Consider the following 139,860-nt stretch of genomic DNA (forward strand, 5'->3'; position numbering starts at 1 on the left):
GTCACAGGCAGGATATCAGAGGGTGAACTGAGAGGCATGGCTCACTGGTGACACACACACACACACACACACACACACACACACACACTCACACACAAGCATATACTCTACACACATTTCCCTGTCCCATGGGGTATTAACATGAGAGACTTTTCTCACTTGTGTGTATGTGTCGGCATCCATTTACTGAATATGTGCAATCAGCTCAGTGAGAGTACCACAGATTTAATTGTATGTTTGTGCATTAGAACATTTTAATTTGCATGTTAAGCTTTTTATCAAACACGTAAATGGCACTTTGTGATTAAACTAAACATGTATGTGTGAGCAACAAAGAATGACGTGAAATAATTGAAGTTGGCTTTAATTATTCACATTCTGTTTTATGATACGTCCACATATATGTTCTTTTTGTCCACGCACCCACAGAGATCCTCTCCTGTGAACTCTTTTCCCAGGGGTCTTCTTTCCCTTATCCCTCACTCTCTCACTTTGTCTTCATGCACATTCTGAAAATAGTCTCTTTCACTGCCTGAATAGAACCTTATTGTTTAAACCTTTTAAACCGTTGTTTTTTTTATTCTATTCTTTGCTCACCTCTCACTGATCCTTCGCCAACTCTCCCTCCCCCACACCCCTGGGGTTTGCCACTTGCACATTACACATGCATACACACATTTACACATTACAATACTAACTAGGGATGCTGCACGTCTCCGTTCCCATCAAAACCCCCCACACTGCACTCTGCAGCATCATTTGTTTCCATCACCGTGTTTTGCTCAGAATAAACAGAAGTGACTCAGCCTAGTCTAAGTTGCACTCAGCCGTTCTTTGTCTGGGCTGTCTCAACTCTCCGTCTTTATGTCTGACTGTGTATGTCCGTTTTATGTGAGCATGTGGCAACTTCCCTCCCAGAATTCCACAGAAAATGTTACTGTGATAGCTTTCTGTGTTCGTCGGGCACAGCTTTGCATTCGAAATGAACTCTTCTCCCCTCTCCTCTTTGTCCCACCTTGTACAGTTTCAACCAGCAGCCATGCAAGAGTTAATGTTTTTTTTTTTTGTTTTTTTTCTTTTCACCACGGCAGGAGTGAGAGTAGTGGGTGGAGGGGCTTTGCTAATAACAATGCAGTGCTACCAGCAACCAGCATGGACAGACAGCCTCTTTCCTCCTCTCCTCCATGCCACCACTGTCTGGATCTATAGACACTTTTTATTAGCATGTTGAAGCTGCAGGGCTTCATAACCGATGGCGCCACATATTTCTTCTTCCTCTATTTCTCTCCTCCGGTTATAATCCTAATAATCTCTCCCCCAATTCCCCTTTGTTTCATCTAAATAACTGAGTGTATCCCTGTTGTTATCCCTCTTTTCTTTTTTTTTCACACATTTGTCTACCTTTCATTGCAACAATAGTCCATCCTTAAAGCTGCAAAGCCAAACAGAGAAGTAGGATCACATCGGCAGTATCTTTTTTGCACATTGCTAAAAACAAGCACAAATAACAGTGAAACGAATGGGGGATGACCGTATCTGTACGTGTCTGTATGTGAGTAATATAGCCTTATTATACAAGGCAGATCTCCTCCTGGTGAGAAGCTGTCTCTTTGTCTCTGCTCCTGCTGCAGTGACAGTCGCTGCCCGAGCGTGTGGTGTTGTGTGTGAAGGTGATACTCATGTTTCTTTGTGTTTCATCTCACATGCACATAAGGTCATAGCCGAAGCTCACGCTCGATTCATAAAGTCATCATTTTAATGTTTTTTTTGTTACTGTACTTTTCCCTTTGTTGTAGCTTACGCTAACAAAAATACATACAAACCAAATATGCAAAAATATTTTGATGGATGAGTGTGTGTGTGTGTGTGTGTGTGTGTGTGTGTGTGTGTGTGTGTGTGTGTGTGTGTGTGTGTGTGTGTGTGTGTGTGTGTGTGTGTGTGTGTGTGTGTGTGTGTGTGTGTGTGTGTGAACGTGTGCATGCTTGGTGATTTATCATTTTGCTCCAGTTAATAAATCCCATCACCAGCGTATTGTGATTTTTCTGTCAATTTCATAGCAGGCGGAAAACATCGCCTGTCCACGCGCAATAAGGAAATAAATCAGCTTTTATTGCAGATGATCTGATTTTCTCTTTCTTCTTATTTAGTTACGTATGACCGCCTACTTTGACCCAGAGTCCTGCTGAAATCCTGTTATGGTCCCTCTGCTTGATATGACTCCCCCAGGGGTACAGAACGGAGTCCAACTGTTTGCATGGGGGAGAGAGAGGGAGGGAGAGAGAGAGTGAGAGAGGGGATTATTTGGGCAGATGTAGTCTGCTGATGTGCCATCTTCAAGTATGAAAATGGGATTGATTACCTCACCCTGCCCTTATTAACAGCTCATTATTAAGGTCGGGGAAGGACTGGAGGATGGAAAGAAGAGGAAATGAACGAGACATACTAGAAACATGCAACGCTCAGTGGGCAAAGCTTCACTGCACTGTGTTGCAGCAGATTTTTTTAAATTAATATCTTTAAAGCACATCGGCGCAAAACACGAAGAAGCAGGCCTGCTTAACGATGCCATTTCTGGATCATTCAGAGTCCTACATGCTTCAACATTCTCTGGGATGGTGCTTCACACATGCACTCATGGGCTCTTCAGTGAATCATCACTTGTGAATCCTTGTCTGTAGGGTGTTTATTGTGTCTTGTAAAAATGGAGCGTTTAGCTTATTTCACTGCTATTTCTGTCTGCGTTGTGCGCCTGACAGAGATGGGAGGAGAAGGAATGGATGACTGAAGCTTAGCTTATTTCTGAATAGACTTTCCCCGCTAAGCTTTAGCCTGCCGGATGATTCTGTGTGAATACAAAGTGAGGAATGTTTATCTTTTTTTCTTCTTTTTTTTTGAACTTCTAAAGATGAAAACGAGGATGGATGTCTTTGTGTCTGCTCATCTTCGAGCGTAGACCATTTCCGAACGCATTCACATGTCGTAGGACGAGCACTCGCATGCTTGCTCATTTCAAACACATTCTGACTTTGGGAAAGTGTACAAGGACATGCAAGGGTGATGTCACGAGGAATTAATTACACCCGTGCAAAGACACACCATGGACTGTGCTGGAGGAACAGAGTAGGATCCTTAAGGATAACTTTTACCCAGCACTTAAAATGAAAACCCTGCACTAAATCTTATTATGTCGGGGGTAAACACTCAGGAGTCATAAATTCTGGATATTAGCACATTGTCGCTCTTCTGCGCTGCTTCTAGTTCTGTGTGCTGGAATTCAATTCCCTGAAGAAGTATGGGTCTGTACGTATGGATGAAAGGGAGATGGGACAGAAAGAATGTACGTGTACGTCTGTTTGTGCGTGCGTGCGTGCATGTGTGTGTGTGTGTCCGCGATTCTCCTGGGACCACAGAGCTATAAAACCTGTCTGCTTTCCAGTGGGGGAGGAGAGGAATAAAGCAAAGTGCCAAAGACAAATGGCTCCTGTAATAACCACATGTGCTGCTGGACTGACAACAAAGGCACTGAGGGAAGCCGTGTAGACATATGTTGATGTGTGTGTGCGTTGTGTTGTCACGTGCGTGCAGGTGTTTCTGAAGTCAGCAGCAGGATGTGATATAAAATGTTCAGCTCCTTACCTGGCTTTCAACGGTGAGTGTACAAGAATCTTGCGGTGGATTCCCATGAAATGTTCCTCTTCGCCTCACACTGCGCTTTTCTTTGATCCCCTGGGTTAACCGAGTTATACACAATGCCACCCCTGATTCTTGACAAAAATAAAACACTTGTTTTGATTGTTTGGTGTTAAGATTTCAGGATATGAAAAAGTGGTTTAAATCCTCTTTTTTATATATAAATCTATTTTAAGCTCTCCTCTTTTTGCAAAAACTGTGTTGAATTCTCTTTTCTGCCTAGAAAAACAAATTACACACCCTCATTCGCTTTTCCCAGAATATTTATGACAAATTTAGCATCACGTTGAATAATTCAAACACATTCAAGATTGTCTGAATGAATGTATCTATTTTTCCTTTTTTTTCTCAAAAACACAATTTTAGCTGCTGCTATTTTCAGAACTCCTTTTCATGGTGATTATACAGTAACTGGAAATGGCACCCCCACCACACTCTACTCTTCGCTTCCTTCTTATATGTACCTTTCGAACAGCAACTTTATAGAAATGGAAATATATGTTCCCAATGTGAATAATTAGATACTAATTAGCATTACATCTGATGAGGGATTTTCAATAATTACTTTTTCACCGCCTCTCTTGGGTTTATATGAATAAGTCCCTTCAGAAACAAGATTCTATAGCTCGTACTATAGAGGTTCAGTTCACGTTTTCTTTTTCATTCGGTTCATAAGAAATCTGCATTTATTCGGCAGTAATTCACTCAGTGTCTATACCGGTTTGTACATTACATATCACTCTCCTTTATGTGTGAATCCCACTTTTTTTTTTTTTACACACACTCACACTGCCAGATTCCAACCTCATACTCACAGAAAAGAGGATGCGGACGGCCTCTTTCCTTTCACAAAATCTTTTTTTTTTTTTTTTCCCGCCTCAAGTTTCATTGAAATCCCTGTCATGACATGTTCTCAGCTCATAATTTCTCTCCTTCTGTGAAGAGCTTTCCATGGTTAAACGCAGCACTTGGTAGGTTAAGAGCTTGGTGAAAAAAAAAATCACAAGTCCAGGCCCCTCATCACACTTGATCACTGCTGAGATCTCATCTCATCCCCGCCATGTTTCCTTCGCATGTGCAGGGGTACGTTTCCTTCTTCACGCAAGTATTTCCAGGCGCGTGTGCGTGCAGTGTGGCTGCACATATCTTCATCCACATTCGTGTGTGTGGGTGTGAGTTGACATGTCAACGCAATACGTAGCAGAATGTGTGCATGAGCTGCCTGTGTAAAAGCATAAAGCTTGACCTTCAGAACTCTACTGTCTGTTTCGAGGTGACCTTTTTTCTCCTGATGGAGTATGCTGAGGTCAGGACGAGGGTTCTCCAGGGATATGGCATTTCCATGACAACAGTAGCAGGCCTGGTGATTTTTTATTTTTTTTTGTCACTCAGGTTTTATTTCCTGCTGCTTTCATGGAGGAGTTACCTCATTGAGTGGATCAGGTGAAGCAATGTGTGCCTTTATTATGCATTCCTACCCAGACCACCCCGACATGCATATATGCTGGAGTCATATCGGTGTCATTGGAATGCTGAAAAATTGTGTCATAAAGGAAAAATCAGGGCAACTTTTGAACATTTTTATTCAGATAGCAATTATTGTAGATACCGAGTGAACAAAATGATGTTAATGAGCTGTGATATTTGCCTGTAGGACTGCTGCAAACAGCACGTTGACGATCCAAAAGTGCTCCCTGTTGACTTGATGTTTTTAGTTGCACTTTTTTCTTTTGCTCAGAAAAGTAAAGGCTGGATGATCAAAGCCGTTTAGCTTGTATTAGTTACACTTCTAATTACATGATTTATATTAGTTTCAAAGGAAGCCTCAACTGATCTACTTACTCAGGCTCAGTCCTATGTGTTGCTCAGCCTTACCAAGAGATTTTAAGCATGTTCACACACAATGCTTTTTATTATCAAAACATTATCATTTATTTATTTATTTATTTATTTATTTTAATCAGATGGGTCCCTCCATTCTTTGCCTCCTGATATTTATGGTTTGAGCAGACTGATTTTGTCAGCCTTGCCGTTAGGTGAAACGCAGCATATTCTGGTTCAGTCACTGTGACCGAGCTCAGCGCTCAGCCTCCGAAGACTGCTGTCATCAGCATACGCTGCAGCACTACATCAGTGCCGTAATTGATCTGCCACCATGTCCTCTCACAGAATTCTCCCTCTCTGTAATACAACTCTCAGTCCTTTCTCACCTTTCCTGTCTGCTTCTCTGCCTCTGAATTTTGTCATTGTGTTTGATGAACCCTTAAACTAAATGTATTTAACTCATGAAAGTTAAACAAAAACAGGGCCACAGTAGACAATGTGTATATCCTACACGTTGTTTGATGTTTTGATTAGATTTTTTTTCTCAGCAGTGTTTGACTCCAATCAATTATCATGCTGTGTGGGTTGCGATTGAGATTGCATAATATCCACAAATTAAACAATCTTAAATGACCTTCAAAAAATGCAAATTACATTTGAAGATCACTATCCGGCATTTGGAAAGCATTCTGCCTGGCTGATTTTTGAGAAGTGTCAAAATGTGCCACAGGCAGTCGGAGCTGACAGATCAGTTCACTGATTTGGCTGCCACAGTACACATGGAGAAACCACCTGCTAATGAGAACAGATACCCTGCTGCAAATATAATTAGAAGTTGTGTGATCTACTCTTACATTGGAAATGACTCAGATAATCAGCATAATAGTTGAAAGACATATTCAAGCAGATAATGACCATCTTGGTCCTAACATATGATATTATCAAAAGTCACATTCATCTGACAGCTTTGACAGAAAATGATTTGTATGCGTTCAGTCTGTGACTTAGGGAGTTAAACTCTCTGTTGGAATATAAAACTTGATCTGGTGATATTCATAAGTTTAACTGATCTTGTTTTGAGACACACAGAGAATTCTCTTTTATTATTATTTTTCAAACATAAATTTGGGGGGATTTATTAGGATTACAGCATTTTTCTTTCAAAGACAATGAGAAATTTAAAAGGTTCCTTTAAAATAAAACAGTGGGAGTTAAGGAACGTTGAATCGCAACATGTCTAAATCAGCCATATGGCAGGTTAGAAATGACATGTTGAGAGAAGTGTGTTCACGCTTGTGTACTGATCTGACCTGCAGTATGGAGCTCGTGTTACTGGATCTGATACTTGGCATTCACTGTACATGTGTGGAGCATGCTTTCTCAGATTGAGCTGCCATTCAATGTAAGATGAATATGAAAATAAACTGATTTCATATCTTATTATTTCAACGTTTTATTGTAGCTTCATGTTGGAAAAAGTACAATCTTATGTGATCTGATCAGATCAGATTGAATTAGACGGTGTGTTTTTATGATATCTTATAATAGGACATTAGACAAGATCATATCAGATCATATTGAATGCAGGCAGCTGAACATATCGTTTTTTGCTCATGTGTTGTCCACTGAATGAAACCAACATGTTTTAAAATAGTTTGGTTTCCCCAGATCCTTGGCTTTCCTTCTATTTTTCTCTTGAGTGAAAAAAACCCCACTTCACACCCTTCTTTTCTTCCTCATAGCCTCCTTTCATCAGCCATCCCAAGAGTGTTTCCTTCACTGACATGCAAACTGGGTGTATCCTGAGCAGGCCTCTGCTTCTCTCTTCACTCATCTCTTTTTTTAACCATTTGTAATATGAACAGCCGTAGTAATTCCTCCTATTATTAATGTTGTGAAGTACTGCAACCCAGACCGAACTGAATGTATCCCACGTTAAGTGATTTTGTGGGGTTGAAAGATAGATGGCTGCATTTCAAGCATATTTGTTGGTTTTACTTACAGTTTTCTGTCTTTTGTTTTCTTTTTTCCAGATCGAATCGAACATCTCCTAGAAATACCATCGAAGACGCTTAACCCTGAGTTTGTGCAAAATAGGTGGCGACCTGAAGTGACAAAACATCTTATGAGATGATATTTCATCTCTTGATTATTCAACAAAAGTGCCATCTTTGCACCAACGCTAAAGGCAAGAGACAGAGAGGGAAGCAACTTTTGTAACTGTAAATGGCTTCAACACCCTGGAGGAGTTTTTGATTCTGCCTGAAGCACCTATCCACCATGAGTTTTCCAAGCAGTTTCCGGGGTCTGAGGCTTAATGTTGACAGAGGAGAAAAGATTGGGCAGAAATCCCACATCCAGTTCACACAGTCAGGGGATGATAATGCTAATCAAGTATCTTCAGTTGGTGAAGGCACTGGGTACAGTTCAAGCTCCATTCCTCCGTTGGTCTCACAGAGTGAATCCCCAGAAAAGTTAGTAATCTGGGGTTCAGAGCAGCAATGCATACAGCCTGAGCTCAGAGACTTCGAGCTTGTGGATTGTCCAGAGATACATACATTCTTGGGAGAGAGAGATCAAGAGGAAAATGAAGATGAGGATGATGGAGGAAGCTTGCGAGATGGAAAAGACGAGGGTCCCATGTCTATATCCTCCAGTTCAACTGCCAGCTCTGCTTCCACTGGCGCAAGGAGAAATGACAATGACAGCAACAAAGTGGACAGCAGGACACACCGAGATAGAGAGGTGCAGAAAAGGATTGCCTGTCATAGCAGTGAAGGCCTAGACACATGTGTGACAGACTCAATAGAGAAAAGGGACACCAGGTCAGGGAGGGAGAGGCGCAAGGCAGGTCTGAAGGAGTCCAAATCTGAGACAAATGTGTTTGTCTCCAGCCTGTCAGCCGCTGCACTCAGTGGAAGCCTGTCTAGTGCTCTCGATAACAGTGGAGAAGCATATTTTGTATCGCTGTCCAACTCTAAAAGCAACCCTTATCAGAATACCAACAACACTACCTCAGCTCAAAGCAGAGGAAAGGCAACTCCTGTAGATGTCAATCCAAACTCCCCACCAATGCATCCTCAGGATAAACACAGCTATTTCCAGTACAGCAACCAGGATCAAACACATGAGGAAGGAATGCATCATAGGAATGGACTATCCTCTGATGGGGGGTTTGGCCAAAGGAGGAGGGCTGGATTTGAGGAGAGGGTGCTGCCACCGAGGCGGCAACAGCTTGTCAGACCCCTCTGTCAGACGGAGATGGGAAGGGCGAGGAGCTTACCGGAGTCCAATACTCAGAGAGCTGAGACAGGGCAGCCCATTTCCATCAGACCCACTGTGGAATCACACAGTAATGGAGCAAGCAGAAAGTTTTCAAGATCATCCTTACGTGAACCCTCAGATTTCTCTCACCTGTACAACTCACCAGGGGTCTCTCATCTTAGACAACCCAACCAGGCATCCCAGAGTGAGGCTCCGCCAAGGGAAACTCAGCCAGCAGCAATATCACGACATAGCTCTAGTCCTTTGAGCCCCTCCACTGTTGAGAAGAGACCCCAGACTCAGCTCACATACAGGAGAAACTGCTCTAGTCCCAACCGGACCGGGGTTGAATCCAGGTCATCTACCCCTCCCCACTCCCCTCTCAGGACGCCCCAGGGCTCACCACGAAGGCAACCCTCTATGTACCTCGTTTCCAGGAATGTCCCTGGAGTGGTGAGACACATCCCAACAGGATACAGCCCTGTGGTACCATCACCAGCTCAGGGCTATGGCAACAGTTGTTTGAGAGCGCCAGTCAAAACTAACATAAGCACAAGTGGAATCCCCAAAGCGCCTCTTAACAAGCAGCAGAGTTCCCCCAACTCAAACCATAGCTCCCCGAGAGAGAGCTCCCCATCACCTAAACTCAAACCTAAAGGAGTTCGCCCCAAAATCATCACTTATGTCAGAAAGAATCCTCAGTTTAAACCACAAGCTTCTGATGGTCCTTATCAGGTATCTTCCCTTCCATCCAGGCTCTCAACATACACTAACAGCCAAACACCCGCTTCTCTCAAAGACACGGCAAAAGACTCCCCCAAGTCTGAACCAGAAACCAGAGGAGCCCCTGTTCTTAGTGCCTCTAACTTGCTCTATGACAAGTACCAGCAAGAGATGCAGACAAATATTTTCTCACCAGGAGTGCTGAGCAGGAATATCAGGGCACCCGGGCACACAAACACTGCCCCTTCTGCACATACACACAGCCATACAGCGCCGCCAAAACTAGGCAGCAAAGCAGACAACTTCTACGGGCCGCCCTCTGACGTGAGTATTTCGCCATAAAACTTCATTTTCAAAGTTTTTGATTTGAAATTTTTCACAGAGATTTCTGATCTTTCTGGAAAGAAAAATCAAACCACTATGTTCTATCTCCACAATATCATCTACATCTGCATATGAACAGATGATAAAAGCTGTATTCAGTCGCCGCATGTACAGATATTAGGTACTAAAACAAACCTCCTCCTTTGACTGTCTTTGAATTTCTCTGGCACTTGTCCATAAATTTTACCAGTAGCCATGTATAATTGATTAATGAATATTCTGCTTATTATTCGCACTCTCAGAAGAGCTGCTCATTATCACTTTAAAATCATTCCTTATTGATTCTGATTAAACAGCTCCATTGGACATACACGTTAAAATGCCGTCAATCACAGAAAATGTCTAAATAAATATTTAATGCCTGCTGAAGTGCAAAGCCCACAGCGGAAAGACAAATCTCAACAGTGTATATGACAATGTGTGTTGGATAGCACTTTGCCTTGCACACAATGGTTCAATAGATATACAACATTACTGAACATTTCATATATATAGCACACTGGCTCCCTGCACTCGAGTTACATTTTCTTCAAGTGGTAATTAATTCCGAATTGCTGTGCCCCATGTTTCATCAGATTGTTTATTGCTTTTAGTCATGATATGAAACACGAGATCTGAGGAAAACCAGCGCTGGATATCAAAGGCTCTCTTTTGCAAACAATCAGTATGGTGCATCAAATATTTGTTCAAAATTAAGTCTCATGGTGCCGAGACTTCGCTGCAAGACACAACCTATACGAAAAATATAGGCAAAAATTCCAATATGTATGCTGTGTATATTGTATACAGGTCAATCTCAAAACAATGTAGAAGACAATAAAAAAAATACTTTTGCCAAGATACGACCAGTGAAAACTACATACATTTTAGATTTAGATGTTCTGTCATCTGCCATCCAAAACACATTTGATGGCACTTTTAAATGACTTCAATGACTGATTTTCCAGGTGGGGAGATCTATTAGTTTTAAGAGTGGCTGTGGTGAAGATGCGCTGCAAAGCAGGACGGCTGCTCAGGCAGGAGGGAGCGGCAGTCTCTTACGCTCTGGGAGAGGTTTGCGTCTGGGCCTCGGAGCTGTCGCCAGGACCACCACAGGTTCAACGAAGGCCAGAGGACCGAGTCAAGGTCAAAAGACAACACTGGTCTTCAGCCAGCCCGTCCAACCTGTCAGCCCAGCAACCACTCATAAAAGCCAAGATAACACAGGTATGTTCACTCACAGCCTGTTTCTGGGTATGTATTATAGGAATCCCAAGCTGCAACTGTTGAAACGTGAAATCTGTAGCTTGTTTAGTTTTTTTGTGGGGTTTTTTGTGAAAAAGTGAAAAACAATGGAATGTAGGCATGGATCCTCTAGTAATCTAATAACCAAATACAACCATTTACTTCACCTCATCTCTATCAATCACAATCATCTCTATATTTACAAAGACATGGGACGACAGACTGATTATTTATCACACCCCTGTCCCCCACAGCCAATCAGCCAGCAGTCACTGAGTGGATCAATGCTTGCAGGGCAGAGACACAGTTGATTTGACCATCCCTTGCATCACGTGCTTATGGATTTAAAAAAAATAACACAGACACTTTGTACAAAGAAATTGCACCACAGTTGCGACACAATATAACACTTAGTAAGGGAGTAGTAAGACAGTGGAGATAACTTTTCAGCTACAGTATTTTTTTGTTTCCAAAATTTGACAAGCTGTACTGCAGCCTTATGTTTCATCTCCTGAACATGCAGTTGTGGGACCTTTCCCCCCACAAAACTTGGCCCGTGTTGAAGGCATGCTCATTAAAATGCATTCTCTGAGATTAATTTTCGTCTGATCTGATTGGGTGAATTTAAAAAAGACTCTAAAGGGACTTGCTCTGCTCCAGAGCTCTGCCTTCTACAAAAACAAAAAGATAAATAAGTAATGGCTTGTTCACATTTTCTCTTCACACACAGCAGATTTTTAATCCAGATCGTTCGGATAGCTCCTCAATGGAATATCAAAGTATGGAATTTTCTCATCACACGGCAGACTGCGGGAAGGATGTGCCATTTATTGCGTCCATAAATATTTGATCTGCTCTCCCTATCAGTGTGATTGCCCAGGAACAGTGAATTTACAGAGAGAGAGAGAGAGAGAGAGACACACACATGGACATACAGAGACATGCATGTGTGCATTTATATATACACACTCACACACAGGACTGAAAAACTGCACATACAGAAGTGATCGGCATGATGTTATGATGTGCCAGGCTTTCTTATCATAATCCCTGTAAATACATATTCAGAGTATCTCCATGCTGCTTGGCCCTCTGGGAACTTAAAGCTTTGAAGTGCAAGCCAATTAACGCTTAAGTCATGTCAGTATCTTCCTGCCAGAATCATGCTTGGTATTACTCGCTGCATAGATAAACACTTCCTGAAAAATACAGAATGACTGCATATCTTCAGCATTGGTCAGCATTGTGTGTGGCGGTGTTTTCCTTTTGTATAAGCATTGTATTATTAAGGGATTTTTCTGTTGATTTTTCTGCTTTTGCTTTGTCTTCTGCTTTCTCACAAATCTAAAGAATGTCTCTTTATTTTCCTTTGAGTTTACAACTCCTTAAATCTACAGCTTTGGAGCCTTTTGTGAAGGAGAACCTGCTTTACATAAACCTGTTCCAGCGTTACACTGTGTTGCTCTTGTGTAACTGTCACCTTTCTGTAATGACTCTGATAATTACTGTGCTGATTTGAAATTCTCTATTGTTTTGATAATGAGGGTCATCCACTTATGTGACAAGACATACACAACATTTGTTTTCAATTTATGGCAACTTCTGCATGTTGAATGCCCCCCCCCCCTCCTTTTCTTCATAGCAGTGAAGCCCATTCTTTGTTCCGGTAGAGCTGCCGCAGAGATTGCAATTCACCCGAGTATTACATTTAATAACATGCAATTTAATGCTTTGCGAAGGAAAATCCGAGCAGGTTGTCGCACCTCACCTTGGGCTGTGATTCAAATTGGTTGGTCATTGTCGTACTTATTCCAGATGCCTGTCACAGTGACTTCCCTGGTTTACAAAAGGTTAGGATGTCCTTGAAACCACTTGAAGCATGGCTCAAGGGCAGTTGAAAATGTGGCCGTCACAACCTCGAAGCACTCTCAAACATAAGCAATGATGAGAGACACTTTATCAGAGGAAATGTGTTTTTGTGGGTGTATTGTTAGCATTGAGGAATGGTTGGTGTTATCAACTCAAATCAGGACTGTCTGAGTTTAAATGCTCAGTGGGACCTTTCTGTGTGGTGTTTGCATGTTCTCCCTTCTCTCGATTCGCCTTGTTCCTTTTATGTTTTAGCGCCGCATGTGTATTTTCATCCAACGCGCGTCTATGTCAGTTGCATTAAAGGTAAAGTGAATGTTTATGAGACCTACTTCTTCCTGTCATCTCTCAAAGAGGACCAATCGTGTGCGAGGCGAGGGTGGGAGGAGCAATATTTAAATGAGGACATTTATCTTTAATGATCCTGACCTTCTCACTTGAGCAGAGCAACCTCCAATCTAATAAACAGGCTGCAAGGAAGGGAGCTAGAGCATGATAGAGGGAGGGGATCAGTGTGAATCTTAGCACCGATGATGTTGAAGTGGAGATACACTGGAGATTATTTGATCTTCTCACTGGCTTCAGCCACTCAAAGTTTTCCTTTTCTTTTTTTTGCTTTTGTCCTGATGTGGTGTTTCCTCCATAGTAGGCACTGCAGCAACCAGCTTGCTGTGCCAAATGGAGGGGAAGGGAGGTCTGTCCACCTTATCTCTGCAATCAGCAGGGGATAATGCTCTCCTTCTGCCCATGATGGGGACCCTGTAGTGCAGGCTGGGGTTCGTCAGGATGGGGCTTTTATCCAAGGGCCTGAGGATTTGCCCATTACCTTCTGTGTGTGTGTGTGTGTGTGTGTGTGTGTGTGTGTGTGTGTGTGTGTGTGTGTGTGTGTGTGTGTGTGTGTGTGTGTGTGTGTGTGTGTCTTTGTCGTTCATGCCTGCACATTTTAACTGCTTTGCTTTTGGAAACCACAGATTACAGTGAAGGACAATTTTGACCCATCACACGGTGACAATAGCTGCCACTATTGAGCTATGATTACTTTCATATCCCCACTTTCTCATTTTGATTCCCCTTCCGTCCACTCTTTCTTTGTCAGGATGTTTTATCTATTTTAATTCCACATTTTATTTCAGCCTCATTTGAGGTATTTAACTCTGAGTTTACTTTAATGATATGCGACCAAGAATAATCACATTTTAAATGAGCCTCTTATATCTTGGACCCACTATATGCTGTTCTCCAAAAGGAGAAAAAGGGAACATTAAGGTGGTTAAATGTCACACACCACACTTTTAAAATGTGGTAACTGAAGTTGCAAAACCACAGCTTTAAGAGTTTCTGCATAACTACATATTATTATATGTTAGGAGTTATTGATAACGCAATCAGACGACCTAGAGACACAGTGTACGTACGACAAGTTTTATAACATGTCCTAAACGGTGAGTGTTATATTGAATGTCATTACAGTGTTGGCATTAGACAAACTGCTGGCCAGAGGCCCAGTGTGCAAGCGAGGCTAGAGCCAAACACAGCTGTTCCCAGGTTGTAGTGTGCATCGTTATTTTATTTGCTTACAGTAGCAGCCGGAGCCATAACACAGAGAGAACCTCCTGCTGTATGTTGAGAGCATAGTCAACACAGGATGATGAATGATTCACGAGGGGTGTAAACAGCAGAGAGATGCTGAGTGTTTGGCATGAATTTAGTTTAATAACTGAAACACACAGACTTGCCCAGTGCTTTAATGCCCATACATCAGGACATGCTTACTGTACATGGTGCAGCTCAAACCGAAGTAGTGTAATTGTTACTTGTTACCAGGATGTGATGAAATGCAGTTTTCATGTTTTTCAGATGACCAGGTTTTCATCAAGCATCCCTCTGCTCCTCAACCTGCTGCCGTGGCCACAGGCCAGGCTCAGAATTCAACCTCCAGGTCTCTGCTTCCCAAAGTGAGTCAGTCAGGCGTCCGGACTCCAGGCTTAGGCTCCAGCCGTCTCCCCGCAGGCCGCCTGGCAGCCTTCGGCTTCGTCAGGAGCTCCAGCGTCTCGTCCGTCTCCTCAGCTCATTCTGGGGACAGCACGCAGAGTGACCCCTGCAGGACAGCTCACCGTGAGTCCACTCACATGGAAATCTGTTCACAGCCGTTCTAACCATCATAGAGGCATGACTTCTCCCATGCAATTTTTTTTCTATTTACAAGGAAGTGTAATTCATTTTTACGCAGCCTATCAATAGATATCTGTTGTTTTTCCCACCAAGCTCTCATTTTTTTGACCACACTATAGTATGTGCATGAATATAAGCAGGAATCTGCTTTTATCGCCTTCTTTTATGTATTCCCTACATGGATATAGTTTGCATAAACAGCCCCCTCCCACATTCCCCTCCCACATTCATTATGTTACAGTTTGCGTTCGCTCTGTCTGAACTCCTCCCCACTTATACAGCTTATTCTTCACTCAGGCACATGTTCCCTGTGATTAACAACTGTAGAGGTGTTGTTTGACTTGAACACGTCTGGAAACCATAAGAGACAGTTCCAGCAAGAGATCCGGGTACAAAGTGAAGTATAATGAGTTAGGTGGTATGTAGATAGTATGTAGGTATATAAGACTGATCATATACATACAAGAGTCACCCGTCTCAAAAATCAGCGTTTAGAAAATTGTGGTATTGTTCACAGTGAAAAATTAAAAATTTAAAAAAAAAAAAAGTTAGGTTAATATTACAGACAGCTACTGTAATGGTTCACTGCTTTAAGGTGCATGAGTCACAAAATGTCCCAATCGAGCAACCACTTTCTTGCCTGAAAAGTATGTAAAAATAACAGAGCGCGCAACGTCAGTCCCCAAACTCATCAGTAATTTAACAGGCTCCTAACGAGGTCTGTGCTGCAGGTTCTGTCAGCATCAGCTGAGACACCAGAGGACGTCTCTCGGCGTTGCTTCCGACTGAACCACACCGAACCGTTTTCATTTTCATCGCCCTCGTTACAGAACTGAGAGATGTTACGGTTGTGATTGCAGAAATCGCTTGGCAGGCTGGTCGGGTAGCTGGCTGAATTTTGCGGTAGCTGGCTGTGTATTGGATGTGACCTACATAGGGAATGCTTGCTCTTCTTCTCCTAGTTACAGTTGACGTAAGCACCACCACTCAGATCAGGCCCCTTGTTATGTCATCTTTCTTCTCCCTGGTTCCCCTTCTTTTTTTTTTCCACATCATACTTTCTTTGATCTTTTTTTTTTCTCTCTCAGTGGTTAGAAATATATAAAAAAAACTAGATGCCTTATAGAGGATTCAGAAAGAGACAAATCCCCTAAGTCCAAAAAGACTGTGCATATCTTTTTCATGCCTATACCATGAAGTTTATGTACTTTTTTTCTCCTTATACAGAAGCTGGTTTGTTTGAAAAAATATGTTAATATAAACAGCCTTATTATTCTCTTTTTCATGGTATTCTTTTCTTGTTACCTATATTCTCATGTATTAGCTGAAAACAGTGACACTAGTTACAGCCACCTTGGATTTTTGTGACTATTTGTGACTGTTCGCATTTAATCTAATCTAATTGCTTTAAAAAAGATATATTCTGTTGCTTATTGCAAAGTAACAGCAGTACAGCAGTGTGCTCAAAAACTCTTGTCTCACTTTTGTGGTTATTTTGACACAAATAATGATCAGTAATTACCTTAACCCTGCCTTTCTCTTACACATGTTCATTTGTGAATCACTTAAATTACAAAAAAAAATGTGACAAATACCTATATTAAGAGTCAAACAAATAAGTTTTGAAAAAGCTACATGCTTCTAATTGCATCTGCTAAATCATAACAAACTCAACAGAACTGAGCTAATCTGTTTGCACATCGTCTATTATCCATCATAGCTTGCAGATTTATTCCAGTATGCCTGTAAGATTGAGAGTCCATGACCAATTTGGCCACTTTATTGAATATTGCACCTGTACATGCAGAGTCGCTGAAGTCGTGAGCAGCTGCCAGCAGAGCAGAGAGGACTGGAAGTTTTTAGAAGCAGTGCCTGCAGCAGAGTGTTCCTCTGCCTGCTGCTGCTCTGAGCACGGTGGGACCGAAATGGAACCAATGACAGACATGAGAGGCACAGATTACACGTCTTTGATGTTCTTTTTTCAGTGTGAGTGTGAGTGTGAGTGCGTGCGCGTGTTTGACAGCTAGGAAGGCAGGAGGGGAAGCGGGAACATTTTAGGCTCTGCATGGTGCTTGTGACCTTTACCAGTAAGGTATTTGAACTCTTTGCTCTGTTTGAACCCTCCACACTAAACTGGGCTTGACTGTTGATCCTGAGCTGTCTCTCCTGCTGTGTGAACACTTGATGAGATTTAAACAGGTTGTCTGATGTCTTTTTTATCCAGCCTTTCTTAGGGGTAATGCCGGAGTCGTGCTCGCACTTGTCTTTTCTGGACCTGAATTGACTTTTCATACATCTACAGGTTGCAACTATGAATCCACCAGAAGTGTCAAAGTATGGATGCTGCATTTAACTAGGTTATCTTGAATTCATTATATAACCGAAGGCATAAGACTGGATTTTGTTTCTGAGTGGCAAATGTTTTTGTCGCGGGATGTTGTGAATCATGGAAAATCATGGCTTAAATATTAAGTAGCAGTAATGACCTTCGTAAACAGTTTCAATATTCCAAAGGCTCTGTCGCTGTTGAATCCGTTTCTTTGCACACGCTTGCACATTTATATGTATTTGTGCCCATGTAAATGCGAATAGTTTGCTTTACCTGATTTTCCTGCTCTGCTCGGGGATCTTTGCCCCCCCTCACTGCACTTCAATTTGCATGAAGGATAAGACAGACTGGCAGATGAGTTCCTCACACATCCCTCCATCATGAATGTCGGGGGAGCCGCAGCAGCCTCAGTACCTGCTTGTACGGGGAGAAGAGATGGAAAGCTCAGTTGCTTGTTTTCCATATTGATCCGCACGCAAAACACACAGATAGGAGAAATCATTAAGGAGTGGAGCAATAATGTGGAACAGATTGCAAGGCTCCAGTAAAGTGGGTTAGGGTAAAGTCCCTGGGGTTTCTGCACCCTACTGTATCAGTGGGTTATGTGTGCATGCGGTGTGCATTGTCTTGGCATGTGTGGACAAAATAAATGGAGTGGGCTATAGGAGAGAGCTGATCGCTGGTTCTGTTGATTTTGGTTACAGTGGAAACCACAAACATGAAATTGTTATTACAGGAAGTAGATTTTTGCAATTATACCCTATATTTGAAAATTCTTGGGAAATAAAAAAAAAAAAACATTTCCATGGCTGGACTCCAGGTGGTGTGAGTGAGTGCACATGTTTCTACAATGAAACACTCACATGCCACAGTAGCTAAAGTCATGGTCAGCTAATCTTTTTATGGTCCTAAATTGATTCTTTTTACCTGTTTGCGTGTATAAATCCAAATATTTGTGTGCTAGTCCAGTGTCTAGGGGGCTGTAATGGTATTGATTAGCCATTAATGCAATCCACGCTTAGCCCAGTCACTGACATCTCATGAATCGGAGTGGGAGTGTGCATTAGAGAGAGTATCCAGGCATCTAATATATCCGGGGGATGTGCAGTTAATTCCACCTTGATTGACAGATGCTGCTGCATAGGAGCCAGCAGAAGGATGCCGATGAAGCCTTTGGCTTTGTGCCACGCTGACTCCATGATGGAAACTCAATTGCCAAAACAAACACAGCATTATCACTCCTATCTGCCTTTTGTGTCGGCGATCAAATGAGTGAAAGGAAGAACTGAGAAGCTCAGGGAGGACGCAGTGATAAAAAGCAAATGCAATCAGTCGAAATGAGTGAAAAGGAGGGAAGGCGGAATGTGGCGGGGAAACGGGGCCGAAAGAGAGGCAAAGGCTTGGTGCGATCGGTGCACGGAGGAGAGAAGATGCCATAACCCAGATGCCATGGCTCAGATCTGGTGTGTGACTCATGCTCGCTCACTGTGAACAGATGGTTTCTGTGGTGCATGCGCGCACACAGTCATGCACAAGCGTGTGTGCACACGATCACAAGCGCACACTAAAAGGAGCGGCAAATTAGATGGGCCAATTAGATATGGCTGCCATTCTGTAGCTGAGGAGAGAGGAAACTAACATGGCAGAGGCTTATTGAAGCAGTAGAAGCTGTGACGGTGGGGATGAGCTCAATGGGCCCGTTCATTAGCTGATAACCTCCCAACACATTTCATCTATCTCCCTGTTAATCGAAGTTTATGAGCTTAACTGATGGTCCAGACTGACACAGGCAGGTGCGTCAAAATCAGATAAGGCTTCGTTTGTACTCGGACGTCTTTCATTTGTTCTGTGTCACACCTCAAGCTAAGACTGAATATTGTGTGTGTTTTGCATTTTTAATAGAACTAGTAGTGTGATAGGACTTGGTGTGACAAATTCTCATAGTCTACCAAAGATCCTCTTGACTGGCGATAATTGCAGAATTGACAGATTTTTAATTCTCCCTAAAAGTTTACACATGAAAAGAGACGAAAAGGCATTAGTTCTTTAAATTTATGTAGTGCTGTCTCCCTTAAAACAACAGTTAACATCTATAAATATTATTTTGGTGGGGAAATTGTTGATGAACATCTATAACGGCAAAGTGGGATCACGTTGGAATAATACAATAAAATAATAAGAAATTTGGCATCAGATTGCAAAGAGAGGAAATACGATAATAAACGTTATTACAGAGTGTTTGATCCAGAACACATTATACATTTGTGATCCAAGCTACTTTGTCGGCCGCGACGTGCAGAACCCTACAGCCTTTTACGTGTGTTTCTGGGTTAAGATGTGATTTGGGGCATCCAGTTATAGTCAGTTCCAGTTTTGGTTTTATTGTTGTTGTTGTTGTTGTGAATGTTAGAATTTGCTAAATGCAATGTTGTCCAAAAGAAGCCCCTCATGAAGATAGTGCTACAAGTCTATGTGTGTTTATTTATTTCAGCCTTAATAATATTACTGAATTAAAATGGAACGTAACAGTTTCATACAAATTTAAAGTGCCAATGCCTAAATATAAAAGAAATGCAGTGCCTGTGGCTGGAAAATAGTGAATAAAAGCTTTGAAGACTTAAATTAACATATGTATTCTCTATTCTCAACATCCATTGGCGATGTTTTGTTTTCCAGGGACCTAAACTCGCTGCTTAATATGATGCCAGAAGCTTTAGTGACTGCGCACTCTGCCGAATAACCTTCTCTCATTGAAATGTCAGATTGCAAAAATGCAGGTGCTGGATTTTATTGCAAACAGGATCAGGATGTTTAATGACTGTTTTTATATCAGCTCAGTGAACCGAGACTATACATGTAGCACCTGCATGTACTCACTCTTTGAATGAGTGGGGTGAGATTGAGTGTTTTACACACACTGCAAAGAGCTGAGGCCTCTGGACTTGGAACCATGCTGTTAAGTCTTTTGTTATTGTGGCTTTTCATCAGAATTATCACCTAATAATACTTTTGTATCTTACTCAGGCAGTATATTAGCAAACTGTATTCTTTGAGCCCTTAAAATTGCCATTTTACCCTAAAATTGCCATTGTATTGGCTCCAGTCAACAGTCAGTTATCACTAACGGCATCGCTCTCCATTTGAATATATGAGAAGAAAAATAGTCAAGTGTCCTTTCAGTTGCAGCGAAGCTGTAATCTCTTGACATCTGGGTCCTAAGAGAGGAAACATGGCCTGAGGCGGATACTGTCCGCCCCAGTGTTATCGTCTAATCTCTTTGCCTCAGCCCACCGCCCTGGTCCTCCGCAGGGCCATTACTTTGAGTTGTATGTACCCGGCTTTCACCTTGACTTTCACACATGTCACAGAACACAACGGCATACTTAAAGTTCCAGTCAGGCAGCTTTCAAAGAGTTTTTTTTAGTAAAGATAGGTGAAAAATAGCTTCCGTTTAGGATTGTGGTTTGAGGATTTTAATGGTAATCTTTGAATAAAATTAGACTTTGCTGTCAAACTTGCTTTTACCTTTGGTTCATATTTGGGTCACATTATACATGCTGATGCTTTCTGTTGCTCTCGTGTCCTGCTCGGTGGAATCTTGCATATATATTACATTTCTGGATCTGCTGGGCTGCTTCACGGTACATCTTTGTCATGAAGTGTGCATAAACGGATGCTATCTTCCTCTCTCATCTCTGCACAGTAAATCAACCTTTGAATATCGCTTTAAAAAGTGACCCGAATATGAACATAACTTTCTGGTAATATTCAGGCCAGTGTCATTTAAGACAGCGCCGGTACTTCATCCTTGCCCATTCACAACCAAGAGCATTGTTGGGGACACCAATTACTTTAAGCCAAGGTTTTAGGACAGCGGTAGTACCCAGAGAAAATGCTCAGGGAGAACATGCAAACTGCACAAGAAGGACCCTTCAAAAGTGGAATAATCTTGTGCATTGAGAATGTCCGGTAAGCCATATTTCACAGCAGCATTTTAATCTTGAATAACTAATCTGCTTTTTGTTCAAAATCATGATGATGTGCGCAAATTGCAGGCAACTCGAACATGAAAAGGATCAGAGAAAGAGGTAGTCACTTTTGACTGGTGATTGACAAGATGCAAACATTTTAAAACCAGCTCCGGGCAAATGACAGGCAGCAACAATTAAAATGCAGAACAAATTACAGGCTCTGGTGAATGCAATCTTCAATCTCAATGATATGCACTGTCTTTTGCACTGAAGAGCACTGAACGGAGTTGACGTGTGTCTGGGAGAACATGCAGTCTCATTAAAAAAATGTAAATCAGAATAGGCTTCGCTCACAGTTTTGTTTAAAATATAACATTTATGTTGAGAAGGTCAAAGCATTTCAGTTGTGTACAGCACTATTAGTTTTGGATTGTAGTTATTAAAGTATTCATGCAAATATTGTAGCTGGTCATATCTTCAAATACTCATCTGTTTTGATTGAATACACATCTTAAATACATCTTCTATAGTGCAGCCAATTGTCTTACCAAACTCTCCCAACTGTGTATTTCATATAATTCATAGTATTTTCAGTATGACCACCGTACAAAACATTTTGGTTCGAGCGGCTTGATTTTAATTGATTTCAGTATCTCGGAGCATTACATTATGAGGATTTTACTTAATACCAGACTTTTCAAATGATGAAGCGCTAATAGTATTCTTAACTGATTTATAACATTAATATTTTTCAAGAAAGAATCGACACTGACTACATTACTCAAGGATCATCACTTAAAAATTAAGTCTAAATATTTTTTTTTCTTTTCTTTTCTTTACTTTAAAAAGATTTGCTTGTTACTTGAATCAATCAGGAAATAAATAAAATGCCCATTCCTGCTGGAACCGAAATATCTCTGTGAGTCTATCCCTTTCAGGTGCTTCACAGTATTCCCTTATTTCCCAGGGGGGGGTGGGTGTTTTGATTCATAGGAGCTATTTCTCTGGCACGTCAGCACTGCAAGATGTACAGCAGGCGTGCTGTATTTCCACTGTGCATGTCTGAGTGTGTTGTGCACCTGGATGTGTGCTGCTTTTGCTGAATACGGCCTGAATGGACTTAAATCAATTCCTTTAGGACAGGAGGAGAGTTTCTTCGGCAGCATGTGCTGACTTAGCTGAAACACACGAGAGTTAACGCTGCAGTCAAATTAAACACGGGAAAGTCCGATTTTCGCTACCAAATCTCAAATTATATCCAATAATAAAGCTGGTTTAATACAAGAAAACCCTAAGAATGCACATTTGCTCAATTCAATCTTGTTGCTTGGATATCTGTTTTCTCTTCAGTCAGTGAGGACAAAATAATATATAGCAGCATTATTCTGCTGGTATTAGCTTTGCGATGAGGCACAAGCTGCTCCAATAAAATAGCCTCCCACTGAGCTGAAAAAACCTGCTGTCTTTTGTTCAGCTGTTTCTTCTTCTCCACAGCCCCCTTTTAATATTTTTGTGTGTGTTTTCTCATCTGCCTTCATAATATGCTAAGCTTGCCACTGGCTTCAATGCAGCGCCATCCATTTAGGCCTATATAGCTCTTCTTTTTTTTTTTCTGCATCCTTTTGTTTCCTCACTCCTCATCTATAGCAGCCAACCTCTTCCTTCCTTCTCATGCTGCTATCCATCACTGGCTGGCACTTTGCCAATCAGTGATGCACATCAGCCTGCTTTTACTGATAATGAAAAAAAAAACCTTTTGTTCACCTTCTATACGCTGATGAATCGGAGTCTAACCACTGTCGGTGCTCCGCAGCTTTGTCTGCTCTGAAAACATCTTTGTTGACTCTCCTCCTCTCCACTCCGTGCTGTGGGAATTTGTCTAAACATCGTTGACCTTCGATAAATGAAGTCTATTTCTGTTCATTAACCAGCAAGTTGAACTGCGCCAACTCAAACAACAGAGCACCACTCACGACCTGTCAGGTTCAAAATCTTTAATGAGTTTCATTTTATTTATATACAAATGCAGCTCCCCACCATGAATTAGCACATAAAATATCAGATGGCAACCCTGAGATCCGTTAAGCTCCGCTAAAATGGTACTGTGATTTTTCCGGAATTTCTTTCAGGCCTGGACACTGCCTAGAGTTTTAACTGATTTATGAGGAGGAAATACTGAAAGCAGCCTGACTGAGCCAGACCCAGCCCCCCTTCTCTCTCCCGAGGTGCTCTGGCAGCATCATGAAGCAACAGTCAGTAATGACGTGATGACAAAGCAACATGAACAGTTTTATTATGTACTTCTTATCAATTACGGATGCACTTTTTTAGATTTTCCTCACAAATATTAACAGCAAATGAGGAGACTGTGTTACAAACAAAAAACCTAGAATAGATTGAAATGCACAAAATGCTTGAAAAGTATATATTTTTTAACCATTTCATTCACTTCCTTTGGCTACACTTGAAGCACTGGCTGTCTTCTGCCTCTGACATACACTGATCCTGTTGATACAGGATATTACAACAATCACAAGAGACTCTTTATATCCTGTCCATCACCTGTTTGACCTTCTTCCTTCTGGACGACACCTCAGGTCGATCAAATCCCTCAACACCACACCACACTCACCACATTTCTTCCCCTGGGCCATACAGACAGCAAATATCAAATGATCATTAATATTACACCACCCCCTATATTCTATTCTATTCTATTCTATTCTATTCTAATCTTTTATTGTTGCACTTTGTAGGAAGGATGTTGTTGTTTTTTTTAACTTGCATTTGTTAAACAAACTCTCTGACGCAGGAAAGAATGTATATATGAATTCCATATGAATAATTATGAGGAGGCATGAGACTGAATTTGCTCGTTGCATAGCCTCATGTTTGTTTTTTTGTAAATGCAGGTGAGAGATACATGCACCCATTTTAATGTTTCCACGTTTTAGTGTAATTGTTGGTTGCTAAACGAGCTGTAGTACTGAATTTTGTGACTGGAGGTATATCATGACTTTTTTCCGTTGCAAAAGCAATGTTGTCAGTATTTTGCGTCTTGATTTAGGTTGATTTATGTACTTTTATGCCCTAAACATTTGAATTCTTTGCTAACTAAAATAATCCACATTAATGGCAAAGCTTCTCCTCTTTATAGATGAGGCTCCCTGCAGTAAATTATTATAATCCTCTGTGCCTGAGGGGCTTGGCACAACATAAACCAATGCAGACCCCCCCCCCCCCAAAAAAAAAATATATCAAAATTTTCGCCACATCTGTTTGTTTGTTTTTTGTTCTTTTTACCTATCATCATTTTTAAAAGGGACATGAGGAAGTACAAGTCACGCTCGTGTCTTAATCACCAGCTCACAGCTTCAAGAGGCCCTACGTTAGATTGTTCATCCTTGTTTGTGACATAGAGGAGGTGGAGAAGTGCGGGTAGTCCATTAGATCGTTATTGATCAGAGAGGGAGAGAATAGCGAGCGTGTACTCACGAGTGTGTAAACCATCCACTTGTCTTTTGAGGGATTATAGCTGTAATAAAGGTGAGGATGAACAATGATTGGTCCATCTTCTTGGGTCGAAGTATCCCACTGTAAACACCTTAGAATAAATGTGTGTGTGTGTGTGTGTGTGTGTGTGTGTGTGTGTGTGTGTGTGTGTGTGTGTGTGTGTGTGTGTGTGTGTGTGTGTGTGTGTGTGTGTGTGTGTGTGTGTGTGTGTGTGTGTGTGTGTGTGTGTGTTAGTGCAATAAGCGTGATGTTTCAGGTTAGAAAAAGAAAGCCTGAGAGTTTGACCCAGAGGTTACAAACCATTTCTCACTCCAGTGAACCTAAATTTGGCCACAGCAACGTCCCTATAAGTCTGGAGGCGGAAAAAAAAAAAGCAATAAAAGATTGCGAGTAGAAAAAAAAAAGAGATGGTGATGTAGATACATTTGAGAAGGGACCTCAGAAGGTTATCTGACTGTAAGCATAGAGATAAAAAAAACAATGATACAAACTCAACTTTTTACTTTGTTGCAGATCTGAGTGTGAGCGAAGAGCCGCCACTTCACCGAGTGGCCACCAGCACTGCGCCGACAGATCAGCAGAGGGTGGCACCATGCCGCAGCCTGCAGCCTCCCTCCACCCCGGCCCTGCCTCGACGCTACCTGCCACCCCAGCCGAGGAGCTCCCCTGGAGGTCAGCCGAAGAACAGAGCATGTTGTCTTCAAATAGTTTGTTTTTGTGGAGCTCAAAATAGCATTTTCTCTGATTTGGCTTTGCACATTTTCTGCACTCTCAAAATTGAAGTCACAACTGGAGAATAAACTGCAAAATTCGCCTCAAATCCTAGTTTAGTGTAAGCAAGTGCAAAATAATCGTTTCCCTGCACATATGAGTAGAAGGGATGAGTTATACAACAGAAACAGATTCACATATGTGAGTTCCAAAGGCAAGACTGTGCACAATTTAAAACATTGATTTAGAGAACATTATGATGAAAGATCAACTAACTTAGCACATGATCCTACTATCAGGGGTTGTTGAAAATAATTTTCAGAATTGCCGAAAGGCGCTAACTCAACACTTGAGCACTTGACTTCATTAAGCAAATCACTTAGAGAATATTTCAAGCTGCATTAGGGATACAAGGGGCTGGAAGTGTCTTCTAAGTGTCCGCTTCAGCCATTTATTGTAGTGAACCTGGATGCTCATGAAGGCAGTATCTCACCACACTCCAGCAAAAACAAGAGTAAAAAATGTTTAAAAAAAGATTCCGAAATGCTCCATTAGATTCTAAAACCCTGGATAAGTGAAGGCAAATGCATCAAACGTTTTGTTTCCCACATGTCAATTTATGCAGATGATTTTCTAGGGTCACACCTGATATAATTGATGCTAATATAACAAGCGTACGAACAGTGGTGAACATCACACACGGTTACATTGCCAAACATTGATTTAATATTAAAGGCTCTGGAGCATCACACTAACATCAGACAACCGAATGCAAAATACTCAACTCAGCTAACAACGATGCAGTTGCAAAAAGGTTTTGTCATCTCTTTGCCTATCATGGATGCAGACAGTGTCATTACATGTCGAGCGTTTGTATAACCCTGTGTGCCCTGAGGTGATTTTAAATCAGAGCTCTCGATTGTGAATGAAGAACGTGTTTGTCAAACTTCAAGTCATGCGCAACCATTCTCATCTCATCTCGTGTTCTGGTTTTCTTAAATTTCTTATAGTCTATGTTCATTTTGTGAACGGAAGCCCGGATAGTGTTATAGGCTGAATATAATCCAAGCTGGGACTCCACTCATAATTCTTACACACAAGTCCCTACAAACACTCTTTATGTGATGGCCTTTTAGGTAAAAGGGAAAAAAAGAAAAGAAAGTATTCATAAGAAAGGTTCCCCTTCGGTAAGCGAGGCCGTATGGCAGTATGCGCAAACAAAACAACAGAAAGGTGTCAGTGGAAAATGCAGCAGGCAAAATTAATCAGCTGCACAAGTGATGGCAGTATGAACTCACCATTTGATTTTCCACAAGTCAATAGCTCATGCGTCATTTAACAGTCTCATTTGGGCAACACAGTGGAGCCATGGTTAGTTAGCTGTCAGGCCATGTGGAGTTTGCATGTTCTCCTTCTGTGCGTCTGTGTGAGGTTTTTCTGTCTTCCACCCACAATTCAAATACTTGCTTGTCAGGTGAATTGGTGATTATATTGGTGGGGGGGGGGGGCTTGTCTCTCTGTGTTAGCCCTGCAGTATAACTGGCGATTGGTCCTGGGTGTACCTTTCTTTTCCACCTGTGTTATCTGTGACCTCAGTCTGAATGAAGCAGGGATAGAAGATGGATGGATGTCCCACTGGGTGTTTGAACCAGAACACTGGTGTGATGTGACAGTGTGGTGGTAATAAGTCACTGAGAGTCACATTTGCATGGATGCATCATGAACAGTGAACACACATTGAAAACACACACGCACACAGGGTCTCTGCAGACCTGAAGTATCTCTCTAGGGTTATAAGGGGATTTGTTCAGGATCAGAGGCTTCTCTCCCATAATAGGACTAATTAGCTCTTTTTCAAGGCCTCTCTCTCCCCGACGATGCTCTCTGCTTCACTCTAGACTCCATGCTAACCTTTGGAAACTCCTTTCTTTCATATTTTCCGATGCACAACACCTTTTTTTTTTGCGCTCCACACACCTCTTCCTTCTCCACCTCTTGTAATTTTTTTTTTTTTTTGCATTTGCATAACACGTCTTAATTCTTTCAAATCCAGTTACTTGTGCACCCACTCACTTACCCAATTCTGCAACAGATTGAAACACAAGAGAAAATGTGTGAGAAGTGAGAAACAACATTAATAAAATATTCTGGGTTCCTGATTGTTGCATGTCTTGACTACAAAGTGTGTAATGCCACAAAGAGCGAGGAGGTGATGGGCACATCTCAGCCGGTATGCTCTGCTTCGCTTTGACCCGCAGTCCTGGGGGACATAGTTATACTCCACAGCAGGAGGGGAGATAGCTGGAGATGAAAGCAGAAGTGTAACAGAGAGATAGAAAAAGTTAGGAAAAGAGAAAAATCAGCAATGAACTGGAAGGAAAGAGAGAGAGAGAGAGAGAGAGAGAGCGAGAGAGAGAGAGAGATGGAGGACAAGTGATGCTTACTTTGATGCGCATGAGTCTACTTGTGATGGAGTTTCACTGACATAATGAATCTTCCAAATGTTGCTTTCAGACTTTCTTTTTTCTTTTGATCATTCCCCCTCTCATTTCTGGTTTCTGTTTCCTAACAGTCGGCAGGAAGGAGTTTCAGAAGAGTTCGGAGGTCACACGTTCCCTCCCATCCTCACCAAAGAGGCTGGCAGTTGTTCCTCCTAAACCTCAGTCCCCAGGTAAGTTCCTGATCTGTGGTGTTTGTTTGCAGAAACTATAAAAAATTAATGATTGGATTGGATAAGGAATTACTTAAGCGCTACAGGGTTTTTTTGACTGAAAAGGGCAGATTGTTGAATTAAAGTTTAAGTTTGCAATTCATTTTCAGCAATTTCCTTTAATGAAGTTTCACATTTCTGATAAACATTTAAGTTGAAGTTACATTTGATCTGCAGCTGCCTTTTCTCTGGATCACCTCAAATATTCCCTCTGACATGTGCGCCAAAGTGTCCAACAGCTTCATATTGCAACGTTCAGCCTGGGCCAATCAGACAGGAGGTTAGAGAGAGCTTCAGGGTTGCAGGAGCTGGAGGAATCTGAGAACGGATATAATAATCAAGATGACTAAACTTTATTCACAATTAATACAATTGCATTTTTTCCTCGCTGTTAAGAATCCTCTTTGTTGAAATACAAGCATCCACGTCCAGCTCAGCATCGAGGCCTCAGAACACCAAAATAGATTTTCTTCTGGAACAGATAATTCCTCCGGTTAGAACATGAAGGACATCACTCACTGAGTCACTGAAAATCCTTCTCACAAGCACATACAGTGTGTGTTATTTCTTTGCAGCGGTCAAGCAGTTTTCCTGTGAGACTGCACATCTCCCCAGGCCTCAGTCTCCTCACCAAACCTCTGCTATCTGACATCAACTTATTTGTTCATCCCAGATCTTGTCTTCTCCCACACAGAGAATAAACAAGAACAACATATCTATTCACTGCGGTTCACTGCGTTGTGGCGCTATATTTTGTTTATCAAGACTCGAGAATACTGAGAGACGCTCCGACCTGAAATTGCTCTGGACAGTGAAGTAGTAAAATAGCACTGCTTTGTAATGAGACTGACATCTACCTCGTGGATACCTCAGCTTGAGTACCTTTAATGACACACACTTAAGGTTTATTCTCTCCACATCTGCCATCACCTTCCTCTCTTTGTTTCTTGCATCGTTATTCCTCGTTCCCTCAAGCCCTGTACAATCATCTGTATGCTGCCTTCACACTCACCCATTTAAGCTCATTTGGTATTCACTATCCTCTCTCTAACCTTTCAAGTAGAATGCTATAGATGTCTTGTTACGTGTGGGTATCTTTGCTTGGGTGTGCTTGAAAAATATGTTATTTGCCAGAAGTGAAGAATGTGAAATCCAAATTTGGCTTTTGTTATTGACTTTTGTAATTTTGCACATTTTGAGAAACAGTATCTGAATTATTTTAGCTCTCATTTTTCTATTTTTACACATTTAGCTCACACACATGCAGGCATGTCCTCGACCAGACCTGCCCCTCAGTGAATTCATTACCTCTCAGCACTTCTCGGTTTCTCTCCAGAGCACTCCCCTCATTTTATCCCCCCTTTCGCCCCCAACCTCCATCTAACTGATTCTTCACTCATTACCTGGGACCCCGCACCCCAAGCCCAGCCATGCGTCGTCATGGAGACCGCTCTCTTATGCTTCAACAGGCCTGAATGATGTGGGTGAGGCAGGTGATTTGAAACCGCAGAGATTTCATTTCTTCTGTGCGTGTGTAGCCTTTTATGCAGGCGGGCCAATTTGTCAGCATGTGTGGATTTTAAAGGAAATTTGTGATTTTTAGACGCTGTGCGGTGCGACGTCATTGTCTGGTAGGCAGTGTGGTTGCGTTACTTGACACAGTGACTCACACAGAGGTTAATCGGCTCGCCTGTGTGTCAGTGTCAAGTTAATGGCTGTGCCTCTTGAAGGAAAAATGACTGGTTCTTGTTTTGTCTGTCCTTTAAATTGCCTCCATTACCAGTGGATGAAGCTGTATGACTGTAATGCAACAGAATGTTTTCAGATGCACGCACTGAAAAAAATACAAGCACATGTGCATTCTGCAGCAGGATGCACAGACGATTATTGATTGAGCTCGATCATTATTTGATAACAATCTCATTCATCAGTGTGGATGGTCCATCATGAGGAACACCAGCTTGAGCACAAGCCCAGGGCTTCCTCTGTAGAAGAGATTCAATCAACCTAAAGTCATTTATCATGTGAAGACAGTCATTAGCAATAGATCAGGTCAGATCTCCTCTGATTTAAACCTCATCAATTGCATTATTAAATCTAGATATGTGCCAGAATTAGCCCTTGACTAATTAATGACATGTGTAAGACATTCTATAATATTCATGTAATTTAAACATTTGATTTCAAATGTTTGTTTTTGTTGTTGCTTTTTGTTCTAAATCTACAGTCCAGTCTGGACAGCGCCCAGCGGCAGCAGTGCGGGGGTCTGTTCCCTCGGGCTCCCCTCGCCGCGTGGCTCCTCTGAAGCTCCAGCAAGAGCAACAGGAGAACCTGCAACGAGAGAAAGAGGAGGCCCAGGAGAAAGAGAGAGAGAGGCAAGCAGAGGAGAGGGACAAGCAAGAGCAAAAGGAGGAGGTGAGTTATTGACAAGCATAGAAAATCTGCAGCACCACTTGGAGCGTGCGCTGGTGTATTCCATTTTGTTTCATTATTTGTCACCTAGGTTCAGCGCCTTCAGGGACGCTGCGAACAGCAGGAGAGGCAGCTGAAAGCTCTGAGGGATGAACTGAGGAAGACTTCCCTTGGTCTCGAAGCTTTCATCATCACCACTCAGCATTACTGCCTTAAGGTAGCGCAAACTGGATAAACACAGTGCATATACTGTATTATAAATGCGACGGTATGCAAATGTACAACACTACAATCCATAAGTAAACCAACCAAGGTTTTATTTCACTTATACTCACTAAAAAAACATAATGATTGGGAGTGAAAAGCGTCATTATTTCCTCCTACTTGTGAATTGTTCTATTGGAAAAACATTGCACCCAGGCAAATTTACAGCACAGAGCCTCAAAGCTTTGCATCTCCTGCCTGAGCTAGTTTTATGACACAGATTCAAGGCATGCACACATACAGTATTCAACACTTTCAGGTAGGATTCATAGCATGGTCAATGAGCAGCAGCATGATGAGGAAGAGCAATTGTGACTGTGGAAAAGGTGGACCAGAGTTCAGTGTGTCACAAAGCTGGTTTCATCCAGCTCGGTGTCTGATACAATGATTCAGCCTCTGAGGTGCCGTAGCTATAAGACTCCTTCCAGACTGCCGAGGGACTGTCTGGTTTCTTTACGGTCACTGTCTGAGAGCTGTGGCCCAGGGTGCAGATAGGAGAGACAAGAGTGATGTAAGTAGAGGCCCCGTTCAGTTGGTTTGAGCTCCCTCTGCTGGAGTCTCTTAGATACTACTACCATTAGTCAAAACATAGAGGTACACTAATAATAATAACTTCATTTATTTGTCACCTTAAATACAGCTCAAAGTGCTTCACAATTTAAAAAGGATATCAAAAACCAATTGTCAACGTGGTTGGCTCCAGTGCCTTGTGACCCTAAAGTGGATAAAGTGTTATAGAACATAGTTGGATTGGATGTACACATACTCATCCCCATTAGCAATACATTTGTTTATTTACTCACGAGTCCTTGCCCGAGGGCTTGTACACTCTAAGTCATAATGGAAATAACTGCATCGTTAATAAATAGTTTCAATTCATTCAAATACAATCTTATTTTGCATACAGGGTTAGTTTGTTTTACATACATGCCGGCGAAGCTGTTTTTCCAAAGAAAGTAGCGGAAAACTCAATTTACATTTGTTCCAATGTGCTGTAAGATGTCTAAAACATGATGGATAGGGGTCACTGGTGACCAGGATTGAGAGAAAAACTTATATCATAACTGAGAAAAGCCTGAAGCAACATTTAAGGATTGTTTTATCACATCATTTGGAGTGAATCGTAAAGATGATTCTTTGATCATCTGCTTTATCAAGAATAATGTTACATTTTTTTTTATCTTTAGAATAAAACTACAGAAGAAAATAAAAGAAAACTGACCTTGGAAATGCAGAAGATCCAAGAGGAGATGGGTGAGTAAAAACACATTTATTTGACTAAATAAATCATCTAACATCTTATCAAGGAATATATGAACGGAAAGTCGTCGGCTTCCAGGTTAAAATCGGGAACATGACACCGGCCTGTGCAGTCATGATATGACAGCACACAAGAATACAAGGGTATTCTGCAAAATCTAATATGCGATGATCCAATGTACTTTATGAACAGCATCAAACTCAGTTCGTTGGGAGAGACTCCGAAAGGAAAAAACTGCGCTGGAAGTGGCGTTTGAGCGGGAACTGCAGGAGCTCCAGCTGCAGCAGGAGGCCGAGCTGGCCGCCGTGGAGGAAGGCCTTAGGAAGTGCCACTCAGCGGAGACAGAGCACCTCAAGGCGGAGTGTCGCTCTGAGATGGAGGAGATAAGAACTCAGCAGCAGGAGCAGGTGAGAGCAGTGCATCTTGGGATGAGATTTGGTCCGTATAAAGTCAGATTTCTCGTTATACAACTTCGCTGTGTTTGTTTCGTGTGTACGTGGGTGTGTCAGATCGAAGAGATGACAGTCAGCCATCGGGCAGCCATTCAGGAGCTAAGAGACATGCATAACATCACCATGGCAACACTGCATGAGGAGCACGCCCGAACTATGAGAGGTAGAAATTCAGAGCTCAGACACAGTCTCACAATCATCGAATTCTTAAAGCAATAAAGTTTTGTTTTTTTTGTGCCCTTGAATCTGTTTGTAGATTTAAGAAAAGCTCATGAACAACAAAAGATACTTCTAGAGGAGGACTTTGACAAACTCAGACTTTCTCTACAGGTACGACTCCATAAAAACAAACAGAAATGGTTTAGAAATAGAAATCTGTGATCCGATATTTGGTGTTTAAAGTTTGTGTTTGATTTAGGACCAAGTGGACACTCTTACGTTTCAAAATCAAAGTCTGAGAGACAAAGCCAAGCGCTTTGAGGAAGCTTTAAGGAGGAGCACAGATGAACAGATAGTTGTAAGTGGATTATGTAAAGGCATGAACATACAGATGTTAACAACCAAACACCTCAAACACTCAACTGCAATCCCGAGTGGTCAAATAGTGTCAAGCTGTTTTCTTTAATAGTATCTTTAATCCTGTTCTTGCGTGATTTTTTAATTTTTTAATTTTTTTCATGGTAGGATGCTTTAGCCCCGTACCAACACATTGAGCAGGACCTGAAGAGCTTGAAGGAAGTTGTTGAAATGAAGAACCAGCAAATACATCAGCAGGAGAAGAAGATCTCTGACCTGGAGAAAGTGGTAGGCTCAAATAAGCCCGCTTTGTTTCATCTCTGCCACAACATTTAAGTCACTGTCTCTTTGGGACACAGGTTGCAATGGGTCGGAGACTCAAAAATACACAAAAAATAGAAAGTCCAAATGTTTGCAACAATATCACTTCCAATCACATGGACTTAGCTTTTCTTTTGAAGATGTGGTTCATGAACGCTGTACTAGATTCAAGTACAGCAGTTGTTATAGAGACAAATGAGGATTCTTCACTCCAAAAGTAACTTCACTCCCTCGTCCTGCAATCATTTTGTCGTCAGACGTCAAGCAAACTGGAGCTAATGAAGAGAGTGAAGAAACCTCCGGGTAGGAAAAAAAAAAAAAATGGATGAATTCCAGACTGACAAGCTGAAGGCTCATTTCTCATGTTTTCTAATTCCGAGGAGTCCAACCTCCAGCCCACAGACCAACTGCAGCCCGGTGTTCATTTTTATTTGGCCTGCAGCAAGTTCCAAAACTGTCATTTAATATGGGCCACACATGAAAGCTGCACTTCACCCCTTCCCAGTTACTTAAGTTTGTGCTGATCATGTGACTTGAGCTCGTTTTTCAACAAAACAAGGCCAAGTGAGTTTAAAAACATGGAAGCTGGCGACCACAAATGCAGAACTAAAAGGCGTACGTGACAGGAAGTGAATGCAGAACATGACAGTTCCAGTGCAATATTTCTCCTTCATTGAGTCGCAACGCTGTTTATAAAGTTTTATATATGTGCTGTTCCTTGAAAAATGTTTGGACATGCCTCTTCTCATTCAGAAAAATACGTAATTTTGGGTTCGAAAAAGATTTTTGAAAAAAGTTTGAAAGATTTTTGGAACATCTTCATAATCCAAGGCCCAGAAAATCGTGGGGGAAACGCCAATCAATCTTAAAAGATGTTTTAGAAACTCGTGAATTCTGTTCACAATTCATTGCAGTCCATTGAGACATACACACAAGCATCTCAAAAACACGTGACAGTCAGTGTGTGTGTGTGGTGAATGAAAGATTGTGCTCTTGCTCCACTCTGTCTTTGAGCAGGCCCAAAAGAACGTGTTCCTGGAGGAGAAAGTCCAGGTTCTGCAGCAGCAGAATGAAGACATGAAAGCACGTATTGAAATGAACTTAACTTTGTCCAGGTAAGATTTAACATTTAATTATAAACAATATGATTAAATCCCTTTTTTCATCAAGTATAGCCCTTTGCTCCTTTTTGGGCTGCGAGTTTTAGACCAAAGATTAGAAGCTTGTAAATGGACACTTACTACTTTGAATGTATTCCACTGCTCCCCACAAGGGAGCAACTGAAAAACTATTTCCCATCTCTGTTTTTTTTATTTTGTGGCTGCTTCATAATTGCAGCTCTGTAGGAAGCATTTATGGTTGAATGTTGAGCTCACTATTATGAACAATAACATAATTCATAAAACAGTATATTGCATGGTTTGTGCTAGACACTGACAACTGGTGGTCTGTGGGCAATGTGTTATATAAGAGGACAGTCATTATAAACACATTTGGACCACATTTCATATTGAAATGCTCCGTTATCAAAGCATGAAATCGACATTATATTAAAATTCTAATAAATTAGATGATATTATTCTGATATGTCCTCATAGTGGCAGTGCGAAGTTGCTCATCCAAATGGCTAAATTAAACACCAACGTCTGTGGTGTTTTTCCATCAGGCAACTGTCGGAGGAGAACGCAAACCTGCATGATTCCGTGGAGAAAGAGAGCACCGAGAAGAAACGCCTGAGTCGGAACAATGAGGAGCTGCTGTGGCGTCTCCAGACCAGCCCTCTCATGTCCCCCGCCTCCTCTCCGCTACACCGGTCCTTCTCCACCTCCCCCGTCCCCTCGTCCCCTCTATTCTCCTCCTCACCCGTGGCGGGGTGTGACTCGCCCACCCACTGCCACGGCTGCCCCCAGCAGGTTCAGTACTCCTCTCCTTCCCACAGGGTCACCATCAATCAGAATCTCTCCCCCGGGCCGGCCACGCCGACGCACAGGGCGGCAGCCAATCAGAATTACTCTCCCGGCCCGGGCACGCCCTCGCACAGAAGTCGTTGCAATTCAAACACCTGCGTCAGCCCATTACACAGATAAACTCTTCCTCTATGGCTTTTCCCTCTGATCCATTTTCTCATTTACTTCCATCTTTTTGTCTTTACATCCCTTTTTGTTGTATGAAGAGAAAAATAATAGTGGTTTCTAGTCGTAACTGTAGAGTCAGATTCAAAGCACATACATACATACATACATACATACATACATACATACATACATACATACATACATACATACATACATACATACATGAAGCTGCAAACAAGTGAGACCATTTCATCTCTTGAAATGTTGATTGTATATAGTGTATGATAGTAACACAGTCTTGTTAAATCTCCCCTGCATGGGTAGTCTTGAGCCCTGCACATCCCACAGTACAAGTATACAAATGCAAAGTAGCACACTCTTGTCACCAGAACCCTAATATATTCTGGTGCGTTTACTTGGTAAAATAAGCTATATTGTGTTATAGGGATTTGTTTGTTATACTCAATTCAATCCCAATAGATGAAATACAATCCTGAGTTGAAATTTGAAATATCTTTCTACTGGATTTTTTTTTTTTTCTTTTCTTTTTTTTTATCTGGAAAAAAATTTCCCAGCAAAGCGCCTTATATTCGGTCCTGCCGCCACACCAGCAGAGAATGACCAACACTTTATTTATTATGAAGGAACTCTGGATAAAGAATTTGTTTCTAAATGACAACAAAATAATGTTTCGTAGTGTCCTCAAGGTTTATTTACCATTTTGTAATTAGTTTAGGGCTGACAGTTTAACTTATGTGACAGCCATCTCTGGAACCCCAGCCATTTTAACTGCAAAATACAAAGACCTTAAAGATTTTTTCATTTTCTAAAACTTTTGCCAGGTCTTCCGACAGCATCTCGGCACATGAGCTACTCTTCACTTTTGATCTCTCAGGTCAACTTGCAAAAACTCTGTCTGCCATTTTGTCTTTACCTCAATGAGAATGCGCAGCCGGTCGCGTCTGTAGCTCAACAAACGCAACAGCAACAAAATCGGACAGCGACCAGTGAGCTCAAAAGTAGGAAGGGGGTGTAACCACAGGAATCACTGTTTTAAGTGTCGTTGCCATTTCTTTATGACGTGGTGTTTTTATCTCCTTTCTTTCTTACATGTGTTTTGCTACTCAAGCAAGCATGTACTGTGAATGTCTTCCAGTTTTAATGTGAAATATATTGCTGTGATCTGTCTATCTATTGAAAGTGAGATAAGAGTGAGATAAATGATGTTTATGATGCTGAAAATGTCAATAATGGGACACAGGTGGAATATGTTACATACCCCGAGAGAAGCAGATAAGCTGTGGATTATTTCACTTTTTGTTCAGTGTGACGCAAGAGTTTTGCACTCCTGGGTGAGTCGCATACTTTATTGAAGTTTAAATGAGTAAATACAAGGCCTGCGTGGATTGAAAGTGTCCAAGCTTTACAGATTTATGAGATCATCAGGTGTTAAATTAATTTTTTACTATTTGCAAGATGGGACAAGTATGACTGAAATTACCCCAAGGGTGTACAAACTGTTGCTTACAACTGCACATAAAGTGAGTTCAGGGGATTGTCTAATGATATAATACATTTGTATAAGCTATGTAGATTTTTGAAAAAAAAAAAAAAATACAGCATAACCCTCTTTTTACCTCTTTGTGACGTATTAGATTAGTGTAGACCTTTCTGAAACTTGTTGACCTCTTCATTCTGGATTTTTTTTTTTTTTTTAAATTCTTAAAACACTGTTTTCTTTGATTACGTTTTCAACTTTTGCAAACGACACTAGATAACAAGGAGATGATGTTCAGGGAATTACTTTCTAAATTTACATCCAAAAATGCTTTGCTTTTCTTTTTTCTCTCTCTCTCTTCTTCTTTTGTATAGCTTCTCAACAGAACGTTTGTGTAGTCTCAAATTATTTCCAGAGATAATTTTTAATTTGTATAAAATACAATAGAAAAACCAACCGTTAGTATATTGAAAATGAGAATTATTTTTTAAGCATACAGTATGTTATCGCTGCCTCCTGTACTGTATTCTTCTGACTAACTTACCCTCAGGGTCTCAGTCTTTCTTCTGGCTCTTGAGTCCGCACTGAAAACTACAGTTCACACAGAATAACCAAGCTGCTCAGACTGCATCTAAAAAAAAACTGACGGAGATGGACCGGTAAAGGGACAGAAGCAAATCTGTACAGGCTTTTGGTGATTTGATTGAGAAAGGGGGCACAAGTTAGGTTCAGCAAGTAATGCAACGTTGTTTATAGGTAAATAGATGCATGGGAGGTTCGTCGTTGACGCCTGGTACAGATTCTCGTAATTTTCTGCAACACCCCCGATAATAAGTTACAGGTAAAAATAATATAACGTTTTACCAGCATGTGAAAGATGGCACCTTTGAGGTTTTCTTTTTTTTTTTTGTACAAGTATTTAGATTGATCTTGTTATACCAGCATTTTTGAAGGCCATGAAGAAGTAAAAAGTCACCATTTTCATGGATCCTCAAGATTTTTCTTTTGTTTATTTATTTTTTTGTATGGCACGAACACAGGGTTAAATGCTCTTAAACAAAAGAATGTTAAGTAGCTGCAGCTTACAATTTGAGGAGTGTGTCTTGATTGTCACTGATTTTGTACCTACACTGATGATTTTGAGAATGTCTTTGCATAATAATCACCTGTAGGACTATGCCATTCAGAAAGTCACTGTGTTCTCAGATGTTAAAGATTACAGTTCACCCACACGGTTGGATGGCTCTTTCGAGTTCTCTTAAAAAAAAAAAAAAAAGCTACTGTCTACAAGGATGCAACAAAAAACATTGTTTACAAACAACAGCGTCAAATTTTATCTGAAATGAATTCTTGGATTTTGAATGGATTATAATTTTTAAACAATGAACTGGTATTGTAATGACCCTTCAATGTGTCCTGTGGACATTTGAGGCTCACTATGTGCTGAATGTCAAAAATGTAATGACGGCATTTTATACGAGTCACTCGTGTGGTTTTGTTTGATATAAAGGACCTCCTGTTTGTCCACTACGTAGCAGCTATTTGTAATGTAGCACTAGATTGAACCTCCCTCACATCTGCATTCATTAGGGTATCGAAAGTCCATGCTGATATTTAGATGCTATTATAGCTGAGGTTTCCGTGACCTGTCAACATTCTGCCGTAGAATTCGAGTAAGTGGAGGTAAAAATGACTTCTTTTGGATTTGGTCCGCAGACAATGTTTGCCAGATTTTGTTTGTTCTGGCACCGATTGTACGTCTGAATGTAAATACATTTACAATCTGATTTGTGTTCTAGTGCACCAACAGAGTAATAGAAGCATGTTTTTACTGTCTTTGCTGTTTCTGTTTCTCTCTCTCTCTCTCTCTCTCGCTCTCTCTCTTCTTTTACTCTCTCTGGATTTGTGATGGTCAAAATGTAACTGTAGCGTTGGAGACCTAGACAACGAGGAATGAAATAGTTCACCAATGTAATGTATACACAGTATGTTGATGCTTTCATTTGTACTTTTTGGGGAGAAAGCAGTATTAAAATATTTCAAAAGTGCTGAAGTTGTGGCGACTGTTTAAATGCTAACCCTGGATTACTTTTTTCAGTTCTGAAAAGGCTAAGGTATAACTTCTGATTAAACTGCCATCTTTCTGTCTATGACACACGTCCAACAGTCATCCCTTTATTTTTTGGGGTTTCACAGATATTGTTAGAATAACAGCAATCTTGAGAACATTTAGAAACTGGTACCATGTGAAAATACACCCAATTACTGAGATTATTTCAAAGTAGAAATACAAATAAAATCCATGCATGCAGATATAATTTGTCCTTTTCACTTGATGAGTTGCCATAATTCTCATTAGTCCTTGTGGTGGATGTATTTGATCACAGTTTGTTAATTTAGTAGTGAGGATGAAGTTTTTGCACATTTCTGCATTAGACAAAACGTTCACTTAAAGCATACTTAAGTGAAGCTTATGGGTAACGTGTTTAAAGTAAATAAATAAATAAATAAATCTAATTACAAATGCCAGTTTGTGAAGTGAGCTATAATGTTGATCATTCAAAAAGAAAATGAAAAATAAAAAAAGAAGCAAAACCCTGCAAGTTGTATGGAATAAGGAACTTTCAATCATTTTAAGGTAAGGCAAAGGATTCAAGGACTCAAATATGTTCATAATACGAAATATTCATAGAATTATGACTTTTCCAGTTCAAATTACATTTGTTAACAAATGTAGCCTGATTACAGTTTGCTTTTATTGACCATATGGCTTAAAAAAACAAAAAAATAGTATACAGTATAAGCATTATCTTACATAATACAAACTTTTTTTTATTTATTTATTTTTATCATAGCTTTTAGCAGTAGGTGAATGGACGTGAATCTGATCCGATTCCTGATCAACAGACTGAAGCATCTCTGAGCTTCACTTGCGCATGAAATGAGACACGATATCCATGGGCAGAGGGAAGATGATGGTGGAGTTCTTCTCTGCTGCGATGGTGCTGAGGGTCTGCAGGTAACGAAGCTGCAGGGCTGACGGAGACTCTGCAATCACGAGGGACGCCTCCTTCAGAGCGCGAGAGGCGTTCATCTCACCCTCTGCCGCAATCACCTGGAGATCAAAAAAGTGTGATCGCGTCAAGTACAGAACTAGTCTGATGGCAAAGACCGAAAGATAATGCTCTTAAGCCTTCGCTCATAACTATGAGCTTCCACAGTGAGACCTGTGGGTCTTCATGTGCCCACCTTAGCTCTGGCCTCTCGGGCAGCCTCGGCCTCAGCAGCCATGGCTCTCTGCAGCTGGGTGGGCAGCTTCACATCTTTAATCTCCACACGCTCCACCTTTATGCCCCAGTGGTCAGTGGCCTCATCCAGGCTGCTCTGGAAATGAGAAGAAGTACTTTGAGGAAACACATTAAAAGAATGAAAGAATTGAGGATGTCTGTGCTATTTAGAAGAAAATGATTTTGGTGTTCACACAGACGGTAGAGTTTGACCCTGTTGTCTGACGTGGTCTTATATTTCACATCTAATATATCTACAATTGCAATCTGTCTGTAAATCAGACCTGTGCACTGTTTTAGAGAGAAACATGACTGTCACTGATCTGCCTGTATAAATGTTCACAAACAGAATGAGTGTACAGGATGCACACAATACCACATGTCTGGTTTGCAGCTTTTCTCGGTTCATGTGCATGTGGTTTGTGCTTATGGAAACCTTTACCCTTACTTATCTTCGCAAAGTTGTTTAGCAGAGCTAACAACTGTAACAACAAATGCATTTAGGCATACAATCGCTGTTGTCGAAGCTGAAGCCATCTGCTTGGTTTGTGGAGAACAGACTGCTACGTTCAAGGGTGACAATTCTACTCACCATCACTGGACTAAAAACACAAATACCCATGTAACACACTGCTTTTCATTGAGAGATATAGTTGTCCATGGAAATCCTAGTTTGTGTCCAGTCTTTTACTCAGCCTTGTGAATCTAGTCTTGATCAGTTGGGTGCAGAAGATGGAAGATGGGGGTTTAGATTGTGTACCTGCATGCTGTGAGCAATGCCTTCCCGATCAGACAGGAGCTCAGCGAGGTTCTTGGTTCCCAGCACATTTCTGAGGGTGGTTTGTGCCAGCAGGCGGGTGGAAAAGTCTGCGTTCGACACATTGGCCACGGACGCAATGGGGTCACTGACTCTGAAGTACACTACGCCATCCACACAAACTGTGACCGAATCCTTTGTCAGGATCTAAAGAGGAAGAACACCAGTATCTTTGTGAATACTTTCATATTGATGCAACAGAGCATTAGTCCAAATCTCCTATTAACAGCCAACTGCACCTCTTGTGGTGGGATGTCAAAGGAAACTGTTCGTAAATCTACTTTCACAAAGGAATCGGTGCATGGCAAAACAAAGAAAATTCCTGTGCAAACAAACAAAATAACAGTGAGAACATGCATTTAAAGTGTTTGTCAATTAAAATATTGAAATATTATCAATGCTTTAACCTGGTCCTTTAGCCTTCCTGTCAGTGATGCGACCCAGTCTGAAGATCACAGCGCGCTCATACTCCTGAACAATCTGAAACATCCCCAAACGCACACGCTCAAGTCACAATCACGATAAATGACTTGCCACTTTGCTCTTTAAAACCTGTCCAAACTCACCTTCAGACAAAACCAGATTGTGATCGGAAAGAGGACGATCGCGAATATGGCAGAGATTATGAAGATGAACCAGCCGATGCATCCCAAAGACCCAGTTCGATCAGCTGCAGAGAGACAGACAAATAAAGAAAATCTACTTAATTGAGTGGAAATTATGAACCAGTCATGCACGGTCCGAAGGCCAGCAATTCAAAACATCAGGACAGCTTTCAATCTCCCCCTGATGGGAAGGCAAACAAATAATACAAAACTTTATAGGTGCAAAGTACAAAGCACGACAGCTGCTTTTATGCGCCACCAATACATAACAATGATGTGTAAACAATCGCAAAGGTGTCCTGGAAAAAATGTGAATGTGTATTGATGGATTTCACCTTATTGTTGTTCTTAGAGCCAACATAATGAGTTAACTTGCAGAAAAACCCTCATAGCACAGTTCAAATAGTAAAGCGTTTCCTCTGGAAACCTGATCTGAAGAACTCTTCTGTCAATAAAGCACACAAATAAATGTCTCACCGTGTCATATTTTCTTTTGTTATTCTGACTTGAGTTATCGTTTCCGTTGTCCTGTGGTTTTGATAAAAAAAACAATTCTTTCTAGGCCAAGCCACAGGAAATTGACTCATTAATACGAAATGGCTTCTTGTTTTCAAACTATTCCAAAAGTCTCCACTCATGATTTTGTGTGCAATTTTGCTCATTACAGAATTACACCATTTTATATAAGTGTAGGTTAAAAAAACAAAAACAAAAAACATGTTGAACACCATAGCTTTACTTTACACTGGGATAGTCTTCATGATGTTCAGATTTGTGTTAGATAACAGGTTTGAGTGGAAGATCCTCCTAACGTCATTTGAAATTTAAATCCTAATAAAATTCTTACATGACATGTCATAATTCTTCTTGTGTCACCAACAATGAGCCTGACCTGAAACCAGATGTAAATGATGTGCACACAGCTTGTGTGGTCTCTGTCAACAATATCAGTAAGCAACATTTACACGCGGGAGCTTTGCCTTTTCACCTGCTCACCACTCAGTCACATGTTACTGGGACTCTTTATCTGGGCAACATGTGATTTCTGTCTCTATGGCGATGGAATCATACTCCGCTCCTGCTTACAATAATAGCACAGGTGAGCTCCAGCTCACACAAATCACAGTATAAAATATCTTCACACTTCAGACGGAGCTTCTGCTTCTTGTGAAAAGAAAACAACACACAAGTCCCCTGTGGATGTAAGTCACACGCCAAGCAGGTAATAAGTGATATTTTAACTGGGGACAAATGATGTAACATTGTAGCTGAAATAGGGACAGAAATGTCTTTTAACTTACATATCAGGTCCTCGTTGCTGGGACCCCGTCTCTTCTGGCTTTCAATCTGGGAGTCCATTTCCATATGGAAGGCTACGAGTAGTAATGGAAGTGCTGAGTTTGTTCAAGTCCTAATGAGGAGGAAGTGACTCTGAGGCTGTCATATAATGCACGCAGAGGGTAGGTGTGGCTCCCACTGAGTTGATCATCTACTCAACTCAGAAGTCACGCTAAGAGGTAGTAAAAACATATTTAGATAATAAAAGGGAAAATCTTGCTATGCTGCCTGTGAGTGTAAATATTTCCATTATGTATTCATTGTCAACTGTCACGGAGGAGGAACAATACAAAAGGTCTAATTTCACTTCATAAAAATATGAGGAAATATTTAAAACCAGTTCTCAAAATGTGCCACATAAGTAAAAATTGTTGTTCATTTATGTGTTTTCCTAAGAATAAATAACACATTGGAAGATTGAATAATGAAGAAAACTTTGATGGGTAGATTTAATGCAGTTGAAGCATTTCACAGATATGTGAGTAACAATGTCAAATTCAACCATAGAGCTTGATAAATCATTGAATATCAAAGTCATAGAATCACAGGATTTCTAGAAAAATGCAAAGAAATGTTGTTCTTTATTGGACAAATCTTCAGCAACTACAAATTTCATCTCAATGAGTGGGATCGAGTCAGTGGTAGAAATCAAACAATGAGCTGAATGAAAACTTTGAGAAAATGGGTGTTGTACCGGTGGGACGTCGTGACTGATGAACACATGACCCACTATCTGAATGTTGAGCAATAATATGGATGAGGTGATAAGCTGCATATGAGAGCTGAACAACTGAGAACCTCTTATCAAGGCATCAAACCGCAAGATAATGTCACCATTGTGAGCTCAGCTGTAGTGTTTCAACTATGATTTCAATATCTGTGATGTTCATTCACATTTTAATTTTTTACAACACCTGGTCTGAACACTTCATCAGGAATGTGACACGCTTTCTTCATATTGATAAATGTAACGGTGACGACCTTCTGATTACATTATGCTCAACATTGGTGCTGCTGCGAGCACCTTCGTCTTTACCTTCCAGTCAAATCGCCTGAATATAACTTGGACCTGATAAATTATGAAAAACTTGCTTTAGTGAAGGAGTGTATAAATATAACTAGTGTATGTTTTCAAACATATGACTAAAAGCTTTTCGATAGTCAAATATTACTCATTTTTGCAAATAATGTATTATACAGTGTGAAGCTGTCCCTGAAAATCACATTTCTTACATATCTTTTACAGATAGACAATTGCATCCAATTTAGAGATTTTCCAAGCTCGAAATTTATAGAATATAGGTGCTCTTTGTCAGTTTATTGCAGTTTAACATATCAACAATGTGAACTGAAAACGTTTTGTGTCTTTAAATAACACTCTGGGGTGTGGTATTTCAATGATTGCCCTATAAAGGGTTAATTGTGGGATCAACACAGCGGTATGTTGAGTCTGAGTGAAATGGAAAAGTGTTTCACGTACGTTATTATTATTTTTTTTTTAATTACTATTCTGTCCAGCTCCAGTAATTTTAATCAAGAGGTGCCTGGTAGACATGATCTCATTTCGACTACAGATACAGTAACAGCTACAGCAGTTCACTGGCCCCAAAAAATAGAAACAAAAATATAACAAAGCCGGTGCAAAAACAAACAAAAAAAAAAAAGAGGCAAAAACACAATCTAAAAGTCAAAAAATAACCTCACCATCTCTGTGCAGAACTGAGAACTACTGAGGTGTGCCACAAATTAACAGGTTTCATTAGGCTGAAAGTGACAAACGTAAACCTGTGACGTCGCGCATATCTCCAATTCACACGTTAACCAAGAAATGGTGGACGCCTTTCGAAAAGACACGCACGCATTTCTGGTGGAATACTGCCGGGTCACATCTGCAGAAAGAGCTTTGTAAACATACAAGATGTGAGTGAGAGGAAACTGCAGGCAGCCAATGAAAAGCACATGAAATCAAATCATGTGCAGAGCTGCCAAACGTGATTTTGCGTAAAACACACAATCCCTGACACAGCACATGGATTAAAAATATTCACGATTTGTCCACCTCAAAATGTGTGATGTTAGAGTGGGTTTATGAAAAAAAAAAAAAAAAAAAAGCACACGTGACTATATTGTAGCATAATTCGGGTAATAAATTCATGTGGTTTTCTCTGAGATGGGGCACAAAATACATCAGGGTACAGTCAATTCATAACATGACATCATGTTTTCGTTTGTCTATAGTTCATAATTCACTAATTCATAAGCTGCATTTAAATCGGATGTTGGGCTAACATTAAAAACCGTCACAGTCTACTCATACAATCTAACAACTGATATTTACAACGAATCACATTATAAATGTCTCCTCTTCCCCACAAACTATTTCATGGTAATCTTCTCTGTATTAGTGAGTGACTCCTGCAGTAGAATGTGAAGTAACTCGGTTACAATGTCCAAACTGTCCAGAGAGTAGCGCGTCTCCTTGCCACACCAGCCGCGCGGCAAAAACGATCCACGGGAGATCAAAGTAAAGGTCTCTTCAATGTTTCAAAGTGGCGGCTTCACTGCCAGCCCAGCTGTGGGTGCAGGCCTGGCTGGAGGGGGAAGGGGTTTCCAGGGCCCGGGGCGTAGTTGGTGAAGCTGTTTGGTTGAGGAGGAAAGCCCTCCAAGCCAGAAGTGGAATGCGCCTGGAGTACAACCAAGAAAGGTGGTGAATTAGTAGCAGTAAGGCTTTATTGTAGTGAAACGACAATCCTTTACTGTAGCCAGGGAATGGGTGTTTGGATACCTGCAGCAGGGCGGACTGCATGGTCGGGTTGTGGAGGCCACTCAGGGCAGCAGGGGAGGCTGAGGCAGAGAAGCCCGGGACTCCTGGGAATGAGAGCAGACCAGGGAAACCGCTGCTTCCAGGAGGCTGCAGTCCGCTGCCCAACCTGAAACACACACACACACACACACACACACACACACACACACACACACACACACACACACACACACACACACACACACACACACACACACACACACACACACACACACACACACACACACACACACTTTTTTTATGGATGCAAAGAAATGCTTCTGCCCCCCCCCCCCAGAGAAATTCAACATTAATTAACTGGCAGTTAATAAGCATCAATGTATTTTTTATGGGGTTAGCTGATATTATAATTATGCTGTGTTTTGCGCTTTCCGGTAGTAATTTTCCATACACCGGAACAAATGGGAGTTATGGTTATGAGAGGTCTAGGTAGGTACATGGTGTCAGGAATGACAGGAAAGAAAAATGACCGTTAACCTGGAAAGAACCCAACATGCAAAAAAAAAGCCAATTTGCTTATTCAAAAAACTTTGTCGCTGCATCGAGGTGAAGTTGAAGGATTCTTAGCAACTGATTTGTTGTCTCAGAATCCCAAAAGCATGAGTGTAGATTACGTTATGCTATTTGTGTAATATTCCACGAGAACGTGGGCATTGATAAGATAGAAATACCTGTCTAAACTAGGTATGTGGTTAATAACATACGTATTTTCTTAAATCATCAAGACGTCAGTGCTATTCTCCATTAAGGAATAAAAATAGTGACTTGCAGGCTCAATCAATAGCCCCTGTAGGACAGACTCCGCCTGATTCTTTAAACAACTGCAAGGTAGACAAAGAGGTGCGGCTGGCGCTTGCGACACTTTGCTCTCAGTAATCACCTGAAGGCAAAAAGTGAACCCAAGTTGTGGCGTTCCGCTCCATGCTGGACAAGTGAATGAACCTTGAACCGTGCCTGTAAGTTTTTCCACTTATCCCATATAATCCAAGTGGAAAATCGCTAATCATTTATGACCTTGCTCTTTCTATTTTTTATTACTGTCACATGTTTGAGTTACCCGAGTGGAATTCCTGACCATATTTTTCCTACAGGATTTACAACATGGGGTTAATGTGATCGAAAATAGGAGAAGCATTAAACCTCTGAAGAACAGAATTACATTCGGTGCATTAAGCAACAAAGTATAGAAGACTGTGGCGTTACACAGTGAACGTTAACATACCCAGGCTGAAAATTGGAGCTGAATGCAGATGCGAAGCCGGGTAAAACCGGGGATGACGATGGGACCCCGGCAGCTGCTGCTGCAGCCGCCGCCGCCGCCGCCGCCGCCTGCAGCGGTGCCACTGATGCGACTGAAGCCGGGGCGGTCACCGGCAGTCCCATGAATGAAGACAGGACAGGACTCCCAGCACCATGTCCCCCTGACACGCCAAGCCCAGGGAAGACAGAGGGGCTGGCTCCAGGCGGGAGGCCTGGGAATATAGAGGCGGCAGAGGTGAGGCCTAAACCGAAGGGAGACGCTCCACTGGTGGCAGCGTTCGGAGCCAAGCCGGGGTACATGGAGGTTGGTGGGTGGTTTGACATGTTGCTCGTGGGAGGCATCGCAGACATGGTTGAAGTAATGGTAGAGTGAGGAAGAGACGAAGAGAGGGAGGAAAAAGGCGAAAGGCCCGGATAATGAGAGGGTGCTGGGCTGGAAGGCAGTCCTTGGAGGCCGGCGAGGGCAACCGGACTAGAGAGAGAGACTTGAGGAGAGCCTCCAGGGTGTGACAGTCCCAAGGAACGTGCCAGGGCAGCTTGTGCGGAACCAGGCGCAACAAGTGAGCTAACGGATGGAGTGTTGGAGCGAGACGCGCCCTTGAAAGCAGAGGGCACAGGGCTGTTACTGCCACTGCCGCCGCACGGTTGTCTGTTCAGGGCTCCAGCCATGACGGCCTGAGCCTGTGCACAATGAAGAGGGGAGGGCTTGGGACTGAGACCTGGGGTGGAACAACTCGGAATCACTTGCGTGACAGATCCAGGATTAAGTGATGATGGTCCAGAGGGGGTGTAACTCCGGATCACTGACCCAGGGGGGTTACCTGCTTGTGGATGGATGCCAGCAAATGCAAGTCCAGACTGGAGGTCTGCAGACTGGGAATATATCTTCTGCTGAGCTGAGACCATAGAATTCGTCTGGGAGGTGGCAGGAGTACCTGGTCGGGAAAGAGTGTTGAAAGGGGAAGAGGAGAAGCCCCCACTGCCAGGTACAGGGGTTCCACAAGGAGTTCCTGAGGGGGTGTGGGCTTTAATGACAGACGACGGTGTGGGTGTAGCATGGCCGCTGGGCGTCTGCGGTCCTGCTTTGATCACAGAAGGGGACGGAGCAGGTGAGGGCGAATGGGCATTGGGGTTGTGAGAGGGCACCATGCCGGGGAACACTGGAGTGATGGGGGTTGTGGGAGGTGGAGCAGGAGAGGCCTGGGATGGGACAGGGGTAGAAGGAGTGGACCCATGTGGAATGAGGAGCGGTCCGCTGTTGACTCCAGGTGTGGTATTCTGCGGATTGCCTGGTTTTGCGTAACCTAGAAGTGAAAGGGGATCAGAGTCATTGATCTATGTCATTTACGATCTGACGGTGTGTGTTAGAAGCAAAGAGAAAGATAAACATTTCAAGAGACCTAACAAGCTACGCTGAGTGATTAATTTTGGTTATTTTTCTTGATGAGTAATTTTTTGACACACAGATCTCAGTCCAGGATATAAACAGAAAAAAGTTAAAAGTCCAACAAACTATCGTAGAAGAGCAACATATATAAACAGGAAGGAGAACTAGACAAGGAGGAAATGCCAAAGCGCTCCAATGAATGCAACTTATTACATGGAAACTCATTCAGATTAAAAAAAAATAAATCCTTGATCTTACCTTTGGGGAAATTTTAACATGACGCATCGGTTTGGTAACAACAAATTAACCTTCAGTACATAATGTATCACACTTTACTCATATGGATTTTAGTCAATTTCATGAACCAAGTGTTTGTTTTTGTCCAGAATCTCCCCAAAGGCTATAGAAGGGATACTTCTATTGTTCAAGACAAATAAGACAACGTATCTAAAAAACAAGTTATCCAAAGCGATCCATGTTAAAGGCCAACACAAAGCAGTATTCCAGAAAGGAAAAAAAAAAAAAAAAAGATTAATTATTGCCATTAGTTTGAAGGAATTTCCAGTCCAAGCAATTCAAAATCGATCCTTATAAATCACCAGAAACATATGGACCTCAACACTGGCTGACCAGAAAACAAAAATATCCACAAGCTGTGCTTCTGCAATAGAAGAAGCCTATTAAACATACATTTCTTTTCACTTCAGCTCCCATTAACTGTGAATTCAAACTGAATCAACTTCTGTCCAGCTACTTTGGATGGAAAGAAAAGGTGTACTTTTCTGGTCACTCAGTGCACTCCAACAGAAGTAAAAAAAAAAGTGCATTCTTCACCTGAAAGAGGCATTAAACTGGAGCAGCACAAAAAAGCAGCATGCCAGCGAGTTAGGCAGCAAGCTTCCAGGAGTGTCTATCGGCTTTCATACGGACACACTCGCTTCCTTCGAATCGTACCTGCTACTTTGTGGTTGGAGTTGTAGGGGGGAGGGGGCACGGTGGCCGTTATGACCCCTCCCACAGACACAAGGCCTGCGTTGTTGTATGCACCTAAGTAGCAGTTGCAAATATTAACAGTATCCAAGACACATTCTCACTCTCGCACACACTCTTACACAAGCACACACACACAAGCACACACACACACACACACACACACACACACACACACACACACACACACACACACACACACACACACACACACACACACACACACACTCCACGTAAAACAGAGTCTCACACACACCACACCACTAACCGCAGCTCAGTGTGGCCCAGATCTTACGACAAAACATGTTCAACTACATTTCTGTGCACCACTCAAAAGCACAATTAGAAACGGTGTTGTTACTCACTTGGTGCGATGGTGGCATGGGGCCGGCACGGTGGTATCGGGTACGGAACTGGCCGATGAGGGTTGTAAGTGGAAGGAAACTAGAAAAGAAGAAGAGAGAACAATGCTATTCCATCTGTTGAATCATTTGAACATATCAAATCATTATCGAATTGAACAAACTGATTACGGTGCTGAATGAGGATGAGGTTTTGAATTTCATTAGACTAATTAGTCATTAGTCACAATGAGTCACCACAGTATTTACTTATTGAATAAAAATGGGGAGTGCAGAATACAAACACAAGCTGCCAAGTCTTATCATAGTTTACATAGCATTGTAGACTTTTACATTAAACCAATTATGTGCAAGTAATATATTTAGCTATGTCAGGCAGCTGTCTTGTTATTCCTGTTGTGGCGCTTACAGGTTTGAATGGTCCTATAATCCGGGAGGCAATTCCTTTTCCTTCCATACTGTTTGAGTCATCTTTCTTCTCAGCTTCTTTTTTCACTGGCGGGATTCCCTGTAAGGAGGCAGAGTTTTCATTCATTTAGACAAAAAACTGTCTTTATCACCGATGTCAGTGGATTGTGGTCAATTGCAATAAAAAGTCAAAACTCAAATGTTTTCTGGATATTTTGCATATACGTGCTTAACATACTCACAGGAAAAGTGCCAGTGACCAAGCTGGGTCTGCCTTTAGGATATGGATTTCCTGGTATCATCCCACAGGAGGAGATCATTGCTATAGGAGCCTTGCAGCCAACTTTGCATACCTAATTAAAAATAAAAATAAATATTCATGTGTATTGTTGTTAGAGGAATGCGTTTTGAGTTGAGCGATGTTGCATCACAGTAAGAGGGTCTGGATTCGAATTGAAAACACTCCATCACTTTGGCTGTGATAGAAACCTGCTCCAAGGTCATTTTTGGGATGCGGTTATAAGCATTACACCAAGATTTTTCTTTTACACCAAGATATGAAATTAGGTATTAGACATTGCATATCTAGACCACAAGAGAACAGAATGACAATAAAATTATAAAGGAGCCACTTACTTGCTCCAGTATCCTACGAGCTCGCTTCTTCTCGGAGAGGTGGATGCGAAACAGATCCTCCACAGGGCGATAATTCTGTGCATCTGAAATGTTCCTGTATAATACACAATAAATATGAAAGGTTTCCTTAACTATTTTACCCTTTATAAAGCCAGACAGTGTGACACTGATGCACAACATTTGACTTACTTAGCAGATATGGATAAAGGAATATGAAAGGGTACTCACAGGGCGATCAGTTCCAGGACAATCAGCCTGTCCTTTGAAAATGTGAAGCAGTTGAGGATATTTGCTACTTTGGTGGTTGGGATAGCAACCATTTTCTGAAGGGAACAGAAGTGTTTTAAAGATTCAGTGACAATTGCAAATATACTTGTGGGATCAGGAGGTTGATCTTTTAATTTCTGAAGCGTGAACTCTTAAATGTATAAAAATACAAGCATATATATTTATAAAAACACAAATAATATGTGAGACTCTAGCATCTCATTCACCCCACTTATCTAAAACATCAGATACTTACATGCTGGAGGGCTTTAACAGCTTTGATCTGAGGTTCTGCCCATGAGAAGTACTTCAGTATTTCCATCACCTGCAGAGGTACAAAACATTTTTTTTTTTTTTTTACAGCTAAAAACACCAAAAGAGCTGCACTGCCCTGCTGGGACAGTAACATTGCTGTGACTGTGACAACTTTTCTTTTTTTTTTTTTTAATCCTGTCAGTCATTCAACCTATTTTTGGCATGAAAACAACCTGACAGAAAATATACTCTACAAACATTTAAAAAAAAAAAATTCTAAAAAATAAACCTTACGGCATTTGAAGATTTGAACTATAACGCCATCTAAGCTACAGTTCAACATATTTCATTTAGAAATACAAAAAGTATTTTCTATAAAGCCAGTCAAGACAGTGCTTTGTAAAGCCATTTTTAAACCAGTTTATTAATGACTGAAAGTTTCACAGTTTCTCCATTTGGTAACGACTATATGACAGTACTAATATGACGTCCATTACCTGCTCACTGGAGAAGTATCCATGAACCTGCTCGATGGCTCTGATGCGCTGATCGGTCAGGACGCACTAAAACACAGAAAAATGTCATCACAGTTTGAAGTTAAGCCTATTTCTTAACAGACTTTTCCCCCCAAATAATATCTTTATTTAAACTTGTATACAGCTAGAGATTATATGATATAAATCACAGGATAATGTTGATGGTTTATGCTAAACAAACAAACACAGTAAACTTGCTCTTTGTGATAACAAATGGCAATCAATATTGAATTAAACTGTGACTGGTAATCAGGATACATTCAGAAGAGAGCAAAGCTCAGAACTGCATTGTGAATTCCCACACATGCAAAACAAAAATAAAGAAATGAATTGATAAATAACTGAGATGTAGTACACTATAGTAAAAACAAACAAACAAAAAACTCCTTCATCGGTTCGATCTAAGCTCTTAACACGTTTAATAAACTGCATACATATTCTCCCAAGTCAGCTGTGCAGCCTTTACTATGTATCTTATCCTTTGTAAAAGTAAATTTGACAACATTTACCTTATCCACTGCTTGATAGTTGATCTAAAACTTAATTTCTATAACAATGCTATACTTTTTTTTTCTTTTTGCACTGTTCAATCTGATTTCTACAAGTGTCCTATCATTTTTATTGTAAGTATGAGTTTTTCAGTATAAACCCTGCAAGAAAAGTTTGGGATCCAACAGAACTGAAATAAAAAAATTAAAGTAAAACGTACCTTCTTTATCTCATCCAAGACGATATCAAACGATTTTTTGTCCATCTTTGTTTCCTTAACTTGGTAGCCTCGTTGACGATAAACAGCTATTATAGTCTACAACTGCTAATTACACCGTTCATACAACATCAGATGCGATCATGCGAGATGCAACGCAAGAGGTCCAAATGACAGAACGATCCTAAGTTAATCATTTGAAATCATACAAGAGGGAGAGCATCATTCAATGCTTATAAACATTTGGAAACCCGCATGGTCGCTACACTTTTCCTCCAGTGAACAATGACTTCCAAACAACAGGATCAGTCTGCAGAGAAAAACCTGTCTGCACCAGATCTGTCCGCGGCTAACAACAAGCTAGCAACTTTTAGCTCCCTCGATTCACAGCGCAGCGAAATTAAAACAACCCCGAAACACGCAAAACAAATATTCACACGTGTATCTGTCCAACAGTATGTCAAACTCTAACTTGTTGTTGTACAATAGAGATCGGGGCATGTAAAAATGAATGGAAAATAGAAATATAACGCGCTTAGTCCTGCTAGCTTCTGACAGCTGGCGCTGGGAACGTCAACACTGCAAGGACCCCTCATAGGTAGCCAGTGAGAACGCACGTGTCGAGGCCTCAATGTTGATGGAAACTAAAGCACAGCTTTTCAAAATTCCAAAACACAACTTAAATCAAACATTCATACAAATAATAATTCTGTTGACTTCATATGACTTTAATGTTTCTATTTTTATTCCTGTGATTTTGTGCAGGCAAATTTTGCACACCATTCAGGAAGTAAACATGACAGTTTCAGCAGCATAGAAGCTCAGAAGCATTAAAAAAAAACGTGAAAAAATTGTTAAAGACAGCAAACATGGACCGTTTTTCGTGGTCAAATGGTCTTTTAGAAATCAACGAAACTTTAGTCATCCAACAGAGAGGTGTCCGGCTGTATGACGGGGATGATAAGGTGCGGTTGTGTTTTCTGACAGATACAACAGCACAACTAAAACTTAAGAATGGTTTCTCTTCTGTGATGTACTTATGTGGTCAGGTTAAAACATTGTGGCGTTCGGCAAATATGTTTTGCAACTTAATATTTACTTTGCAACCAAAATAATAATCGTATTGAGTGCTTATTTCGTGTCATTGTCCAGGCGAAGATGGACACTGGAGCCGCCCTGTTGAGCACCCATCGGCTGCTCTGGAGAGATGTTAAAAACCATGTAACTAGAATGACGCACTGAATCCACAAAATTGTGCTGACGGTCACAGCTGTTTTGCATTTTCAATTATGTCTGTTTATCTTCTTCAGGAGTGCTGCATAGCCATGCCCCTGTCACAGATCATCTTCTTTGAAGAGCAGGCAGCAGGAATTGGAAAGAGGTGAGTATCATCTCATGGACATTGTGGTCAAAGTCGATCACTGTTGAAAACTCAACATAAGACTCAATGTTTTAGTGTCAACTGTCCTTATTACCGTAATTTAAAGTTGAGTCTTATGACAAGTGGAAAATGTCATGCTTTCAAATGCACCAAATTATTATTTATTAAAGGCGATTTAAACAAAGTTATAAAGCGCCTAATATCTGAGAAAATCCGAATCACTCCAGATTACATGCAATCAGAAACACTATGATATATCTAAAACTGTAAGCAAGAGCAGTAGATACCTACAGAAATATTTTTTTTAAAGGAGCATTCAAAACGTCTTTTTTAGCACCATTCAGACACGAGGCTTTGTGTTTTATAAAGAAAGAAAAGAAATTTATGAAACCAAGGCAATCAATTAAGATGACAAAAACAACATTGAAACAAAGCAATTAAAAAAGCATAACAATGAGAGTAAATAAAGTAGAAGCTTTATGAAGGTAAAGGCAATAAAAGAAACAATTTTTTATTGGAAAGCAGTGCAAATAATGTTTTAAGGCCTGATTTAAAAGAAGTGAGTGTCATGGTCTCCTGGCAGTAAAGCTCATGTTGCCCTGGTTTTTCACGTTATTGAGGGATATCAGTAACAGACCTGCCATAGACCTCAGACTATATTTTGGGCCATGTGAAATGAAACCCATTGTAGTACTCAGGACCCAGTTTAATATTCACCTTTACATTAGTAGCATAATGAAAATGATTATTTTTTTTTTCCTTCTTCTTGATCAAAGTATAATTACAAATTTAGATAAACTTTCTCCGCTAATTGCAATGATTTCCATTTGTAATGGGGAATACGCCTGTACGAACTCATGTATCATTCTTAGATGCTCATAGCTGATTTCATTGTCATTCCAAAAACTGATGTCATGTTTGCTTCAAGTGAAATGTAGTAATGTACAAAGTAACATTTAGTATATCAATTAAAGCTTGTCTGCTTCAGCATGAAAAATACAGTGATTTTTATTATACATATATTGAAACAATCAACTGACTGCACTTCTTGACTCTTATTTAATGCCGCGTAACAAATACATTGTTTTTTTTCCCCCCTGTTCGTCCTGCAATTTATTTATTTAAAATCTTTCTATTGTAGGATTTGGTTTTGTGCATGCGTCAAATAATTTGTACACAATTAAGCTTTTATTTTAAAAAAAAATTACTGACTGTGTTCAATAAGAAAAAGAAAACTGTAACCTCTAACTAAGGTACTTTTTTTTATTCTGAAGCGCAAAAATAGTCATCCACCTGCACCCACTCCCCCCCAACAAGGAACCAGGTCCCTACCAACACAGCAAGTACTCCTTCATCAAGCTGTCCTTTAAAGAACATGGGCAGATAGAGGTAATCTTACATCATATATGTTTATATATATATATATATATCACATACTTATTTTAAGCATTTGATTTCTGTTTATCTGGGACTGACGTTTTTTTTGATTTGCTTTTAGTTTTACAGGAGGTTAACAGAGGAGATGACTCAAAAAAGATGGGAGAATACACCAGCTTCACAACCCATTCCGGCAGGACCTCAGGTCAAGCATGTTTCCTCATTTGATCAGAATTTTGCCACGTGTCGGATTTTATATATTTGGATTTTCAACTCCGATGTCAAAAAGTCATATGGATTGTTTTCAGCGCCAAAGTCCTCCTACCACTATTTGTTTTGGTAGTTTAATCAGTCATAGACTCAATAGTGGCTTTGCTTTCAGTTTAAAACATTCTCCACATGATGGCAGTGATGTCATACTGTAATTTACCCCTTCAGTTTAGAGTTCTTGCTTTTTGGCAAATGTCTCAAATTCAAGGGCATCACATTGAGTTTGGTCTCCCACGGCACATTTGTTTCTTTGTGCAAATGTTTGGCAAAAGAAGCTCTTGTGTGGACAGATTAGGTCATGTGTAATGGAATTAGAGTAACTCTATTTTTTCAGTGAACACTTTAACTTGATGATAAGCAAAATCCACTTATGGATTGAAAGAGCAATTGCTCCTCTCCTTGACGTTTGTCTTTCCCGTTGCTTTGAGGCTCGAGCATAGTTGCCTGTGTGTCTGACTGTGTGCTTTTCTTTTCTTTGTGGTCGTGTAGGCAGGAAGGACACGCGCCGTGGGGATTGTTGGCATTGAGAGGAAGATAGAGGAGAAGAGGAAAGAAACGGACAAAAACATTTCTGAGGTGCCACAAAGCAAACGTTTTGAAATTTTTGAAAATGTGTCACGTTGACCTCTGTGACACTCATTGGCCAAATGTGACGTTGAATGAAGCATGTGGGAGAGGAAAGAAAATAGTTCTGCAAAGTTACCCGTTCAATCTCAGTTTTTTATGATAGTTACCCTTGAGCCTTGTATATATTGATATTTAATATTACTAGTTAAATTTTTTTTTATCATGTCATATTTTCTATTCTATTTATTGTGTTCGTTCTATTCTGTGTGGAGCAACACTGTAAAGAATTTCATATTAATAAAGTATTTCTATTCTGTTTCAGGCATTTGAGGACCTCAGTAAACTGATGGTGAAGGTAAATTGTGCTTTTATTCATTTGGACTCATTATACAGCAGTACTTCATTTGAATTTGAACTTTGCTTTGTTTCACATCATAAGTAGAAATATCGCTTTTTGGTTGTATTACAAGATCTAGTGAATGATTTTTTTATTATTTTGTTTCACTAACAGGCCAAGGAGATGGTGGAAGTGTCCAGATCTATAGCCAACAAGATCAAAGAAAAGCAAGGAGACATTTCAGAGGATGAAGTGAGAAAATTCCACACAGAGATTCAGTGACGGAACACTCTCTAGTTTCTTTTTGACAGTGTCATTGGATCATTATGCGCACAATGTCTTTCAACTGAGCAGCGACGCATGATGATAACAGTTATGGAATGGCAAATTGACCGTTTCATTCATTTTTCACTGGTTTTACGATTAAATGTGTATAATTGAGACTTCAGCTGGATTTTCTTTACACGTATCTTCTGTTTTCTAGACAATCCGGTTTAAGTCCTATCTCCTGAGCATGGGTATTGCTAACCCTGTAACAAGGGAAACTCATGGATCAGGTACACATTACCATCTGCAGCTTGCTAAGCAGCTTGGCGACATGCTGCAGGCCCCTTTGGAGGTGTGTGTGTGTGTGTGTGTGTGTGAAGTCTTGTGGGTCATTTCAAATCTACCAAAACTGTGTTTTCACTCGTCTTTTCCTGATCGCCATACTATTCTGCTTTCTCCCAGGAACGTGGGGGCATGATGGCTCTCTCAGAGGTGTACTGTCTCGTCAACCGGGCCAGAGGGATGGAGGTGAAGGCACACATGACTGTAGTTCAAATGTATCATACATTTATTCCGCGCAGAAAAGTTGTTGCTGACAATATCGTCTTCCTTCTGCAGCTCTTGTCTCCAGAAGATTTGGTCAATGCGTGCAAACTGTTCGAGTCACTGAAGCTCCCACTGAGGTGACTTTCATGTGTTTATCATTTGATTGTATTGTTGGAAATTATCAGCGCGCACTACATTTGCGTGGAAAAGGACCATGCTGCGCACTTATTGAAGGAACACGCAGCCTGTTTGGTGCCAGACTCTTCCTGCCTGACTTCCTGTTGTTGGAAGGCCTCAGCCGCTGACATTTCCTGTCGATTCCCAGGCCTGAGTCCATGTTGACCTACTTTACTGGTCACAGTGTTCTCAAACTGTTTGCTGCGCTTTAATCATCCCCCTGTACATTAGTTCAAATAGCATGTCTGCAAGGAAATTTTAGACATCCATGTTACTATGGCACATCTCCCCTGACTTTCTCTTGTCTATCTTTTTTTCTTGTTTGTAGACTACGAGTATTTGACAGTGGCGTGATGGTGGTTCAGCTGCAGTCCCACAGCGAAGAGGAAATGATCGCTTCTGCACTGGACAATGTAAGCTTTAACCGTTGTGATGGTCATCGTGGATGACGACATGCCCATGATCACGGACAATCCAAAATGTTCCGTGGATTGTACCACTTTTAAAGAAAAAAAAGACAGTCCATCATTTAACACGTAAAAGATTCATCAGTCTGAGAGCTGGCTAATTTACACCAAAAACAATTCCCCTTCACATTTGGTAACGTTTCTCCCTGTAAATGACAGTTTTCGAATCACTTATTCAATATTTTCATTCTGTTACATTCTCAACTGAAGGTATCAGAGAAAGGCTCTTTGACGGCAGAGGAGTTTGCGAAGCTCCTGGGTCTCTCGGTTCTTTTGTCCAAAGAGCGGTGAGTTCTGCATTCAGATGACTAACTGTTAAACACTAGAGCTTCACGAAGCATTCAAACTCACATGAATTGTCTTGTCCTTTGTGCTCTGCCCCCTCCTCATCTCCAGGCTGCTGCTGGCTGAGAAAATGGGCCACCTGTGTCGAGACGACTCTGTGGAGGGTTTGAGGTTCTACCTAAACTTGTTTGGAGCTGTTTAGAACTGTAGCTGTTGAAACAGAACGTGTCCTGCAAAGTGTTTGCAGATAAATGCAATAAAACAATCGTCTTGACTTTTTCATGTGAAGCTGGGTGGCTGTTTTACCTTCCATGGTGGTTTAGAGCAAAGTCTTCAACACTGAATACAATAAATGAAGCAATAAGGTTTGATATTTACTTTGATGGGTGGAATATGTGGTAAGAGATAAAGTTCCTGAAGATGAAAACTTTCTACAATTTCCTTCAATTGTTTTTGCTTGATTCTGTCTTTGTATATTCAACAGGAGATCAAATAAAATAATAGCAAATTACCCGCAACTCCAATTAACGGGATATTTATCATAGAGCATTTTTGACAAAAATCAGGTAGGGGTGGGTGGACAGGTTGTATGAAACGGTTTTTCGAGCTGGATTGAAAAAACTAAGCACTTCTATGAAATGGCAAAGTGAAGATTTCAAAAGGCAATAAGGAAAACCTAATGTAATGACTGTATTTTATTACTGTTGGATCGGCTTCTGTGCAGCAGTTAGCAGATAAGAAAAGCTCATTTTCCAATGCTGAGCTGAGCCGTTAACAATGTTTCATCTCCAGTAAAGCTTCCTGAAGAATGCAGACTTTTTCTCTGCAGAGCTGATTAGATTACGCAGCCACGGGGCTCACTTATTGACAGTGGGTTAATTAAATTGATTCAGGAAATTTTGCAATCCGAACTGAGGCAGGTCTGATAATTATCATAAGGGGTACGCGCATCACATCGGCCTTTAGCTGACCTTTTGGACGTAAAAATAGCTATTAGAATGGACTGGTACAACTTTATCTGGTATTTTAGTTAAAAGATGTCACCATGAATAACACAAAATTCAATAAAACATGAAATACCTACAAAAGTGAATAGAGGTAAAGAGAGCGCTCAAGAAGAAGAAAATTGCAGATACATGTTTTGTGTGGGGAGAATCTAACGGGTTAAATAGGGAGCACAATGAATGAATCCTTTTTTCTACTACTCTGTCATTGGGTCGTGCAGGTCATAACACAAAATCCAATCATTTCTACAGTTGAATAAATTATGCCTTTTTTTTTAACAGTGTTTTTTAAATAAACACTGGCATATCTTACAGCTTGCTTACTTTGTACACCTACCTATATCTTCTTCATTTTCATCTTCATCATTTCTCCATAATCTTTGAAGTGATTTATATGCAAGTGCCCCATGTTAACACGCGGTAGTCATACAGTGATGGATGTTATAAGATAAGATAAGATAAGATAAGATATCCCTTTATTTATCTCGTATGTGGAGAAATTTGCATTGGTACAGCAGGATAGTACAGAGAAAGAAGCACGCATAAGAGAAAACTACTCCAATTCAGTCAATCCACTCTGCAGGTTAGTTTTAAGAAGAATGAATATTGACATGTTTGGGTAAAAAAATAAGTTATTTTTGAAATTTTGTGTTCATTATTCACTACCACCTTCCCAAATGTAGCCTCTTTATGTTTATGTATTTGTCCTTTCCGTCTAAACAATAACAGATCCAAGAACACAAAAGCTGGCATAGGTATTCACATTGTTTATTTAAGTAAAAGTACAGATTAATTAAAGTAATAATTTAACCTCTTCAGGAGAAGTAAAGTGCAGGGTCAGAAACGTATTCTATACAAAATTAAAAGTGAGAGGTCCTCAGATGTATCTAACCTGTGAGTATAAATAAATGAAAAACATTAAAGTAGTTGCAGTATGGAAGTACAGGATCTTGTCAAAAACCCTAATTTCTTACGTTTTTATTCAAAGTGTGAACGTGAGTAAATTGTGCGTTTTGTGAGTCAGCGCGTCTCCTTTACGCGCGCCGGACACCAGGGCGCGCCTTCACGGAGCTCCTCTGGACTCTGAGCTGATCCGTGACATTTCTCGCAGTTTGTCTGGACGGAGACATGCACTACACAGAGACACCGTTACTGTTGGGGCTGGCTCTCAAGTGGGAAAAGTGGCGAGGAGCAGCACACTGAGTCAACACAACATGTGAGTACAACAACGTTAATGTCGGGTTGATTTACGCAGAGCAATGGAAGTGAGGCTCACACTCCTAATAATAAAGGCACTGCGAGGTTTGGGACTAATCAGGTTAATTTAAAGGTTGTGGATGCAGTTATACAATTTGTTGCCTACACTCATTGTTTTCAGTCAAATTCAGTGATAGATGATGGCCGAATGTATAAAGAAAGGGTTGAGTGGGGTCCTTTGGGATCCTTGACGCATTTGAATACCAAACTGTGAACATAAATAGGCACTGGGAGCAATATTTGAAAGCCCTGTTTGATTGGCAGTTAACCCAACTGCAGGATCCAGCATGGTAAGTATCAAATCTGTTGTGTAAATATATATATATATATATATATATATATGAAAGCATTTTAAAGCATCCAAACAAAAGTTTGTTATGAACAAAGTCCCCTTCAATTGTGTGATGGTGAAGACGGCTTGTTATACTCATTGTGGAAATGAAGGGAAGGGGAAGAGCTCCTGTAAACCATCCATTTCATACATTCCAACTTTGCACTCTTTCATACGCAATCGCTTCCTGCCTACAGTATGTTCGCTGCTGCCTGACACCATCTTCTCAGTTTTGCCCTTTATTTATTTATTCCTTTCAGTTCAGAGGAGGTGAAATTGGACGGACATGTGGAGTAGGAGAAAAAAGAGGCCCAGACTCCGGGATGCCACAAGCTGTCTCACTGCAGCCCTTCCTTCTAGTGTTCATGGGATATGGTGAGCTCTTTTACCAAATGATGCAAACTGGTCAGATTTTGTGAAAAGTTGCTCCTTTACCCACAATGTAATAATAATGGCTTGGATTTATATAGCGCTATTTTCAAGGTGACACAAAGCACATACAGAAACCACTATTCATTCAAACAGGCGTGGCTGCCATCTCATGCCTACAGCCCCTTCAATTACCATCAACATTCATTCACCATTCATACGAGGCAATGTGGGTAAACACAACTACAATGACTTGGATAGAACAGGCTTCAAACTGCCAACCCTTCAGTTATTGGACGACCCACTCCACCACTGAGCCAGAGATGAGGGATGATGTATGGTCAGCCTCTTCCTCCCTCATTTCCTCTTTGCTTTGTGGGGCCGGCACAACAGGAATCACGCAGCACAATAGCTCCTAAAATATGACGTTGCTCCCTGCTTTTCCTCTCAGCTCTCTCCTGATACTGTGCATATAAATGCATGCATGTCCGCATATGTACATTAGAAGTACTCTTCAGAGTAGACTGCCAGCTATTTGACACATTATGTGATATAATGAGAAAAGGCTGAATGCCATTGATTCATGTGCACTGTTGTGTGGTTGCCTTGGCTTTACAGACATGAGAAATGCAGCATAACTGCCACATGCGTTCTCTGAATATTTCACCTACAAATGAAAGGCCCACTGACTTCCACTTTGCTTATATTCCAGACATTACATACTTTAACTCACACGTGTCGAACTCCAGGCCTCGAGGGCCGCAGCCCTGCACGTTTTGCATGTCTCCCAGCTTCAACACAGCTGATTGCAATGAGCAGCTCGTTATCTGGCTTTGTGCTGAATGTGATGATGAACCATCAGGACATTCAGGGGAGGGAGACATTGAAAACGTGCAGGGCTGCGGCCCACGAGGATCTGAGTTTGACACCCCTGCTTTAACTATTGTCTGGATTTCTGCATACTGTGGATTTTTTTTTCTTCACATTTTCATCATCATCGTCTCACCATTAGAAAAATAATTATCTTTTACAAAGCAATTTATCCCCCCAAAAGCCTCTGTTTTAATGCTGTTGGAAACTACAAACACATTTGTAATTTGACACCAGCCTCACCAACTTGCCTTTGTGTTTTATTGGTAACAGATGGCCATATAAAAAATTTTCAAAATGATCTGACCTGAGCATACAGCCTAACATATTGCCTACTACATCGATTTAACTCATAATTGATAGCTTGCAAAGTGACATCAACTCAAAGCATACACATTCAAAGGTTTTTGTGCAACATACTTGAAACAGTATAAATGAGTATAATTTTATGTCTTTCATCATCTATATATGTGTATGCTGTCCTTTAGCTTTTGCAGAGCTCAACATCTGGCCTTCCTTCCACGTGGCCCTGAGCAGCAGCAGTGTTTTTGTGGACTTCAGTTCAAAATGCAATGCCACCATAAGCTGCAACACCAGCCTCTCTCTGGTCAATATGGAAAGCAACACCACCCTCCAGACCAGGACTCTTCCTAACAACCAACCTGCCGGTAGGGTGGAGTTCGACTGCTCCTGCTTCCTGTACGCAGGAGCTTTCCGGTTCCTGCTGAGACAGACCAGCATCACCACAGTTTCAAATGCCAGAGGCTCAAACACCAGCAGCAAAGAGAGCACCACCTTGCGGTGGAGTTCAGAACTGCAAGTGCAGTGGCCCACCTTTCACATTGCTGTGGATAGAGTAGGAAACCACTCAGGAGCCTTTCAGGTAAGACAAATACAATATTAGACTGATTCAACCCTGCTAGTTTATTAATGTCATTACCATTAATGCTCATCTATTCCGTAACCCTCCCCAGGTTGGAATATCCACAAATGAACATTTTCAGGCTTGCTCCAGTGGCATCGACTCTGCCCTCTTTCTCGAAGTCAGCTACATGGAGTATAACCAGATCGGGCGAAACAGCATCGACAAGGTCCGAGCCCGGACACGACATTCAATCAGGCCCCTCCGCTCACAGAGTATCGAGCTGTCCTGTGCCTTTCCATTCACAGAGAGAGACTTCATAAGAGTGGCTTTACGTTCTCCTCATACAACACAGGAAGTGAAGAGCTCTGGCCCTCTATACCTGTCTCGCATCTTCTCTTATAAACTGCTGGTGGAAAATGCCCACGCTTACAAGAGTGGCTGCGAAGGAACTATGACTGTTAAATTGATAACCCCACCGTGTGCTCACATCAGCGGAAAAGTCATACTGTACAGTGATGCAGCAGCTGTAAGAGGCGTTGCTGGTTCCTCTGCAGTGGTGGGATTTGGACCAGAGGAGCAATTGTCTCCTCCACTAGCCTTTAACTGGCTGACTCAGGGAGAGAACGAGACAGAGTTCAACTGTTCTGTGTTTTATCCAGGAAGAAATAAGTACTGCTTTCGCTTTGTTTTCAACTTCAGTCGTTCCCCAAGTCCGGCGCAGACTTGTCTGGTGGTTTACAAGAGTGCAGGTGAGCTTTAATTGATGGTCTCATTGACATTTGGCAGCGGCCACGCATAGAGTAACTCTCTACCTTTGTTTGCCATTCAGCAGCATCATTGTGTCAGCAAGACAAATGATTTGCTCCCACAGATCAAGTTTTTATTGAGGAAAATAATCACTTAGGATTTGTCATCCATATTCTACAGATTCATAAAATCCTGTCAATGACAACATTTCCAAACCAAATCTTGCATTATAAGGACAAGGTTCAGCTTTAAACAGCCCTGTGTCCAACCTCAGCCGTGCATCAGAGCTTGTAAACTGCTAACTTTAATTGCATTGTAATATTTTGTTTTCTCCTGCAGAGTCTTGGGGACCCTGGCGGCCATGGAGTTTGTGTAGTGTGAGCTGTGGAGAGGGGGTGAGGGAGCGAGAGCGTGAGTGTTTACTGCCCTCAGGTGTGGGCGGCATGCAGTGCACTGGCATGGTGAAAGAACAGTCACTCTGCTCGCTGGAAGACTGCTCTGGTGAGTCTGTTCTGGTGTTAATATCTTTGGCTTTTCTGTTTTTGAAATATGCTACTCACTGTTTTTGGAGGTCCAGCCTGTAGACATGAAAGGACCTCCTCATGATTCACCAACTGTTTCTATGTATTCCACAGTGGCACCTGCTCCTTCTCCATCTGCTCCACCTGTAAATATCGGAGCTGCACCTTTTGGTGGCAACATGGTCGTTGTGGCAGGTATCTCCCTTTGCCTGGCTGTGATCATGGCCACCATTTTGGTGACTGTGTGGCGAAAGTTTTGTCAGGCCCCTCAGTGCAGCTCTGTCCGTCGAGGCTCCATGCATTCCCCTGGAGGACGCAAGCTCTCAGATGAGGCCTCCATCTGTGGGCACAGTCTCCAAAGACCGAGCGTGTCTGATGCTCACGGCCCATCCGTGGGAGTGAGCGTGGGAGCACAGACAGATAGACCTCCTCTAGGGAGTCCGCCTCTCTCGCAGCCTCTGGTGATACCACTATCACAGGATCCAGAAAGACTGTCTCCCACAGGCCACAATATGATGCCGCCAATATTTGGGTATGTTTAGAATTTGGAGTATTTCTTACTCTCGTTGTAGTCTGTGTTTTGGAAAATGTGGTCTTTTACAACCCAAATCTGCGTAAATGAAATGTCTTTGTCTTTCCAGGTACCGGCTGGCTCAGCAACAGTTAAAAGAAATGAAAAAGAAGGGGTTGAAGGAGGCCACACAATTGTACCATGTCTCTTCAAGCCCTGTCCATGACACAGTAGTGGAGACATCTGCTTCACCCACCAACTCTCCCATTCCCACACCAATTGGTTTTGCTCACTCTGCTCTTCCTTTGGGCCTAACAGACGATGGTACCTACAACCATTTTCGTATTGCAGCTCCTTTTTCTGAGCTGCCACCACAGACATCTAGGACAACCCCAAACCGACTGAGTCCAAGAGTGGACATGCTCTTAGGTCCTCCTGTCTCTGGTCATGCAAGTGCTTCCAGCTCAAAATGGCGTGATCGCACAGCTGATTGGGTGGAGATGGTAGAGAGGAGTGGGTTAGCAGGCCTAAGAGGAGGACGAGGAGGAGGAGGAGGAGAGGATGGAGCAGTCAGAAGTTCCTATCTTAGGAATCCAAATTTCCGGCGGACCTCCAGTTTTAATGATACTAAACTCCAACAACCATCATCTGCACAGTTCAGAGAAAGGAGCATGACCCAGGTTACCTAAATACCTTTGATTTTCTATTTAGAAACAAATAATTAATGTTTGTTTTTGTTGTGGTGCACTTTTGGGTCAATAATCATGAATAAATGATCATATGTTGTCTTTTTCAGGTGGGATCTCGGACTCTTCCTGAAGGAAGTTGTTGGACTAAACGAGGTTGGGAGAGACAACTGTACCAAGCTTACCCAATTCCTGAGCACGCAGTGTCAGAGCAGAAACCCACAGCAGTCTCCTCTCAAAATAATGGCCTTAAACACATAGGAACCAACACTAGCAGTTTTTCAGCATCTGAACGGGCGACCTCAGACCTCACTGGGATCATGGAGAGGCAAAACACTGGTCAGCCAGTAGGTGGATGCAGAGAGCTTCTCTCTGGAATTGGGGGTCCAGCCATGGGGCCATCGCCTTCTCATGGACTAAACCATTTAGGGGTAGACCGAGCAGAGCGTGCTGAGCAGAACTGGAACCGTCGTGGCCCGTCGCCAATCCAGAGGAACATGCTGGCCCGGAAATTAAAGGAGGCTCAAGCCTGCTCTGGGGTCAAAGGTCGTCAGCGGAGCTCCACCTTCAGTGTATCATCCATTGAGCAGAGAAGAGGCCGTTGTTGCTCCCTGCCAGTGCCTCAGGACTACAGCAGTGGTGCTGGCTCCTCATACATGCTGAGCAAAGCAGAACAGAGGATGCTGGACCTGGATCTATCTTCAGCGTGTGTTGGGGAGGATGAGTAGGTGCGTGACCTACTCATGGGAGCAGAAACACTGGACAGGAGCTGCCTATTTGAAATTAAATTAGTTTTCTACAAACCTTCACGTCTACAACATGTTGTATTAATGGATTGTAATGTTATGCATTCATCTGTGGGAGCAAATATGTATTTAAGTAATTTCTTTCAAATTTAAGTTCATTTTAATTGAATTTTTTATCGTGTTTTTTGTAATAATTAATGCATTTTTGTTCACTTGTGTCTTACCATGTATGTATCTTCTCTTTTCACTGGACTTTGAAAATACATTATTCTGTATATCAACAACTGGCACAGGATATTCCATTAACTCCCAGACTGGTTTCTGTGTTGCTTTTGTCGTGCTTTCATAGTCCACTACTATGGAATATTCTGAATTTTAGATCCAAGCTGTGTTGAGAACTCAAAAGTTCAAAAATTAAAGCAATAGTGTGTATTATGAGTAAACATGAGGGAGGCATCGAAGCTGAAATGCTGTTTGCTTTAATGTTTTGGTAGTTTACACTTTATAGAAAGAAATGAATAGAAAAGACACCATATAACTGATCGTTGACAATAGATTCAACAGAAAGGGAGAAGTTAAAATGCTGACAGCTGAAACATGACTGTGTTATCTGTTTTAACTAATGCAAGTGAATGTATAGGCTGGTGTTTTTACATTTCCCCTGCGCCACTGCCCACGGTGTCCAAGAAAACCAGAGGTCGAACCTTCATCGTGGTGTGCCTCAGTGAATACCAAAGGCCTTTCCAGGTCCCCCACACCACACCGTTGTCATACTGACCCTTGTACACCCCCTTGCGGTAGAAGTTTCCATTTAGGTTGGCTGCATGGCATCTGCAGAAGGTATTTGGTAAACAATATCAATGCAATGTATTTTCAAAAAAAAGTTATAAAGCCTGACATTGAATCAGAATCGTAGGCTTCCTTATGATAGTTCAAGTTATCGTGTAGTAATCAAACAAGACAATAGTACACCAGGTAATGCTGTTACACACTTGTTGTAAGTGGTAAAGTCTCACCTGTTAAACCACCAACCTGCCTTATTTTCCTGGGCACAGCTTCCTTGAAGGTAGCGATCATTATCCTGTCAATCATCATGATTCTCTGTGTTATCACAGTTATCTGCGCACAGCAATCTTACAATTGCAAGAATCATAAACATAAGTACTGTGCTGAAATATAAAAGAGTGACAAACCTGATCCCTGGTGCTGAACTGCATACCACCGACAGAGGCAGACCACTGCTCCACCATCCCCGTCCCACCAGTCAGAGCATCTCCTGCTTTCCCACTGTACGAACCGTACTGGAGACGATACTTATCCTGGAAGACCAAGAAAGGTATATAGAGAGGACTGTCCAACTCTGAGACCAAGAGACAGTTGTTTCAAACACTTTATCTCACAGCTTCACTGGTGATCTTGAAGTTATCATAAAAGGCATAGCTTCTTTGGCCCTCCCAGTCCATCAGATCAATCTTCACCAGGTTTTGGCCTTTTGGACATTAAATGCGAGGAATCATTCGGGAATCGTAAAAGGATTATAAGTCATTAAAAAACAAAGAAACCCTGAAATGACTTGATTGTACTCTGTAATATTTACTGACCTTCTGAGAGGAGGGAATGAATTTGCTCATTCCCCAACCAAAACTCGTCATTCCACAGTTTGAAGTCACCAAAACCATCTTTGTAGTCCACCCAATCTCTAAAGTCAAAACCACACTTCCATTTGACTTCACATAGTATAGATGCTGTTTGGTAGTAACTGTTTAAGCATTGCCATCATCTAATGTGCAAATAGAATCATACTGAGTTATTCAGGGTTCCTGACACTTTCTTTTTGAATGTAAGCTACAGTTTGCCAACTTTTATGTCACCTTGACTATACCTGTTGAAATCAACTTTCCCATGTCGTCGTTTCTGAAACACGGTCCACCCTCCTCCATCCTCCATATCACAATAGACCAAAAAGGGCTCCGGTTGTAGTTTAGGCCTGATGCGATAGAAACCACTTGGTGGCCTCAGTCTGTCAAATAGCTCAGAACAGTCTGGAAAGAGAGTATTCAAAAAGACATTACCACTACTATGCCGAACATTTATATACCAACCTAATGTTTTGAAATTGTGTAAAACTAGTATTGCAAAACCTGGTTTGTTTTCTTACCTTTGTCATAGACAATTAAGGTTCCTGCAGGGGGAAGTGGTTTAATTATCGTTGCATCCAAGTTGTCTGAAGCCCCACTGGTGTTGTGGTTCACTCCAGGAGTTGTTTCAGTTGGAAGTTTGCTGTCTGACACAACCGACTGAAATGGCTGGAAGTATTTGTGCATCTGCAGGTGATCCACTTGCCAAGTTTTGATCAACAGATCATTTTCCAGTTTCCGTATGTTGTTCTTCAGAGCTGCAACCTCTGGCCCACATGAGTTAATCGCCTCAAATGAGAGAAGAAAAACTTCAAATAATGAGATCCATTTTTTACATTTTTAAACTCATCATGATACGTAGACGAGAGGGAAGTGAACGCATGGGCTTTAAAAAGGCACATTCTTCAAAAGACCTTCCAGGAATTACAACACTTTGCCATGTGTGAAATGTGCCACCTTTAAACTTTACATTTTTATATATTTATAGTAAATGCAGAAACAAAAAGCATATCCCTTATTGATACGTACAAACAGATGTGCAGAACAGATCATGGTTTGGCATGCCGATGCCAACAAAAGCAACGTGACTTCCAGGAAAAACATTGTTGTGTCCGTCGTTCTCTGAAATTATAAATACAATGTTTATATTTGAACGTTTAAAAATGAACTGATACCATTAAATAACCTGTGAAAGTTTTTAGAATAAGAAAACCGCTCATTACAAGAAGCTTACCTTCTTTTCGCAGTGCTTGTCTTGTTTCCTCCAGGTTGTGTGTTATTCTGCCTTTAAGAATTGTCAGTATTATTTATAGGCTGGGCCAGTTCTGCATGGTCCACATTAGAGGGTTCAGACGTGAACAGTCTCGGCTGCATGGATTGATAGTGCTTCATTCCTCACATACTTGTACTGTTTGTCAGTGTTTCTATTTTTTGAAATGAAAGCATATGCATTATTCATAAACATGGATTGTTTTCATTTTAAATCTTTATATACAATAACAGAAGTAAAGTAAAGATGTTAGAATGTAAATGGAATCATTTTTTATTTCTTCTCAAAAGAGTTTATCTTTTTGTTCAGTCTACAATCTAGTTTTAATTTTTTATTTGTTTTTGCAACATTCCTATTTCAAAATCATTCAGTCATGATCACCCGTGGGCCAAAACCAGGATACAAGAGGTTCCAATTGGCTTTATGTTGAGATTGTAGTCATTTTCGATGGTAATTGTTTGGTTTTGTGAACATATAGACATTTTAATCATGTGACACTCCATGCCACAACAAAGAAAAACTCTAAAGTTTAGATTTAAAGGTTATTATGCCACTATTTTACAGGTCCGGGGCCATTCAAGATGAAATCGGGCAGCATGTGGTCCCTGAACTAAAATGTGTGTGGCACCCCTGATTTAAAGAAAACATCACAATCACAACCTGTTTGGTTAAGCAATCAATTTGATGTGCTTTTTGTGTACGGTTTCGGGATTAGTTACCCGGAGAAAAAAACAACAAAAAAATTATGACAATGATAATAAGATTAAATAGTAATCTTTGCGCCTTGCCATTAGGGCAGGCACACGAATAAAAGAATGAGGTAAATTATGGAGATACGCTTTATTTCTTACAAAACACTGGCTTTCAATCCCTGCTTTCGACTGGTTTTACCAAAACATTGGAAAAAAAAAAAAAAAAAACAATAAAAAAAAAAATAACCAAACAGTTTAGTTTAACAAATAAATAAAAGGGAAAGTCACCAGCACTGCGTCGTCATGTGCGCACGCAGCTCTTTACGCACGCAGCTCAGCTCTACGCAGCAGGAACGGGCTGTCTGGAGTTTGGGAATGCACGTTTAACATTTAATGATTGAAAGCAGATGTCAGGAGAGGGAGGGCTGCTGCTGGCCTGCTTTTTTTTTTTTCAAACCAGCGCTACGTTTTCTGACTTTGTGCAGGAAGGTGACGCCTGGACTCAATCAGATGTGATCAGAAAGAGATCTGATGGGAGAAGATGAATAAAGACTAACAAGGGGGGGGGGGTGAGCTGAACTTTTATTTTTTTTTCTCCAGTGAAGTCCAGGAAGTCCCGAAACCGCTACGTTTGCAAAAACGATGAGGAACTCTGGATGGGTTGGAAAAAAAACCTACCCGGTTAACCTTTGAACCTTCTTCCTATGTCCTCACAAGAAGTCACAAGACGAGTTCTCGTATAATTTCACGGATGACAGTCCACACGGTAAGCAGGCAGGCGGGCGGGCGGTGGAGCTTTGGCGTGATTTCAGTCGCTGTTTTGCTTTTGTCTGTAAACCCTGGAAGCTGTGGACAGGATTAAAGGAAGGTGATTTCACAGGTACTGACGAATTATATTGACATTTCTTAGAAGTTACCTCGAACTGATGTTGGATGACTGCACGCTCCGCCTCTCCTTTACAGTGTGTTTTCATGCTTGAACAACAAAACTGCTGAACATTGCATTAGAAAGTTTAAATAGTGAGAGGATCCATACATCAATCCATCCATTCATTCATCTTCTATCTTCTTCACTTTCTCCTGGAGCTGATTTAAAAGATGTCTCAGTATATAGGTGACTTCAGATTTTCCACTGCACTTGTGTAGAGAGGTACAAAGTTTAAAGACGGGAGTACAAAGTTTTCACTTGTCTTCCCACTTTTAAGCAATGTGACTGCAGCAGGTTCATGAGGATATTTAACCGACACACACACACACACTTGTCTTCACATCCAGAGACTCCACAGCTCACGCCAAGAGAGAAGGTACCCGCATCATGTCCTCCGTCTACTTTAACCCTGGATCAGATTCAGGTGTGAATGGGTAAGAAACGCTCGCCGTGTGCACACCATTTACTGTATTCTATATCTTATGCTGAATGTCAACGCATGATTATTTGTGCCAGGAATGTTGCAAAGATGGAGGACGCCCAAGTGGAGATTGATGATGGAAAGGCTGAAGATGTGGTACCAGATACGATGTACCAGTAAGTATTTTATTTTTTTAAGATTTACTCATGATTGTTCAATTAGAAGTGCATCTGTAAACCAGTAGCTTCCGTATTCTTTGTCTTCAGCAACATTAGGAAAAAGATCACTCCGTTTGTCATGTCCTTTGGATTTCGGTGAGTGTTTGTTTTTTTTTGTTGTTTTTTTATCATTCTAACATTTCCAAAAAGAGAATGAGTCATTAGAGGGATATTTACGTCTCTGTCAGATTGTGTAAGCACATGTCGTTACATACGTTTACGTTCTCTCCCCCGCAGCATATTTGGAGTGATACTGATCATTGTGGATATCGTGCTTGTGATTGTGGACTTCTCGCTGCCAGCGTTGAGCGTGGAGGCCAGAGACGCTCTGGAGGCTGTGTCGCTCACCATCTCCTTCTTCTTCCTGGCTGACGTTCTCCTGCGGGTCTATGTGGAAGGGTGCGCGAGCGAGGCAGCTGATGCTCTCCGATGTCTGGCAGTGCAGTCGCTGTCATTTCACTGTATTTATAGTCGTGAACACACGGTCATTAACCGGCCAGTCATGCAGCGTTTTAGTTATCTCATCGCCTCCTGTCTGGGTCTTTGCAAATCCTTTGTCGTCAAGTGCGTAATTTCTGTTTTTCACGGACTTTCTGACTTTCTACGCAAAAAAAATAATAATTCTGTTCTCAGAAAACTGCTGCGATGCTTTGTAAACTCCCAAAAATGTAGCAGCTCCTGCATGGCTGCCTTCTTGTAAATCTAAGAATGTGCAATTTCCAAAAGCCTGATGCAAACATTCAAAGAAGTCTGTGTCAGCAGAAAGTGTGTGTGATTATCGGTTCAGCAGGATGTCATGAAGAGGAAGCTGTTCAGGAAATGTATGGCATGTTTGGGGTTGGTCCTTGCAACGGACAGTTGCTGTGGAAATACAGCTCAGCATCTGTGTTGTAGGATATTACTTTTTTTTTTTTTTTTTTTTTTTTCCTTCCAACGAACTGCTAATAATCTCATCCTATTTGTGCCTCCGTCTTAGTTTCAAAGTGTACTTCAGCTCCAAGCTGAATGTCATCGACGCCTGTGTTGTGGTGGTCACGCTGGTGGTCACCATGATCTACACCTTCACTAACCTGTCAGGCGCCAGCCTCATCCCCAGGTACCAAGCTCAGGGGCTCACGCCGTTTCCTTTAAACTCTGCGGGGTCTGGAATCCGAATTTTAAAATGTTTAGCTCTATTTTTTTGGGCGGATTGACTTAGCACTTGTCATGTTTTCTTTCATTGACGTGTCATTAGAGTCGCATGACGTTGGACCTCAATTCATCAGTCAGGTTAATTGTTATGGTAGATCTTTAAGAGTGTTATTTAAAAACAATGTTTAATCCAAGTTTACTATTAACAACTTTGATAATCCCAGTCAGGGCTATTTAGTTCAGCAGTCTACATCAATGTAACCGGGACGAATGCATATGAAAACATAAACTGCAACATATAAGTCAGTGATTCGTGTTCAGACAGAGATATATAAAGTACACACAAAACATTGAAAAGGCAAGACTGTACAACACAGGAGCAAGATATCTCACCTGTCCTCAGCACCCCTCCTGAAGGAACAAAGTAGGACAACAGTTCAATAAACATTAAAAAAATATATTTTTTGCATTTACAAGCCATATTTACAATTGTATTATATTAAGCAGTGCTGTACTATTCAGTTTTGCCCCACCCTGCATTTTGTGTCATGCATTTTAATTTAGTTTTTGCACCAGTTAAAAAATATATGGTGCCAGTATGAAGACTCGTCGATATTATACACATCATGTGTTATTTTTTACCAGAGTGGTGACGTTCCTGCGATTCCTGAGGATCATCATCCTCGTGAGGGTTTTCAGGCTGGCAGCTCAGAGGAAGGAGTTGGAGAAAGTGACCAGGAGGATGGTAAAATCCTCACCATGGGACTTCACACACCGGGAAGATCAGATCTGTGTTGGCATGAAGAAATAACCTCAGAAGAACTTGTTATTTTTTTAAATTTTTTATTCAGGTTTCTGAAAACAAGCGGCGTTATCAGAAGGATGGCTTTGACCTCGACCTCACCTATGTCACAGGTGGGTTCTAGACGCGGTGCGAACGCGGAATAAAACTTGATGCTTACCTGAAATGACTTCTTTAAAAAAAAAAACAGGTTATGTTCATGTTTGTTTGTTTTTTTTTCGACTATAGATCGTGTCATCGCCATGTCTTTCCCCTCAACTGGGAAACAGTCCTTCTACCGGAATCCAATCAAGGCAAGTCTGAATCCTGAACATGTTACGTCCAATTCACATTTCACCTCCACAGAATCTTGAATCGGTTTCTTTCTTTTTCCCCCCTCCTGTTCAGGAGGTGGCCAGGTTTCTCGACACCAAGCATGACGGCCACTATAAAGTTTACAACCTTTGCAGTGAGTTTCTCCTCCTCACGTCACATGTGTCGTGTTCCCTTTGTGTAGAACTACTCAAGCCATGTGAATAATGTATTTCCAGGTGAGAAAGGATACGATCCCCAGTTCTTCCACTACAGGGTTGAACGGGTGTTCATCGATGACCACAATGTTCCCTCTTTGGAGTGAGTGAATACTTCTACTTGATAAGTCTTTTATTCCCGTTTTCCGTTAGAGTTCACATACGCTGAGTGACAAAGATTACCTCTTTTTATAGTTACTGCCTTTACACATACTATATTCTGTGTTTTCTATGGATTTGACAGCACCATGGTATTTTCATCAGCATATTATACTTTCATGTATTTTTGTCAGAGTCATAATATCTTGACGGCGTTGTCTATAGTATACTATGATGTCTTGATCAGTATAATGGGATTTGCTTCATGCTTTGTTGACAATATGTTTTATATGAATTAATGCCATGAACACATTGTGTGCGATGGTACAGATTTCCTTTTGGCACCTTGGTACTTCTATCATAGTATATATTTACACAAAGTATTGTAACGATCCAGATATACTGCTCATGTTGCAGTTTTTCAAACCGACTTGCTGTTTCCATGAAGAGTCTGACGCATGCAGAAATGCGGTTGAATGTTTTTGTTGTTGTCTGTGCTCAGGGACATGCTGAAATACTCGGCGAACGTGAGGGAGTGGATGTCTGCTGACCCACAGAACGTCATCGCTATTCACTGTAAAGGGGGAAAAGGTGGCGCAAGTGATCCCTGCATATTTAGTTGTAGTGGTGAATAATTTGATCATTTCGATCTTACATGTTATTGTGACTCCCGCCTTCCGCAGGACGCACAGGTACGATGATATGCACCTGGCTTATTGACAGTGACCAGTTTGAGAGTGCACAGGTACATCATCGTTGAATTGACGTTTATGAATAAGCAAAATATTTGGAAATAAAGCCACCTATTTATGTTATTTCTTTTTCTTTTTCTTTTTTGGATGATAGGATAGTCTGGATTACTTTGGCGAGAGGAGGACCGACAAGAGTCGGAGCTCCAAGTTCCAGGGAGTGGAGACACCGTCACAGGCAAGGACAACCCCAGAAACTGTGTTTAGTGGAGACTTTCATCTTAAGTCGGTGTCAGAAGCAAACTTACCAAATTTGCTGAATGTAAAAAAATGTTGTCTCGTACCCGCAGTGACAAAAATCTTTCAAATTAGGCTTGCTTTAATTCTACTGTAAATATTAAAAATATACTGATATCATGGATGATTCAACAGGTTACGTATTTATGGACTCATGAGAACTTTCTATTTTTGTTGTTGTGTGTCTCCGAAACAGAGTCGCTACGTGGGGTACTATGAGATCATGAAGAATAAGTTCAACAGACGGTTGCCTCCATCGAAAAGCCTCAGGATCAAGAGCGTCCGCATCAACTCCATAGCAGGTAAACCAGCAAATCCACAGGAAACCGTCACCCCGGCAGGTTCCTCCACTCTCTCTCTATAAATATATATAAAATTCCCTGTATGCTCCTCCTCAGGGGTGGGTAAAGGGGATGGCAGCGATCTCAAAGTGAAGATAATTGTGAAGAAAGAGCTGGTGTTTCAGTGTGTGTGTGCCAAACAGGACAACTGCAACGTGAGTGTCACACACTGATTTATCTGTACACGGGTGTCTTATTTTGTTGAGTGGGCAACTTGATGCCTCTTGGCTGCTTTTAGGTATTTCCCGATGTGGGCAATAATGCAGCAGTCATCAGCTTCCAGAATGGGCCCGTGGTTGAAGGAGACGTGAAGGTCATGTTTGAATCGAGTGCTGTGAGTGCATCTTTCTATTAGTCTGTGGCCTCTCCTCTAAATTCAGGATTTTTACAAAATAAGACATTTAAAGATCATGTATAAGGATGGATTACATGTACCCCGATGGCCCCGTGATTGACATAACATTTTGTTTTTATACTTAGGGTCTACCAAAAGGATACGAAGATGTCCCGTTCTACTTCTGGTTCAATACCTCGTTCATAGTGGAAAATAAGTACGTGAATGTTAGTTATTTCCGCAGATCTTTGCTTTGACTGTGTATCTCATTCAATTTTCCTTCAAACTGTCCTCAGGCTGGTTTTACCCAGGGAAGAGCTGGACAACCCACACAAGCCAAAGACCTGGGACCTTTACAAGGAAGACTTTGGCGTCACCATGTCCTTCTCAGATCCTGAATAAAAGCCCTGTATGCATACAGAAAAATTAACTGTGGCACGTAGTTTTAATGGTGGATGGTGAACAGAGGCAGAGGACGCAAACACTAGATTAAGAGTTAAAAAGCTGTGGGTTTAAGTGGCCAATAGCCAATATGATTACATGTTTTTGGTTAAAAGGTAAAGTAAATCATGCACTGAACCGAATCGGGTAAACTTGCTTTGTAAGTGTGGGTATGTTGTAAATTTTGAAGTTCAATCCTTTTTTTTTTAAATGATTTACACTTAAGGAAATTGTGTTTCCAAAAGGTTTGGCTGTCTTTTGTACAGTCAGTTGCTGAACACTAATATGTCCATCCCTTTAGAACTATTCATTAATTTTTCTACAATCGTCACTACAAAGCCACTACTGGTTGTAACACGATGATTATTTACATGAAGAGGAGGTTGGTGTGAAGACAGAAATGATAGAAACTGTATACAAAATGAGTGGGGCAATCTCATCCTAATATCAAAGTTTCACCTCGTCTCAGTCGCTTTTTTTTTTTTTTTTTTTTAATAAGTCAATTTGCTGTGAATACCAACACTAAAATGAATTTAGTTGAACTGTAAATGTGAATTTTGTATTCAACAGGACCCGCGGAGAATGCTGGACAGCAAATAAACTGTTAAACTGGCAAAATGTGCATTTTATTGTTTACATTTGCGGAATGATATTTTACTCCAATGTAGGATAAAACTAAAAATGTCACCTTAGTGACCTGAGTGTCCAGCTGGAGCGGGAACTGTCAAGATGTCCTGGTTGCATTAAGAGCTTTGATATCTTCAGTTAGATATTCCTTGTACAGAATCAGACCAAACAATCAGTGCATCACAAAACACACATGGCAGGCTGATATTAAGATGAAGATGATATTAAGTGTGAATATATAACATTCTTTTCAGATTATTTTCCGCTACCACTAGAGGGAGCTCATGCACACACGAGTTTTAAAATCAATGGCCAGGAGGAATTACTTTATCCAACAAGAACTGAAGACTGAAACAAAATGTGAATGGAATTCATTACAAAACGGAATTTGTAGCTGAATATATTAAAGTCCAATGGAGAATCATAAGAAATTAAAAAACCTACAATGAGAATATAAAGAGGTATTATAAATTGCATGCATTATCTTGTTTAAAAGTAAAAAAAAAAAGGGGGAGGGGGCCCTGCTTGCACCTTGAAACACTGGATTGTTGTTTCGAGTTAATAATTCAGTTGAAACTAAGATGCTGCTCCTGTTGTACATGAGAGATTACTGTTAACGTCTTTCACTCAGACAAACAAGTACAGGCAAAATCTTTTATTCACATTTTATACATTTACTGGTCTGAGACCAAATGTTTATACATGTCTTACTCGTATTAAACAATCACAGACCCAAACCGGAGAACCTTCTTGCATCATCTATCACACTTGTCTGTTCAACCAGGTAATAAACTGATCAAAGATCTAAAGTGCAGGCAGGATGAGAAACACTGATTTTTGTGTTTTCATGATATCCTTGCTGAGGCAGATAGGGTAGAAGGGTAGAACAGTGACCTAAAGACCAATAGCTGTAAACAAAGAGTCATTGAAACTCGGTGAGAATTTAAGAGTTGGACTAAAACACTTCATCACTATGAAATCCATGCAAATGGTAAGATTGCACTGTAAAACCGTATGTGGTCTATTTCAAAGTAAACTCTTCACTGCAAATCCAAAAAGTACAAAGTAGGTGTTTGAAAACCCATTGAAGGTTTGGGGACTTCATGAAGCTGCTGATCATCCCAATGACATAAAAAAGGGAACTTTAAAGGGTGCAATATTGTTAAGGATTCAATTATTCCCTGAAAAGTAAAGGCACCCATTACAGTAGAACTGACAAAAATCAACATTGTAGGCTTTACATGGATTCCTCAATCTGTGCTTTTCAAGTAAACTTAACATCTGACAGTGCAACTTAAGCAGTCTTTGACACAATCGGTATTGCAAAAACAACAGTTGGACAACTCCATGGGTTCATGTGGCTCAACTGAAATTCTTTCAGAAACCATCAGTTAAATTAGTATTCGATCACAAGTCTTGTTGAAACTAATCAATCCTCGATGAACCTGCAACAAAAAGACTGTTTTTTTTTTTGGTTTTTTTGGTTCAATGCTATATTTGGTCATATTGCCCCATCCCTCCATCCTGACCAGTCGGTCTCGAGGTTTACCCGGTCAACAGAGAGTCTTTCTGGCGGCGCGAGCCAAGTTTCCTCCGAAACCGTTGAGGGCGTCGCACTGCTCCAGCACATCATAGCGTCCGCTGCGCAGGGAGCAGAGCTCTCTCGTTTTGCAGGTTTCCGTGCACCGCTCCGACACGTGTCCTTTATGTTTCAAGTACCAAAACTTCTGGAACACGCGGTCGTCTTTGAGGAAGGTCTGCAACAGTGCATCACAGTCGGAGGGGAACACAGTAGGGAGGCCATAAGCTTCTGTGGCCCGGTACAGTAGTTTCCACTGAGGGTTCGGTTCCGGGGCGTGCGGTGCCGAAGGACTGTGGTTTGCCTCCGTCAGGTTGAGGATGTAGGTTTCGTGGTCAAGCACCAGTCGAGAGCTGTCTTGGTAATTTCCGTCCACGTAATAAACCCTGTATCCTGAAAAACCGTTTAGGTTTAGCGCTGCAAGTCTGTGGCTTCCAAAAGATTGGAATTTAAAGCAACCGGCGTGTGAACTCACCTGGGTTGAGATTGATGTAGGTGGTGACACTGGGAGCGATAAACGCCACTCCTAGAGGTCGCGTCATGGTGGCCTCGTCATAAAACATCTCGAACTCATCCAGATGTGTGTGGCCAAAAAACTGCCCAGTAATCGTGCTTTCATATCTGTGAAAAGAAAAAATGAAATCGAAAAACTCATGCAACTTAAAAAAGAAATAAATAAATCACAAGTGAGGACAAAGACTGTGTGTGCAACAAAGGAGGAAGTATAACAAGTGATTTCTGGTAAGAAGTCAGCGAGAGGTTTACGAGCATCACACTTCAAGTAAACGAAGCCTGGCCTGCACATGTGAGATTTGCATAGAGGAACTTTCAACAGTCTTACAGACCGCAAAAAAAAAAAAAAAAAGAAGCAGCAGCTATACACTGCATCTTCAGTTTGTACAACATGCTGCGGCTACCTGTTGACAATGTGATAGTAGTTCCAGCTCCAGCTTCCCAGACACAGGCCGGGCGGTATGTGACCAACGATGTGCACCTAAATAAGGAGCACATGAAACAATGTTGAGAAAGCCTGCAGCACTCAGACTGTCTGAGTGCCTGAGCCTCATTAAACATCGCGTGGACTATTAAATCTACGGCCTGCTTTACGACTGAACTAACCTTCTCTCCTTTGTCCTCGCTGGCCTGGAGGATTTGGACCAACCACTGCAGCTGGTTTGCCGGATCAGTGGAGTTCACCATCAGCCAGAAGTTTTCTCGAGCGCAGAAGTTCATGTTGAGAGAAACCACCCTCATACCAGGCTGGATTTCAGCCGTGTAGAATCCCCCGTATCTGAAATTACAGCCAAAGGCGTACTTTGGTGACCGAGTGAGCCATAAAAACACCAAACCTTCAATATATAGAAGAATATTCCGAGACCTGTGACCACACTGGTCATATTTCACATTCTTGTACTTTTAAGCAGAAGTGAAACTATAACAATAAGGATGTGAATATCTCTTTTATGATCTAAAGTTAACAGACAGAATTCATCAGGAAGGTGACTTGAACTACACAAAAATGCTTCAATGGCGCACATTTAGATCAAACAAAAACTAATTTCAACAACCTCAATGTCTTCAAAGCCTGCTTGGGCAACCACGGTGCCCATTCCTCCGCCATGGCGTCATAGAGCCAGGAGGCCGATCTGTTGCCGTGAATGAAGGGCGGTGGGAAGCTGTTCACCGGCGTGCTCTCGTGGTTTCCAATAGCAGGGTAAACTGTGACGTTAGGCCCCAAGTGTCTGTGCAGAAAAATGGTGGAAGAGGTGAGAGTCAATAGCTTCATGGATCGATTCCAGATAACAGTGGACAAACAACCCGGCAAACGCAGCAGAAATCCCATGCTTAATGTTATCTGCACACTTTGAGCTGGAGGACACGAGTAGTGTGTCGTTAATGAATTCCAATAGTAGCCGTTGGTCAAAAGTTTAAATATCTCAAAGAGCTGTCATCTCTACGCTGCCCTTCAGCAGACCTTCCATTAAAACTGCTCGGAGGCAGGTTGCTCATGAAGCTAACTGAACGACAGGTTCTCTATATTGACAGTGAAAGTAGCAAATCACGACGAAAATGATTTTTAGGCTCACTTGTGGATGAGCTTGGAGATGACTGTGAGCTCTGACAGCTGCTGATTCCTGGTCTGAGACCAAACGTTGTGTGCCGGTATATCCCCAGTCCAGTAGACCCAGTCCCACGAGCCGGACTTGGCTGCGTTCTCCAGCAGGTTCTCCACCGTCCACAGAGGGAGGTCACAGTTGCTGTAGGTTCCCCAGTAACCAGCCTCCCTGCGCCTCCAGATGGGCGAGCCCGAGTCGTTACGACAGCACAGAGGCGCCTTACAGTCGGCAGCACTGCCAACTTCATATTCCTGTCGGTGGAGAAATCGAATGAAACAACGTCCCGTGATCCCAGTAAAACCCAGGTAAATCAGTGACCTGAAACTCGTGTTTCCACAGAGTGTGACCTAAATACAGACTCTAAATTCCCTTTGTAATGCGCACATTGACGGACAAACACATTTTGAGGCAGTAGAGAAACAAACATGAAAAATGACAAACACATCAACAATATTCTGATTTAAACCTTCCCTTTGCAGGACGCACTGACCTTATCCCAGTGGATGTCGGTGAGAAATAAGACCCTGCTCTGTGGGGAGCCCGGTTTAGGAGGAGAGGGTGGTTTCACGGGGGGCTTAGGGACCTTGGGCAAGGTGATGTTCCAGGGTGCGTAAACATCAAATGCGCCACAGGAAGGGCCCACCAATATCGCACACGCCTCGCTGGGCCACAGCAGAGACTGCTGCAGAGCCCTTATGAAGTCATCCCTGAACAGCTCGATAATTTCTCGACACACTTGCTCCTCAGCCAAATGGAGACGGATGCAGGCTTCACTCACGGCACGCGCCACTCGCTCCTCATTTGCATCGTTCTGAAAGGGGTGACGAAGCAGAACGAGATACAAGAGGTTTGAAATTTAATACATGGTAGCTCAAGCCCTAAAAATTAAACTGAACCAACTCGAGTAATTATATTTTTTTCTCTCTTTAAACTGAGCAAAACTGAAAAGTGAAGTGGTATCGTAACAGTTCTAGTACATTTAAACAATAATCTTAAAAACAAAATGTGCGGTTGGGGGTCAAACTCTATATTGACAGGCAAACTAGTTCACTGAAGATCAACAAAAGGATCACATGATAATGGCCTCTCTTGGAGGTTGTGTTTGCTGAATCAGCAATAAACACCAGTAGAGGTTCAAGAATAAGAATGGAGTTGAGCCTTTGGGTAACACATTCTTTTCTCTTCACATACGTAACAAATCAGTCCCAATAAAAGGAATGTTAAATCATAAGAAATGGCAGAAAATCCTCCTGACTATCAGCAGAATTAAAACAAAACTAGCAATATAGAGAGGCAGAGATTAAATGCATCCTAACCAAGTTTTACGGTGCAAATGCTTTAAATTAAATATGTTAAAGCATAGTTATCAACTAATAAAGGTAAGTGTGCATCTTTGATTGGAGTTAATATATAGAACACTTTGTGAGAATTACACTAAATAGAAAGTCTGGTTCAAAGAGCTCAGGTTCATTTTTAGTACATTAAATTAAGTCACAGATGAGTTCCAGTAGTGTCCACATGGAGAAAAGAGTCAAGTTGCGTTTCAATGGGTCAAGAAAGGTACAAAAAGTTTAAGTATGGTTTAATACATTCCTGTTTTTTTTTTTTTTACACAGTCTGTTGTGTTAATCCTGGTCAGGCCTTAAAAAAAATTTTAAGATTAAGTTTAAAGTGAAAAAGAAAAAAACTCTGGATCTCTTTAAGAATCCAAGTCTCGTTTTTACAGCAAAAAAACCACTTTCTTGAGTCCATGTCAGGGTTAACGAGCCAAGATCTTAAAGAATGTGCCTGGCTTTTGAAGAGTTCTGATCAGGTCGAGATTAAAGGGTGAATTTATTCTAAATAGTCTTAGATGTCTGGGTAAACAAAAGATGAAGTCATGTGTTAAATAATGAGGTCTGGATTTACATTTTAGTTTAAAAACAAAATCTGTTTTTCTCATGTGATTTCCCAATTTAACACCGGAATCTGTTTAGACTTTCCCCGATGGCTAAGAAACAACATAAAGACATTACTAGAAGGGCGATATCGAGGATGGTGAAGACAGTTTTGCACAGGGGGCAGGTGATGTTCCTCCAGTTAAATCCGACTCTCTGGTGGTCGATCAGCTCCAAGAGGTCCAGCCGGGGCTGGCTGGAGGACCGAGCCGGGAGGCAGAGCCCAAACCCGGCCAGCATGAGAGCCAGGGAGCCGGTAAACATGAGCTGCCCGGTGAGGAGCCTCATCGTCCCACCGCTGTCAGTGCACTTCCTCTGGTACTGGACGAGAACAAACAACAAGACACAGTGTCAGAAAAAGTAGCACATTTTTTTAACAAACCATAAACAAGTTATACACAGTTACGACACAAACAAAAACATCCGGTACCTGCAAAACTACACGACACACAGCCGCGAGCACGCGACTTACTTCCTCAGCACCGGCGCTAAAATACACTCAAGTGCTCCCGCAGAGGTGAAGGTGAACGAAGTGCACAAAGACAGACGGGACGATTCTTGACAGACTTGTTAGTTAAAAGGACAAAGTGCTCTGAAAGCAGGTCGCGCTGTCCTTCCTCAAACCACTCCTTCGGCGTATGAAGCGCGCGTCCGCTGCGCCGTCGCTCGCTCTCGTGCAGGCGCGGAGTCAGCTGACACGTCACGTGTGTTTTCTTTTCCTCGGTCTCAACTCAACAGACTGCGTCACACGCGTCACATGACACGGAAGATTTTCACGACAGCAATACACCGATTGCACGTGTTTTGCACCTCTCCTCTGCACAAAAAGTGCGGGAATGACAGAATGGAGAGTGGGATGGGGGGAGATGTGCTCTGTACGTGCGTAATTTAGTTTTGTTTTAAATAGTTTTGCATGTAGTCCTCATACAGGTAATTTGTGATATAAATAACGAAATATATAAGTCCTACACGGCTTAAAAGTGCAAATTTTTACGTGTAATTGGCATTATTACTAATCAGGGCAAGGCCCGTGGATGCCAGAGGTGGTTTATATGTGGTTATTTGACGCAGACATGAAGCTCTGGGTGTGTTTTCTTTTGCACGTGTTATGATTTTGCAGGTTTACACGGGTGTCTGACAACTTCATGGTTTGGGCTGGTTTTTATTGGAATGCTCGGGTTCTAAGATGTTTTTGGGCTGGAAACTGTCAATCTGACCTGGCAACACTGTGGTTCGGCACTGCCGTGTGCTGCGCGTGCCAGCTCACTAAAGACTGTATCAGTCATATTTTAATCATGTTTATCAAGTAACGTCGCCACTGTATGAGCCCCGCACAGCTCGTTAATATGTCGGAAGACGTGCTTACGTGATGCACCTGAACGCATCACCCAGAGCATTCACGAAGGAAGTGGCGTTATCCCGTTCCGACATCGGGGCACTATAATGTCTTTACACCGTTACAAAGGTATATTACTGCTGAAATAGTTGTCAAAAGTTCTTCAATTGTAATCCTGCAGTTTTTAAAAAAAACAGTGTTTCAAGTCGGTACTATTTTGACCAGCGTAATGATATTGTTGTCATGCGTGCTGCGTTTGGTCACATGTAAGCTGCTGGTTCAATAGGAGAGCGCAAAACATCCAAGATGGCGGCGACCGCGATAGATCTTACGGCAGTTCAGAAGAAGAAAACACGACAAAAACCTTTAATAAGCCATCAAAAATATGCTATATGGCACTGATATCAATAATGCTGAAAAAGCATGTAACACTGCTACTATATGAGCCCCGCAGCTCGTTAACATGTCAGAAAGCTGGCTTCCGACACGTTAACGGGCACTGAACGCATCACTCAAAGCAGTCATCTATGAAGTAGGGTTTTAAATTTACGGCTTATTATTGTTTCAAATATACTGATATATCTTATGTTTTTGTGTCAAATACACTGAAAAAGATTGTCATGGACGAGTTGTCCTAGAATCCCCGTCCGTTGGGGTACTCTGGACCAGAGCTGGCCCAAAAGAGGTATAAGCGAACGTAGCGCCTGCTTCGGGCCCCGCGGGCACTAGCGGGCCCCCAAGAGCAATTAACAAATTATATACATATATTACTTTTTATTTTTTGCATGTATGCCTGATGATTTCAACGTGATCAAAGATATATTATTTTACAAAAACACAATTTTTGGTGACCAGAGTGCTGCTGCTGATGTAGGCCTAGTGATTGTTCCTGCCTCTCTTGAAATGTCAAAGCCCTGCTGCACCGGTGATGTGTGCCTCCTGCCATGCAGTACCACTGCATCCGAAGCGCAGGTAGAGGCAAAACAATGTCACAAAAAAGGACATATCCTTCAGGTGCAGAGAAAAGAAAGAGGGAGAAAGTGGAAGAGGAGACTTGCTAATGAAAAGTTTATCAAAGAGATTTGTGGAGCTGTTAATAGCAAATTGCTATAGTTGCTGATGAACCAAAAGTATCTCATTCTAAAGTTATCTGGGTTCGAAAATATTAATGGAGCGTCTCGTAGTGGAGCGACGCAGTGCGTACGCAGACCTCAGCCTGCGGTCATAACGCGAAACAAGATAGGATGGATGGATGTACTTATATCCAACTGTTGTTTTGTTTTACTGAAATGTCATAGATACACATTCTGTATAATTTCTGGACTATAAGCTGCTACTTTTTTGCTTTGAGCGCTACGGCTTATACAATGACGCAGCTAATTTATGGATTTTTACGGGTTAAAGGGCTTCATGCCGCCAGATTGTACTTCCACATGTAGATATATGCTATTTTGAGCCTCTGCTTCTCCAAAACTTGCCTTAAAAGGGATATTTCTTCTCTTTGTGACCTGGTCTTGTGCTGCTTTCCCTGGTCCAGAACTCCAGCAGCTGACAGCTGTGAGTGATTGTTCAGGTGCATCACGTAAAGCGGCCTTCCGCACTCTGTGACAGAAAAATCTTCCTCCTCAAAATCACAATCATAAAAACCCCGTCTCTCTCTCTCTCTCTCTCTCACTCTCGATTTCTCCGCAGCAGGCGGCCATCACACACACACATACGTGCAGGAATTTCCATCACTATGAATATCAGATTTGTGGGAATTGATGGAAATATGATCAATTCCTGCCCTGTTACAACATGGACACCCGCGGCTTATAGTCTAGTGTGGCCTATATGTGTACTTTTTTTCTGCGGATATTTAATAGAAAACTATTCCGTTTTGGTCTACATGTATCGTTTTTACGCTTCGTAGCACACGTCATTGTTTGTCATGCCATAAGGTCGAACTGCAAAGACTAAATATAGTTTTTATAGTAAAGATAGGAAAAAAACTCCATTATTGGTTAAAATATTGAAGATATCCCACCTCATCTCATCACTTTCATCCCTTTAGCAAGGCCATTTGACTTTTCAGATGAGGCATGAGGATTATTTAGGATTTTCTGAAGTGTAATTTATAATTTGGTCCATCTGTCCAACAACGGAACGAGAAATATTTACAAAGAGGTTTTTCTGTTTTTCTTTCCAGGATTCGCTCTGATGAACCAGCAGGTGCTTGACGTATTTGGCACTCAGGCCTCCAGGGACTTTAGAGGCTTTGTGCCCAAACTGGACCCTCGCTACGCCACAGCGGTCAGCCAGGCCGTGCTTCCACCAGGAGGGGACGTCCAACTGGGATGACCTGGGACCGGGCTCTGACGGGGGCTGTAGCATTGCCTCGGCAGCCTTGCTGTTCTTGATGACTTGACCTAAGAATGTTTAGAAAAGGTGTTCCGGGTGCTTAGAAGTTCTGTTTTTGTGTCGCGAGATGGGAGACGCTTTGGATAATGCAGAAGCCCAAAACCTGTCTGAACACAAGGTGTCGTGGGCGTTAATATAGAGGTGCAAGAGCACACTTGCACACATGGAATGATCACAAACTGGTTGATAAAGATGATTTGAAATGGATCTTTTTGTTAAAGCTATGTCATCTGGAAAATCTTACACAGTACAGGAAAAACACAAATAATTTCATCACTCTGGATGATGAGAATATAGATTGTATGCAGTTTGCCATTGGCAGGTAGTAGGAAGGTAAACAGAAACTCACATTCCTTTTATCCCTTACGGATTCCTCATCTTGCAAATTACTTTTGTTTTTGGTGGTTTAAACATTTGCAAACACAACTGTAGGTACAACTCACTAATCTTTGTGCATTGGACGATGCTCGCAGAGTTTTGGTTTGATTTACCAGCAGAAGGATTCTGTGATAATCACAATTTGGATCTTTTTTAGAATGCGCATTTTGCAAGTCTGCAAGTCCAATTGATGTTAAATATGATTGTGTAGCAGTGGGAGGTGTATTCACATTGTCCTCTATGGCAGAGGTGCAGAGTCATAGTTTTAGCAAATTTTAGATTAAATAGAATTCGATTTTTAAAGGCAATTGAGTGTTTTTGTTTCTCGAGTTTTACTACATCAGATTTTATTTTGCAGACACTATTTTAAAAGACATGAGTCACCTTTACAGATCTAATGGGTGAAAAGAGGTGATGGAGGATTATGGGAAAACAAAATGACCCACTAATAAATGTGACTTTACTTTGCTATCATTACAGCTCATGAGCTAAAAAAAGGTATTGTTCATATTTTGTGACAAACGTGGACACATTCAAGTTGGAAGACGTCATTTCTCTAAAGCTTTAGGTTTGGATCTATACAAATAAGTGAGGAGGAGGAGGAGGATGTACAACCATTGACACATAAACACAGTTCAACTAATGACCAAAAATATTACTTTATTGATTGCTACAGATGTACAGTAATGTTATTCAGCATTTTCCTCCACTTATTTAAATCAACGTATTGTGCTCTTGCATCATTCTCAGACACAACTCGCATGATATTGAGCCAGTGGGCAATATACTGCACTTCCCACAGTGTGCCGATGGGGGCAGCAGTGGGTCAGATTTGAGTTTTTCTCAGTTGAACTAAAAAAAAAAGAAAATCAAAGTGGAAGTAGGCACGCGTGATGACATCAGTAAAATTATTTGCATAATTAGAGGTCTGGACTGAGATCAAACCTTTATGAAAGAGAAGATCAAAGTCATGGATATAATATATATAAAGGCGTAAAAGAGAGCATTGCCACAATCTCAGGAGAAAGCCACACGTTTTGTGAGAGAAGAGTGCTATTGTATTAATGTTATCACTGTTATTCAATTATTTGAATAACATTTACGATAATATTTTAGCGAGTATCTCCATTTCTGTGACTTCCAGCCACAAATATTGTTTGGTTAAATTTCCGCTGCTTTACAAACCTAGACGCATCGATGGGTTGCAAAATCAGACAACGAACGAAGGGAAATGTTCGGGTAAGTCGCTGCCAGTTTTTCAAACGTCTTAATGTCATCGTGATAGCTTGCTCCAAAAGCCGAGCGCATGCGTATGTAAACTTCAGGTCATCACTTCAAACTGTTTGATAACGTCCAGAAAACCTCGCTGCTGGTTCAGATCATCATTCTCTGTGGTTTGTGTCTCCGAAACTAGCCGTCCAACAGTGGCCGAGCTGCCGAGCTGTTGGCCCGAGAAGGAGGCGTCATCCCCGGGTTCATCGGGTTTGACAGCACGGCGTCCTCGGAGCTGAGCTACGTGCCAGCGGTTCACGGCGACGAGGACATCGACAACCTGGTGGACGCCGATTTCCGTCTGGTTCTCAGGAAAATGTCGAAACGGGACGTCATGACCCGATTGAAAGTGAGTATCGAGATAAGCCTGACTGTTTCAGATGAAACGTATGTCTGATCACACTCATGTGACCCTGCAGTGCCGTACTAACATGTGTCTTGTCCTCAGGCTGTGCAGGACTTCGGCTCCATGTGCCAGGAGCGGGATGCCGAGGAGGTCAAAGGGGTTTTACCCTACTGGCCCAAGATCTACAGGAAGATATCAGTGGTGACTTACCATTCATTCAATTCATTCAAAATGCCACACTAACTTCACCACAATAGATTTTGAGTTGTCATCTTCTCTGTTAAACAACTCCAATCCATTTAGAGATGAAGTATCTACACACAAACAACTTTTCAGAACTCCATGAGAGTGACTTGTAAGTGCTCTCATTGGGGATGTGTGTGAATTTGCAGTAATCAGTCTTTGTGATTCTATCAGGATCATGACCGGCGCATCAGGGAGGCGACCCAGCAGGCTTTTGAGCAGCTGGTGCTGAAAGTTCGGCGCAGCTTGGCCCCCTTCCTCAAAAGCTTGATGGGCCATTGGATCCTGTCCCAGTGTGACACCTACACACCTGCAGCTTCTGCCGCGTGCCAGGCTTTCCAGGCTGCTTTCTCACCCGCCAAACAGCCTGAAGCTCTCAGCTTCTGCAAGGAGGAGATCCTTAATGTGGGTAACAGGGCTCCAGGGGTGGATGAGGGATTTCTACTGTAATCCCCTGAGCTGAATGTAAAACTAATATGCCATTTATGTTGCAGGTACTTACAGATATTCTGTTAAAGGAAACAGCAGACACACTGAGTGATCCACAGTAAGTTAAAGACCAACATATTATCATCCCACTGTACAGGGCACAATGATGAATTATTCCGACAGTCTTTGACGGCAAACCGGTTTTCCTCTTTTCTCCAGAAGTGTGACAGAGGAAGAGAGAGAGTCCAAATATGTGCGCATGCTGACCAGTTCTCTGTTGGGGGTGAAGAGACTGCTCTCTCTGCTGCTTCCGAATGACCGGCTGGCCCTGGAGCAAAAACTTCCCGAGCTGGTTAACTCCACAAAGTTCTGGAAGTACAACAAACACAAGACTCCACAAGTATGTGTAACTTATAGCATTTAGTAATATCTAATTGAACTGAATTAAAGATAGTTTAAAATAAATTCTGTATTTAGTTTGACCACATCTTGCATTTCAAAAGGTAATGTTGGCAAGTATGAAAAAACAGTATATAGTATTTGTAATATTTTGAATGTATTTTTGTTTTTGTGGATGCAACTTTAAGTGCTCAGCTTGATCTTTTCTTGCATGTGATGGCAAAATGTTCTAGGGATTTCTTATGTTACAGTGAAGGTTTGATCAGCGGTAACTAGTAGAGTTTAACAGAAGTTACTGTGATCAAATCAGATTCAATCAATCCAAGGGTTCGCTTGCTTTTGCCACCAGCAGAGAGTGAGATTGATATTCTCATTGAGAAACGTGCATTGTTTTAGTTGTTTGTCCATACTTGGTTCATGAACAGTTGGAGCAGCAATCTAAGAAAATCTGAAGCTATCACAGACGTTTTCTTCCCACGGTTTTCAAGTAGTAACTCTGCTGTACCTCTGTGCAGGTGAGAGGGGCGTTCTTTGAGATGGTGTGTTCTCTGTGTGAGTTCACTCCTGGTCTGGTCCAAGCTGAAGCAGCAAGACTGTGTCCAGCTGTGCTCCTCAGTATCGACGACACAGATCCCGTCGTGCTGCCGCCGGTGATGGGAGCCGTACTTCACATTGTGTCTACCATCCCTGTAAGTTTGTGGTTGAAGCACGATTTCACACATACGTTAATGTTTTAAGTTCTACATGCTGTTCTCAATCGTCACTGTTATTGCAATTAAGTCTTCATATTTCTGTTTTGTATTTCAGGATTGCTGGACACATGTGAATGCTCAGAAAGGGTTTCTTCCTAAACTCTGGCGTGTATTGGAAGATGGTGGAAAAGGCCTGGCTAAAGCATTTCACCCCAATCTAATGCCACTCCTCAGCAAACTGCCCCAGCAGGTCACGGATCCCAAACTGGACTTTTACGCCACGTTTTTCACTGCTTTAATTCAAGGGTAATGTCTCCTTATCACATAGTGGATAATTAATATAATATCACAATTCAAATTGCAACTTTGCTTTATGCTTTGTAATGTCTTTTGATATAATAATCAAAAATAATCCACCAGTATGTCTTTGTCATCACCATAATACTTGCAACACACTGCTTCATTTCCAGCCTTTCTAGTAAGCGTGCGGTGACAAGCCCATCAGAAAGTGCCGCGATAGTGACGGCTGTTGTGGAATGCTTGAGGTACTGCATCCTGCAGCACGCGGAGGAAGAGGAAGACCAGCAGAGAATCAGAATCATGCTTATCACCCAGCAGGTTCGCTCCATCATGCAGACTTTCCTCCACAATCAAATCTACTAAATTCCAGCTCTTTCTTATGTTAATGTTGTTATTTTCTTTGCAGCTCCTGCCCCTACTGGAAAAGTCTCTTAGCAATCCTTCACTGCAGAACGGCCCTCTTTACCTTTTGGTCACAGAAATGCTCATTTCCTGGGAGAAGAGGGCAGGTTTACACAGTGAAGGTGGAGCTAATGATAAAAGACATGTCTTTCAAAGGCTTCTAGTGGACTTTTGGGAGGACCTCAGCCGTATGCTTGTTGGTGATGTTGACAACGAGGCAGCTGATCCACAGGCTTTGGAAGGGATAGCAGTGTTGCTGCAGGTGAGTTTGCTTTGTTTGCAAATATTTGACACTGTTGTATTCCGGATCATGTAGGATTGAGAATATGGCTCAACATTATGGCTGTCAAAACAAATTCTGTGACCCGAGTGATACGGCGAACATGTTTCCTAAATGAATCAGTTCTCTCTTCTTGTTCCCCAGGTGATGCGTTACCCTGAGAGGGTGAACAGGAAGCATGTCCAGAGAAAGAAATCTGTCAGGATGTGTTTCTCTGAGTCGGAAGACGTTGAGGGGGCCCGTGTTGAAGAGCCTGTGCAGACAGTGTCTGAGCGAGTGAACGAGAAGGCATTCGGGTCCCTGCAGACGCAACATTTTGAAGCTGTCGTGTGCCAGCTGGCACAGTTGTGCTTTGTGCATGTGAATGAGGAAAACTCAGAGAGACATCATGTTTTCCTCTCCCGTCTCCTGCGGTCTTTCCACACACCCAGAGTCTTCACTGTAAGTCGCATCTCGCAGTCACAGAGAAGCGTATCATAATGGAAGTCATTTACTGACTGATAAACTTTTCTTTAGCATGTTTCCAGGTTTTTCAATTGAAAACTGCTCAAGCTCATTGTATTAGATATATAAATGCAGGATTCTTATGTAGCTTTTACAGTTTTTTTTAATTTTTTTGTGCTCATCTTAGACACTGGTTGAACTTGATGAGACCAAAACAAAGGATATTACACCGGGCAATAAGACGATTACAAAAAATCCAGCAATAGAGTTCCTACTGGAGCAGGTGTTGGTGTGGCTGGCTGAAAAGGGCCGCAAAGATACTCAGCACCTGGTCGAGATGGTTTTCAGCTCACTCTATTGCTGCAGCCGACAGGAGACCACCCGCATCCTGAACCACATCACAACGGTAACATTAGATGCACGTGTCATAACGTGACAGATTAATTTACACTCTATTACATGTTGTGCTTCAACTGTGCTGCCATTTTGTTGTTGACACTTTCCATTCTGTTGTTTTAGATGGGCTTACAGTGGGAAATTATACTGCAAGTCATTCAGAGGGTAGGTGTTGCAAAATCACAATTATTATGTTTTTAATCGGATGGCGTTACCTGTAAATACGTTAAATGGACACTGTCAAACGTATGAGCTTGTCTGTCCCCTCAGGCATGTACAGACCCTGACACTCTGAAGAGTTGCAGTGGTTGGCTCAAAGGTTTAGTTCTGGGTGAGCAGCTCCTTGGATTGACTGAGGAGTTGTGCAAAGTGGGGAGCAGCTGTAGTGTCTCCACCTCCTCTTCAGGCAGCCACAGTTGGACACTTCTCAGTCTGGTCCTTTCTCAGCACCACAACAACGGTGAGTACAAACGCACACGAACAGCAAACAGTCGCGTTCCTTTTATTTTGTTGTTTTATTTGAAGTAGTATGTATTAGCTGGGCTTTATGTGCTTTTCTTCATTCTGTATAATCAGTGTCTTGACTTGTTTTACATACAGAGTCTCTGATTGGAGAAGTGTACCTGGAGAAGATCTTGGAGAAGCTCCACGCCACTCTTTCTGAGACTAAGTGTCTGTCTGATGTAGGCAACATGGAGCCACTTATCTCCTTCATCTGTGATGTGGCCTCCACTTTCTTCTCCTCCGTACGAGATTGTCTTCTACTTGTCTCTGCTGGGGAGCTGCTGCTCACCGTCTTCCAGCTCACTGCCCAGGATCAAACACACACTCAACTGTCTGGTGGGTACAGTGTTCAAACAAATACTCTGATACATACATCAGGTAAGATAACAAAAATTAACTACATTTTCTTGTTGCTTGAAAAGACTCACTTTTAGATAAGCTGAAGAAAGTGTGTGTCACTGGAGTTTCTTCGCTGGTCCAACACCGTGACGCTGACGTCAAAGAAGGTGGTTTCCTGCACGCCGCAGCCCTTTGGGTGAAGAAACAAATACGAACAGCGTCACTGGATATTAAAGGGTAATCAAGCATTTTGTAACTTTTCTAAAGAAAACTGTATTTTATGTGTATCTGTCTAACAAAATCTCAAGAATCATTTCATTGGCTTTGTTGTTCAGCTAAGTTTACTCTGGGGATATGTTTAGGTTACAGCTTTTGGTCCTCGCGGTACAAAACCTCGTGCAGACGATCGTCTCCGTCTGTGATCAGTCATCCTCCATCCTCAACCAGTTCTCGACTGTCATGATGCCAAGCCAGACAGAATGGACCAGAATCAGACAGGCCTTACCACCTCAGGTCAGCAATCTAATACGGTTTGAGGTTTTAGCATTAAATTTATTATTGGACAAGAAACATTTGATATTCATGTACACCCCCCTTTTTGTTTTTGTCTGTCCTTTTCAGTGGATCAAAGCACCTTTATTATCTAGCCGTCACAGAGGTGTTTATGGAAAAACTTCAGTAGACATCTGGGAATTTAGAGAGCTGAACAAACTCCCAGCCCACCTTTGTGCCTGTGCCCTCTTGGGAAGTGTTGTCCAGGCAGTTTCGTGTGTTCCTTGTGACCAAAATGATTTGAAGTGTCCTTCTCTACTCCAAAACATCAACTGCACAGGTACACACATGAGGCAGAACATGACGTATGGATTGTGCGCGGACCAAAATGTTTGTCTTTTTTCGATTTGCTTATGTTTGCTTTCATTTTGCAGTTTCAGAACTTCTCTATGCACTGCAGTGGTGTAAGGAGGTAGATTACAGCCCTCCTATAGTTTCTGCATATCAAAATGTGCTGAATAACTGGGGGCTGTCAGACGGTCTACACAGTCACGTCCCAATAAAGACCCTGCTGGACACTCTCTACTCAAGGTAACATTAATCATTAGTCTTTATACAAAGGAGAAATACATTTTGTACTTGGGAAAACTAAGCATGAATAAACCTATAACGGCAGTATTAATTTGTAGAATTGTGCGTTATCATCTCCAGAGTGGACATAAATGAACAAGTACTTGTTTTCTCCCCTCAGGTCAGTGACAGATGGAGGTCTGTGGTCTCTGACTCTAGAAAATTACATCCTCACCACGAATCTGGCCGCGACTCACAGTCCAGCTTTGAGGGAACTTTATGGAAGTTCAAACAGGTCTGTAACTCAGTATTTTAATGCGTAGGATTTCACATTCAAAGCTTCTTTGTGGTCAGTTCAGCCACTGTGTTGTTGTGTACTGACATTGCTTTGTGTTTTATCAGTTTGTTCCCAGTGTCCCAAAGCAAACTGAGCACGCTCCAGGTCCTGTGCCCGACCATGACAACAGAAGACAGAGAGACTCTGGTAGATCTGGCGACTGCTGGATTAATCAACTGGCAGGAGGATGGAAGTAAGAATAACCTCAAAACACAGACAGATGTAAATACAAACATCAAATGCAGTCGTGGAACAAAATTGTCAAATAACCATTTTGGACTTTTGTCACAGATGTGTGTGGGTGTCTCCAAGTACTGCTGTGTTGTCTGAAAGCAAACACACACATAGAGGTGGAGGTTGTTCAGGCTATTCTGGCCACTGTGATGGAGTGGAGGAACAGTAAGGAGGACTGGTTTCTCTTTAGCAGGTAATGTAATTATACAGTTTATTACACTTGTACAAACACTTTAAGAACATACATGTTCATGTGATACAACCCTTGTGTTCCAGCGACCTGTCTGACGTCACTGCAGAACAGTTGACTCTCACCATTGAGATGATGCGCTTCCTGTCCTGGGTGGTGACCAACTGTCCAACAGTTATGGGGGGAGACCAGTGGGACTTTCTGCTCTGCTCTATGTTGGCCTGGCTGCAGGTGAGACATGAAGGAAATGTGCTGTTTTGTGGCTGCGATGTAACAGGAGAGTCATTCAGGGTGGAATTATGTTGGAAACTGTTGGTGTGCTTCATTTTATAGAAAACTTCACTTTTTGGTTTGACTCTGTCTGACAATTGTCCTTTTTTTGATCTTTCCTCAGACGGCTGGTGAGAACGTGAGCAGCCTGTGGAACCCGTGGGTGCAGCTGTTTGTGTGTGAGAACGCTGCATTGATAGTGAGGCTCAACCAGTTCTTCGCCTCACCGTCGTCCGACGTGCTGGAGAAGCTGCCGTCAGAACTGGCGGCTGAATGGACAGATTTCTTCGTCCAGGGAATCTACAGCCTGCTGCTGCCTCTGCCTTTCAACATTAGAAGTGAGTCTGTGGGATTTATATTTGGGGCTTATGTGTCTCACACACACACACACACACACACACACACACACACACACACACACACCACACATTGTACATCGTCCTCATTACTGATCAGTAAAATCTGCATCCAAATATATATTCCTGTTTTAAAATGTTCCATTGGACTATTTGATTACCTTGTTTCTTAATGAAGAAAAGAAAAGGGATGATGCGTCTTTGACTTCCCCATATTGGAGAGTCCCACAGACATATCAGCATATCCCAAAATGATTAAGTCCAAAGACGTTCTCAGGTCGTCGCTCTCTCTCTCAGGAGACTCCACTCACTGAAATTCCCAGCAGATCCCAGTTGCTCTTGCAGTTCAGATAAACTCACGGGCGCTTTTATCCACATGGTCTGGGACTGCCCTGGGGTTAAATACTTCTGCAGAGGTGATTCTGCTGCTCTTTCCAATATACTTTGGAGATTGATCCCTGCTGGACAAAAACTACTTCAGCTCTTCGGTTAAACATTTTAAATACAGACATCGTCCTGATGCCACTCAGCCGAAAGTCTGTGGTTGGATACCGGCTTAGTCTTTATCAATGATCGGGTCCCCAATGTGTGGTTGAAAGTAACAAACACACAGAACAACATTTATTGTTTACAATTATTTTAGTTTGTAATATTTATCAGTTTGGCTGAACAGCTGGACTTTTTAAAAATGTTGACGGACAGAACACAAACCTTCACCACTTCATTTGACACCCTTGTAAAGTCGAATTAACTTCAGGACAACACTGCTGTCATAAATTCAGCTCTTACAAATGGTTTTGTTTGGACGGAGTCACATGGTATTTGACTTGTAATGATTAGAGATGTTTATTTCTGAGTTTGTAGTTTCCAATTTTGGTTTTAGTGTGTCATACTTAAATTTATGCAGGCCAGTGCCATTGCAGTAGACAAACATTTTTTATCAAGTTTAGCATAAAGCCCTGATTTCATAACTTGCACCTCTTCTCTGTATCGCCTTTTGTCAGATACGTTCACTGATCCAGATGACCCCGTCTTCCCTGTGGCCGTGCTGGAGTCTGTCGGCGTGGCTCTGACTTTCGTGCCCGTGCAGCAGTTGAGCCAAAACTCCTTGCGGCCACGCTTTATAGCAGGCCAACAGACGAACCTGCCGCTGCCGCTTCAGACGCTCCTCAACATTTTCTGCCCGCTCCTTCGATTCAGGTCCAGACCTCTGCAGATCACCGTCTACCAGCTGCTGGAAAAGTAAGCAGTTTTTTTTGAAAGCCTGAGTTTTGGGGTAACTTTGCTTCAATGCATTTATAAAGATTTCCAGTAAAGTACAACACATTTCTGGAGGTCTTTGAGCGCGTCTGAATGTTCAAACTGTTCTTGTCATAATTACTTTGTGATGTAAAATGAGTTGTTTATTCTGATGCTGTAGAATCATGCCTCAGTTGCCTGAGTATGACGGAGAAGGAGACGGCAACAAGTCTGATGATGACGGAGATGAACCATGCCTGTAAGTCAACACATCAAAGTCCCTGTTACTTTTTACAACCAAGCGATGGTTGATGTTTTCTGAAAGATGGGATTTATGTGTTTGTATTGTAAAAAAGTATTTTAATTATACTTAAAGCTCCATGTTTGTGCTCAGTTCCCCTCCAGCTGCACTGATGGTCCTCTTGTCCACCTGTGAGAGGATGTGCGATAAGATCCTGGCGCCGGTTCAAGTGGGAGAGTTTGCAGTGGTCCAGCCTCTTAGTGCGGAGTACTCCTGCATTCTGGGATATTTGCTGGCCTGGAAACTTCTCCTGACCTTTTTTAAATCCGCGCCATCCCATGTGAGTCATGAGTGCTTGTGTCTCAGTAAATATCTACGATACAGTTTCTAGAAGCCATTCCATTCAGAAGTTTAGTTGATGTTTAGTTTTGACTGAAATAATGCTTATATTGGTGCTGCCATTCTCTCTCTAGCTGCATGCCCATTATGCCCAGTATCTCAAGAGAAGCTGCTCCCTCAATAAGCTTCTCCTCCACCTCTTCAAACTGATGCCTGAGAATCCCATCTACCCCGGCCAGGGGGCGGAGACGAGGGACACCAAAACCTTCTTCACCGAGAGCCTGAGTCTCGCTGTTGACCGTAAGCAAAGCAGACACACTCCTACACATTTCATGTACTGTGAAATGTAAACAAGCTTCAATTGTCGTCTCCCTTGTGTTTTCTGGCCTGCAGAGACGGACAGCGTCAAGTGGGAGCTCCACCATCTGGCCTGCAGCGTGTACTACAGCACAGTGCAAGACCTGCCCGCCATGGTGCGGCTGTGGTGGAACAGCCAGGAGAAGAGAGGGAGCATGGCTGTGGAGAAGTTCACCATCAAATACGTCAGCCCGGTTCTTTCAGCCCAGGAGATCTCGTCGGTGCACACCAGCACTCAGATGCTCGACAACATGACCGTGAGTTCACCAATAATTTGATTTATAAATGTTGTGTGACTTTGTTTTGAAAACCTAGATGTTTTGCTGATTTGGTAAAGGTCTTTCTTGCTTCCACATCTTCTAGATTAGATTACTGCAACAGCTTTTACTCTGTTGTCACTAAATATAAAAGGAATTGCAGGAATTGACCACATCACACTGGACATTACTGTATCGCCGCCATATAAGTTTTAAATAATTGTAATGACCGTCGTAAAATTTTGAAATATTAGCTTCTTCTTCCAAAACACTTATTACAACTGCAAAATTTAGTTTTCTTGAGTTTTAGTTTAAAGGCTCTTAAAGATCCCCATTGAAAAGAGTAAATATATTTATCTGGTCGCCCCAGGTCAAAGCCCGCTCAGCTGCGCGGGAGGTGACTGCAACCTATTCTGTGGATGAGCTCGTCATGGAGTTGGTGATTCAGCTCCCGCAGAACTACCCTCTGGGCTGTATTACTGTGGAGAATGAGAGGCACGTGGGTGTCGCCGTGCAGCAGTGGAGGAACTGGATGCTGCAGCTGAGCACCTACCTCACGCATCAGGTAAAAACTGGATTTAAATGCAAGACGTTGGTGTCGTAAGAAGGGGGGGGGGGGGGGGTTCAGGAGGGTGAGCAAAGAAAAGAGAATGAAATATTGAGAGGAATGTTTGTGTCAACAGAATGGCAGCATAATGGAGGGCCTGGCTCTGTGGAAGAACAATGTGGATAAGTGCTTTGAGGGGGTAGAGGACTGTATGATTTGCTGTTCTGTTATCCACGGCTCCAACTACTCCCTCCCCAAGAAGGCCTGCCGCACCTGCAAGAAGAAATTCCACTCGGCGTGTTTGGTGAGTCTATGTGGTCGTCAGATACGTGCAGATTTAACATTACTGATATACCTTGGCACATTGTTTCAGTTGCAATTGTTCATCATGTGAGTAACTATGATTTCTTCTTCTCTTCTTTGTTCAGTGCCAATGGTTCACCTCCAGCGACAAGTCCACCTGCCCACTCTGCAGAGAAACATTCTTCTGAATGCAGCGGGACTTGATCGTGTATTGCATATACTGTGGATAAACTGGACTTGTACAGCTATATGATGTGTATTCATGTGTACTTGGAATACATTGTATATACAGTAAAGACCAAAAGTTTGGACACACCTTCTTATTCAAAGAGTTTTCTTTATTTTCATGACTATGAAAATTGTAGATTCACACTGAGGGCATCAAAACTATGAACTAACACGTGGAATTATATACTTAACAAAAAAGTGTGAAACAACTGAAAACACGCCTTATATTCTAGGTTCTTCAAAGTAGCCACCTTTTGCTTTGATTACTGCTTCGCACACTCTTGGCATTCTCTTGATGAGCTTCAAGAGGTAGTCACCTGAAAGGGTCTTCCAACAGTCTTGAAGGAGTTCCCAGAGATGCTTAGCACTTGTTGGCCCTTTTGCCTTCACTGCGGTCCAGCTCACCCCAAACCATCTCGATTGGGTTCAGGTCCGGTGACTGTGGAGGCCAGGTCATCTGGCGCAGCACCCCATCACTCTCCTTCTTGGTCAAATAGCCCTTACACAGCCTGGAGGTGTGTTTGGGGTCATTGTCCTGTTGAAAAATAAATGATGGTCCAACTAAACGCAAACCGGATGGAATAGCATGCCGCTGCAAGATGCTGTGGTAGCCATGCTGGTTCAGTATGCCTTCAATTTTGAATAAATCCCCAACAGTGTCACCAGCAAAGCACCCCCACACCATCACACCTCCTCCTCCATGCTTCACGGTGGGAACCAGGCATGTAGAGTCCATCCGTTCACCTTTTCTGCGTCGCACAAAGACACAGTGGTTGGAACCAAAGATCTCAAATTTGGACTCATCAGACCAAAGCACAGATTTCCACTGGTCTAATGTCCATTCCTTGTGTTCTTTAGCCCAAACAAGTCTCTTCTGCTTGTTGCCTGTCCTTAGCAGTGGTTTCCTAGCAGCTATTCTACCATGAAGGCCTGATTCACACAGTCTCCTCTTAACAGTTGTTCTAGAGATGTGTCTGCTGCTAGAACTCTGTGTGGCATTGACCTGGTCTCTAATCTGAGCTGCTGTTAACCTGCCATTTCTGAGGCTGGTGACTCCTATGAACTTATCCTCCGCAGCAGAGGTGACTCTTGGTCTTCCTTTCCTGGGGCGGTCCTCATGTGAGCCAGTTCCTTTGTAGCGCTTGATGGTTTTTGCGACTGTACTTGGGGAGACTTTCAAAGTTTTCCCAATTTTTCAGACTGACTGACCTTCATTTCTTAAAGTAATGATGGCCACACGTCTTTCTTTACTTAGCTGCTTTTTTCTTGCCATAATACCAATTCTAACAGTCTATTCAGTAGGACTATCAGCTGTGTATCCACCTGACTTCTGCACAACACAACTGATGGTCCCAACCCCATTTATAAGGCAAGAAATCCCACTTATTAAACCTGACAGGGCACACCTGTGAAGTGAAAACCCTTTCAGGTGACTACCTCTTGAAGCTCATCAAGAGAATGTAGAGAGTGTCCATAGCAGTAATCAGAGCAAAAGGTGGCTACTTTGAAGAACCTAGAATATAAGGCGTGTTTTCAGTTGTTTTACACTTTTTTGTTAAGTACATATTTCCACATGTGCTAATTCATAGTTTTGATGCCTTCAGTGTGAATCTACAATGTCAATAGTCATGAAAATAAAGGAAACTCTTTGAATGAGAAGGTGTGTCAAAACTTTTGGTCTGTATTGTATACTTGTATAAATTAAGTGTATTATAAGCTTGAGTTCAGAGTCTGATGTCTTGCGGTCTGCTACATCTTGTATTTGATTTGTTAATAGGGTTAGGAGGCGAAATAAGTGTTTAACTTCAGCCGAAACCCTTTCGGTCTGTACAACTGTCAACCTATGGATGAAAAATTGCTCCTGCTTATTTTATTTTGTTGACCACTGACCAAATGTATTGTTTTTTCACGTCCATCTTGATTTAGTCCGGTGCCTCGGAGTGACCGGAGAAAGAAAGAAAAAAAAACCAATGAATGAGCTTGGGGCTTATTTTTCAACACGTGGGCATTACATAGTAAATTCCTGCTCCTTTCACTTTATTGCTGGATGTGTCTGAATCAAATGCTTCAACATTGCAGAGGAAAGGAGGTGTAGAATGATAGAACGCAGCTCTACAGCTGTTTCCAATGGTAACCTATGTAAACACGATGATTACAGTTCTAAAAAAAAAAATTTAATCCAAGCTTTCATTTACAGTAGTGTGTAGTTTGTTTTTTAGTTGCTGATGAACCAAAAGTATGGTTTCATTATTCATTTATGTGAGTTAGAAAATAATAGTGGTACCAATGATGTTACGATGAAAAGCGTGAAAAAAAACGACAATGGAAAACTGCTTCTAAATGATATATCCGACGCAGTACTCTTGAGAGCCGCGGCTGTGCCATTTATAATGAGATACTTTTGGTTCATCAGCAACTATAGCAATTTGCTATTAACAGCTCCACAAATCATGACATTGTTTTGCCTCTACCTGCGCTTCGGATGCACAGTGGTACTGCATGGCAGGAGGCACACATCACCGGTGCAGCAGGGCTTTGACATTTCAAGAGAGGCAGGAACAATCACTAGGCCTACATCAGCAGCAGCACTCTGGTGACCAAAAATTGTGTTTTTGTAAAATAATATATCTTTGATCACGTTGAAATCATCAGGCATACATGCAAAAAATAAAAAGTAATATATGTATATAATTTGTTAATTGCTCTTGGGGGCCCGCTAGTCCCCGCGGGGCCCGAAGCAGGCGCTACGTTCGCTTATACCTCTTTTGGGCCAGCTCTGGTCCAGAGTACCCCAACGGACGGGGATTCTAGGACAACTCGTCCAAGGATGAGATTTCAGAATTTTAGGGAGAAAATATATCCTGGACAGTGTAGTTTTGCATATTATTTCTAATTGATATTTTATATATATTTCATATATCTAGTAAGATATATCAGTATATTTGACACAATAATAAGCCTTAAATTTAAAACGCTGCTTCATGGACGACGGCTTTGAGTCATGCGTTCAGTGCCCGTTAACGTGTCGGAAGCCCGCTTTCTGACATGTTAACGAGCTGCGGGGCTTATATAGTAGCAGTGTTACATGCTTTTTCAGCATTATTGATATCAGTGCCATATAGCATATTTTTGATGGCTTATTAAAGGTTTTTGTCATGTTTTCCTCTGAACTGCCGTAAGATCTATCGCGGTCGCCGCCATCTTGGATGTTCTGCGCTCTCCTATTGGACCAGCGGCTTACATGTGACTCAAACGCAGCACGCATGACAACAATATCATTACGCTGGTCAAGATAGTACCGACTTTAAACACTGTTTTTTAAAGAAACTGCAGGATTACAATTGAAGTTATCCTAGAATCATGGATTCTAGGATAACTCGTCCACAAAACTGCAACCCCAGACAACTGGCAGTGTTGCCAGATCAGATTGACAGTTTCCAGCCCTATCACATATTAGAACCCGCCCATTCCAATAAAAACCAGCCCAAACCACGAAGTTGCCAGAAACCCGTGTAAACCCGCAAAATCATAACACATGCAAAAGACAACACACCCAGAGCTTCAGAACTGCATCAAATAACCACATATAAATGATAAATAGGTTTTTGCAAATTGCAACCAACAAGAGCGCAGTAAATCAACCATAAGCTACACAAATTGCAAAATGAACCTCGGGCATCCAAGCGCCTGGCCCTGATTAGTAATAATGCCAACTCCATGTATAAATGTGCACTTTTAAGCCGTGTAGGCCTTATATATTTTGTTATTTACATCACAAATGACCTGTATGAGGACTACATGCAAAACAATTTAAAATAAAACTAAGTTACTCACATACAGAGCACATCTCCCTCCCTCCTTCTCTTTTTTTTTCTCCTCCTTTTTTTCTACAGTTAGCAAAATCAGTCCCAGTGCAAATGAGCTCATGTGACATACATATCATTTTCCTTTACGCAGAATCAGCGTCTTTCCATTAACTTCAACAATGTTGAGAACTTGAAGAACTATTTACAGTCACTGGAAGCCAGGTCAGCTGGCTAATACATGGATGAGTCAAACATCCCCAACAACAGTCGGGGAGGTTTAAAAGTGGCGAACGTCAGTGAGTTTCTGCTCAGGCCAGAGCGCACATCCATGAGGCTGGAAAGGAGCCGGAATCCCATGCGGTTTCTGGTGTCATCCTTCAGCAGGGTCACCTGGGAAAACGCTCTCTCAACGTGGGCATTTGAAATGGGCAGAGTGAGCAATCTGATGACACCCAGTGCTAAATCTTTGAAACACTGGTTTCCCCCAGCATCTTGAAATGCCTCAACTTCCAGCCAAAAGGCGTCGATGGCCTGATCACTTGAGAAGCCAGCTGATGCAATGTTTCTCCACTGGCCCTCCAAGGTGTCCACCAAACAAGAGAAAGACTCAGCGGGCAAGTCTTTTACTCCTGGCCTATTTATTGTTGACATCACCAGCTTCGGACAAAAAAAGCTCCAGTTTGCGGAGCATTTCCATTGACACTGCACCAGCACTTCTTTTAGAAAATCAAAACAGCACGCGGAGATTCTATCCTTCAGCTCCGGCGCTAATGTGCTGGCTTCCAGCTGCTGTTGGAATGAGGATGGTCCGTGTCCTGGTGTGAGAGGTAGAGGCTGGATGATTTTAGGTCAAGTTCCCTGAGATGACTGTCGTTGTTCATGCGGAGTACACTGGGCTTCACAACTCTCCTCAATGTCGACATGTACAGCTTGTCAACATCCCTAAAAACACCCAGCGTATCTCCCGTTTCCAGGTGGAAATATTTGTTCACAGTTTTGATTTCCATCAACACGGCCGGAGGAAGTGCATGAACAGACTGTTTGTTTTGTCACTGTACATTTCATTCAAAAGCCTGGCTGTGTAGCAGTGTTCACCATTTGAAACCAAACTGAAGTGCAGCTTTGAGGGCATCTTCCTGCTCTAAAATTCTTTGGATACAATCTGAAATCACCAACCAACAGGTTGAGCTGGGGGATATTAATTTCAGAGGACAGCCACCGTCATTGATGGCCTTGTTGACACTGTTATACTCACTCTGGCGTTTTGCTGAATGTCGAAACCAGTTGTAGGTTTCTCTTTTCGTATATTCCAGATTGCTTGGAAGGAGTTGCATTGTTTTATTTGCCACTATCTCCAGTGAGTGACAAGCGCGCTTGTTACCTGATATATCTGTGGATTTATCCAGATTGAGAGAATATGGAGACTCATCAATATCTTCCTTTAACTCCTCTCTGAAATGTGGTGCCAGAACAGACGTGATAACAGCCGTATACTTTGTCCTGTGGATTTTGAACGCTTCCATCTCCTCTTGGGAGTATATCTGACAAGTCCTGAGCAGCATTGATGGAAGTGTGGCAGGCAACATAGGTTGCAATCGTAAGGTCACCACGTTTTTGACTGTGCCTTGTCCTACACCAGATCCCATCGGTACAGCAAAGGATTTCACACTCGCCACACAGCGGGACTTGTGTTTTTTTGTGCCGCCATGTTCTTTCAGATCATTAAGACGAGCTCTTATTTCTGTGTTACAATATTTGCAACGGGCTTTAGAGTGGTCTCCTGGGACAGACGCGATCCAGGTTTTCAGTTCAGGGTCGGTCTCCCGTTCTTTCCTGTAAGATTTCTTTGTATTTTCCCCACTTCGGCATTATGATGATGCCAACTTAGCTCGGCCACCCGCTTCAAATTTAGTGCAGCTACAGTGCATTTGCTGTCTGCTAAACTGACGTCATGCTTATGTTGGCAAATGAAATAATGTTGATTGGGAAAAAAAAAAAAAAACAGATACCGATCGACTACAACTCACGTCAATTATCTTTATATTTATGTATTTATTTAGTTTATTTATTTATTAAAGAAAGAGAGAACGAGAGAGAGGGCAGCCCCCACAAGCATATAAACAATGAAATCATGCAAACAGGAGTTGAGTTTTAAAATACACCGTTTAATATATGAAATCCAGAAAAAAAAGGGGGGGGGGGGGGGTCTGGGTTCCAGCTCATGTTGGAATTGAGGGAAATGAGAATGTAGACGTTTTAGCTAAACAATCTCTTAAATCACAAATAATAGAACTCCCAGTTCAGTTGAGCAAAGCTGAGGGGAGGACACTAATTAAGAAACATATACTGAAAAGGTGGCAAGAATACTGGGAATCTCAGGGAACAGGAAGAGATCTTTTTGTAATACAGAAACAGGTTGGGGAAAGTATAAGGATAGGAAGAAACCAGAAGGAAGAGACGATAATGACATGATGAAGGATTGAGCATACTGGATAAAATGAGACACTTAAAAAGATAGGGAAATATAAAGATGGGAAATGTGAACAGTGTGGGATGTTTGAGACAGTACAGCATGTCATGATGGAATGTATAACATATGATGAGGAGAGAAGAACATTAAAGGAAGCAGTTAATAAAACAAAGGATGTATTTAATCTAATTAATATACTTAGAGCAGAAGATAGGGAGATAGTGAGGAGTATATTTAGGTTTCTGCAGAAAACAAAGTTAATAGGAAGAATTTAGGACAAACTCTTGACTGTAACTGCCTGATCTTGTTCCAACTCCACAACAGTAGGTGGCGGTAATGCTTCTTTGAATAGGGAGCACACTGCCGTAAAACACAAAAGAAGAGGAAGATCATCTCCATTTCTGGTTAAGAGCAGCGCTCACCTCTTTCAGTTCCAGCCACAACTACCGTTGGCTTAATGTTTCCACAGCTTAATGATACATTACGAGTTCAGACACATCTATGGTGGTAAAAACAAACAGCGAACTAAAGGAAATGTTCGGGTAAGTCGCTGCCAGTTTTTCAAACAGAAAAAGCCACATGTTTTGTGGGAGGAGAAGCGTGTCAAAAAGCGTGTCAGAATAATAATAACAATAATAATAATATAATAACGATTTGAAAAACTATAGTCTATAACATTTTGACAGATCATCTCCATTTCTGGTTAAGAGCAGAACGTTTGAAATATTTTTAAAGGTTTAAAAGATAGTTCGAACAGAGCCACGATTTCCAGAAAAAGCCACACTTTTGTGGGAGGAGAAGCGTGTCATTATATTATTATTATTGCTATTATCATTATTCTAACGATTTGAATAACATTTTCGATAATATTTTGACAGATCATCTCCATTTCTGGGAGACAGCAGCGCTCACCTGTCAGTTCCAGCCACAAACATCGTTCGCTTAAACTTTCCGCAGCTTTACAAACCGAGACGTATCAATGGGTTGTAAAATCAAACAGAGAACGAAGGGAAATGTTCGGGTAAGTCGCTGCCAGTTTTTCAACCGTCTTAATGTCATCGTGATAGCTTGCTCCAAAAGCCGAGCGCATGCGTATGTAAACTTCAGGTCATCACTTCAAACTGTTTGATAACGTCCAGAAAACCTCGCTGCTGGTTCAGATCATCATTCTCTGTGGTTTGTGTCTCCGAAACTAGCCGTCCAGCAGTGGCCGAGCTGCCGAGCTGTTGGCCCGAGAAGGAGGCGTCATCCCCGGGTTCATCGGGTTTGACAGCACGGCGTCCTCGGAGCTGAGCTACGTGCCAGCGGTTCACGGCGACGAGGACATCGACAACCTGGTGGACGCCGATTTCCGTCTGGTTCTCAGGAAAATGTCGAAACGGGACGTCATGACCCGATTGAAAGTGAGTATCGAGATAAGCCTGACTGTTTCAGATGAAAGGTGTGTCTGATCACACTCATGTGACCCTGCAGTGCCGAACTAACATGTGTCTTGTCCTCAGGCTGTGCAGGACTTCGGCTCCATGTGCCAGGAGCGGGATGCCGAGGAGGTCAAAGGGGTTTTACCCTACTGGCCCAAGATCTACAGAAAGATATCAGTGGTGACTTACCATTCATTCAATTCATTCAAAATGCCACACTAACTTCACCACAATAGATTTTGAGTTGTCATCCTCTCTGTTAAACAACTCCAATCCATTTAGAGATGAAGTATCTACACACAAACAACTTTTCAGAACTCCATGAGAGTGACTTGTAAGTGCTCTCATTGGGGATGTGTGTGAATTTGCAGTAATCAGTCTTTGTGATTCTATCAGGATCATGACCGGCGCATCAGGGAGGCGACCCAGCAAGCTTTTGAGCAGCTGGTGCTGAAAGTTCGGCGCAGCTTGGCCCCCTTCCTCAAAAGCTTGATGGGCCATTGGATCCTGTCCCAGTGTGACACCTACGCACCTGCAGCTTCTGCCGCGTGCCAGGCTTTCCAGGCTGCTTTCTCACCCGCCAAACAGCCTGAAGCTCTCAGCTTCTGCAAGGAGGAGATCCTTAATGTGGGTAACAGGGCTCCAGGGGTGGATGAGGGATTTCTACTGTAATCCTCTGAGCTGAATGTAAAACTAATATGCCATTTATGTTGCAGGTACTTACAGATATTCTGTTAAAGGAAACAGCAGACACACTGAGTGATCCACAGTAAGTTAAAGACCAACATATTATCATCCCGCTGTACAGGGCACAATGATGAATTATTCCGACAGCCTTTGACGGCAAACCGGTTTTCCTCTTTTCTCCAGAAGTGTGACAGAGGAAGAGAGAGAGACCAAATATGTGCGCATGCTGACCAGTTCTCTGTTGGGGGTGAAGAGACTGCTCTCTCTGCTGCTTCCGAATGACCGGCTGGCCCTGGAGAAAATGTCTAAACGGGATGTCATGACCAGATTGAAAGTGAGTATCAAGCCTGACTGTTTCAGATGAAAGGTGTGTCTGATCACACTCATGTGACCCTGCAGTGCCGTACTAACATGTGTCTTGTCCTCAGGCTGTGCAGGACTTCGGCTCCATGTGCCAGGAGCGGGATGCCGAGGAGGTCAAAGGGGTTTTACCCTACTGGCCCAAGATCTACAGAAAGATATCAGTGGTGACTTACCATTCATTCAATTCATTCAAAATGCCACACTAGCTTCACCACAATAGATTTTGAGTTGTCATCCTCTCTGTTAAACAACTCCAACCCAAGTATCTACACACAAACAACTTTTCAGAACTCCATGAGAGTGACTTGTAAGTGCTCTCATTGGGGATGTGTGTGAATTTGCAGTAATCAGTCTTTGTGATTCATTCAATTAATTCAAAATGCAACACTAACTGCACCACAATATGAAACACTGAAAGAAAAGTAAGCAATGTTTTATAGTGGCACAAAGGTGTGTGTTAATATTTTGTTTCGCCTTCATGCTCACAGTGCTGCTCTGACCTGAAGAAGAACATATAAAGCGATGCAGTTATCCAGAACAAGAGCACCTGATGAGAAACAAAGAAGAGACATTTACACACAAAGACTCAATTCAACCTCTGAGATAAACGTCACATAAGATTACTGGCTGGTTTGTTGACAATGTGCTCTATCAAAATAGAATATACTGGAACTGAAACTTTAAATATCTGGCACTTTTTCAATTTTTTTGTTTTTGATGTCACTAAGAAACTCATGTTACAGATTTTTGACACAAAGGTGAATCTTTTCTGTCTTTGGACAGTCTCACTGGAAGGAAGTCCATTATTCTGCTTTCTGGTGTTTTCAAATCTACAAATATCAAACAGTCGAGGGTACATCCGAATTTTAATGATTAGAGATGTTTATTTCTGAGTTTGTAGTTTCCCATTTTGGTTTTAGTGTGTCATACTTAAATTTATGCAGGCCAGTGCCATTGCAGTAGACAAACATTTTTATCAAGTTTAGCATAAAGCCCTGATTTCATAACTTGCACCTCTTCTCTGTATCGCCTTTTGTCAGATACGTTCACTGATCCAGATGACCCCGTCTTCCCTGTGGCCGTGCTGGAGTCTGTCGGCGTGGCTCTGACTTTCGTGCCCGTGCAGCAGTTGAGCCAAAACTCCTTGCGGCCACGCTTTATAGCAGGCCAACAGACGAACCTGCCGCTGCCGCTTCAGACGCTCCTCAACACTTTCTGCCCGCTCCTTCGATTCAGGTCCAGACCTCTGCAGATCACCGTCTACCAGCTCCTGGAAAAGTAAGCAGTTTTTTTTTGAAAGCCTGAGTTTTGGGGTAACTTTGCTTCAATGCATTTATAAAGATCTCCAGTAAAGTACAACACATTTCTGGAGATCTTTGAGCGCTTCTGAATGTTCAAACTGGTCTTGTCATAATTAGTTTGTGATGTAAAATGAGTTGTTTATTCTGATGCTGTAGAATCATGCCTCAGTTGTCTGAGTATGACGGAGAAGGAGACGGCAACAAGTCTGATGATGACGGAGATGAACCATGCCTGTAAGTCAACACATCAAAGTCCCTGTTACTTTTTACAACCAAGCGATGGTTGATGTTTTCTGAAAGATGGGATTTATGTGTTTGTATTGTAGAAAAGTATTTTAATTATACTTAAAGCTCCATGTTTGTGCTCAGTTCCCCTCCAGCTGCACCGATGGTCCTCTTGTCCACCGGTGAGAGGATGTGTGATAGCATCCTGGCGCCGGTTCAAGTGGGAGAGTTTGCAGTGGTCCAGCCTCTTAGTGCGGAGTACTCCTGCATTCTGGCATATTTGCTGGCCTGGAAACTTCTCCTCACATTTTTTTAAATCCTCGCCATCCCATGTGAGTCATGATTGCTTGTGTTACGTGCTATGAAATGTGTGTCTGGCCACACTTGTGCAACCCTGCAGTGCTGTACTAACATGTGTCTTGTCCTCACGCTGTGCAGGACTTTGGCTCCATGTGTCAGGAGTGGGAAGCTGAAGAGGTTAAAGGACTTTTACCCTACTGGCCCAGGATCGACTGCAAAATATCAGTGGTGATTTACCATTCATTCAGTTCATTCAAAATGATCCGGGTCTTTCTACCGGGGCGGCGAGTCCTGGCTCGCCATGGCAGCCGTCGCCTCTGGAGGCCTCGTGCTGACAGGATCTGCTGTGTTGCAGTGAGTTGGAATCTCTTCTTTCCCAATGATGAACCTGCAACAAACAATGGACATCACCAGGGTGCGAAATACAGGGAGGCCAGGGGGGCTCAGCCCCCCCGAGATGAGACATGAGCCCTCCTGAAGATATGATTTGTGAAAATTTGAGGGGTTTCTCTAAGATATTGGCAAAATGCTGGTTTTTTTTAACCATGCTTGTCCTGTTATTTTTTTATTTTGTATTGTCATGATCATGTTTAAAATGAAGTTATTTTTAATGTGTGATTTTCGCATGAGGGTGACTCACTGCTATTTCACTTTATTAAAGAGCCGGCCTGCATGCAATTCCTGTCCTCACCATCATTGAAGAAACAGCATTTTCATTCAGATCAGCCAACATGGTGGCTAAGGAAAGGCTAGCTTTTAAAAAGCTCCCTGCTTTAATGAAACTACAAGAGCTCAATGGTGCAAAAGTAGGCACCTTGCATAAATCAGACAAGTCGTGTGCGGAAATTATAGGCCATATTGCACAGCATATTCAGATGAAGTCGGTCTCAAACATAAAAGAAATCAATTCAAACATCAGCAAAACCATTGATGAGATCACGGTGCACGGACGCGCATACTTCATCATATATGTGCGGTGTGATGTGAGTGGGAAAGGAGACGTGGATAATGTATTTTTAGACATTAAAGAACTGACACAAGGCACAGAGTCCATTTACGCCAGTTTGAGACAGAGTTTACACCAAGCGGGAATAGATGATTAGTTTCTGAAGAACAACCTCATCAGCATTGCCACAGATGGAGCTGCAGTTCTCACCAGCAAAACCACTGGCTTGGTTGCAAAGCTTAAACATGACTTCCCAAAAATTCACTCCATACATTGCCTGGTCCACCGCCTTGAATTGGCTGACTCTCTCAAAGAGGTTGCTGGATGTAGCCACTTTGAGTTTTTCATTTCCAAGCTTTACGCACTGTATCACCAGTCCGCAAAGAATGCTCGACTGCTCGAGGAAGCGGCCGCAGATCTCAATATGCAAATTTTGAGAATTGGGCAGATATTCACCATCAGATGGGTGGCAAGTAGTTTTGATACAATAAAAGCTGTCTAGAATAATTACCCTGCATTAGTGCACCACTTCAAGACAGCCAGTGATGATCCATCTTGCAACGACACAGAGAATAAAACATTTCTGGGGCTACACAAACATCTCACAAACGCCGGGTTTTTGATGGATTTGGCTTGCATGAAGTACATACTAGGTGAGCTGCAGGGCCTCTCATTGAAACTTCAGTGGAGAGATTATGTAATCTTTAGGAGACAACCGTGCACAGATTGGAGACTTTTGTTTAAAATTTTTAACAAAACAAATAAGGTTACAAGCTCCAACTCAATCTACCACATGTATCAGACATTCTGCAGCTGCAGCTGCCTTGTACTGTTTTTTTAACTTACCTTTTACATTTTTCCTGTAGCGCTTTGAGATTGTCTAAATGTTAATTGCATTAGAAATAAAATGTGTATATATATATATATATATATATATATATTTATTTTTTATTATTATTATTTAATTTTTTTGATAATCAAAATTGAACTAAAACTTTAAATTTCCCGTGGGCTCACCACCTGCAGGAAGGTTCTTAATCGGTGCAATGTGATCTGGGTGACAGTGCTCAGACTGCCACCCCCGCGACCAGGAAACGGATAAGCAGGAGAAGATGAATGAATAAAACTTTAAATATCTGGTACTTTTTCAATTTTGTGCTTATGATGCACTTAGAAACTCATGTTACAGATTTTTGACACAAAGGTGAATCTTTTCCGTCTTTGGACAGTCTCACTGGAAGGAAGTCCATTATTCTGCTTTCTGGTGTTTTCAAATCTACAGATATCAAACAGTCTAGGAGTTGTTGCTGGGAGAATTATGCACACTAAATAATGTCAGCGGCAGCAAGGCAGAAGTAAAAAGTTGTGCATGACCACCTGATTCCACACACAACGACACCGTCTCACTATGTTTTTACCTCGCCATGTCTGATGGGTTTGACGATGCCTCTCGTCACCGCCATGCGGAACAAAGTCTCAGTGGCCTGGAAGCACGATGAAGCCATTGGTTGTATGTGCGAGCGTTTATTCACATGGAACTAGAGAGTGTTTGTGTTGACTAAGCATTTCTTACAAGGTTTGCCATGTATATGGTCAGCAGCCCTCTCCTGGCAGGGGTGTGGAAAGAGGAAAAACGATTATGAGCAAACACAGAACATTTGAGTACTAGGATATTTGACATAGACCATACAGCATATTAGTAAAAAAATATACCTCGAATTGCTGCAATCTGCAGAGGACAGTGAGTGGTAGTCAGTCACTATTTCATCAATCATAGGCAGATCACAGCATCAAGGCAGCAGTAGAAATGTATCTGACCTTGTCCTCTGCAGTCTTAAACACTGTGTAAAGAGCAATAACAAGTTTAATCCTGAATAAATAAACTGGAAGCATTTACTTTGCACAGAACATGTCACATCAGGCTGTTTGTGAGTAACCTTCCCATATTTAACCAAGAAACAATATGCGGCGTGTTGTGTCATAAATGGCCTGGTCACAACCCATCATACGTGTTTTTAGTCCACACGCTTTTTTTGGGAGGCCACGGCCAACACATTTTTCTGAAAACGGGAGGGAGTGGCAAGAGCAGGGAGGGAGTATGTCAATGCACGTCACTTGCACGGTTGCGCAAGGTGTAAGTACGAGGCCCGCACGCCACGCCTGGCCGCGAGCGGTTGCACGCATCGTACGTTGCACACGTGGTACATGTGCTGCTCACGTATGGTGTCCTTACTCGCATGTTATAAGTGTGTGCAAGTGCGTTGAACGTGGGTTGATACGGGAGAGGGAGCAACAGGGACGCCAACGCAGAACGTTCGTTCATGGATCGAGAGGAAAAGGCTTTTCGGGCAGTACAAAACGTTGTTCCAAGAGCGAGAGCGTCAATCGAGGGGGGACTATGTTGGATACATCCGAATGGACCCCAAGCTCTTTGCCGAGCTCCTGCTCCGAGTGACCCCTCGAAACACCAAGAGTCCAAGGTGTGTCTTCATTTCTGCCATAACAAACGCTTGGTTTTACTTTTTGTATTTGCTTAAAAATGTTGTCTTATCATTTCACAAATACATTCTATAAATCCATTAATATTAATGTCTCTATCTTGGTTGTTTCTGAGATATGGCACATTATTGCATCGGTCGTCAATAGTAGTATACCGTTCCAATTTGAGCCCCCTTAAGAAAAAGGAATGCTTAAAGTATTCGTTATGGTAAAATCATAACAACGGGAATGACCTTGATTTATATATATATATATATATATATATATATATATATATATATATATATAAACTGTGACAGTTCGTTCCATTACTTTGGAGTTAAAGCTTGTTTTTTTTACAGACGTCTGTCCCGTTCAAATAATACTGACTCTCTCTTTTTTCTAACTTTTCTTTGATGTTAATTAGCAATGTTCTTTTCTTGGCTTTATCTATCTATCTATCTATCTATCTATCTATCTATCTATCTATCTATCTATCTATCCATCCATCCATCCATCCATCCATCCATCCATCCATCCATCCATCCATCCATCCATCCATCCATCCATCCATCCATCCATCCATCCATCCATCCATCCATCCATCCATCCATCCATCCATCTATCTATCTAAAAACATTTTAGTGACTTGCATTTAATAAATAGTGGGTTTGATGGATCTCTATATCTTATATTATATATTGTTTTCAGAGCCCTTTTTTGTAAGATGAACAGTGGTTGTGTCTAAGTTTTACAGGTCGAGCCCTAAATTTCCACACAGTAAGTTAACTCTGGGCCCTGAAGCTCATTTTGACTGTTTTCACTGCTGTTGCTTTTACGTTCATGTCTAACTATTTAAAGTGTTTATCTTGAATATTCATAGTCCCTTTTTTCAGCACAACCTCACCTACATGATTCTAAAGTTATTTATTCATTTTGACCCACTCGTAAAAAAAAATTATATATATATATTGGTTGTTTCTGAGATATGGCACATTATTGCATCAGTTGTCAATAGTAGTATACCGTTCCAATTTGAGCCCCCTTAAAGGGGACATATCATGCTAAATCCACTTTTTTAGCCCTTAAATGCATTTTGTTGTATATTTAGAGTGTTTAGAAGTACAGAAAAGTTCAAAGTAGTCTCTTCAGGTGCTCCGTTGATATCTTTATATTCTGTTTTGGTCATATTTTGCGATCGGTTTCGATTTTTCTATTCTCTATTACGTTTTTTGAACAATGACGTCACAGTATTCGCAGCGGAACTGCCAAATTAGGACATCGACACTTCGAGCAATCCGCCATTTTTGTTTCTCACTGCGATTTTGTAGTCCAACCGAAGTTACGAGAGGATAAGTCGAAATGTTCGGTTGTTGGATGTAGTAACCCACAAGCTTCGTTACACCGTCTCCCAGCATCAGAACCTTTTCGAAGTGCCTGGTTGAGTTTTATTTTTCACAGAAATGTACCCAAATCTGTGGGTAAGGTCATTTTTGTGTGCGCGAATCACTTCAAGAATGACTGCTTCAGCAACCTCCGCCAGTATAAAGAAGGATTTGCCGAAAGACTTGGTCTGATTGAGCGGTCAGTTCCTTCTATCTATGGAGAAGACGAACAGAGCACATCGGTAAGCTGTATATAACGCTAAAAAGTGTGATGATAAGACGTCCCTGTCATTGTTTTGTTAGCATTAGCAGTTGCACCGTCTTCATATGTTAGCACTGTGTGCTCGTTTTAGATTATAATGTAACTTCTGTGTTAAATAGTCGTTGTAATACAGGCAGTATTGTAGTAGTGGGCATGGATGGAGAAGTTAGTGTAAATATAGTAACACACCATTGCGTTACATCCATATGAAGACGTTGTTCTGCAGGTGCATCATCGTCATTTTCATCTCGCTCCGCCGGGTCCGACTCTGGCTCGAACATGTATGACTGGATGGACAAATCTTCCGTTGTTGACATTTTGTAAATAATGTGTGAATATAAAGTTTCTGCGCCGCTAGACAATTGTATCTGTTCTATCAAACTACAAAGATGGCCGAACAGGGTGGAGTTGAACCGAGTGTCACCTCTGCAACCTGGAGAGGAGGCGGGGTATGAAGTGTCTCATTTGCATTTGAAGAGACCGCCCCAAAACGAGTTGCTCTCAGAAGCACATCAGAAAAGGGGTTGAAAAGGGGCCTGTGGAGCTCTAATAATGAGGAATTCAGACCCAAGCATTGCAGTTCCGCTTTATATAGACCACAACTGTATGATTTATATGTAAAAAGGAAGGATTTAAAAGCATGATATGTCTCCTTTAAGAAAAAGGAATGCTTAAAGTATTCGTTATGGTAAAATCATAACAACGGGCATATATATATATATATATATATATATATATAGATAGATAGATAGATAGATAGATAGATAGATAGATAGATAGATAGATAGATAGATAGATAGATAGATAGATAGATAGATAGATAGATAGATAGATAGATAGATAGATAGATAGATAGATAGATAGATAGATAGATAGATAGATAGATAGATAGATAGATAGATAGATAGATAGATAGATAGATAGAATAATATAAGATATAGAGATCCATCAAACCCACTATTTATTAAATGCAAGTCACTAAAATGTTTTTAGATAGATAGATGGATGGATGGATGGATGGATGGATGGATGGATGGATGGATAGATAGATAGATAGATAGATAGATAGATAGATAGATAGATAGATAGATAGATAGATAGATAGATAGATAGATAGATAGATAGATAGATAGATAGATAGATAGATAGATAGATAGATAGATAGATAAAGCCAAGAAAAGAACATTGCTAATTAACATCAAAGAAAAGTTAGAAAAAAGAGAGAGTCAGTATTATTTGAACGGGACAGACGTCTGTAAAAAAAACAAGCTTTAACTCCAAAGTAATGGAACGAACTGTCACAGTTTATATATATATATATATATATATATATATATATATATATATATATATATATATATATATATATGTTAGTGATCATATATTAGTGCAAGTGATCTGGGTGATAGTGGTCAGACTGCCGCTACCTGGAAGCAGATAAGTGGGAGAAGATGTGTGTGTATATATATATATATACAGTGTTTGGTATTATTTTTTTCAGCACAACCTCACCTATTTGATTCTCCAATAATTTATTCGTTTTGACATACTAGATGAACATAATAGACCTAGAATTGTAAAAAAATAAAATACTAAATATGAGCAGGTAAAATATAGATTTTTATATTGACAGACACAAACATGAAATAAAAGATGAATTAAGGCATATCTAATCAAATTCTTACAAAAAAGTTACAAGTTAGGTGTGTAAATGAGTTTTCATGAGACCGGCGCATGTACTAATTAGCAGCTGGGGCACAGGCGGTGCCATGCCGGCTGTGTGAATTTCCAAGAATTTCTCCACTGTACCACGAATAACGACATATACAATCGAGTTCTGACAAAAAGTTATTTTTATGTGAAAACGGTTATTCAGCAGTGCTTTCTGTGCCCAGGTGCCGAGGAGCAGACGTGATTTCCGGATCAAGTCACGGCATTTCTCGGGAGGAGGTTATATACCTGAAACTTAGTCTGTATTGCACCTTAACACATGGGATTTCGCCACAGTTATATGAAAAGAGGCCTATTTAATTCTCGTGAAAAAAAGTTACATATTTTGAGTGTAAAATGACTTTTCATGTCAAGTCCCAGGGATAGCTTCTCACTACAGGTCGCAGTGCCGGGAATTGAGACCATAGACATATACACTAGACACCTCACGACTGGCGGGAACAAATGTCAGTGCGTCCGCCATCTTGTGAGTGGCATTTGTCATGACTTCAGCAACGATATCGCATCACTGTTCTGCTTTTGGTTGCACAAACAGACAAAATAAGGACAATCGACTGCGTGGGATTACCTTCCAAAGGTAGGAAAAACATATTTTTTGTTGTGGTCGTTGTGAAAAAAAAAAATTTCGACTTCGATTTTTGACTTTTTCTGGGGCCACGAAGGTTTTTATTTATTTTTTTTTCGCCTCCGAATTTTTTTTTTTTCTTCAGTGGCCCTAAAACTCTTCCGTAGCGAGTCAAATGCAGTGATTTATTGGATTTGTTTTGGTGTGATTGAAAAAACATTTATTTTTACGTGCCGCTCAGTAAACCAGCGGCGGCCTTGCACATGCTCAGTTCATTCTCAGTGTGGACGCAGTGTGGTGAGGGCCTCGTGTCGTCTGACTGCAGCTGGCATGACTGCTGCAAAAGGGAGGGAGGCGACGAGGGCGCCATTTTAGTGCCAAAAACCCAAGCGCATAAAAACTGTAATCACAGTTAGACCACTTTCTGCGTGCGTGCGGTGCCTTTCTGTGCGCGCGCTGTCTCGGTCTGTGCGCTCGCTGTGAATTCTGTCATCTCTGCGGGCGGTGAGTTTTGGCACTTTGGGGACGGGCATTGCATAGACGGCCTCGTAATTCCTATCCTTGCTGGTTGAATTACAGAATGTATAAATGATTTTATTGTTGTGTGTAGCAGTAATGGTGACAACTATAATTGTAGAACTTGTAGTTTTAATTTATACAGGGCAGCAGGAGACACAGCAGGTACATGCTGGCAGGTGTCGGCGCTAGAAACACAGTGCGCATGTCAGAACTACGGTAGCTTCATAGGGTAATATTGTACACACAGTCAATATTCTACATCCCCTTTCCTTAGTTGGATCCCATAACTATAAACATTTGTAACTACTCAAATATCTATAATAGTACAGTAGTGAACTCGTACCAAGACCGACTTCATCTGAATATGCTGTGCAATATGGCCTATAATTTCCGCACACGACTTGTCTGATTTATGCAAGGTGCCTACTTTTGCACCATTGAGCTCTTGTAGTTTCATTAAAGCAGGGAGCTTTTTAAAAGCTAGCCTTTCCTTAGCCACCATGTTGGCTGATCTGAATGAAAATGCTGTTTCTTCAATGATGGTGAGGACAGGAATTGCATGCAGGCCGGCTCTTTAATAAAGTGAAATAGCAGTGAGTCACCCTCATGTGAAAATCTCACATTAAAAATAACTTCATTTTAAACATGATCATGACAATACAAAATAAAAAAATAACAGGACAAGCATGGTTAAAAAAAAACAGCATTTTGCCAATATCTTAGAGAAACCCCTCAAATTTTCACAAATCATATCTTCAGGAGAGCTCATGTCTCATCTCGGGGGGGGGGGGCTGCTGAGCCCCCCTGGCCTCCCTGCAGTTCGCACCCTGGTGATGTCCATTGTTTGTTGCAGGTTCATCATTGGGAAAGAAGAGATTCCAACTCACTGCAACACAGCAGATCCTGTCAGCACGAGGCCTCCGGAGGCGACGGCTGCCATGGCGAGCCAGGACTCGCCGCCCCGGTAGAAAGACCCAGATCCGGGAGGAAAACTCTGCTAGTTTACACCAGGGAGCTGCTGGAATCAATGTGAGGCCAAACAAAATATTAACACACACGTTTGTGCCACTATAAAATATTGCTTACTTTTCTTTCAGTGTTTCTTATTGTGGTGAAGTCAGTGTGGCATTTTGAATGAACTGAATGAATGGTAAGTCACCACTGATATTTTGCAGTCGATCCTGGGCCAGTAGGTTAAAAGTCCTTTAACCTCTTCAGCTTCCCACTCCTGACACATGGAGCCAAAGTCCTGCACAGCGTGAGGACAAGACACATGTTAGTACAGCACTGCAGGGTTGCACAAGTGTGGCCAGACACACATTTCATAGCACGTAACACAAGCAATCATGACTCACATGGGATGGCGAGGATTTAAAAAAATGTGAGGAGAAGTTTCCAGGCCAGCAAATATGCCAGAATGCAGGAGTACTCTGCACTAAGAGGCTGGACCACTGCAAACTCTCCCACTTGAACCGGCGCCAGGATGACAACACCTCGGCCTATACCTGGAATATGATATTTAGAGAAGGCCCAGCAATCGCCTCACTAATTATAAAAAAGTGCAAAATTATTGATATGTACTCACAGCATGCAGTCAGGATTCCATCGTTGTCTGCACCACGTCCCCAATGTCACATACGCTCAATTAGCCTGGACCATAGCGCCATCTGATGGCTGGCAGTCCTTAACTACTGAGGCGCAGGGAGGACTGAAGGAGCCTGTGAGCCTGAGCTCAGGGCAGAAAAACTCAAGCTTTACAGATTCCAATCCTTCAGATGGCAGAAGTGCAGCAAAAGTCATGTGTAAAAAAAGAAAAAAACAGCCAATTGTGAAACTGAGTGACTCGTAACTGGTGAGTTGTCTGTATTTTCAGGATTTGTATTCGAATGCGTAGACTTTTCAGGTTCACATTGACAACTCTGACTAGAGACAGACGGATTGAGGTACAGACAGACAGATTGAGGTACAGACCGCCAACTCTCCATTCACATAGACAAATAGTTTTGCTGCATTAATACCCCCATACTGCAGGGTCACATCTAAAATAATCAGGCTTTTCTGATACTCACTTTCAATCTGGTCATGACGTCCCGTTTAGACATTTTCCGGAGAACCAGACGGAAATCGGCGTCCACCAGGTTGTCGATGTCCTCGTCGCCGTGAACCGCTGGCACGTAGCTCAGCTCCGAGGACACCGTGGTGTCAAACCCGATGAACCCGGGGATGGCGCCTCCTTCTCGGGCCAACAGCTCGGCAGCTCGGCCACTGTTGGACGGCTAGTTTCGGAGACACAAACCACAGAGAATGATGATCTGAACCAGCAGCGAGGTTTTCTGGACGTTATCAAACAGTTTGAAGTGATGACCTGAAGTTTACATACGCATGCGCTCGGCTTTTGGAGCAAGCTATCACAATGACATTAAGACGTTTGAAAAACTGGCAGCGACTTACCCGAACATTTCCCTTAGTTCTCTGTTTGATTTTACAACCCATTGATACGTCTCGGTTTGTAAAGCAGCGGAAAGTTTAAGCGAACGATGTTTGTGGCTGGAACTGACAGGTGAGCGCTGCTGTCTCCCAGAAATGGAGATGATCTGCTAAAATATTATCGAAAATGTTATTCAAATAGTTGAATAACACTTATAACAATAATATAATGGCACTCTTCTCCTCCCACAAAACGTGTGGCTTTTTCTGTTTGAAAAACTGGCAGCGACTTACCCGAACATTTCCTTTAGTTCGCTGTTTGTTTTTACCACCATAGATGTGTCGGAACTCGTAATGTATCATTAAGCTGTGGAAACATTAAGCCAACGGTAGTTGTGGCTGGAACTGAAAGAGGTGAGCGCTGCTCTTAACCAGAAATGGAGATGATCTTCCTCTTCTTTTGTGTTTTATGGCAGTGTGCTCCCTATTCAAAGAAGCATTACCACCACCTTCTGTTCTGGAGTTGGAACAAGATCAGGCAGTTACAGTCAAGAGTTTATCCTAAATTCTTCCTATTAACTTTGTTTTCTGCAGAAACCTAAATATACTCCTCACTATCGCCCTATCTTCTGCTCTAAGTATATTAATTAGATTAGATACATCCCTTGTTTTCTCAACTGCTTATATATATATATATATATATTCCTTGTCAATAATAAAAGACGTCTATTTTTATGCTGGTGTTGTCTCCACCATTATTGTTGTGGTCCGTTTGAGCCACGGGCCGTAACAAGTGGGGGCTCGTCTAACTAAAGCTTTAAATTATCTCCTAGAGATTTATTTGCAGATGTATTTAATCTGTTTTGGTGAAAGGCAGGCCCGCATCGCTCCCAGCTGGCCGGTGTTAGTAATCAGTCGTGGAAGGGTGCGTGCGCTGCTGGACGCTGTTTTTGGATTCGTTTTGGCTGATCGTTTGAAATGCAGGTGAGAGTGGAGTGTTTCCCTGGGTTGGTGCACTAGTCTTTGGGCTCTGTTTTGCAGCCTTGTCCTCTGTCAGGCATAGAGATGTTGCCGCTTTACGCTTCATCTATTTTTTGTTTGTTTTGTTTTGTTTGTTTTGTTAGTGTCGTGGTGCTGGCGGTTAGCGTTGACTGATTCATTCAGTCATCTCGGGTGCGTTCTGCCGGACTAACGTCCTGCGGGACAAGAGCATAATTCCCACCGTTGAGCCACGTGAAGAGCCAGGTCTTAGTTATTTGGGTTCATCATTTCAAAATAGGTGAAGACTAGAGGGGACATAGGTTGTTTGGGTTCGTGGCTGTGCACCTGTGGCGTATAGAACTTCACCTCGCAGTGCATTTCTCGTGTTACATTTTTTGCGATCAGTTTGTTTTTTCGATACGTGGCAGGTATTGGAAAATAGTATTAGTTTATCATTTCCCTTTTATTATGGCGACTGTGTCGGAATTTTCTGATGCGCAGGTCACAATCGGCGTCTTGTCTGATGGGCTTTGTTTTTGCAAGCCTTTAGTCTGGACATCCGGCATATTAAAGGCCGTGATAACTTATTAGCGGATGCTCTTTCTCGTGCTCCAGTGTAAATTGTATAGCCGCACTCTCTAACGTTTGTCCGATTCTGCTCCTCCTACAGGCCCGGGATTGCTGGGGTGGAGTGGAGGGTGGAGATTTTTATTGGTCGTAATTTAAAAAGAAAAAAAAATGAAACATGGTAGTGTTTGCACTGTATTTGGGTTGGTTTTGGGAGCCCATGGTGGGACCCCCTTTTTTAAGAGGGGGGGTGTGACGTCCCCTTGGTCGTCAGAGTGGACAGGCCTGCTAATCAGAGGCACCTGGGCCCGGTGTCCCTGATGGTTTAAAAGGTGTGCCATTAACGATCTCTCCCTCTCTCCTCTTCCAGGGACACCATGTCCATTGGCTGTGCGGTGAACCATTGATCCGATTATTTTTGTACATAGTTAATATATATATATATATCCCTAGTAAATAATAAAAGACGTCTATTTTTATGCTGGTGTTGTCTCCCACTTTTTGTTGTGGTCCGTTTGAGCCACGGGCCGTAACAGTCACTCACTGGATATAGTGGCTAATAAAGCAATGCAACTCCTTCCAAGCAATCTGGAATATATGAAAAGAGAAACCTACAACTGGTTTTGACATTCAGCAAAACGCCAGAGTGAGTATAACAGTGTCAACAAGGCCATCAGTGACAGTGGCTGTCCTCTGAAATTAATATCCCCCAGCTCAACCTGTTGGTTGGTGATTTCAGATTGTATCCAAAGAATTTTAGAGCAGGAAGATGCCCTCAAGCTGCACTTCAGTTTGGTTTCAAATGGTGAACACTGCTACACAGCCAGGCTTTTGAATGAAATGTACAGTGACAAAACAAACAGTCTGTTCATGCACTTCCTCCGGCCGTGTTGATGGAAATCAAAACTGTGAACAAATATTTCCACCTGGAAACGGGAGATACGCTGGGTGTTTTTAGGGATGTTGACAAGCTGTACATGTCGACATTGAGGAGAGTTGTGAAGCCCAGTGTACTCCGCATGAACAACGACAGTCATCTCAGGGAACTTGACCTAAAATCATCCAGCCTCTACCTCTCACACCAGGACACGGACCATCCTCATTCCAACAGCAGCTGGAAGCCAGCACATTAGCGCCGGAGCTGAAGGATAGAATCTCCGCGCGCTGTTTTGATTTTCTAAAAGAAGTGCTGGTGCAGTGTCAATGGAAATGCTCCGCAAACTGGAGCTTTTTTTGTCCGAAGCTGGTGATGTCAACAATAAATAGGCCAGGAGTAAAAGACTTGCCCGCTGAGTCTTTCTCTTGTTTGGTGGACACCTTGGAGGGCCAGTGGAGAAACATTGCATCAGCTGGCTTCTCAAGTGATCAGGCCATCGACGCCTTTTGGCTGGACGTTGAGGCATTTCAAGATGCTGGGGGAAACCAGTGTTTCAAAGATTTAGCACTGGGTGTCATCAGATTGCTCACTCTGCCCATTTCAAATGCCCACGTTGAGAGAGCGTTTTCCCAGGTGACCCTGCTGAAGGATGACACCAGCAACCGCATGGGATTCCGGCTCCTTTCCAGCCTCATGGATGTGCGCTCTGGCCTGAGCAGAAACTCACTGACGTTCGCCACTTTTAAACCTCCCCGACTGTTGTTGGGGATGTTTGACTCATCCATGTATTAGTCAGCTGACCTGGCTTCCAGTGACTGTAAATAGTTCTTCAAGTTCTCAACATTGTTGAAGTTAATGGAAAGACGCTGATTCTGCGTAAAGGAAAATGATATGTATGTCACATGAGCTCATTTGCACTGGGACTGATTTTGCTAACTGTAGAAAAAAAGGAGGAGAAAAAAAAAGAGAAGGAGGGAGGGAGATGTGCTCTGTATGTGAGTAACTTAGTTTTATTTTAAATTGTTTTGCATGTAGTCCTCATACAGGTCATTTGTGATGTAAATAACAAAATATATAAGGCCTACACGGCTTAAAAGTGCACATTTATACATGCAGTTGGCATTATTACTAATCAGGGCCAGGCGCTTGGATGCCCGAGGTTCATTTTGCAATTTGTGTAGCTTATGGTTGATTTACTGCGCTCTTGTTGGTTGCAATTTGCAAAAACCTATTTATCATTTATATGTGGTTATTTGTTGCAGTTCTGAAGCTCTGGGTGTGTTGTCTTTTGCATGTGTTATGATTTTGCGGGTTTACACGGGTTTCTGGCAACTTCGTGGTTTGGGCTGGTTTTTATTGGAATGGGCGGGTTCTAATATGTGATAGGGCTGGAAACTGTCAATCTGATCTGGCAACACTGCCAGTTGTCTGGGGTTGCAGTTTTGTGGACGAGTTATCCTAGAATCCATGATTCTAGGATAACTTCAATTGTAATCCTGCAGTTTCTTTAAAAAACAGTGTTTAAAGTCGGTACTATCTTGACCAGCGTAATGATATTGTTGTCATGCGTGCTGCGTTTGAGTCACATGTAAGCCGCTGGTCCAATAGGAGAGCGCAGAACATCCAAGATGGCGGCGACCGCGATAGATCTTACGGCAGTTCAGAGGAAAACATGACAAAAACCTTTAATAAGCCATCAAAAATATGCTATATGGCACTGATATCAATAATGCTGAAAAAGCATGTAACACTGCTACTATATGAGCCCCGCAGCTCGTTAACATGTCAGAAAGCGGGCTTCCGACACGTTAACGGGCACTGAACGCATGACTCAAAGCCGTCGTCCATGAAGCAGCGTTTTAAATTTAAGGCTTATTATTGTGTCAAATATACTGATATATCTTACTAGATATATGAAATATATATAAAATATCAATTAGAAATAATATGCAAAACTACACTGTCCAGGATATATTTTCTCCCTAAAATTCTGAAATCTCATCCTTGGACGAGTTGTCCTAGAATCCCCGTCCGTTGGGGTACTCTGGACCAGAGCTGGCCCAAAAGAGGCATAAGCGAACGTAGCGCCTGCTTCGGGCCCCGCGGGCACTAGCGGGCCCCCAAGAGCAATTAACAAATTATATACATATATTACTTTTTATTTTTTGCATGTATGCCTGATGATTTCAACGTGATCAAAGATATATTATTTTACAAAAACACAATTTTTGGTCACCAGAGTGCTGCTGCTGATGTAGGCCTAGTGATTGTTCCTGCCTCTCTTGAAATGTCAAAGCCCTGCTGCACCGGTGATGTGTGCCTCCTGCCATGCAGTACCACTGCATCCGAAGCGCAGGTAGAGGCAAAACAATGTCATGATTTGTGGAGCTGTTGATAGCAAATTGCTATAGTTGCTGATGAACCAAAAGTATCTCATTATAAATGGCACAGCCGCGGCTCTCAAGAGTACTGCGTCGGATATATCATTTAGAAGCAGTTTTCCATTGTCGTTTTTTTTCACGCTTTTCATCGTAACATCATTGGTACCACTATTATTTTCTAACTCACATAAATGAATAATGAAACCATACTTTTGGTTCATCAGCAACTAAAAAACAAACTACACACTACTGTAAATGAAAGCTTGGATTAAATTTTTTTTTTTAGAACTGTAATCATCGTGTTTACATAGGTTACCATTGGAAACAGCTGTAGAGCTGCGTTCTATCATTCTACACCTCCTTTCCTCTGCAATGTTGAAGCATTTGATTCAGACACATCCAGCAATAAAGTGAAAGGAGCAGGAATTTACTATGTAATGCCCACGTGTTGAAAAATAAGCCCCAAGCTCATTCATTGTTTTTTTTTTCTTTCTTTCTCCGGTCACTCCGAGGCACCGGACTAAATCAAGATGGACGTGAAAAAACAATACATTTGGTCAGTGGTCAACAAAATAAAATAAGCAGGAGCAATTTTTCATCCATAGGTTGACAGTTGTACAGACCGAAAGGGTTTCGGTTGAAGTTAAACACTTATTTCGCCTCCTAACCCTATTAACAAATCAAATACAAGATGTAGCAGACCGCAAGACATCAGACTCTGAACTCAAGCTTATAATACACTTAATTTATACAAGTATACAATACAGACCAAAAGTTTTGACACACCTTCTCATTCAAAGAGTTTTCTTTATTTTCATGACTATTGACATTGTAGAATCACACTGAAGGCATCAAAACTATGAATTAGCACATGTGGAAATATGTACTTAACAAAAAAGTGTAAAACAACTGAAAACACGCCTTATATTCTAGGTTCTTCAAAGTAGCCACCTTTTGCTCTGATTACTGCTATGGACACTCTCTACATTCTCTTGATGAGCTTCAAGAGGTAGTCACCTGAAAGGGTTTTCACTTCACAGGTGTGCCCTGTCAGGTTTAATAAGTGGGATTTCTTGCCTTATAAATGGGGTTGGGACCATCAGTTGTGTTGTGCAGAAGTCAGGTGGATACACAGCTGATAGTCCTACTGAATAGACTGTTAGAATTGGTATTATGGCAAGAAAAAAGCAGCTAAGTAAAGAAAAACGAGTGGCCATCATTACTTTAAGAAATGAAGGTCAGTCAGTCTGAAAAATTGGGAAAACTTTGAAAGTCTCCCCAAGTGCAGTCGCAAAAACCATCAAGCGCTACAAAGAAACTGGCTCACATGAGGACCGCCCCAGGAAAGGAAGACCAAGAGTCACCTCTGCTGCGGAGGATAAGTTCATAGGAGTCACCAGCCTCAGAAATGGCAGGTTAACAGCAGCTCAGATTGGAGACCAGGTCAATGCCACACAGAGTTCTAGCAGCAGACACATCTCTAGAACAACTGTTAAGAGGAGACTGTGTGAATCAGGCCTTCATGGTAGAATAGCTGCTAGGAAACCACTGCTAAGGAAAGGCAACAAGCAGAAGAGACTTGTTTGGGCTAAAGAACACAAGGAATGGACATTAGACCAGTGGAAATCTGTGCTTTGGTCTGATGAGTCCAAATTTGAGATCTTTGATTCCAACCACTGTGTCTTTGTGCGACGCAGAAAAGGTGAACGGATGGACTCTACATGCCTGGTTCCCACCGTGAAGCATGGAGGAGGAGGTGTGATGGTGTGGGGGTGCTTTGCTGGTGACACTGTTGGGGATTTATTCAAAATTGAAGGCATACTGAACCAGCATGGCTACCACAGCATCTTGCAGCGGCATGCTATTCCATCCGGTTTGCGTTTAGTTGGACCATCATTTATTTTTCAACAGGACAATGACCCCAAACACACCTCCAGGCTGTGTAAGGGCTATTTGACCAAGAAGGGGAGTGATGGGGTGCTGCGCCAGATGACCTGGCCTCCACAGTCACCGGACCTGAACCCAATCGAGATGGTTTGGGGTGAGCTGGACCGCAGTGAAGGCAAAAGGGCCAACAAGTGCTAAGCATCTCTGGGAACTCCTTCAAGACTGTTGGAAGACCCTTTCAGGTGACTACCTCTTGAAGCTCATCAAGAGAATGCCAAGAGTGTGCGAAGCAGTAATCAAAGCAAAAGGTGGCTACTTTGAAGAACCTAGAATATAAGGCGTGTTTTCAGTTGTTTCACACTTTTTTGTTAAGTATATAATTCCACGTGTTAGTTCATAGTTTTGATGCCCTCAGTGTGAATCTACAATTTTCATAGTCATGAAAATAAAGAAAACTCTTTGAATAAGAAGGTGTGTCCAAACTTTTGGTCTTTACTGTATATACAATGTATTCCAAGTACACATGAATACACATCATATAGCTGTACAAGTCCAGTTTATCCACAGTATATGCAATACACGATCAAGTCCCGCTGCATTCAGAAGAATGTTTCTCTGCAGAGTGGGCAGGTGGACTTGTCGCTGGAGGTGAACCATTGGCACTGAACAAAGAAGAGAAGAAGAAATCATAGTTACTCACATGATGAACAATTGCAACTGAAACAATGTGCTGAGGTATATCAGTAATGTTAAATCTGCACGTATCTGACGACCACATAGACTCACCAAACACGCCGAGTGGAATTTCTTCTTGCAGGTGCGGCAGGCCTTCTTGGGGAGGGAGTAGTTGGAGCCGTGGATAACAGAACAGCAAATCATACAGTCCTCTACCCCCTCAAAGCGCTTATCCACATTGTTCTTCCACAGAGCCAGGCCCTCCATTATGCTGCCATTCTGTTGACACAACCATTCCTCTCAATATTTCATTCTCTTTTCTTTGCTCACCCTCCTTAACACCCCCCCCCCTCCCCCCCTTCTTACGACACCAACGTCTTGCATTTAAATCCAGTTTTTACCTGATGCGTGAGGTAGGTGCTCAGCTGCAGCATCCAGTTCCTCCACTGCTGCACGGCGACACCCACGTGCCTCTCATTCTCCACAGTAATACAGCCCAGAGGGTAGTTCTGCGGGAGCTGAATCACCAACTCCATGACGAGCTCATCCACAGAATAGGTTGCAGTCACCTCCCGCGCAGCTGAGCGGGCTTTGACCTGGGGCGACCAGATAAATATATTTACTCTTTTCAATGGGGATCTTTAAGAGCCTTTAAACTAAAACTCAAGAAAACTAAATTTTGCAGTTGTAATAATAAGTGTTTTGGAAGAAGAAGCTAATATTTCAAAATTTTACGACGGTCATTACAATTATTTAAAACTTATATGGCGGCGATACAGTAATGTCCAGTGTGATGTGGTCAATTCCTGCAATTCCTTTTATATTTAGTGACAACAGAGTAAAAGCTGTTGCAGTAATCTAATCTAGAAGATGTGGAAGCAAGAAAGACCTTTACCAAATCAGCAAAACATCTAAGTTTTCAAAACAAAGTCACACAACATTTATAAATCAAATTATTGGTGAACTCACGGTCATGTTGTCGAGCATCTGAGTGCTGGTGTGCACCGACGAGATCTCCTGGGCTGAAAGAACCGGGCTGACGTATTTGATGGTGAACTTCTCCACAGCCGTGCTCCCTCTCTTCTCCTGGCTGTTCCACCACAGCCGCACCATGGCGGGCAGGTCTTGCACTGTGCTGTAGTACACGCTGCAGGCCAGATGGTGGAGCTCCCACTTGACGCTGTCCGTCTCTGCAGGCCAGAAAACACAAGGGAGACGACAATTGAAGCTTGTTTACATTTCACAGTACATGAAATGTGTAGGAGTGTGTCTGCTTTGCTTACGGTCAACAGCGAGACTCAGGCTCTCGGTGAAGAAGGTTTTGGTGTCCCTCGTCTCCGCCCCCTGGCCGGGGTAGATGGGATTCTCAGGCATCAGTTTGAAGAGGTGGAGGAGAAGCTTATTGAGGGAGCAGCTTCTCTTGAGATACTGGGCATAATGGGCACGCAGCTAGAGAGAGAATGGCAGCACCAATATAAGCATTATTTCAGTCAAAACTAAACTTCTGAATGGAATGGCTTCTAGAAACTGTATCGTAGATATTTACTGAGACACAAGCACTCATGACTCACATGGGATGGCACGGATTTAAAAAAGGTCAGGAGAAGTTTCCAGGCCAGCAAATATCCCAGAATGCAGGAGTACTCCGCACTAAGAGGCTGGACCACCTCAAACTTTCCCACTTGGACCGGCGCCAGGATCTTATCGCACATCCTCTCACAGGTGGACAAGAGGACCATCAGTGCAGCTGGAGGGGAACTGAGCACAAACATGGAGCTTTAAGTATAATTAAAATACTTTTTTACAATACAAACACATAAATCCCATCTTTCAGAAAACATCAACCATCGCTTGGTTGTAAAAAGTAACAGGGACTTTGATGTGTTGACTTACAGGCATGGTTCATCTCCGTCATCATCAGACTTGTTGCCGTCTCCTTCTCCGTCATACTCAGGCAACTGAGGCATGATTCTACAGCATCAGAATAAACAACTCATTTTACATCACAAAGTAATTATGACAAGAACAGTTTGAACATTCAGACGCGCTCAAAGACCTCCAGAAATGTGTTGTACTTTACTGGAGATCTTTATAAATGCATTGAAGCAAAGTTACCCCAAAACTCAGGCTTTCAAAAAAAACTGCTTACTTTTCCAGCAGCTGGTAGACGGTGATCTGCAGAGGTCTGGACCTGAATCGAAGGAGCGGGCAGAAAGTGTTGAGGAGCGTCTGAAGCGGCAGCGGCAGGTTCGTCTGTTGGCCTGCTATAAAGCGTGGCCGCAAGGAGTTTTGGCTCAACTGCTGCACGGGCACGAAAGTCAGAGCCACGCCGACAGACTCCAGCACGGCCACAGGGAAGACGGGGTCATCTGGATCAGTGAACGTATCTGACAAAAGGCGATACAGAGAAGAGGTGCAAGTTATGAAATCAGGGCTTTATGCTAAACTTGATAAAAAATGTTTGTCTACTGCAATGGCACTGGCCTGCATAAATTTAAGTATGACACACTAAAACCAAAATGGGAAACTACAAACTCAGAAATAAACATCTCTAATCATTACAAGTCAAATACCACGTGACTCCGTCCAAACAAAACCATTTGTAAGAGCTGAATTTATGACAGCAGTGTTGTCCTGAAGTTAATTCGGCTTTACAAGGGTGTCAAATGAAGTGGTGAAGGTTTGTGTTCTGTCCGTCAACATTTTTAAAAAGTCCAGCTGTTCAGCCAAACTGATAAATATTACAAACTAAAATAATTGTAAACAATAAATGTTGTTCTGTGTGTTTGTTACTTTCAACCACACATTGGGGACCCGATCATTGATAAAGACTAAGCCGGTATCCAACCACAGACTTTCGGCTGAGTGGCATCAGGACGATATCTGTATTTAAAATGTTTAACCAAAGAGCTGAAGTAGTTTTTGTCCAGCAGGGATCAATCTCCAAAGTATATTGGAAAGAGCAGCAGAATCACCTCTGCAGAAGTATTTAACCCCAGGGCAGTCCCAGACCATGTGGATAAAAGCGCCCGTGAGTTTATCTGAACTGCAAGAGCAACTGGGATCTGCTGGGAATTTCAGTGAGTGGAGTCTCCTGAGAGAGAGAGCGACGACCTGAGAACGTCTTTGGACTTAATCATTTTGGGATATGCTGATATGTCTGTGGGACTCTCCAATATGGGGAAGTCAAAGACGCATCATCCCTTTTCTTTTCTTCATTAAGAAACAAGGTAATCAAATAGTCCAATGGAACATTTTAAAACAGGAATATATATTTGGATGCAGATTTTACTGATCAGTAATGAGGACGATGTACAATATGTGGTGTGTGTGTGTGTGTGTGTGTGTGTGTGTGTGTGTGTGTGTGTGTGTGAGACACATAAGCCCCAAATATAAATCCCACAGACTCACTTCTAATGTTGAAAGGCAGAGGCAGCAGCAGGCTGTAGATTCCCTGGACGAAGAAATCTGTCCATTCAGCCGCCAGTTCTGACGGCAGCTTCTCCAGCACGTCGGACGACGGTGAGGCGAAGAACTGGTTGAGCCTCACTATCAATGCAGCGTTCTCACACACAAACAGCTGCACCCACGGGTTCCACAGGCTGCTCACGTTCTCACCAGCCGTCTGAGGAAAGATCAAAAAAAGGACAATTGTCAGACAGAGTCAAACCAAAAAGTGAAGTTTTCTATGAAATGAAGCACACCAACAGTTTCCAACATAATTCCACCCTGAATGACTCTCCTGTTACATCGCAGCCACAAAACAGCACATTTCCTTCATGTCTCACCTGCAGCCAGGCCAACATAGAGCAGAGCAGAAAGTCCCACTGGTCTCCCCCCATAACTGTTGGACAGTTGGTCACCACCCAGGACAGGAAGCGCATCATCTCAATGGTGAGAGTCAACTGTTCTGCAGTGACGTCAGACAGGTCGCTGGAACACAAGGGTTGTATCACATGAACATGTATGTTCTTAAAGTGTTTGTACAAGTGTAATAAACTGTATAATTACATTACCTGCTAAAGAGAAACCAGTCCTCCTTACTGTTCCTCCACTCCACCACAGTGGCCAGAATAGCCTGAACAACCTCCACCTCTATGTGTGTGTTTGCTTTCAGACAACACAGCAGTACTTGGAGACACCCACACACATCTGTAACAAAAGTCCAAAATGGTTATTTGACAATTTTGTTCCACGACTGCATTTGATGTTTGTATTTACATCTGTCTGTGTTTTGAGGTTATTCTTACTTCCATCCTCCTGCCAGTTGATTAATCCAGCAGTCGCCAGATCTACCAGAGTCTCTCTGTCTTCTGTTGTCATGGTCGGGCACAGGACCTGGAGCGTGCTCAGTTTGCTTTGGGACACTGGGAACAAACTGATAAAACACAAAGCAATGTCAGTACACAACAACACAGTGGCTGAACTGACCACAAAGAAGCTTTGAATGTGAAATCCTACGCATTAAAATACTGAGTTACAGACCTGTTTGAACTTCCATAAAGTTCCCTCAAAGCTGTACTGTGAGTCGCGGCCAGATTTGTGGTGAGGATGTAATTTTCTAGAGTCAGAGACCACAGACCTCCATCTGTCACTGACCTGAGGGGAGAAAACAAGTACTTGTTCATTTATGTCCACTCTGGAGATGATAACGCACAATTCTACAAATTAATACTGCCTTTATAGGTTTATTCATGCTTAGTTTTCCAAGTACAAAATGTATTTCTCCTTTGTATAAAGACTAATGATTAATGTTACCTTGAGTAGAGAGTGTCCAGCAGGGTCTTTATTGGGACGTGACTGTGTAGACCGTCTGACAGCCCCCAGTTATTCAGCACATTTTGATATGCAGAAACTATAGGAGGGCTGTAATCTACCTCCTTACACCACTGCAGTGCATAGAGAAGTTCTGAAACTGCAAAATGAAAGCAAACATAAGCAAATCGCAAAAAGACAAACATTTTGGTCTGCGCACAATCCATACGTCATGTTCTGCCTAATGTGTGTACCTGTGCAGTTGATGTTTTGGAGTAGAGAAGGACACTTCGACTCATTTTGGTCACAAGGAACACACGAAACTGCCTGGACAACACTTCCCAAGAGGGCACAGGCACAAAGGTGGGCTGGGAGTTTGTTCAGCTCTCTAAATTCCCAGATGTCTACTGAAGTTTTTTCATGAACACCTCTGTGACGGCTAGATAATAAAGGTGCTTTGATCCACTGAAAAGGACAGACAAAAACAAAAAGGGGGGTGTACATGAATATCAAATGTTTCTTGTCCAATAATAAATTTAATGCTAAAACCTCAAAGCGTATTAGATTGCTGACCTGAGGTGGTAAGGCCTGTCTGATTCTGGTCCATTCTGTCTGGCTTGGCATCATGACAGTCGAGAACTGGTTGAGGATGGAGGATGACTGATCACAGACGGAGACGATCGTCTGCACGAGGTTTTGTACCGCGAGGACCAAAAGCTGTAACCTAAACATATCACCAGAGTAAACTTAGCTGAACAACAAAGCCAATAAAATGATTCTTGAGATTTTGTTAGACAGATACACATAAAATACAGTTTTCTTTAGAAAAGTTACAAAATGCTTGATTACCCTTTAATATCCAGTGACGCTGTTCGTAGTTGTTTCTTCACCCAAAGGGCTGCGGCGTGCAGGAAACCACCTTCTTTGACGTCAGCGTCACGGTGTTGGACCAGCGAAGAAACTCCAGTGACACACACTTTCTTCAGCTTATCTAAAAGTGAGTCTTTTCAAGCAACAAGAAAATGTAGTTAATTTTTGTTATCTTACCTGATGTATGTATCAGAGTATTTGTTTGAACACTGTACCCACCAGACAGTTGAGTGTGTGTTTGATCCTGGGCAGTGAGCTGGAAGACGGTGAGCAGCAGCTCCTCAGCAGAGACAAGTAGAAGACAATCTCGTACGGAGGAGAAGAAAGTGGAGGCCACATCACAGATGAAGGACATAAGTGGCTCCATGTTGCTTGCATCAGACAGACACTTAGTCTCAGAAAGAGTGGCGTGGAGCTTCTCCAAGATCTTCTCCAGGTACACTTCTCCAATCAGAGACTCTGTATGTAAAACAAGTCAAGACACTGATTATACAGAATGAAGAAAAGCACATAAAGCCCAGCTAATACATACTACTTCAAATAAAACAACAAAATAAAAGGAACGCGACTGTTTGCTGTTCGTGTGCGTTTGTACTCACCGTTGTTGTGGTGCTGAGAAAGGGCCAGACTGAGAAGTGTCCAACTGTGGCTGCCTGAAGAGGAGGTGGAGACACTACAGCTGGTCCCCACTTTGCACAACTCCTCAGTCAATCCAAGGAGCTGCTCACCCAGAACTGAACCTTTGAGCCAATCACTGCAACTCTTCAGAGTGTCAGGGTCTGTACATGCCTGAGGGGACAGACAAGCTCATACGTTTGACAGTGTCCATTTAACGTATTTACAGGTAACGCCATCTGATTAAAAACATAATAATTGTGATTTTGCAACACCTACCCTCTGAATGACTTGCAGTATAATTTCCCACTGTAAGCCCATCTAAAACAACAGAATGGAAAGTGTCAACAACAAAACGGCAGCACAGTTGAAGCACAACATGTAATAGAGTGTAAATTAATCTGTCACGTTATGACACGTGCATCTAATGTTACCGTTGTGATGTGGTTCAGGATGCGGGTGGTCTCCTGTCGGCTGCAGCAATAGAGTGAGCTGAAAACCATCTCGACCAGGTGCTGAGTATCTTTGCGGCCCTTTTCAGCCAGCCACACCAACACCTGCTCCAGTAGGAACTCTATTGCTGGATTTTTTGAAATCATCTTATTGCCCGGTGTAATATCCTTTGTTTTGGTCTCATCAAGTTCAACCAGTGTCTAAGATGAGCACAAAAAAATTAAAAAAAACTGTAAAAGCTACATAAGAATCCTGCATTTATATATCTAATACAATGAGCTTGAGCAGTTTTCAATTTAAAAACCTGGAAACATGCTAAAGAAAAGTTTATCAGTCAGTAAATGACTTCCATTATGATACGCTTCTCTGTGACTGCGAGATGCGACTTACAGTGAAGACTCTGGGTGTGTGGAAAGACCGCAGGAGACGGGAGAGGAAAACATGATGTCTCTCTGAGTTTTCCTCATTCACATGCACAAAGCACAACTGTGCCAGCTGGCACACGACAGCTTCAAAATGTTGCGTCTGCAGGGACCCGAATGCCTTCTCGTTCACTCGCTCAGACACTGTCTGCACAGGCTCTTCAACACGGGCCCCCTCAACGCCTTCTGACTCAGAGAAACACATCCTGACAGATTTCTTTCTCTGGACATGCTTCCTGTTCACCCTCTCAGGGTAACGCATCACCTGGGGAACAAGAAGAGAGAACTGATTCATTTAGGAAACATGTTCGCCGTATCACTCGGGTCACAGAATTTGTTTTGACAGCCATAATGTTGAGCCATATTCTCAATCCTACATGATCCGGAATACAACAGTGTCAAATATTTGCAACAAAGCAAACTCACCTGCAGCAACACTGCTATCCCTTCCAAAGCCTGTGGATCAGCTGCCTCGTTGTCAACATCACCAACAAGCATACGGCTGAGGTCCTCCCAAAAGTCCACTAGAAGCCTTTGAAAGACATGTCTTTTATCATTAGCTCCACCTTCACTGTGTAAACCTGCCCTCTTCTCCCAGGAAATGAGCATTTCTGTGACCAAAAGGTAAAGAGGGCCGTTCTGCAGTGAAGGATTGCTAAGAGACTTTTCCAGTAGGGGCAGGAGCTGCAAAGAAAATAACAACAACATTAACATAAGAAAGAGCTGGAATTTAGTAGATTTGATTGTGGAGGAAAGTCTGCATGATGGAGCGAACCTGCTGGGTGATAAGCATGATTCTGATTCTCTGCTGGTCTTCCTCTTCCTCCGCGTGCTGCAGGATGCAGTACCTCAAGCATTCCACAACAGCCGTCACTATCGCGGCACTTTCTGATGGGCTTGTCACCGCACGCTTACTAGAAAGGCTGGAAATGAAGCAGTGTGTTGCAAGTATTATGGTGATGACAAAGACATACTGGTGGATTATTTTTGATTATTATATCAAAAGACATTACAAAGCATAAAGCAAAGTTGCAATTTGAATTGTGATATTATATTAATTATCCACTATGTGATAAGGAGACATTACCCTTGAATTAAAGCAGTGAAAAAGGTGGCGTAAAAGTCCAGTTTGGGATCCGTGACCTGCTGGGGCAGTTTGCTGAGGAGTGGCATTAGATAGGGGTGAAATGCTTTAGCCAGGCCTTTTCCACCATCTTCCAATACACGCCAGAGTTTAGGAAGAAACCCTTTCTGAGCATTCACATGTGTCCAGCAATCCTGAAATACAAAACAGAAATATGAAAACTTAATTGCAATAACAGTGACGATTGAGAACAGCATGTAGAACTTAAAACATTAACGTATGTGTGAAATCGTGCTTCAACCACAAACTTACAGGGATGGTAGACACAATGTGAAGTACGGCTCCCATCACCGGCGGCAGCACGACGGGATCTGTGTCGTCGATACTGAGGAGCACAGCTGGACACAGTCTTGCTGCTTCAGCTTGGACCAGACCAGGAGTGAACTCACACAGAGAACACACCATCTCAAAGAACGCCCCTCTCACCTGCACAGAGGTACAGCAGAGTTACTACTTGAAAACCGTGGGAAGAAAACGTCTGTGATAGCTTCAGATTTTCTTAGATTTCTGCTCCAACTGTTCATGAACCAAGTATGGACAAACAATTAAAACAATGCACGTTTCTCAATTAGAATATCAATCTCACTCTGCTGGTGGCAAAAGCAAGCGAACCCTTGGATTGATTGAATCTGATTTGATCACAGTAACTTCTGTTAAACTCTACTAGTTACCGCTGATCAAACCTTCACTGTAACATAAGAAATCCCTAGAACATTTTGCCATCACATGCAAGAAAAGATCAAGCTGAGCACTTAAAGTTGCATCCACAAAAACAAAAATACATTCAAAATATTACAAATACTATATACTGTTTTTTCATACTTGCCAACATTACCTTTTGAAATGCAAGACGTGGTCAAACTAAATACAGAATTTATTTTAAACTATCTTTAATTCAGTTCAATTAGATATTACTAAATGCTATAAGTTACACATACTTGTGGAGTCTTGTGTTTGTTGTACTTCCAGAACTTTGTGGAGTTAACCAGCTCGGGAAGTTTTTGCTCCAGGGCCAGCCGGTCATTCGGAAGCAGCAGAGAGAGCAGTCTCTTCACCCCCAACAGAGAACTGGTCAGCATGCGCACATATTTGGTCTCTCTCTCTTCCTCTGTCACACTTCTGGAGAAAAGAGGAAAACCGGTTTGCCGTCAAAGACTGTCGGAATAATTCATCATTGTGCCCTGTATAGTGGGATGATAATATGTTGGTCTTTAACTTACTGTGGATCACTCAGTGTGTCTGCTGTTTCCTTTAACAGAATATCTTGAAGTACCTGCAACATAAATGGCATATTAGTTTTACATTCAGCTCAGGGGATTACAGTAGAAATCCCTCATCCACCCCTGGAGCCCTGTTACCCACATTAAGGATCTCCTCCTTGCAGAAGCTGAGAGCTTCAGGCTGTTTGGCTGGTGAGAAAGCAGCCTGGAAAGCCTGGCACGCGGCAGAAGCTGCAGGTGTGTAGGTGTCACACTGGCACAGGATCCAATGGCCCATCAAGCTTTTGAGGAAGGGGGCCAAGCTGCGCCGAACTTTCAGCACCAGCTGCTCAAAAGCCTGCTGGGTCGCCTCCCTGATGCGCCGGTCATGATCCTGATAGAATCACAAAGACTGATTACTGCAAATTCACACACATCCCCAAAGAGAGCACTTACAAGTCACTCTCATGGAGTTCTGAAAAGTTGTTTGTGTGTAGATACTTCATCTCTAAATGGATTGGAGTTGTTTAACAGAGAGGATGACAACTCAAAATCTATTGTGGTGAAGTTAGTGTGGCATTTTGAATGAATTGAATGAATGGTAAGTCACCACTGATATCTTTCTGTAGATCTTGGGCCAGTAGGGTAAAACCCCTTTGACCTCCTCGGCATCCCGCTCCTGGCACATGGAGCCGAAGTCCTGCACAGCCTGAGGACAAGACACATGTTAGTTCGGCACTGCAGGGTCACATGAGTGTGATCAGACACACCTTTCATCTGAAACAGTCAGGCTTGATACTCACTTTCAATCGGGTCATGACGTCCCGTTTCGACATTTTCCGGAGAACCAGACGGAAATCGGCGTCCACCAGGTTGTCGATGTCCTCGTCGCCGTGAACCGCTGGCACGTAGCTCAGCTCCGAGGACGCCGTGCTGTCAAACCCGATGAACCCGGGGATGACGCCTCCTTCTCGGGCCAACAGCTCGGCAGCTCGGCCACTGTTGGACGGCTAGTTTCGGAGACACAAACCACAGAGAATGATGATCTGAACCAGCAGCGAGGTTTTCTGGACGTTATCAAACAGTTTGAAGTGATGACCTGAAGTTTACATACGCATGCGCTCGGCTTTTGGAGCAAGCTATCACGATGACATTAAGACGTTTGAAAAACTGGCAGCGACTTACCCGAACATTTCCCTTCGTTCGTTGTCTGATTTTGCAACCCATCGATGCGTCTAGGTTTGTAAAGCAGCGGAAATTTAACCAAACAATATTTGTGGCTGGAAGTCACAGAAATGGAGATACTCGCTAAAATATTATCGTAAATGTTATTCAAATAATTGAATAACAGTGATAACATTAATACAATAGCACTCTTCTCTCACAAAACGTGTGGCTTTCTCCTGAGATTGTGGCAATGCTCTCTTTTACGCCTTTATATATATTATATCCATGACTTTGATCTTCTCTTTCATAAAGGTTTGATCTCAGTCCAGACCTCTAATTATGCAAATAATTTTACTGATGTCATCACGCGTGCCTACTTCCACTTTGATTTTCTTTTTTTTTTAGTTCAACTGAGAAAAACTCAAATCTGACCCACTGCTGCCCCCATTGACACACTGTGGGAAGTGCAGTATATTGCCCACTGGCTCAATATCATGCGAGTTGTGTCTGAGAATGATGCAAGAGCACAATACGTTGATTTAAATAAGTGGAGGAAAATGCTGAATAACATTGCTGTACATCTGTAGCAATCAATAAAGTAATATTTTTGGTCATTAGTTGAACTGTGTTTATGTGTCAATGGTTGTACATCCTCCTCCTCCTCACTTATTTGTATAGATCCAAACCTAAAGCTTTAGAGAAATGACGTCTTCCAACTTGAATGTGTCCACGTTTGTCACAAAATATGAACAATACCTTTTTTTAGCTCATGAGCTGTAATGATAGCAAAGTAAAGTCACATTTATTAGTGGGTCATTTTGTTTTCCCATAATCCTCCATCACCTCTTTTCACCCATTAGATCTGTAAAGGTGACTCATGTCTTTTAAAATAGTGTCTGCAAAATAAAATCTGATGTAGTAAAACTCGAGAAACAAAAACACTCAATTGCCTTTAAAAATCTAATTCTATTTAATCTAAAATTTGCTAAAACTATGACTCTGCACCTCTGCCATAGAGGACAATGTGAATACACCTCCCACTGCTACACAATCATATTTAACATCAATTGGACTTGCAGACTTGCAAAATGCGCATTCTAAAAAAGATGCAAGTTGTGATTATCACAGAATCCTTCTGCTGGTAAATCAAACCAAAACTCTGCGAGCATCGTCCAATGCACAAAGATTAGTGAGTTGTACCTACAGTTGTGTTTGCAAATGTTTAAACCACCAAAAAAAAAAAGTAATTTGCAAGATGAGGAATACATAAGGGATAAAAGGAATGTGAGTTTCTGTTTACCTTCCTACTACCTGCCAATGGCAAACTGCATACAATCTATATTCTCATCATCCAGAGTGATGAAATTATTTGTGTTTTTCCTGTACTGTGTAAGATTTTCCAGATGACATAGCTTTAACAAAAAGATCCATTTCAAATCATCTTTATCAACCAGTTTGTGATCATTCCATGTGTGCAAGTGTGCTCTTGCACCTCTATATTAACGCCCACGACACCTTGTGTTCAGACAGGTTTTGGGCTTCTGCATTATCTAAAGCGTCTCCCATCTCGCGACACAAAAACAGAACTTCTAAGCACCCGGAACACCTTTTCTAAACATTCTTAGGTCAAGTCAGCAAGAACAGCAAGGCTGCCGAGGCAATGCTACAGCCCCCGTCAGAGCCCGGTCCCAGGTCATCCCAGTTGGACGTCCCCTCCTGGTGGAAGCACGGCCTGGCTGACCGCTGTGGCGTAGCGAGGGTCCAGTTTGGGCACAAAGCCTCTAAAGTCCCTGGAGGCCTGAGTGCCAAATACATCAAGCACCTGCCGGTTCATCAGAGCGAATCCTGGAAAGAAAAACAGAAAAACATCTTTGTAAATATTTCTCGTTCCGTTGTGGGACAGATGGACCAAATTATACTTCAGAAAATCCTAAATAATCCTCATGCCTCATCTGAAAAGTCAAATGGACTTGCTAAAGGGATGAAAGTGATGGGATGAGGTGGGATATCTTCAATATTTTAACCAAGAATGGAGTTTTCTTTTCTACTATTACTATAAAAACTATATTAACTTTTTGCAGCTCGACCTTATGGCATGACAAACAATGACGTGTAAAAACGATGCATGTAGACCAAAACAGAATAGTTTTCTATTAAATATCCACCCAAAAAAAAAGTACTTCTATAGGCCACACTAGACTATAAGCCGCAGGTGTCCATGTTGTAACAGGGCAGGAATTGATCATATTTCCATCAATTCCCACAAATCTGATTTTCATAGTGCTGGCCCATGAGCAATGTTTGAACTTAGACCCTCCTCGACATGCGAGCTAATGTTTAAACTTCCTCT

At 42.0% G+C, this 139,860-nt stretch overlaps 11 protein-coding genes across 18 annotated transcripts; 6 read left to right on the forward strand and 5 right to left on the reverse strand.

The window, feature by feature from the left end:
* Window positions 1-7,794: 7,794 nt before the first annotated feature.
* On the forward strand, window positions 7,795-35,697 carry mtus2a (microtubule associated tumor suppressor candidate 2a; the record flags this gene model as incomplete). Its single annotated transcript, XM_080483385.1, has 15 exons — window positions 7,795-9,825; window positions 10,833-11,091; window positions 14,836-15,093; window positions 25,477-25,635; window positions 28,247-28,345; window positions 30,612-30,799; window positions 30,888-31,013; window positions 32,248-32,314; window positions 32,514-32,728; window positions 32,831-32,936; window positions 33,030-33,103; window positions 33,192-33,290; window positions 33,458-33,577; window positions 34,625-34,725; window positions 35,277-35,697. The coding sequence occupies 15 exons, from the start codon at window positions 7,795-7,797 to the stop codon at window positions 35,695-35,697; spliced, it is 4,323 nt and encodes a 1,440-aa protein (XP_080339511.1).
* A 4,224-nt stretch (window positions 35,698-39,921) lies between these two features.
* On the reverse strand, window positions 39,922-43,502 carry stoml3b (stomatin (EPB72)-like 3b). The gene is made up of 7 exons (XM_080483938.1): window positions 43,194-43,502; window positions 41,854-41,957; window positions 41,695-41,767; window positions 41,527-41,609; window positions 41,231-41,434; window positions 40,433-40,567; window positions 39,922-40,298 (listed from the first exon to the last, which is right to left on the reverse strand). Exons 1-7 carry the CDS (start codon window positions 43,255-43,257, stop codon window positions 40,110-40,112), a joined length of 852 nt encoding a protein of 283 aa, XP_080340064.1. The 5' UTR covers window positions 43,258-43,502; the 3' UTR covers window positions 39,922-40,109.
* A 157-nt stretch (window positions 43,503-43,659) lies between these two features.
* Window positions 43,660-53,404, reverse strand: proser1 (proline and serine rich 1). 2 transcript variants are annotated; one of them, XM_080483861.1, is made up of 12 exons: window positions 52,865-53,404; window positions 52,117-52,182; window positions 51,621-51,689; window positions 51,326-51,420; window positions 51,098-51,191; window positions 50,704-50,814; window positions 50,463-50,561; window positions 50,057-50,135; window positions 49,656-49,748; window positions 47,277-48,618; window positions 46,016-46,160; window positions 43,660-45,914 (listed from the first exon to the last, which is right to left on the reverse strand). In XM_080483861.1, exons 1-12 carry the CDS (start codon window positions 52,907-52,909, stop codon window positions 45,789-45,791), a joined length of 2,364 nt encoding a protein of 787 aa, XP_080339987.1. In that variant the 5' UTR covers window positions 52,910-53,404; the 3' UTR covers window positions 43,660-45,788. The 2 variants fall into 2 exon arrangements, with proteins under 2 accessions (XP_080339987.1, XP_080339988.1); XM_080483862.1 differs by lacking the exon at window positions 49,656-49,748.
* Window positions 53,405-53,622: 218 nt separating this feature from the next.
* vps36 (vacuolar protein sorting 36 homolog) lies at window positions 53,623-59,057 on the forward strand. The gene is made up of 14 exons (XM_080483945.1): window positions 53,623-53,826; window positions 54,014-54,082; window positions 54,172-54,242; window positions 55,517-55,631; window positions 55,741-55,824; window positions 56,379-56,465; window positions 56,779-56,811; window positions 56,968-57,045; window positions 57,278-57,412; window positions 57,523-57,588; window positions 57,679-57,743; window positions 58,112-58,196; window positions 58,461-58,537; window positions 58,647-59,057. Exons 1-14 carry the CDS (start codon window positions 53,731-53,733, stop codon window positions 58,735-58,737), a joined length of 1,152 nt encoding a protein of 383 aa, XP_080340071.1. The 5' UTR covers window positions 53,623-53,730; the 3' UTR covers window positions 58,738-59,057.
* A 1,609-nt stretch (window positions 59,058-60,666) lies between these two features.
* Window positions 60,667-66,907, forward strand: thsd1 (thrombospondin, type I, domain containing 1). The gene is made up of 8 exons (XM_080483918.1): window positions 60,667-60,755; window positions 61,388-61,502; window positions 62,855-63,249; window positions 63,341-63,980; window positions 64,318-64,479; window positions 64,614-65,031; window positions 65,141-65,690; window positions 65,807-66,907. The coding sequence occupies exons 2-8, from the start codon at window positions 61,451-61,453 to the stop codon at window positions 66,422-66,424; spliced, it is 2,835 nt and encodes a 944-aa protein (XP_080340044.1). The 5' UTR covers window positions 60,667-60,755; window positions 61,388-61,450; the 3' UTR covers window positions 66,425-66,907.
* On the reverse strand, window positions 66,901-71,113 carry fgl1b (fibrinogen like 1B). Its single transcript, XM_080483923.1, has 11 exons — window positions 70,959-71,113; window positions 70,720-70,887; window positions 69,314-69,503; window positions 69,109-69,201; window positions 68,601-68,868; window positions 68,325-68,484; window positions 68,044-68,141; window positions 67,843-67,931; window positions 67,636-67,761; window positions 67,459-67,523; window positions 66,901-67,273 (listed from the first exon to the last, which is right to left on the reverse strand). Exons 4-11 carry the CDS (start codon window positions 69,181-69,183, stop codon window positions 67,093-67,095), a joined length of 1,062 nt encoding a protein of 353 aa, XP_080340049.1. The 5' UTR covers window positions 69,184-69,201; window positions 69,314-69,503; window positions 70,720-70,887; window positions 70,959-71,113; the 3' UTR covers window positions 66,901-67,092.
* Window positions 70,386-76,866, forward strand: tpte (transmembrane phosphatase with tensin homology). 4 transcript variants are annotated; one of them, XM_080483922.1, is made up of 20 exons: window positions 70,413-70,807; window positions 71,317-71,403; window positions 71,486-71,566; window positions 71,657-71,704; window positions 71,846-72,007; window positions 72,585-72,704; window positions 73,385-73,484; window positions 73,591-73,654; window positions 73,770-73,834; window positions 73,929-73,989; window positions 74,072-74,153; window positions 74,652-74,740; window positions 74,833-74,894; window positions 74,996-75,076; window positions 75,332-75,437; window positions 75,534-75,631; window positions 75,715-75,810; window positions 75,957-76,027; window positions 76,107-76,219; window positions 76,822-76,865. In XM_080483922.1, the coding sequence occupies exons 2-19, from the start codon at window positions 71,357-71,359 to the stop codon at window positions 76,210-76,212; spliced, it is 1,539 nt and encodes a 512-aa protein (XP_080340048.1). In that variant the 5' UTR covers window positions 70,413-70,807; window positions 71,317-71,356; the 3' UTR covers window positions 76,213-76,219; window positions 76,822-76,865. The 4 variants fall into 4 exon arrangements, with proteins under 4 accessions (XP_080340045.1, XP_080340048.1, XP_080340047.1 ...); XM_080483919.1 differs by having other exon boundaries at window positions 70,386-70,807; window positions 76,107-76,865; XM_080483921.1 differs by having other exon boundaries at window positions 70,775-70,921; window positions 71,247-71,403; window positions 76,107-76,865.
* A 653-nt stretch (window positions 76,867-77,519) lies between these two features.
* Window positions 77,520-83,219, reverse strand: smpd1 (sphingomyelin phosphodiesterase 1). Of its 2 annotated transcripts, none has more exons than XM_080483619.1 (9): window positions 82,942-83,219; window positions 82,590-82,832; window positions 81,065-81,385; window positions 80,545-80,825; window positions 80,026-80,199; window positions 79,577-79,748; window positions 79,375-79,451; window positions 78,933-79,078; window positions 77,520-78,850 (listed from the first exon to the last, which is right to left on the reverse strand). In XM_080483619.1, exons 2-9 carry the CDS (start codon window positions 82,797-82,799, stop codon window positions 78,432-78,434), a joined length of 1,800 nt encoding a protein of 599 aa, XP_080339745.1. In that variant the 5' UTR covers window positions 82,800-82,832; window positions 82,942-83,219; the 3' UTR covers window positions 77,520-78,431. The 2 variants fall into 2 exon arrangements, with proteins under 2 accessions (XP_080339745.1, XP_080339746.1); XM_080483620.1 differs by having other exon boundaries at window positions 82,984-83,185.
* Window positions 83,220-87,822: 4,603 nt separating this feature from the next.
* On the forward strand, window positions 87,823-98,719 carry LOC308121860 (E3 ubiquitin-protein ligase listerin-like; the record flags this gene model as incomplete). The annotated part of the gene is made up of 32 exons (XM_080483386.1): window positions 87,823-87,864; window positions 88,040-88,246; window positions 88,346-88,444; window positions 88,661-88,891; window positions 88,981-89,033; window positions 89,135-89,315; window positions 89,830-90,003; window positions 90,122-90,312; window positions 90,477-90,624; window positions 90,713-90,970; window positions 91,133-91,429; window positions 91,620-91,838; window positions 91,952-91,993; window positions 92,099-92,288; window positions 92,429-92,668; window positions 92,755-92,908; window positions 93,034-93,184; window positions 93,293-93,503; window positions 93,598-93,754; window positions 93,915-94,028; window positions 94,136-94,263; window positions 94,362-94,497; window positions 94,581-94,725; window positions 94,889-95,102; window positions 96,125-96,362; window positions 96,541-96,618; window positions 96,754-96,940; window positions 97,074-97,239; window positions 97,333-97,553; window positions 97,924-98,118; window positions 98,237-98,404; window positions 98,529-98,719. The coding sequence occupies 32 exons, from the start codon at window positions 87,823-87,825 to the stop codon at window positions 98,589-98,591; spliced, it is 5,298 nt and encodes a 1,765-aa protein (XP_080339512.1). The 3' UTR covers window positions 98,592-98,719.
* Window positions 98,720-105,269: 6,550 nt separating this feature from the next.
* Window positions 105,270-110,246, forward strand: LOC308121418 (E3 ubiquitin-protein ligase listerin-like). 3 transcript variants are annotated; one of them, XM_080482647.1, is made up of 13 exons: window positions 105,295-105,449; window positions 105,786-105,928; window positions 106,104-106,310; window positions 106,410-106,508; window positions 106,725-106,955; window positions 107,045-107,097; window positions 107,199-107,349; window positions 107,444-107,542; window positions 107,867-108,008; window positions 108,419-108,656; window positions 108,836-108,913; window positions 109,049-109,236; window positions 109,343-109,880. In XM_080482647.1, exons 2-9 carry the CDS (start codon window positions 105,887-105,889, stop codon window positions 107,894-107,896), a joined length of 912 nt encoding a protein of 303 aa, XP_080338773.1. In that variant the 5' UTR covers window positions 105,295-105,449; window positions 105,786-105,886; the 3' UTR covers window positions 107,897-108,008; window positions 108,419-108,656; window positions 108,836-108,913; window positions 109,049-109,236; window positions 109,343-109,880. The 3 variants fall into 3 exon arrangements, with proteins under 3 accessions (XP_080338772.1, XP_080338773.1, XP_080338771.1); XM_080482646.1 differs by having other exon boundaries at window positions 105,270-105,449; window positions 107,867-108,656; window positions 109,343-110,246; XM_080482645.1 differs by lacking the exon at window positions 107,867-108,008 and having other exon boundaries at window positions 105,302-105,449.
* A 16,429-nt stretch (window positions 110,247-126,675) lies between these two features.
* LOC308121484 (E3 ubiquitin-protein ligase listerin-like) lies at window positions 126,676-137,570 on the reverse strand (the record flags this gene model as incomplete). The annotated part of the gene is made up of 32 exons (XM_080482737.1): window positions 126,676-126,872; window positions 126,997-127,164; window positions 127,287-127,481; window positions 127,855-128,075; window positions 128,169-128,334; window positions 128,457-128,643; window positions 128,779-128,856; window positions 129,035-129,272; window positions 130,297-130,510; window positions 130,674-130,818; window positions 130,902-131,037; window positions 131,136-131,263; window positions 131,371-131,484; window positions 131,644-131,800; window positions 131,895-132,105; window positions 132,214-132,364; window positions 132,490-132,643; window positions 132,730-132,969; window positions 133,110-133,299; window positions 133,405-133,446; window positions 133,560-133,778; window positions 133,969-134,265; window positions 134,427-134,684; window positions 134,776-134,923; window positions 135,088-135,278; window positions 135,397-135,570; window positions 136,083-136,263; window positions 136,365-136,417; window positions 136,507-136,737; window positions 136,954-137,052; window positions 137,147-137,353; window positions 137,529-137,570. 32 exons carry the CDS (start codon window positions 137,568-137,570, stop codon window positions 126,810-126,812), a joined length of 5,298 nt encoding a protein of 1,765 aa, XP_080338863.1. The 3' UTR covers window positions 126,676-126,809.
* Window positions 137,571-139,860: the final 2,290 nt, after the last annotated feature.

The sequence above is a fragment of the Lipophrys pholis genome (assembly GCF_963383615.2).
Source record: "Lipophrys pholis genome assembly, chromosome: 16".
Taxonomy (NCBI): domain Eukaryota; kingdom Metazoa; phylum Chordata; class Actinopteri; order Blenniiformes; family Blenniidae; genus Lipophrys; species Lipophrys pholis.

Bases quoted from the DNA above. Each gene is read 5' to 3' on its own strand.
- LOC308121418 (XM_080482645.1), top strand. From the start codon at position 105,887: ATGGGTTGTAAAATCAAACAGAGAACGAAGGGAAATGTTCGG. The intron at 105,929-106,103 runs GTAAGTCGCTGC...CTCCGAAACTAG, and splicing joins GAACGAAGGGAAATGTTCGG to CCGTCCAGCAGTGGCCGAGC. The intron at 106,311-106,409 runs GTGAGTATCGAG...TCTTGTCCTCAG, and splicing joins ACGTCATGACCCGATTGAAA to GCTGTGCAGGACTTCGGCTC.
- stoml3b (XM_080483938.1), bottom strand. From the start codon at position 43,257: ATGGAAATGGACTCCCAGATTGAAAGCCAGAAGAGACGGGGTCCCAGC. The intron at 41,768-41,853 runs GTGAGTTTGGAC...GGGATGTTTCAG, and splicing joins CAATCTGGTTTTGTCTGAAG to ATTGTTCAGGAGTATGAGCG. The intron at 41,610-41,694 runs GTTAAAGCATTG...TTGTTTGCACAG, and splicing joins CAGGAAGGCTAAAGGACCAG to GAATTTTCTTTGTTTTGCCA.
- smpd1 (XM_080483619.1), bottom strand. From the start codon at position 82,799: ATGAGGCTCCTCACCGGGCAGCTCATGTTTACCGGCTCCCTGGCTCTC. The intron at 81,386-82,589 runs GTAATGTCTTTA...CACCCCTTTCAG, and splicing joins TCCTCGATATCGCCCTTCTA to AACGATGCAAATGAGGAGCG. The intron at 78,851-78,932 runs GTGAGTTCACAC...ACGGTTTTTCAG, and splicing joins CTACATCAATCTCAACCCAG to GATACAGGGTTTATTACGTG.
- vps36 (XM_080483945.1), top strand. From the start codon at position 53,731: ATGGACCGTTTTTCGTGGTCAAATGGTCTTTTAGAAATCAACGAAACT. The intron at 55,632-55,740 runs GTAATCTTACAT...ATTTGCTTTTAG, and splicing joins AAGAACATGGGCAGATAGAG to TTTTACAGGAGGTTAACAGA. The intron at 57,589-57,678 runs GTGAAGGCACAC...TTCCTTCTGCAG, and splicing joins ACCGGGCCAGAGGGATGGAG to CTCTTGTCTCCAGAAGATTT.
- tpte (XM_080483919.1), top strand. From the start codon at position 71,357: ATGTCCTCCGTCTACTTTAACCCTGGATCAGATTCAGGTGTGAATGG. The intron at 72,008-72,584 runs GTGCGCGAGCGA...CCTCCGTCTTAG, and splicing joins CTGCGGGTCTATGTGGAAGG to TTTCAAAGTGTACTTCAGCT. The intron at 74,154-74,651 runs GTGAGTGAATAC...GTCTGTGCTCAG, and splicing joins CACAATGTTCCCTCTTTGGA to GGACATGCTGAAATACTCGG.
- proser1 (XM_080483861.1), bottom strand. From the start codon at position 52,909: ATGGACAAAAAATCGTTTGATATCGTCTTGGATGAGATAAAGAAG. The intron at 50,562-50,703 runs GTGAGTATGTTA...GCCTCCTTACAG, and splicing joins TGGTCACTGGCACTTTTCCT to GGAATCCCGCCAGTGAAAAA. The intron at 45,915-46,015 runs GTATCCAAACAC...GTTGTACTCCAG, and splicing joins TGCAGTCCGCCCTGCTGCAG to GCGCATTCCACTTCTGGCTT.
- fgl1b (XM_080483923.1), bottom strand. From the start codon at position 69,183: ATGTTTTTCCTGGAAGTCACGTTGCTTTTGTTGGCATCGGCATGCCAA. The intron at 68,485-68,600 runs GTAAGAAAACAA...CTCTCTTTCCAG, and splicing joins CTTAATTGTCTATGACAAAG to ACTGTTCTGAGCTATTTGAC. The intron at 67,274-67,458 runs GTGAGACTTTAC...TACCTTCTGCAG, and splicing joins GCAGGTTGGTGGTTTAACAG to ATGCCATGCAGCCAACCTAA.
- thsd1 (XM_080483918.1), top strand. From the start codon at position 61,451: ATGCCACAAGCTGTCTCACTGCAGCCCTTCCTTCTAGTGTTCATGGGA. The intron at 63,981-64,317 runs GTGAGCTTTAAT...TTTCTCCTGCAG, and splicing joins GGTGGTTTACAAGAGTGCAG to AGTCTTGGGGACCCTGGCGG. The intron at 65,691-65,806 runs GTTACCTAAATA...TGTCTTTTTCAG, and splicing joins GAGAAAGGAGCATGACCCAG to GTGGGATCTCGGACTCTTCC.